This window comes from Staurois parvus, unplaced genomic scaffold (assembly GCF_062004578.1).
Source record: "Staurois parvus isolate SC_StPar_1 unplaced genomic scaffold, SC_StPar_1.0 ptg000694l, whole genome shotgun sequence".
NCBI lineage: Eukaryota > Metazoa > Chordata > Amphibia > Anura > Ranidae > Staurois > Staurois parvus.
Window position 1 is genome coordinate 5,483,448 of NW_028318490.1, and position 144,179 is coordinate 5,627,626.

The window sequence follows — 144,179 nt, forward strand, 5'->3', positions numbered from 1 at the left end:
GTAACAATTCTCTGGCACTCAGTAACAATTCTGTCTGTCCCTGAGTAACAATTCTCTGGCACTCAGTAACAATTCTGTCTGTCCCTGAGTAACAATTCTCTGGCGCTCAGTAACAATTCTGTCTGTCCCTGAGTATGAATTCTGTGGCCCTGAGTAACAATTCTGTGTCTGTGCGAGTAACAATTCTGTGTCTGTGCAAGTAACAATTTTGTGTCTGTGCGAGTAACAATTCTCTGGCACTCAGTAACAATTCTGTCTGTCCCTGAGTAACAATTCTCTGGCACTCAGTAACAATTCTGTCTGTCCCTGAGTAACAATTCTCTGGCACTCAGTAACAATTCTGTCTGTCCCTGAGTATGAATTCTGTGGCCCTGAGTAACAATTCTGTGTCTGCGCGAGTAACAATTCTGTGTCTGTGCAAGTAACAATTTTGTGTCTGTGCGAGTAACAATTCTCTGGCACTCAGTAACAATTCTGTCTGTCCCTGAGTAACAATTCTCTGGCACTCAGTAACAATTCTGTCTGTCCCTGAGTAACAATTCTCTGGCACTCAGTAACAATTCTGTCTGTCCCTGAGTAACAATTCTCTGGCACTCAGTAACAATTCTGTCTGTCCCTGAGTAACAATTCTCTGGCACTCAGTAACAATTCTGTCTGTCCCTGAGTAACAATTCTCTGGCACTCAGTAACAATTCTGTCTGTCCCTGAGTAACAATTCTCTGGCACTCAGTAACAATTCTGTCTGTCCCTGAGTAACAATTCTGTCTGTCCCTGAGAATGAATTCTGTGGCCCTGAGTAAGAATTCTCTGGCACTCAGTAACAATTCTGTCTGTCCCTGAGTAACAATTCTCTGGCACTCAGTAACAATTCTGTCTGTCCCTGAGTAAAAATTCTGTGGCCCTAATAACGTTTCTGTGGCCCTAAGTAACAATTCTCTGGCACTGAGTAACAATTCTGTCTGTCCCTGAGTATGAATTCTGTGGCCCTAACTAGCGTTTCTTTGTCCCTAAATAACGATTCTGTGGCCCTCATTAACAAGTCTGTGTCCCTGAGTAATGGTTCTCTGTCCCTAAGTAACTTCTCTCTGTCCCCAATTCTCGTTTCTGTGGCCCTAACTCTGTCCCTGTCCCTAGTACAGAGCGGTCTGCCTCTGTTCAATGACTGCAGGCAAATGAAGATTTCCAAAATGGCCGCTATATATACCTCGACCATTACACAGTGCTGGCTGGCTGGCTGCTGATTGGCTGATGCGATCACATGTCGTTGAGGAATGCATTATGGGGCAGCGCGCCTTGTCTGCGCGCCTTCCCCGACATCCCCGCTCCGTCGCCGCACATGTCAGCCGCCATTTTCTGAAAAATTTCGATTCGCGCGTCCGAATTAGGCTGTTTTTCGGATTCGGCACGAATCGAAATTTTTCCGATATTCGACTCGAATTCCACTTCGGATACTTCGATTCGCTCATCTCTACTAATGGCCATCAACCAAATTATAGCCAGAGCGTGGCTAACAATCACCTTATCCCTGGAAGCTGTAAAATCTAAGATACACTGGATGCTCACAACCGATAAATTGACCACCAAACTTACCAACACCATGCGTATGTTCTACAAAACATGGTACCCATGAATCTTGAAATTCATGCCCTCAGACTTTGATCACCGCCTTCTAGACCTGTGAGTGGCCATCAAATTTCCCGGAAGTTGATGATCTATCATTCTACTTGCTTTACTCGGTCTCCTTTCTCTTTTATCTGTCAATTGCACACCAGTCATCATTAAGCTTGGGCCCTGAAGCCAAATACTGGGCAAATTGCCTCTATTATTTTATCTAGATCTGCTACCTTTTGACCTGTATTATACCACTGGCCTGCGTGCCTTGCCAATGCACTATATATCTTGTTTAGGACTGTAGTGTGCTACCTTGTGAAAAAAATAGAATTCATTGAATGGAGAAGTGTCTTAAACTGATGGCATAGAAACAAGTCCAAAGCTCATTGACACAGACCCTATGTTAGATTGAGTCAGAATCCAGAAATGGAATTTAACAGATCACTAAGCCCTAGTTCACACTGGTATGACTTGTCATGAAACGTGACAGATCAAAGTCACATAACAAGTCGCACCCTATTTGCGGCACACTGACTTTGAAAAAGGTCCCTGCACTTTCTTTTGCAATTTAATGTGCTACTTGCATTATAATCCGTGCATTGGCGGCAAGCCACACATTAAGTTTCACTGATTGGGTACTTCAAAATAATGCTGAAGTAGCATGAGTTCAAAGCCACATTTGGTGTGAACCAGGACTAAGGCACAAGAGCAACACTATGGGGGAGATTTACTAAATCTGGTGCACTCAGAATCTGGTGTAGCTGTGTATGGCAACCAGCTTGTTCAGTTAAGCTTTGGCAATAAAACCAGAATGCTGATTGGTTTCTTTGCAGAGTTGCATCAGATTTTACACCCTCCAGTTTTACCAAAGATTTTATTAGGCATGTTAGGCATGTGGGCGGGGCTTAGTGGATGTGACGTCAGGACGCTCCTCGAGACTGTTGGCTGTGATCACGGTGAGCGAGGCTCGTCCCTGCTTTAGCTTTTTGAGACTGATATTGCTGGTGTCAGTTGGACACCTTTCTTGTGAGTGCATATTTAAGGCTACAATAAAAATGATCTTTGTTTTAATATACTGCACCATGATACTCTTCTTTGATTCCTCGAGCATTTCCAAAGTTATGAAGACATGATGACCACTTGCAGTTACGGCTATTCCATGTGTGCAGTCTATTGCTCCTGGATACTCCAACAGATCATCGCTCCCACAGCAATTGCTATTTTTGCTGATTTATAATTTGACCAGCAAATAGCTCTGGTGACTTTACCCATTTCATTCGGTGGTGGATTTTGCTACACAGTGTTTTTTCTTGTTTAAAGAGATTTTTTCAATCACTTATATTGGTGTTTGGACTTATATATGAATTACGGACATTTATAAATATAATTTTTATTTTATTTATGTATTTATCTGCATTTTCATGTGATTTGGTATTCAGCGCATTCCTTTATATATTGTTTTTCATTTTATGTTAAAGGAAACATACAAACCATAACAAATCGTGTGATACAAAACAACAATAAAAGATAGGGGAACAGCATACAGCAAGTACAGAAATACACATACAAGACCCACACATGGGTCCAGATAGCACTATCGAAGGTAAAGGGCCGCAAGGTCCGCAACCACTTTCAGAAATATAAAAGTTACATACAAAAAAGCAACAACAAAAAACACATAGAGAGCCACGCTCTCATGAGGCAATGTTGTCCCTGAAAATCATAAACCTGCAAGATAACAAAAATAAATGGTAGACAATCGGTCTAATATAAACAAATCATATGAAAGGGGAGAGAAAGGAATCAAACAGAGAAAACAGGAAGACAAGAGAGAAAAAGAGAGCAGAGAAAAAAAGAAAAGGAGGCCAGCAAAGAAAAGGAGTTCAGCTGGGGGGAGAGCAAGGAGACACGATCCCCACATAAGGGGAGAGGAGAGAAGAGGCAAAACCCCACACATCATAGACTAGTAAGTTTCATAGTAAAACGAGAAACTGGCTGATAATCCACCCACGGTTGCCAGAAAGAAACTTATCATGTTTATCCTCCAGTACCGCCGTCAATCTTTCGTTGATACAAAAACATTGGATTTTGGACCTGACCTCTTCGAATTGTAGGGTAGGGGATTTCCAAGAACCGGCAACAATCTGTTTAGTAGCCATAAAAAAATTGACTAATGAGCATGCTCCACGAGGTAAGCCACGAAGTGACTTAAAAAGTAAGGCCTCAATAGGATCCTTTTTTAGATTAATGGACGATTCAAAACCCGAAAAGGTATGGGGGGAATCCCGTCTACGAATCAAAGGTACAACAAAATTACATAATTGGAAATAACGAAATAACGCCGAGGGAGGAATAGAATGACTCTCTCGAAGTTGCGCAAACGTACGGATACCTGAACCCGCAATCAACGAGTGGAGTATTGTCAGACCATGAGTTATCCACCAACGAAAGGGCATTTTGTCAGAGTCCCCTGGGGGAAAAAGCAGACAATCGAATAAGAGAGGTAAATGCGGGGAAATCAAACCCTCCGAGTACTTATATGAGTCCCAAATTTTTAAGTTGTGAGTCAAGACAGGATTCAACAGTTTAGGCCGTGAGGATGGAGGAAGCCAAAGCAAGGTTGAAGGCAGAAGAGGATGCATGTCCAAAGTATCTACTAGTGCCCACAAGGGTAAGTGCCCACAAGGGTCCTGTAGAGAAAAAAGCTGAATGAGGGGAGTAACTTGGGCCGCAATATAATAATGATGAACGTTCGGAAGACCAAGACCACCCCGAATACGTGGGCGGTAAAGCAGCTGTTTAGACAAATGAGGACGTCCCGAAGCCCATACAAACTGTAAAATTTGGTGCTGTAAGATACAGAGTATATGGGGCGGAATCCGAACAGGGAGCACCCGAAAAGGGAAAAGTAGCTTGGGAAGATAAGTCATCTTGATTACTTGGGCCCTACCAAACCAGGATAAGGACATGGACTGCCAAGAAGAGAGCAGCTGGGTTAGCTAAGAAAGTAGAGGAGGGATGTTCGCCTGATACAACAAATCATAAGGAAGAGAGGAAGTCCATTGAAACGGAAATTGGGACTGAAGATGTGTCACAAGCTGTTGAGGGAGGGAAACATTCATAGTCACTGACTTAGTAGGATTAACATCTAATCCCGAGAGATGAGCGAAATCAGTCAGAAGTGATAAGAGATTGAGGAGAGAAATAAGTGGAGATGAAAGATACATCAGAATATCGTCCGCGAAAAGGGCAATCTTATGATGTAAGCCCGCCAACTCGAGACCTGAAATATCTGGGTGGAGTCGAAAACGAACAGCGAGGGGTTCAAGAGCCATAATAAAAATAAGAGGAGACAGGACAACCCTGACATGTACCACCTCTAAATGGGGGTCGAGAGGATTCAGCCCCATGATAACGGACCGTAGCGGACGGAGTACTGTAAAGTCTATGAATCCACTGAAGAAAATCATGGCCCACACCCCACCTCTGCAAGGCTTTCTGTAAATAAGTCCAAGAAAGAGTATCAAAGGCATTGGTCATTTCTAAAGACAGAAACATAAGGTCACAGGTCCGCATTCAAGCAAAATTACTAATTAAAATAGAGTGTCGAATATTATCGGCCGCTTGGAGTCAAGGTACAAAACCCACTTGATCTTTTGGTGCTCAGCCTCGTCAGTCAAATAGAGATTGAGATTCGTGCGAAGACGATCTACCTTCCATCAGATCTCAGCCATTGGAGACCTCTTAAGCAGCATTGTTACCTTTTCAAGCTCACGTTCCAAAGTTTGCGACACAAAATATAGACACTTTGGGCCCAGTTTGGACATTTTCACTTAGGGGTGTACTCATTTTTGTTGCCAGCGGTTTAGACATTAATGGCTGTGTGTTGAGTTATTTTGAGGGGACAGCAAACTTACACTGTTATACAAGTTGTACACTCACTACTTTACATTGTAGCAAAGTGTCATTTCTTCAGTGTTGTCACATGAAAAGATATAATAAACTAATTACAAAAATGTCAGGGGTGTACTCACTTCTGTGAGATACTGTAGCTCCGCTTTCAGGAGCAGAAAACTAGGTAGGAAAAAGCAAAACACCACCCTATTTTTTGCCTAGTGTCTAGGCATAAGGAACTAGCTCCCTGTGGCACTCTTAGTTTCTTTGTTTTTAGCAGGGTAAACCTTTTTTTTCAGAAATTTTCCTAATGATCTTCAATCAATAGCAAGCTGAGCGACACGCTGAATAATATAAATCCTGGTAGTCTCCCCAGCTCATCCAGCAAGTGCATGCAGACCTCTAGCTTAGGGCTGGGTTGGCTTAAGAGCCCCATTCAGTAGTTGGCAGGCACATATATTCAAACGTCTTTAGCATGTATTCTTCTTGGCTGGCAGCCCCCCAGTTCAGTGTGAAGCAGTCTGTCCTGAGAGAGGTACCTGCACTTAATTTACTAGGTTAGCAAGTATTTTACTCCCCTCTCCTCTCCTTCATGGGTATGCGGTGGTCTTTATGTACCCTCTTCCCTGTCTGCGGGGTTGGTCAGTCCAGCCTGGGACACCCTCCTCCCCTTAGTGCACATGCCTTTGCAGCTTCTATCCTGTTGGAGCCTGGTCCTTGATGTTGACTGTGCTCATGGCACACTGCTGGGTCCTGAGTGAGGGCATGCATGGGCTGGTAACTACCTCTGCTACTCCAGCAGCCATTTCTGGAGCTGGCAGCCATCTTGGAGAAGTTTGAGCCCGCGACCATCTTGGTGGAGTTTCAAGCTGGAGATCATCTTGGCAGAGCCTCTTCTGTTACTTCCAGTGCTAAGCACTGTGTGGTAGCAATGTTTTTCTCTGTGCATAGTGCACTCATTTCTCATGTGGCTTCAAGACACCAAGATAGTTGTAGCCACAGACTTTAAAGGGCATACAGATATTGGCACCCATTAGAAATGCTAATAAAGCATAAGGTTTATTATACAAATGTTAAAAACACATATAACACCATGTCTAAAACTTTAACACGGAGTTCACAAATTTTTCCATGTTACAATCCATGTCAGCTCAACACGTTTTGAATTGTCATACATCTTCAGGAATACATGTGGATAAGATAGTAGAACCCAGTCCTTTAAAACCAAAGATATGTTTGCCTGCTGGAACGGAGCTAATGTGAATTGTCATTTCCAAAAGGGGGCCACAGAAGAAATAAAGGGTCAAAGAGCACCCAAACCTTGCACAAGGGACACCATGAATTACTGGCCAGACCAAAATCTGTCTAATCTCTAAGGAGATAACTCACAAATTTGAAGAAGTCCCAGAAAAATCCAATGCACAATTTACAGGGCTCAGGATGGTCAGTTATATGTCACATAGTTTTCCGCCATATATGTACGTCCAACACCTACCAGCAGGGGGACTGCTTCTCATCTGTCTGATAACTGGCCTTTCTTTGGTGTGCGGCAGATTGGATCCCCATCCTGCTTACTTTGATAAGTTTATATATATATATACAGAGAGAGAAACTGCCTTTTATGGTGCTGACATGTTTCCCAGTGCGTTATCCTTTTGAGGAGGCCCTTCTTAAAAAAAAAGAATTCTCCACCAGTTGTGGATCCATCAGGCTACTATGATCTTGGTGGAGGAATCTCCTACTTTCAAGGATCCAGCTGACAGGAAGGTGAATCTGTCATTCGTTCCATGTATACTGTTGCCAGTTCAGCCCTTCAGCCTGTGTTGCTATATGGCCTTTGTTTCCCAAACTCTCATGAAATGGGCTAAGCTCCTGTGTCAGGGCCAAGGTAATGAACAAGTATCCCCAGTCTATGTGGAGCTAATGGACCAACCGGTCCAGGGCCTCAAGTAGGCATATGATGCATCACGGGAGGCCCCATTGGTGGTCCCAAACGTCCTTGGCAACACAAAACCAGTAAGCCCCCTAGACAAGTCCCCCACTGTGAAGGTTTGTCCCAATCTGTATACTTCAGTGAGAGGGTTGGCTTTGCTAGTTTGCAGATGTTTGGAATTCTCATCTCCCTGATAACTGGGTCCTTGAATGGATCTTGTCAGGTTATTTTTTTCCAATCTCAGTCTGTCCCTTGGCTCATTCACCTTTATCTGGCAGTTGAGGGATTACTCCTTCAGGGTGTAATTGCTCCAGTTCTTGCCCCTGAGAGGTTTAGGTTTCAATTCCAGTCTGTTTATGGTGCCTAAAAAAAGAAGGGGTTCAACCGATCCCAGATCTCAGGGCTTTCAACATTTTCATGAAGGTTCAAAAACTCAAAACAGAATCTACTCACTCTGTGGTGACTTCTCTCCCTCAGGGGACTTCTTGGCCTCCATAGTCATCAACAATGCATACCTACAATTCGACATCTGTATGAGGCATCAGCAGTTTCTGGGTTTCGTCACAGGAGATGAGTATTACCAATTTGTGACACTTCCCTTTGGTCTGACCTCCGCCCCACGGGTGTCTACCAAGGTACTGGCTCTGGTCCTAGCATTGCTGAGATATCACCATGGTAGGTTGCCTGGTCTAAAATGTTCCTGCAGATATTACCTGATCCTGTTGCCTGTATTCTGATTTGCCTGACTAAGAAAGAACTCCGCCTGCACTGACCTCGGCTATCCCTGACCATCCGCTTGTCTGCTCCCTTGTACCTTATCTGCCCGCTTGATACTGACCTGGCTTTTCTGACTCTGCTGCATCTACTTAACTGCACCTGTACCTGGCTCACATCCTGACGGCTGCCATACTTACCTGGCGCTGCACCCACGATCCTGCATCTGGCCTGCATCCCGGTCACCGCCATACCTGCCTGCTACTGCATCCATGCTCCGGTATCCAGTCCCAGTCTGCATCCTGATTGCCGCCATACCTGCCTGCTGCTGCACCTACGTTCCTGCATCTGCACCTGGCCTGCATCCAGATCTCCCGGGTCTCCAGCTACCTGCCGCCAGCTCCAGATCCACCCGGCACTCATGCCACTCCTAGCTCTGCGCCCTCTGTTCCCACTATCAGGGACTCCGAGCGGGAGTCGTAAGAGGACACCTTCTCTCCACGTCAGGCTCCCCAACCAGGTACGTGACACCCTCTCTGTCTACACTGGGGTTGCAGTAGCTGAGTGAGGGAGAGAAACTGAGGGAGAAATGGAACACTGGAATACTAGTCAGTATCAGTGTGCAAAGGTATGTGTGCTTTAACCACTTCCCGCCGGTCCATGTACAACATAAACGGCTGGGCGGGAGCAGTGCAGGAGCGGGTTGCCGTTCATAAACGGCACCCACATTTACAGGCTGTGCGTGCTGCCTGCGGAACACCTATAGCTGTACGGGACCTCTGTGTGAGGTCCCGGTCATGTGATCACTGATTGGCCAATCAGTGATCACATTAATAGTAGTAAGCAAGATGTCACTTCTGACATCATTGCTTAATACTTGTGAAATCTGTGAATGATCACAGAGGTCACATGGTACAAGGCTATTCACAACAGCCTTGTACCCTGTGACGAGCTCTCACAGTATTTCTCAATGGCTGCAAGAATCCAGCCAGAGAGAAGGAGAAATTATTGCTTTTACAGCCTTTATGGGTGTAAAAGCAATCAGTGTAATAAAAAAAAAAAAGAATGTTCCTCATCACCTCTTAGATTGTAAGCTCCAAAGAGCAGGGCCCTCCTAACCCTCTTGTATTGAACTGTATTGTTGCTGTATTGTCTCCCGTGAGCAAACTGTTGTCTCCTGTGAGCAAACGCTATATAAATCCTGTATAATAATAATCACACTGTACTGTTAGGGTGACAGTATGTTAAAAAAAAAACCAAATAATAATATAAAAAAATATATAAATGTAAAGAAAATTTTGAAAAATTATCATTTTTGGTTATAAACTAATTTGGGTTATTTTTTTCTACTAAAAAGATAACTGAATAAATGTTGGCCAAGATTTATGAAGAAAGATTATTTGCAAAATTTTATAAGAAAAACACTTTTTTTCAAAATTTTTGGACTTTTTCATTTATATAACAAAAACAATTAAAATTCCAGTGGTGAATAAATACCACCAAAATAAATTAATCTGTCTCAGATAAATTTATCTGTTCCCAAAAAATGCTAAAAAATTTATATGGGTACAGTATTGCATGACCGTGCAACTGTCATTCAAAGTGTGATAGCGCTGAAAGCTGAAAATTGGCCTGGACAGGAAGGGGGTAAAAGTGTCTGGACTTGAAGTGGTTAAAAGACTAAATCTTGCGTGCCCAATGTGTGTGGATGTTGCAGCATTATGGAAAACTATTAGTTTAATTTTTTACATTTTAAAATGGGGTTGCCTCGAAATTGTGCAGGATTTTAAAGAGTGCCTTGACTGAAAAAAATTTTAAAAACTATTGGTAAACAATAGTGCATATTTTGCCTTTTTTTCAATACATATTTGTTTTTTCCAAAAGACAAAAACAATGTAGTAATACCACATGTAATAGTAATTGCCAGTTAAATGCAACTTATTCAGGATAGTTAAAGTATTCAAGTAATACAAAAAGGCATGGTTAAAAAGAGCACCTAAACAACAGAACAACAATTCTGTTGACCTAAGACAGGTGAAGGTGGTGTGAAGAGCATACAGAGCTATTGTGTACCAGAGGTTTCTGTACACCACAGGGCACCACCTAGTTAGAATTAGAATGAAAGAACTTGTTGTCCAGAGGTCTACAAAAAAGTGCAGCAAAGAAGAAGGAAATCGGAGGGGGGAGGTAGAGGGGCAGTTTGGGAAAGAATGAAAGAAAAACTTTTGGCTGAAGCCAAAGTTTCAATCTTGAAGGACAACTCCCTGGAGCTCAAGTTTCAGAGTGGCAGAGAATCCTTCACAAAGGTAGAAGGAAGGTCAGACTCAACCCATAGTTCTCAGATCTTTCCAAAATTTTTTTTACAGTGTGGATCTGTATAGCCATAATCTTTTCAAGAAATATTATTATTATTATACAGTGTTTATATAGCGCCAAAAAGTTTGCTCAGCGCTGTACAATATAGTGGGGGACAGTACATGAGACAATACAATAACAAAACAATATACGAGAGGTTCGAGGGCCCTGTTCTTTCATATAACCTGAGAAATCCGGTGCTTGACTTCTGTGAAGGGACTTCCAAGCTTTGCCTTTTTATCCTATCTTTAGCACACAGACTATACCTTTTATGCAGACACATTCTTTACGCTGCGCTGTACAATTTATATTCTACACCATCCCATTCTGTCTGCAGTGCCGTACATTCCCTGTTCCACGCTGACTCATTTTGTTACATAGTCTGGCTGAAAAAAAACAAACGTCCATCCAGTTCAACCATAGAAAAAAAAAAAAAAGTTATAATCCTATACCCACAGTTGATCCAGAGGAAGGCAAAAAAACCAGCAAAGCATGATCCAATTTGCTCCTGCTGGGAAACAAAAATTCCTTCCTGATCCCCCGAGAGGCAATTGGATATTCCCTGGATCAATGTTACCTATAAATGTTAGTATCCAGTTATATTCTGTGTATCTAAGAAACAATCCAGGCCTTTTTTGAAGCAATCCACTGAGCTGGCCAGAACCAACTCTTGAGGGAGTCTATTCCACATTCTCACAGCTCTCACTGTGAAGAAACCTTTCAGTGTTTGGGAGATTAAATTTCTTTTCCTCCAGACGTAAAGAGTGCCCCCTTGTCCTCTGTGATGACCTCAGGGTGAATAGCTCTACACCGAGTTCACTATATGAACCACTGATGTATTTATACATGGTGATCATATCCCCCCTTATGTATTTATACATGGTGATCATATCCCCCCTTAATCTCCTCTTCTCAAGAGAGAATACATTCAGTTCCTCTAATCTTTCCTCATAGCTGAGCCTCGTATCAGTTTAGTTGCCCTTCTCTGTACTTTCTCAAGTTCCCCAATGTTCTTTTTGTGAATTGGGTATATTCCAGATGAGGTCTTACTAATGATTTGTACCGGGGTAATAGGAGATCTCTCTCTGGAGTCTATACCTCTTTTGATACAAGGCAGGATTTTGCTCGGTTTAGAAACCGCAGCTTGGCATTGCATGCCATTAAGCTTGTGATCTACCAGAACCCCCAGATCCTTCTCCACCATTGATTCCCCTAGTTGTACCCCCCTAGTATGTATGATGCATGCATATTCTTAGCCCCCAAGTGCATAACCTTACATTCATCAACATTAAATCTCATTTGCCACATAGTTGCCCTATTAAACAGTGCATTTTGTATTCTGTGCTTTGCATTTCCCGTTCCACGCCTTTTAACATGTTGTATTCATTTTATATTGTATATCATCAGCTAGGCAGATGACAACGCTTTCTCGGTTATAGACTGTAAAATGAATATAGAGGTGTCTTCTCCGACTCTTTCCTGCTGATTGCACAGTAAAAGCAGCAGCAGACTGATGAGGTCTTCACTCTGCTTAGTCTGTTCTCTCCTCTTATCATCTTCGTTATCAGAATATTTGCATTTAGCACAACTGATTTATTCCCAGTCCTGCTCATATTTCCCCCAACCTGAGTACTGCTGGATAAGAAACTGCAAGATAATGAACTCATTAATTTGTACTTTTTATATATGCATGGGGCTAAAGCCTAAAGCAGAACTACTGTACACTGTACCACAGACCAAAAATGTTGTTTTTCTTATTCAAAGTAAACTCACCAATTCATTCATCCATCCATGTCTCCATATTTTTTTTTAATTGAGAAATTACTTTGAAAAACACCCCTAGCATTTCTGGCTGTGGCCATCTTGAGTAAGGGCAGATGATTTGTGTAGCATTTCCTTCCTAGAATTTATCTGCCCTTAGCTCAAACATGCAGGCAGGCAGAAGGGTGTGCTTAGCTGAGAAGGCCCCTCCTCCTCTCCTCAAATGGCTAGCACATCTGCCTGGCAGTACTAGGGTCGCTGGCTCAAATCCCAACCATGGCACCACCTGCCTGGAGTTTGCATATTCTCCCTGTGCCTGTATGGGTTTCCTCTCGGTACTCCGGTTTCTTCCCAAACTTCAAAGACATGCTGGTAGGTGAATTGGCTCCTGTCTAAATTGGCCCTAGTGTGTGTATGTATGAATGTGAGTTAGGGACCTTAGATTGTACGCCCCTCGAGGGTTAGGGACTGATGTGAATGTATATATATATATATATATATATATATATATAAGTAAAGCGCTGCATAAATTGACGGCGCTATATAAGTACATGGAATAAATAAATAAAATTTGCTTAGGCCTGGAAACCAGGAAATAACTGAAGAAATGTAAACAACAAATTAAATAAAGTAAATATTAATTTTGTATTACTTACTAATGCTTGTAGCATAAGGATTAAAAATCGTTGATTGTTAGAGTGAAGTTCTTCTTTAAGCAAACATCAAGTTTCAAATATTATGACACACAAAGGAATTCAGTGCACATTTATGGTGAAAAGAAAACATTTATTTCATTAAAAAAATAAAAATAAAAAAGACACAACAATAAAAGTCAGGGTTTACAATTTTTTTTATATATTACATTCTGACCCCAGATCACAACAATGCTGTGTCCTAGCATTAATTAATGTCTTTGTTTAGCATGTTTAATGACCACAGTCATAAATGTTACCAACATACAGCACTTCAGCTGTTGTCCTGAATGCTCAGCTATCCATCAACAACTAGAAAAGCGCTGTTCATTTCTACATTGAAGAGGATGGCCATTAGTCCAACATCACTGTTACCATACTTGTATTATTTTCAGAGCCATGGCAGTGTTTTAGAAAATTGAAGATAAAGAACAGCTGAACACTTTTGTTGTGGGGCTAAACCTACACTGCAAATACAGTTAGAAAAAAACTAATTCTGTACACAGTATTTATGCTCCTCAATAATAGTTACAGTTCCCTGAATTACCCAAAAATGCTCCAATTGTGCTTGTAAAAAAAGGTTCAGTAGCCTTTACAGCAGACAGTTTTTTTTTTCTACCATGCGTTGTTCAAAGTGACCAGTTTTGTCTTATTCACTAAAATTTCTTGTAAAGTATACTACCTCATAAAGCAGAACCCTGGGAATTACACAAAAAACCCCTTCCAGTGGGCAAGTCTAGAGAGAGAGAGGGGAATGGGCTGTAATACTCACCCTATCCCTTGCTCCGGCAGGCTCTGGCATTCTCTTCTATCCGCAGCTCAGGGTTGTGGCCAGTCTTTGCCATCTTTGGGTACAATGAAGGGTCCTACATTGTATGCGATGATGTCAGAGAAGCACCATAGCGAAGAGGCTTTAGGTGGCTGGTTACACCAGCGTGGAGTAAGTCTGCCCCAGACTTAACAAGCATTTAACCCTTGCAGTATGGAGGGGCCCACTGCAAGGCTGTTTTTTTGTATAATTCCCAGAATTCAGCTTTACATTAATCAAACCCACTTTGTCAGACACAAACCATACCACTGTGTGTATTGACCAGCACAAGCAGAGAGAACAGGACACTGTCAAGGGACAATTCGGAGGGGTGCGCAGTCCATAGATTGATCATTTTTTTCTGTTCAACCTGAGGGTTGAACGAAAAAAAAAAAAAAATCTGCTTCCCCCATTCACACATTCAAGGTAGATGGGGGAATCCTTCCCGCTGTGGTATTGTAGTCTGATGGTGGGGAGCCGAATACAATGATGAATGTTGCCAGCTATAGCTTTGATTGTTCAGGAAAAACCTGACAGGCTGGTTGTACACAAGTCGATTGATAGATTGGCTTGTGTACAGCCAGCATGCCCATACATGGATCGAAATTTGCCTGGTTCCTACTGATCTGGAAGAGTTTCAATCCATGTATAGCTGGCTTAAATGTTCTCCCATTACCCTCCACTCAAAAACAAAGGATCACTTTACATGGATTTGTTTAACATGATACAATATAAGGCTGTAGAAGATGCTGTTCATAAAAAGCATTCAAACTGAACTCCAGGTATGATTTCAAATGCATACTTACATTGGTCCAACTTGGGCAAATGTAGGTATGCATATCTTATACCTGATGAACCACCGCTGAAGCTGGCAGTCACTGTAGTAATAGTTATAAATGTATGTGACCACAGTGCATCTCCCCCACTCAGACATAAAACTTCACTGTAATCTCATTTCATAACAAAAAATATTTTTGGGAACCCAAAAATAAGAAGTTTTATGTGGTTTGGCAAGAAGCGCAGTGGTTAAAGTGGGAGTAAACTGCCTTTTTTGCTTTGTACCTACAGTTACGTCTATAGTAAGGCTTACCTATAAATATCTCCTAAACATGCACCATTTAGAGGATATTTACCTCTACCTCTGTGTAGCCGCTGGTGACGTCACCGGCTCATGCTCTCTGACAGCATGGTATACCTGTGTCGTTCCTTCAGAGCCCTGTGCCATAAACAGTGGCTCCTGTGCGCATGCACGGCAGTGATGTGATCGTGGCTCGGACGATCAAACGGCCGCAGCCAGCGAACCAGGAAGAAGATCAGGTGAAGATAGATTCCCTGTCAGCGGTGACAGGGCGTCGCTGGAGGGATTAGTTGCAAAGGTAAGTCTGTCATAATGTGCTAGTATGTGGTGTATACTAGTACAATATGTGAACAGAAGAAATGCAGTGCTAATTGTAATATATATAAATGTCAGAAATAAAAATCCATATAAATCCTTAAGTAAATACAACAGGTTGCTGGAGAAGATTCTGATGTCATAAGCTGATACCATACACCCGAAAGAATGAGCCCCTTACCGGACGTAAAAAACCAGCATTGAATATGAATTGTTTCAAACCAAAAATATGGCCGCTGTCCCTCCAGAACGTGGTGAGGTCACACGCCGAAGCACCACCCAAATATATTTTTGGTTTGAAACAATTCATATTGGGACAGCACAGTGGCTTAGTGGTTAGCACATCTGCCTTGCAGTAAATGGGTTATGGGTTGAATTCCTGACCATGGCGCCTCCTGCATGGAGTTTGCATGTTCTCCCTGTGCTTGCGTGGGTTTCCTCCAGTTTCCTCCCACACGCCAAAGACATGCTGGTAGGTTAATTGGATCCTGTCTAAATTGGCACTAATATGTGTATGTATGAATGTGAGTTAGGGACCTTAGATTGTATGCCCCTTGAGGGTTAGGGACCGATGCGAATGTTCAATATATATATGTGTAAAAGCGCTGCGTAAATTGGCAGCGCTATATAAGTACCTGAAATATATATAAATATTCGATATTGTTTTTTTCCATTCTTGATGTACGTGGATCTTTTAATAAATTTGCCCAAACTTTAATGAAGTACTGCACTATGAGCTGCGTTTATTCGTTATTCCTTATTTGACTATCGGATGGGAGTTTCTTCAAAGTTTGGAGATCTTTAAAGGGGAGGAACCATCCTATACTTGGGAGAGGATTTCTATTGAAGATTACCTGCCATACTGATTCCTTATCACACTGCGCATATTGACCAGCGGTATATGGCCTGAACATCCGGTAAGGAGCTCATTCTTTCAGGTGTATAGTGACGGCTTATGACATCAGAATCTTCTCCAGCAACCTGTTGTATTTACTTGAGGACTTATATGGATTTTTATTTCCGACATTTACATATATATTACAATTAGCGCTGCAGTTCTTCTGTTCACTTTTGTAATATCGCCTTTTGTGTGCTAGCTGCTTTTATGCTTTATTGCCCCTCTTTCTGAATTTGGAGTGTGTTTATATCTAAGCGCAGGTTTTGTGTTTCATACTAGTACAATATGACTTTACCCTGCGGGGGAACCAGTTTTTTTTTTTTTTTTTAGCAGCAGCAGTTTACTTCCACTTCAAAGAATATCCCCTCCACAATTTATAACTTTTGTTTAGTTCCTGCAACAAGGACATGGTACTGTTAATATTATACACTCCCTTACAAGTTTTTCTCAATAACTATAGTAGTGGTCACTACTACAGTTAGAACCATGATTTTCTGGATCCTGTGCTCAGGAGCTGTTCTACTGCAAACTGACCTCAGGGGGTTAGTGGCATGTCACTGTTCACAGAACACCATGTATTTTTTTCAAACAACATGACATCACAATGAATGCGAAGTCACCTCCCCTCTTATCCACCTCGTCCAATCAAAAAATAGCTTGTATTCAGTGAATGCAAGGTGTTTTTTGATTGGACGAGGTGGGGAAGAGGGGCAGTGACATCACATTCATTGCAATGTTATGTTTGAAAAAAATACATGGTTTTCCTTGAATGGCTGCAGTGCCTAGCAAGCGACTGCACTGGGGCAGCTGTGCAGGGCCTGAAAGGTCATGGGGACTACTACAGTGGTTGTCAGCTTCCGCAACTATTCCTCAGGTATGCATGCTTACATTGATCTAAGCTCGCCCAATGTACAGTAAGTATGCAATTAACACCATACCTGCAGTCCAGCTTTAAACTACTGAAAACATTTGAAGTATGGTAACGTTTGCCCGAGTGGTTACCCTCTTTAATGCTTTATTGACCTAGTGCATACATCGCTTAGGAGAGACCTCCCATCCCAGTTCTCCTGACAAATGCTTCTGCCCATAAAAGTGCATACTAGTGACAAACTCATTATTATTCATTTTGCAAAGCAAACATTTAGAAAAATCAGCAAAACTTCACCAGTTAAAGGACATATAGTGCTGGATTTTTTCTATGGGATGATAAATTACAGTATACATGAATATGAATAGAACTCACAAAAAGCCTTCTGAAAAGTAAGCGTTGCCAAAATATGTTTTTTTTTTTAAGATATGCTGCCTCAAGTTAATGTAATCACAGTAGGCTATATAGTACTTAACACACTTCCTTGGAATACCCATCCTCAGTGTTGGAAGGTAAGGTAAGGTATTAAACAGCCAAAAAAGCAACAGTGCCACTTACAGGCTCAATACATTATATAACATTGCACTGAACTGTTTATTTCAGTCAATAATGCATTTTTCAGCTTTTATTACACTTTAAATAATTACACAACCCCCTTTAATTAAAATAGTCCATCTATTGATATTTCAGTTCATGGTAGAGTTTACAATAGTTCCTTTTTTTTTTCTCCACCCAAGTGGTGATTTCTTTGTGTGCATACCCCCAAGTCTGCTGCTTTTAGCCTGGGTTCACACTGATGCGGTGCGAAATTTGCACCGCTTTCTGTGCGATTTCAGCACCGCGTCATAATCGCACCCCATTCACACAAACCATTTTTAATTAATAACACCCCGAAATCTGTTCACAAAACGTGGTGCGATGTGCAGAGTCGTAAAGCATGGGTGTGAACACCCATGCGATCCGATTCTGGTGTGGACTAAAAAAGGGTCCTGCACTTTTTTGGTGCGGATGCAGTGCGATTTGAGTCAAACAAAATGTATGGCTCAATTGCACCGCACAGAAATCACACGTGATTTGCACAGGAATGCGGTGCGGTTCCTGTGTGAATCACATGCGATGTGCCGCAACGCATCAGTGAGAGCCAGGGCTTAAATGGGAAGCCTACTCTGCCTGTTTTATTTTGAATTTAGGAGAATACTACAGAACTGAGAACATCTAAAATCCTAATGTGGGCAGGAGCAGACTGCTCAGATCTCACTATTGGGAGTCCCTAGCACATGGATTCCACCTATAACTAATTTAAGTTAAACTTTTTTTTTTAAACTAACTAAGGTAAACTTTTAAGAGCGAGCTAAACATTTAATGCTCATTGGTATATTTTTTATGTAGAGAGTCAACATGGTCACAGTCAGAGAAACACACCCAACATCTAAATAATCTGCAGGACATGTATGGGTTAGAGTAGGACTATAGTTTGATTATATGAAGTCTTTAGTTCTATAATTCAATACGCCATTAAAGTGGAACTCCAGTCAATTTTATTTTTTTGATACAAGTGCTCTCGGGGAGATTTCCTTCTCACCTTCAGACTACACTTTAAAGTGGTTGTAAAGGGTAAAGGTTTTTTACCTTAATGCAGAAAATGCATTATGTACAACTCCCCACCCCTCCCTAAATACTTACCTGAGCCCAACCTCGATCCAGCACTGTGCCCGAAAGCAGTGACACTGCTCTCGGCCGCCCTGGCTCCTGCTGCTGTCAATCAAATCCAGAGACGAGGGAGTGGGGGTAGGGTAAAGCCCGCACAAGTGCTCCTGTTGAAGGTGGCTAGCATTCAGAAGGCAGGAGGAGCCAAGAGCACTGGCGAGAGACCCAGAAAGGAAGGGCTGGGGTTTCTCTGTCCAAAACCACTGCATGGAGCAGGCAAGTATAACACATTTGTTATTTTTAAAAAATAAAAAAGGAACCTTTACAATTACTTTAAGACTCTGATACGGTGCGGGAATGCAGCGAATCCTGCACCGCATTGCAATGGCATGGCGTTCATGTGATCAGGTGCGGGTGTCAATGTTAAATTAATGACACTCCAAAACAGATTGCAAAACGCGATACAATTGCCAAAAATTGCATCGCATGGGTGAGAACATCCATGCGATGCGATTCACATGCGGGCAAAAAAAGGGTCCTGCACCTTTGCAGTTACATTTTGTATGACTCAAATTGCATTGCATGGCTCAAATCGCATCGCACAGACATTGTATGTAATTCACAGGAATACTGTGCGATTCCTGTGCGAATTACATGTGGTGTCACACACTGCATTATTATGAACCCAGTCTAACTGGATCACAAAGTGATGGGAAATTTCTAACAGGATCAAAATAAACCACATTTTTAGTAGAGTAGAAGGTTAGACCCGTCATCAGGTTTTTATTTCTGCCTGTGTCCTGCCTGGGACACATTGCCTTCACAATGATCACTGAGACATGAGAACTTATCATAAAGGACACTGACAGCAATAAAAGCTGACAAACGGATCTATATTTTAACTGCTTTATTCAAAATAAATACAATTTTGACAGGAGATATACAATAAATAGTAAATCCCCACATTTCAAAATTTCCTCTCTTACAACTCCTCTTTTATGTTTAATGGGAAACCAGGACCCTAGTTATGCCTTTAAAACAACAGACTCCATTACCAGCAATCAGTGCAAAGTCCAAAATCGGTCCACTTGTGGTGGTCTGAATTTGCTGGAAATGGTCCTTTGATTCCAAATCTAATGGCCATAAAGCACATTCTGCTGATGATATTTACCCTTTCCTTGCAATGTACCTTCTTAGGATCCACTAGAGAACATGTATCAAACACAAGGCCCGTGGGTTGAAACTGGCTTGCCAGGCCATTTCATGTAGCCCTCGCACCTATTCACCCCCACCTTGTCCAAGCAGTCGGCAGCAGAGAGGAGGCCAAAACTCCTCCTATAGATCCATCCCCCCATGTGCAGCTGCAGCACCCCCTCGTCTCTGCTTCCCATGGTCTCAGCAATCAGCAGGCTCCTGGAGCTGACTCAAGCCCTCCTCAAGCCCCTGCTCTTTCAGCTTCCCAGCTCTGCCCCAGCTTCGTCCCGGCAGCACAAGGTAAGGGGAGTGCACTGTGATGTAAGGTACGGTGGGGGATTCTTGACTCCTGATGGTGATGGGTTACGCCTGCCATTTGATATAAGGGGGGGGGGGGGGTGCTCTTAACATCTAGTGTTAGAGATACAACCGGCCCTTTGAGGGCAACCAACTATAATGCTGAATGCTGATGCATTTCTTAGAGGGCCTTAGATGGTAATAATGAGGTTGCATTAATTATTACTGTCCTATGATATTTGAACATATTGTTACATTTCTCTCTGTACCCTGGATTTTCAGTTTAATGGTAATTAAAGCATGCATGTAAAACTGGCCCACAATTGCTAGAAACAATCTTTATCATGGCCTACACAAATGTTCCAGGGTACTCAAGGCCCATTCACACATCAGCACTTTTTGTATTTTAATATGGGTTTTCTAGGGAGAAGTGGATGCAGTGGATGCAGGTCCATAAAACACACATACAAGGCATGTGTAATATGATTTCCATTCATCCTGGTACAATCACTTTAAACTGCACTAAAATCTCCACAATTTTAAAAAATGCATAACACTAAAAATAATTACTGAGAAATGTATCATTGAAAATGATGGTACAATACCGTCCATGTGCTTTGAGTGTAGTTTAAGTATTGAGGTGTGAAAAGGAGTTCCCAGAACCTTAAAGTGTAAATAAAGCCAAAATGTTTCTTTCTGGATAGAGCAAGGAAAGGTTCTAACCCCTGTCAGGCTTTTATTGCTGCCGGTGTCTTTACTGGGAAGTTTACCCCCCTCTATATGTCCTGGTGACCATTGTCTCCAGTACATATTGTAATGGAAAATCTGACATTTTGAGGTCATCTACAAGCCATCTGCCGCGGTGGCAGACAGGACTTGTAGTTCATTCACAGATAGCTGGGAACGAATGATGCAGCTGTGTGGGTGGAACCTTGCACAGCCAAGCTGTTTATAAATGGTGACAGCAGGTGCGGAGAGAGGATCCCCCGCCAGCTGCCAAAGTAGGGGATTGGGGTGCAGGTACAAGACTGCCGCATTAGTAATATGCTAAGCTGGCCATAGACGGTTCGTATTTTGGCAGGGACCATCCGAGATTCAATCCATGTATTGGCAGGCTGATTGTATCCAAGTCAATCCATCAATCAAACTGGGTACAAGCAGCATGTCGGATTTCTGGCATGTGATTATTATTGCCAGCAGCTATAGCCGCTAGCAATAATCACTGTGTTCTCCTGGCAGGGACAGCTCTCTGCGCCCCTCTGCTGGGAGAACACAATAGCTCCACGGGAGGGATTCCCTTATCAACAATGACTGTGTTGATGGAGGAATAGAGCAATTTTCTTTCCTGCAACCTGTGGTTTCAGAATAGAAAATTGCATTATCTATGGCCTGCCTTACATGTTACACACTGAATACAGGTGTAACATGTGACATGTTACTCAAGGTGAAATTAGCCTTTAATATGTTTATTATATTTATAATCCCTGCTTCCCCCGCAGCACCCCAAATATGACATCAAGCTTTTGTAAAGGCTAATTATTTTTTTGTAAAATAACAAACATTGTACTTACCTGCTCTGTGCAATGATATTTGCAAACCTCTTCTGTGGTCTTTCACCGGTGCTCCTGGATGCTCTACTTCTTTGTGTGTCCCCACAGCAAGCCACTTGGGGGCACCCAAGCAGGTTCGCTCTGGAGCTGCTACTGTGTGTCCATTCACACACAGAGCTCAGCTCAGCCTCATCCCCATTCTCTCCTCATTGGCTCACTGACTGTGACTGACAGTAGCAGGAGCCAATAGCTCCTGCTGCCGTCTCAGCCAATGAGGAGGGAGAGTCCCGGGAAAGCTGCTGCTCTTGTGCACATGGCTGCTCTACTTCTTTGTGCGTCCCCACAGCAAGCCACTTGGGGGCACCCAAGCAGGCTCGCTCCCGAGCTGCTGCTCTGTGTGTCCATTCACACACAGAGCTCAGCTCGGCCTCATCCCCATTCTCTCCACATTGGCTCACTGACTGTGACTGACAGTAGCAGGAGCCAATAGCTCCTGCTGCTGTCTCAGCCAATGAAGAGGGAAAGTCCTGGGAAAGCTGCTACTTTTGTGCACATAGCTGGATTCAGAGGGGGCTCAGGTAAGCATTGGGGGAACTGCTGTACGCAGTTTTTTTTTTTACCTTCATACATAGAATGCATGAAGGTAAAAAACCTTGAGCCTTTACAACCACTTTAATAGCTTTTCGTACAGAAAAACAGTCAATCTAACCCACATATGGCCAGCATAAGAATCCAGGGACAAAAATATTTAACAATCTGTATTTCGACCCCTGAACAAGGCATTCCTTTCCATTACCTTGCTCCTAAGTGCTCATATACACCAGTGGATATAGCTGCTCTACCCAGTAAGTCTAAACTGAAGATTTCTGGATATGTATAGCCTAAGCTAAACTGTGTATGAGGCAAGAGAAATCTTTGTATAACTAATTCATACACAAGTTCCAGCTGCTCCTATATGTGGTTGGATATGGGAGTCATATCTGGGGTGATTATTGGCTCACCCCAATCTGCTACAATAATTAGTGCACACAGGGGCACAGGTACTGGTTTTCAACCAATGTTTACAAACTAGATTATTAGAAGGCATATAGCCCTTTCCTTAAAGATGGACAATCTGCAGCATAGAAAAATATTCTGTAGCAACTCTATAAAATACAGATTATATCTGAAAAATATAAAAAGTGCATTATTTTGTTTTGTTCTCAGGTCATGGCGCAAACACAGTGACACCTTGCAAGGATCTGATTATGGAGGCTCAGCTATAGAGAGAGCTCTGGTTGATGCACTCGAAGGCCCCAGCTGACTACAACTGACAAGATACTCTGCAGAGCAAGGTTTAGTACTACAGAGTACCCTCCACGTCCCTACATTCTAACAGTCAGTATGTTCAATAACTATAGATGGCTCTCCAAATATTGACCCTTAAATCACACATGTTTCAAAAGGTGTGTGGCACAAGGAAATGATAGGCTGATAACCAATACATAAACAACATACAAGTGTCAGCCTCTAACACTGCTCAAATAATCTGCTCAGCTAAAAGCATTTTTTTTAGTTTGCACCGACATATCATTCTGGATACAATACAGCTATACACAGCACAATTATTAACAATATATTTATACATGAACCTACGCACATTTCCAGGTGAATACTGCTCTGCATAGATATATTTACTCTCTATAGATACAAAGCAAACGTATACTACACTCTTCAAATACGCATACACAGATGCCAATGTACATACAGTATTTCTGAAAAGCTCTAAAATAAAATACATCAATTAAAAACTTTTAAAATGCTAAAAAATGTATTTGTTTTGCAAATTCTGTACAACTGTATTTTTTAATGACGTACAACTGCTGGATGTGCAGGTGGCAGGTATAGGTCATCCGTATATTTGATATAACTAAACACAATCCTCTATACATAAAAAAGCTGGTAAAGCCAGACTTTGTATATTTCTCATCAACATCCTTTTGAGAACTAGAGCTCCAAATTCAACAAACATCTTTTATGTTGTTTCTTGGGGTGTGTAGGACTGGACGTTACTGCAAAAATCATCCTATAATTATTACAATCATCTTCCCTACTCTCTAGCAGCTCCGCCACAGATTTATTATGTACAAGAGGAGCCTCTTTCTAAAGGCCCAAAATAGCCGGTCTGACGCATTTTTGCTGGTTTTACCCCATCAGTGCTTTGATTTATTTATAAACTTTAAAATGACAGTTTAGATCCCCCTTTTAATTCCTCACTGTTGTAAAAAAAAATCTGAAATATTGTTTTCATGTAATCTATTGATTTTTCAGCATTTAAAAGTGGTGGCAAAAAGAAACACACAATGTACAGGACAAGCACACCACTTAAAGTGGCATATGTGAGTTTGTAAATGCGCACCTATTTTGCCAGGGTTTTATTCTACTTTGCCAGTACTGATCTCTCTTGCTGGTTTTTTTTACAATTTTCAGTACTCTTTTTTTATATTGCTGGTTTGTTTAATGCAGCTTTATAAATATCTGCAGAATTTGCCAGCTAAGCCAGTTAAGAGAATCAATGAAGTACGCAGCCGAAGAGCTACCTGAATTGGCCACTTCCGCATAAACAAGCTCCAGAAAGATAGACACCAAACAGGAAGGAGAAAAGGAATTACGTCTTATCTGAGTTAATATGCCAGTCCATCTTAACATCCTATATATGTACAATGTAATACCAAAGAGTTTAAATTGAACAAATGTGCTGCTGCAGCAAATTGAAACATTGGAATATATACAGTATGCTGGTGCAGACAACCCAATTACAGCTAAGAATCAAGGCAAAACTTATTCTGCCCTTCCCTAAAGGTGCACATTGAAACCGGAAGGGAAGACTGACAATTCACTGATACTGAATAATGGCTAGTGTCTAATATGTCATTTCCATGTATACCTCAATACATAAATTATACTGGACAGATCTGGATTGCATGAGCCACTTCCTAGCTGTAACCATGCCTTTGTATGATCACTGTATTACTCACACGCATACAAATCCATAAATGTTTTAAATACATTCTGTCCAGCAATTATGTTAGAAGTGAATATCCGGATGGAGAAAGGCCCCCTTCCCGTGGTCCTCCACGTCCAGAAAATAGCATGGCCTGTAGTGTAAGTAAATCAAGTGAAAACCTTACGAAATTGCTGGTCTATGATTCTGGGGAGGTGCTCGAGATTTAGGAGAGCGGGCTGTGATTGTGGCTGTTGTTGATGATGATGATGAAGAAGAAGAGGACGATCCGCTGCGTGTATCACCTCCAGTGCTGCACTGCTTTAGTTTGCGTCTCTTAGCCAGTGGGGCATTTTCCACGCTCTTTAAAAATACCCCTTCACGCTTTCCACGGTTAAATGCCTGTAAGTATTTAATAGAAACCATAAGACCCTAAACAGCTGACATCTACATAAGGAAAAGTTTTAGAGACTACAGAGTTGTGGTCACTTCTAGTAACTAGATTTCACACTTACTATAAAGGTTGATTACTTTAAGGCAAGACATAGATGATGTGATTTTCTTTCCTGCAACCTGAAAATTGCTCGATTCACCCATCAACACTGACGCTGCTGTATTCAGCCTTCCCTGCAGGCAGAACACAATGAATATTGCTGGCGGCTACAGCTGCCAGCAGTAATCGCATGCAAAAAATCCAACAGTCTAGTTATGCTAAAGTCAATCGCTGGATCAACTTCAGAACAACCAGCATGCACATAGATGGATCAAATTTTGGCCAGTCCCTGCTCCATCTATGACTTAAGGTCACTGAAACTAAAATCTCCAGGCCAAATTAGCAGTGTCAGTATGTATTGGTCGGCCTGACAATAGCAATAATTTGCCTACCTAAGTAATTTTACACTTTGTTTAGACATATAAGGGTTCATGTACACTGCAGCTGATACTCACGTTCAGGAGCTTTTCTGCGTTTTTTTCTTAGCAGCCCCTGAACTCTCCCTAATGTTTTCCTATGTGTCCATGTACACTATGTGGGTTACAGTCGTTTACAGGCAGTTGAGTTTACAGTCGTTTTTTTCAACGCACCAAACTTGCATTCAGGGGTAATTTTATCAGCGTTTCAAACATCAAACGCTTGTAAGCGCTGCTAACCGCGTTTATAAGCATTTGCGTTTAGAAGCGTTTTTTAACTGTTCCATATCCAAATGCTGTCCAGAGCCTTTTTTCATCATCAGAAATGCATGCAAAGTGTTTTCCATGTATTCAAATGGACCCGGTACACCAGCGCAGTCAGTTCTAGGTTTTACGTGAAGGATAAAATGGTAGAACGTGCTGTGTTATACTCATGATGGGATCCATAGTGAATACAACCAGAAAAGACAGGTCATCCCAACACATACTGCTCTCTCTGCTTCTGCTCTCTATAATTCTTTCAAAATGTCTGAAATAGTAAATTTTTTTACTGTCTTTCAGTGCACTCTGGGCATTTTGGAAGGTCTCCTGAGGTTATCTTTAAAAAACGCTTCTAAACGCAAACGCAGTATGCAAACACGGCTAAACAAACGGTTTTTAACCTATGTTTTCTAGCAATCAGTTTCCATCGTTCAGAAGTGTTTTCCAAATGTCCCGTGTACATGGAGCCTAAGACTTTACTTGGTACACTATTTTAATACATTCCCTTCCTATAACTGTTATTATAAGATGTCAAGTCAAAATGTTTGTAAATGTGCATTTTACAGCTTACAATACTTTCTAAAACAGTTTTAGCTAATGAATTTGTTTTTTAATGTAAGTATACTTTACATTTGCATACTTTGATCCACCACTGGGATTGTTTACATCCTCTGTCTCCTGACCGCACCTACAAATCACATCCCCATAAAAGTCTATACAGCTTGTCCACCTAAGGCCTAGTTCACACTGGCACTGAAAGCAGGAGTTTGACAGGCGTTTTCAATGCTCCTCAAATGCCTATACAAATTACACTATGGACAGCACACAGTTCTGTTCACATTATCAAAATTGAAGCCTCATGTCAAGTTTGGAGGAGTTTGAAGCCTTTCAGTGCTTCCCATTCAGGTCGATGGTGATGCTCCGCCTGTCTAACACCCATACAAACGCTATAGGAATGTTTGTTAAAAATTAGAAATTTAGTCAAGTGTGAACAAGCCATAAGTCTCCAGCTGTGTAGGATGTAATGAATTCCTGCAGATGGATAGAGGCAAGTATGCATCTCTGGAAGGGGGAGGTGAGATTTTATTAGGTCAGTTTAAAGGGGCAAACAAAATAAGTGCCCTTTCTCTGAAAGTGTACTTATCCTTTAACCTCCCTAGTGGTATGATTATGTCCATATTTCTGTGCTGAAGCGGTACACTTTTTTTTCATGGACACATGTCGTTTTTTTATTGTAGGCCTGTAATTGTTAGGAATAACTCACTGAAATCTGTCCGAACAAGAGTCTATTAAACATCCTGGGTATGATAAAACGTGAAACACTAAATCATAAATTATAATTTAATAAATAATCATAAAAAATAATAATATAATAATAATACATTTAATTCAATAATATAATCAAACCAAAAACACTGAAAGTTGAACTATAGCGCCAAGTTCGCACATTGCTGAGCTCAGTCGCAAAATAATTTTCAGCGTCTGATGACGAATTTCCCCACGAATCATTATCACTCAATTCTGCAAGTGGTTCTGATTTACTATCGCTGTTCTCTAGCTGGTCTAAAACCGCTTTTGACATAAAGGGACGCTTTTTGGACGCCATGGACTTTTCTAAGTTTCCAGGCAGAAAGAACAGTAAAAATGTAGGCAGGGCACAGGACAAAGCACTAGCGACAAAATGTATGTGAAATGCTTTGAAACAGTAATGTTTTACTATGTAATATTTGTTTATTAGAAAATGACAGTTTTTAAAATTTTTAAATTTGCCGCCGGAACACGGAAGCCGGATGCCGGCATCGGCCGGAGGAGATGGCCGGGGACGCATCGCGGGAGCGAAGGACAAGGTAAGCGCTGCAGGGAATCCCTGAGCAACGCCACATGGTAAGCCCGAGTGTAGCTCGGGGTTACCGCTTTTGGTACTGAAACTTTACCCAGAGCTACACTCGGGAATACTGCCATGGAGGTTAATAGCTACAGGCTATCAGCTCCTGCTGGTAATGTGCCTCTCGAAATACATCCAACACCTCCTGCGCTCAGGGACCCAGTTCAGAAGAATGCCAATCGAATAAAATGGTGTATGTTCATCCAACACTAATCAAAGATTGTGTGGCTCTAACATGAAGCTGGGGAAGCTCGATACAGACTGTAGTAGAGAACAAAAAACAAAGCGCACCAACCTTGCGCATTACCTCAGTAAGCAATTCATAAATTTATTGATAAATTATACTCACAAGAGTAGCAGTAAAAAAGGTATATAACATCCAAAACCAAACACAGGGTTAGGAGACACGTGCAATTTCCATCTGTAAGGGAGATAAATTCTTGGTCAAGCTAACGCATTTCGAATGGGGGTCCCTACTTCCTCAGAGCTCTGAGGAAGAAGGGACCCCCCCTTCAAAACGCGCCAGATTGACCAAGAGTTTATCTCCCTTCCGGATGGAACTCGCACGTGTCTCCTAACCCTGTGTTTGGTTTTGGATGTTATATGCCTTTTTTACTGCTACTCTTGTGAGTATAATTTATAAATACATTTATGAATTGCTTACTGAGGTAATGCGCAAGGTTGGTGCGCTTTGTTTTTTGTTCTCTACTACAGGTAATGTGCCTCTTTCTGTGCAATGCAGGAGCCTGTACTGCTGCAAGCTCCTAGTTACTAAATGGAATGAAAATTCATGTTCCATGGGAAAGCATACTGAGGAATGTTCAGTTTAAAATAGGTTTATTTCATATACATGGATGACCCCATGAAACAGACTAGAATAAATGGTGTAAATTTAATTTTTGCCTACTATTCATGGATATGTTCTTTCCTTTTTACTCCTTGATCAGTAAATGTTACTGTCAACCATGTCCTTTTTTGTCTATTAAGCCAGTAACACTGAGAACTGGGGCAGCCAATCATACAAAAACCACCCAGTCAGCTTGGCCCTGGAGAGATCTTTGGCTAATGTCTAAAGGAAGTGTATCTGTGCTTAAAATGTAAACATATTTAGATGTACTAACCATAAAGGTGGCATTAACGCATGTCTTAGTGGCCATACCACTGGATTCCAAGACATCAGGTGTCATGAGAGGTGTTGAGGACAGTGGACGACCTCCGCACAGCCACTCACTTTCCTTGAGTTCACTGAGATTCAACCGACAAGAGGGATCTACAGTAAGCAAACCTGAAAAGAGAAGTCAAAAGTCAAACAGGTTTTTTTGTAATATGGCATCCCCTGTTGGTGAAAGTTTGAATATGTTGTCAAAGTTATAACTCACAAAAGGTTTACAGGTAAGGAAAACTATTCTAACTTTTACGTTTCTCAACATATGTAAAACCACTGAATAATACCCCAGTGGAAATGTCTATCTCATTCTGCATAGTTCTCTATTTGTAATGCAGAATCGCAAATGGCTGTTAACTCCAGTACTCAATAGCTGAGATTTAACAGGTCAAATTTCATCTTAGTTATCCCCATCTCCATGCATTATTGAAAAGGGAAGACTAAAGCGAGGGGAGACTTGGAGACAAACACAACTAATTAGCAATTTTATGGTGGGGATGATTATCTGTCTGCTAAACAAAGTGCACCACACAAAGTGTGCCATGGCGCTGTAGCGGATGCTGGGCCTGGTTGAATGATGGGTGTTTTTAATGATGTGTTTTTTGCTGTATACTTTTATGTAGAAATTCATACAGGGATATTATTTAATGGTTTCACAGCATATGTTGTGAATCTTAAAAATATTACATAGTGTATAAAAATAATGAAAGGATTTTCAAGATGAAAAAAATGTTGGCTTTGCTTTCTATATGTGGTAGATATGTCTATTAGTACAGTCTAAAGGAACCAAAGTGAAAAACAGATAACTACCAAAGGGACAATCTTTAAAGCGGTAGTAAACCGCGTTCATTACAAAAAAAAAAAAAAAGTCCCCTGCAAGGTAAAGACATGATGTGCTAGTATGCAATGCATACAAGCACATTATGTAAAACTTATCTTAAAACGAAGCCCTCCAGCAGCATGCTGTCACCGCTATAGAGGCTTCCATCTGCACCCGTCTTCCTTCCAGGTTTGCGAGCTCCGGCATTCAAACAGGCCGGGCCGCAATGACGCATGTGCAAGGGAGTCCACGGCACACAGCTCTGAAGTAACGGGATGGGTATGTCGTTCCTTCGGAGCGCATGCGATGGAATAAAGAAGAGAGAATATCTCCTATACGGTGCAAGTTCAGGAGATATTCATTTTACTTACAGGTAAGTTTTATTATAAGCTTACCTGTATGTAAAATTTAAAAACAGAGTTTACAACCACTTTAAATTTGTAGTGTTGTATTGTATGTGCAATGCAGTCACTGAAATACAGAACAGCAAGCATATAAAAAGTAACATTTTACAATTCTTTAATCCCCACCACCCCAAAAGCACTTTTTTCTCACTTGAACACCACTCTATTCAACTGCCAGGAATGAAGAACATACCCAGTAAATCCAGGTTTGGAGCAATGTGTGACAGCATGACGGCAGCTCCAACTGGAGTGACTTGGACATTACAAGGGGCGACTAAAAAATTCTCGGCCTACCCATGAAGCATTTGTCTTAGCCCAATTTTATTTTTGCTACTCATAGTACATATCTTTGCAAAGTTCCATACCAAATTTCTCACAAATAGCTTTTTCTTTCTTTCAGTTATTGAAGACTGAAGTGCAGAAGGTCATCATTGTCTGAAGGATGGAGAAAGTGAGCAAACGTGCTGTTATCCAGTACCTACTGTCTGATGTGTTTCTTTTCAACAGTCAACATTCTCGGGACCCACCGACTTGACACCTTGTGCATGTCCAACACTACTGTTAAAATGTGTCCAACACATTCCTGGGATATGCCCACTTTCTCTGCAATGAAACGTTCTGTCACACGCCTGTCTGCCATTACGAGATCCTGGATTGCTGTGATGTTTTCCTCCGTACAGGCAGTTGCTGGCCTTCCACTGCGAGAGGCAACTTGGACAGAGGGGTTCCCCCTCTTAAATTCCGCCACCCACTTTTTAACGGTGGAATAGGAAGGGGCATCCTCCCCTAATGTTTCCACCATGTCCTTGTGGATGTCCTGTCCACTCATTCCCTTTTTCAGCAGGTACTGGATAACAGTACGTTTGCTCACTTTCTCCATCTTTCAGACAATGATGACCTTCTGCGCTTCAGTCTTCAATAACTGAAACAAAGAAAAAGCTATTTGTGAGAAATTTGGTATGGAACCTTGCAAAGATATGTACTATGAGTAGCAAAAATAAAATTGGGCTAAGACAAATGCTTCATGGGTAGGCTGAGAACTTTTCAGTTACCCCTCGTACATTTTCCTCTCCTAGTGGCTAAATGAAAAAGAGGGGGAGTGAAGGAAAAGTAGGTATCTGGTGTTGAGGAGGTAATGGGGAGGGGAGGTTTGTTTATTGGGTTAAACCTATTGCTTTGACACAGGTTTAAGGTTTTAAAGTATATGTGTTTGAAAAGTAAAATGTAAAAACACATGGTCTTTTAAACAATGACTCAAAAGAATAATTTTCTAAAGAATTATATTATCATTCACCTTAATGAAATGTCTGCCTCACTGATTAAAGCTTAGGACAGCACCCCATACCTTTAACAAGCTCCTTGGCTTCATCGCTCACATGTTCCCAGCTTTCGCCTTGCATAACAAAATCTCCCTCCTTAATCTTGTTAATGATATCAGCAGCACGGCTTTGAGGAGAGCCACTCCTTGCACCTTGAAAGGGAACCTGGCCACACAGCATTGTATACTGCAGAGTGGAGAAAGTGAGAGTGAGAATTACAAGGCATGATGTGGTTATTGCATTGTACATTGAATTCAGGCTGATGTTGGTCACCTAAGTAAAAACTGGTAGAGAGAGAAATATGACAGCTGCCTTGCTTATTTTCCATTTGCTAGTTAATTGGGTCGTTCAGTTTCTGGTTCACTTACAAGGAGCATGCAGGAAGATCAGAAATATTGACTTTGCTTGCTGCATGCTTGTTCCACATTAGTGACTAAGAGGTATTGTAGAGATTGGATCAGCATGACAGCCAAGCGGTTAATATTTCCAGAAGCAGATCAGCAACTGAAGCCTCCGCATTTCTCCCAGTCCAAGTTTCTTTACTGGCTCCAATGTAAATCTGGCAATCTGCTTTGTCTGCTACATCATAAAGAGAAACACATAAATACAAAAGATTTTTGTAGATCCAAGAAAAAAGTGAATGCCTTATTTATAGTGTGTACCTTTTGTCTCACACTATGTTTAAAATCATTGCATTAATAAGAAAAAAACCCACACATATTGTAATAGGAATTGAAGAATAAGCCAGTTATACAAGAATAATTTTGTTCTCAATATTACTAAAAAAGATAAACATTGTTCACAAATTAAAAATTATAATTACAATAACATTCTTTATTTGAAGAACACTCAATACAGGTAATGGTTACGTGGGTTGGTGTTAAGTATACCAAAGTGACTCCAGATCCTTCGGAGAAATGTATCAACATATCAAGTAACATTAAAGGTGATGTAAGGGGGAAAGCAAAAGCGCACTAGGTGGCAAGGAAAGATTGTAAGAGAAGCAAAGAAGAGGTATTAGAGTCATATAAGGGGGTAGGGTGTTTGTGATGTATCGTAGACTCAGCTAGGATGCACAGAAGGATGACACAAAAGTCAATTATATGAATGGTAGGGTTCAGGCAAATTGTTGGGCATATAAGAATTGATTTACTATAATATAGAGAGTGGTGCAGCTCTGCATAGAAACCAATCTGCTTCCAGATTGTTTTTTTGAAAGCTTAATTGAACAAGCTGAAACTTAGAAGCTGATTGGCTACCATGCACAGTTGCACCAGATTTTGCACGCTCCAGTTTTAGCAAATTAACCCCATAGTGTTCAACACAAGGTGACCAAATTCCTGTGAATACCGACCAACAGAGAACTGCCAAAAGTTCATATTAAACACCAGATCATTTTTTGTTGGACTTGGGTTATTCTGGGTATGGTTGATTTCTAAGTAATTCTATTTTCAGCATTTCAGTACCCTTCCCAAATTCCACAAGTGTAACTTACATCATTTCTTATGTTTGTGACAAAGTGTGCCTATTATGTCCAACCCTTGTGACTACATTTGTGGACTGTCCTGTTAAATCAGGGATGTTCCGTAAGTATGTCCTTATGTCAAACAGAACAAAATTGTTTTACTTATGCCCAGACTGTTCTAATCAGTTCTTTATTTAAATGCACACCTTTCCAATGGATAGTCAGATGGTAACTAAAAGCAAACATGTCCCATTACCTGCCCATACCTGTAATTAGCTTGTGAACACCTCAGTATCCCTAAAATCTGGGGTGTTCTGATATGGTAAGATTGACTTTTCAGACAAAGGTGGTGGCTGACTCCTCTCATGCACCTGCCTATTATCTATTAAGCATGACAGGCAGACCAAGAAGGGAGGCAGACCAGCCAATGGAGAGGAATATAAAAGTGGATTTTTGACTTTGACAGTGCCCTGCATTTGGACAGTCCTATGACACCAAAATAGGAAATTTCAGGTACATGCAGGCATCTTAAAGTGCCTGCTTCTCAAAATTAGTGCTGCTTTAAAACTGGTCTCCAGTAGAGAGGTTTATTTTCTGAACACTCAAAGGATCTGCACGTGGTATGCAGGTATGGTAAACCAACAAAAAGAAAATTGTGAATGAAGAATTCACACAAAAATAGCGGTTACAAAAATGACAATGCGATACAAATTTGTCATGTCTTCATTGAGGTGATGGCTGATTGCAGCTCTTACTTGAGAATTTTTCATGTGCAATATTGCTAATAAAGCATATTTTTCAAGACTAATTCAGTATCGCATTGTCCTTTTTGTAACCGCTTTTTTCTTGTGAATTCTTCATTCCCAATTTTCTTTTCGTTGGCTTTTTTGGTTATTGGGCAAAACTACTGTGTAATTTATGCGATACTAACTACTGTTGGAGCCTCTGACCTTTATTGTTATTTAGGTGTGGTAAACCACCACAAAACAGACCTGTGAGTGATCCCTAAAAAAAGGATATATTATAAATCTAGTTATCATACAATACAGACTCTATCTTTTTCTTAATGTGGTTCTAACGGCAGAAGGTTTTTTACCTGAATGCATTCTATGCATTCAGGTATAAAACCTTCTACACTAGGCTGCCCCCAAGCACCCCCTTACACTCACCTGAGCCCAATCTTCAATCCAGCAATGTGCAAAAGCTCTCCAGGCTGTCTCTTTCTTCACTGAGCAGGGAGGTAACAGCAGGAGCAATTGGCACCTGCTGCTGTCAATCACAGTCAGTAAGGAGAAAATGGGGAGCCGTGATCTGTGTGTTAATGCGTACACAGAGCCGGCTCGGGAGTGAGAACGTACGATTGCCTCCACAGCAATCAGCTTGCTATGGGGCACTCAGCGAAGGGGAGGAGCCAGGAGCGTTGGTGGGGGACAACAGTAGAGGAGGATCAGATTTTCTCTGTGCAAAATCATTGCACAAAGCAGGTAAGTATATCACATTTGTTATTTATAAAAAAAAAAGAAGCATTTTGCCTTCAAATTCACTTCTTTGACAAGAGCAGAATGAAATCCTGTTACAATAAACTGTATGCTGTAGGACAAACTGTTGCAGTGACAATTCCTACATGTGATGTACCCTCTAGTATTATTATATTATTATACAGGATTTATATAGCGCCAACAGTTTGCTCAGCGCTTTACAATATAAAGGGAGACAATACAGCAACAATACAGTTCAATACAAGAGGGTTAGGAGGGCCCTGCTTCCTGGAGCTTACAATCTAAGAGGGAGGGGCTGGTGCTATAAAAGGTAATAACTGTGGGGGATGAACTGATAGGAGAAACAGAAGATTCCATTATTAGCTGAAGGCAGGATAGGCTTCCCGGAAGAGATGGGTTTTCAGAGATCACCTGAAAGTGAGCAAAATAGGCAATAGTCGGATAGATTGGGGTAGAGAGTTCCAGAGGATAGGGGAGGCTCTGGAGAAGTCCTGGAGATGAGCATGAGAGGAGAAGACAAGGGAGTTAGGGAGCAGGAGGTCATGAGAGGAGCGGAGAGGACAGTTTGGGTGATATTTGGAGACAAGATTGCTGATGTATTTTGGGAAAGAGTTATAAATGGCTTTATATGTTATTGTTAATGTTTTGAATTTTATTTGTTGGGTAATGGGAAGCCAGTGGAGGGATTGGCAGAGAGGGATGGCAGATATAGAACAGTTGGTAAGGTGGATGAGTCTGGCAGCAGCAGTCATGATAGACTGAAGAGGGGATAGCCTGCGATTAGGTAGGCCAATGAGGAGGGAGTTACAATAGTCAAGGCGAGAGATAAAAAGGGAGTGAATAAGTTGCTTAGTGGTTTCAGAGGTTAAAAACAGGCGTATCTTGGACAAGTTGCGGAGGTGAAGTGTACAAGATTTGGACAGTGATTGGATTTGGGGCTGAAAGGACAGATGGGAGTCCAGGATTAAACTTAGTACCCTGGCATGAGGAGAGGGACTGATGGTTGTTTTATTGATCTTGATTGAGAAGTCAGGGGAGGGGGCACGGGCTGGAGGGAATAGTATGATCTCCATTTTAGAAAGATTTTGTTTGAGGAAGTGGAGTGACATCCATGCTGATATGTCACTTAGTGGGTTAATAATGCGAGAGGAGACTGAAGGGGTGAGGTGAGGAGTAGAAAGATAAATTTGTGTTTCATCAGCATAGAGATGGTACTTAAAGCCATGGGAGTTTATCAAGTGACCAAGGGAGGAGGTGTGGCTGGAGAAGAGAAGGGGTCCAAGGACAGAACCCTGAGGGACCCCTAAAGAAAGAGTTAGTGGAGAGGAGGAGACAGAGTTATAGGTAACACTGAAGAAGCACTGCGACAGGTAGGAGGAGAACCAGGAGAGAACAGAGTCTCGGAGGCCAAGAGAGTGGAGTTTTTTGAGGAGGAGGGGATGGTCAACAGTATCAAAAGCCGCAGAGAGGTCAAGTAGTAAGAGTATGGAGTAGTGGTCATTGGTTTTAGCAGTTAGTAAATCATTAGTGAGTTTTAATACGGCAGTTTCAGTGGAGTGGAGTGAGCGAAAGCCAGTCTGTAAAGGGTCAAGAAGGTTGTTGTCAGTGAGGTAGGAGCTCAGGCGATTGTAGACTAAGCGTTGTAAGAGTTTAGAGGTAAACGGAAGCAGGGAGATGGGTCTTAAGTTGTTCAGGTTGGTGGGGTTCAGTGAGGGCATTTTAAGTATGGGAGTGATCTGTGCATGCTTTAGAGGGGAAGGCGCCAGTAGAGAGGGAGAGATTGAAGATGTGAGTGAGGGAGCAAATGATAGAAGAAGAAGGTGACCATAATAGTTGTCAGGGAACAGGATCCAGGGAGCAGGTGGTGAGATGGGCTTCTGAGAAAACTGTAGTGACTTCTTCAGTAGTAGCTAGATCAAAAGAGGAAAGTGTTGAGGGAGGTTTAGTATAAGGTATGCTAAGTGGGATAGATATCCGTGTAGTGGAGATGCCCCTACGAATTGCATCAGTCTTGTTTTTGAAATGATTGGCAATCTCGCAAACAGTGAGTGAGTTACTGGGTGGAGGTGGAGAAAGTAGTAAAAAGTAGAGAAGAGACGACGAGGACTGGATGAAAAGGTATTAATAAGAGTGACAAAGTAAGCTTGTTTGGCAGCATGGAGGGAGGAGTTGTATTTTAAGAAAGCAGATTTATATAGGGTGAATGCTTGCTGGGATTTGGTTTTACACCAAAATTGCTCCAGTGCACGACTGTGTCCCTTAAGATTTCTGGTGACGTCAGTCTGCCAAGGTTGTAATGGTCGGGGCCTGATACTTCATGTGGTTAGACGAGCAAGTGAGTCTAGTGTGGATGAAAGTGAACTGTTGTAGACAGATGTGGGCAGGACAGGGGAGAGATTCTGTCATAGAGGTGGTCAGCTGAATAGTGGAAAAGAGAAGGGTTAAAGTTGTGAAGGTTTCTGTGGGTAATTGTTTGCTGCTTGGAAGGATAGGTGTCTGAAATGAGGACACTGTGAAGGTGATGAGATTGTGATCATAGAGAGAAAAGGGGGTGTTTGTGAGGTTGTAGGCAGTGCAAAGATGGGAGAAAACAAGGTCTAATTTATTCCCATCAGAGTGAGTGGAGGACTGTGTCCATTGTTTTATGGCAAAAATGAGGTTAGGTTGAAGAGTTGGGATGTAGTTGGGTTGTTCACATTAATGGGGATGTTAAAATCTCCAAGAATGATAGTGGGTATTTCAGAGGAGAGAAAGTAGGGTAGCCAGGCAGAGAAGTCATCAAGAAAGCGAGACACCGGTCCAGGACGACAATAGATCACTGCAATCCTCAGAGAAATGGGAGAAAGCAGTTGAATGCAGTAAGTCTATAAAGAAGAGAAGGATAGAGAGGGAGGGGTAGGGAGGACTTGAAAGGTGCTGAGTGGGGATAGAAGCAAACCAACTCCACCTCCTTTCCGACCACTGGGTCTGGGTGTGTGGGTCCAGAGAAGACCTCCATAGGAAAGTGCTGTGGGAGAAGCAGAATCTGATGCTTGAAGCCAGGTTTCTGCAATTGCTAGTAGGTTAAGGGAGTGGAAGACAAAAAGGTCATGGACAGAGGTGAGCTTATTACAGACAGAGCGGGCATTCCTTTATCTTACTGTTGGGAACATTTGGGAAGTTTCTAGATGAGTGTTGTGGTGAAAGCAGCCCACAGACATGAGGTAACAGCTGTTTTTAATATGCAGTAATGTTTAAATATTGAGAAATTCTATTATTTTTTAGAAACTCTGGTTTGACAACTGGCCTGTATATGGGCTGGACATAAATTTCATCAGTAGGAAATATTTACTTTTATGGAGAGCATGGAGAAAGCCATTGATCCCCTCTACTGTCCCCAGATCAATATGGGATTTTGGTAGGTGTGGCTTTGCAAGTTCTCTACTTGAATAGTGATGGTGTCATTTTAATATTATTCTAAAAAGGAATGTTAGACAGTGCTTTTGGGGTAGGGATAGCCTAATGAGCAACAAAGAGCCCTCTGACTCCTCTTAACCCATTTACAACGAAAGTAAAATAAATCTTAACTCCTGAACCCAATTTTCACAAATTTGGCATGTATTAGTAACACTGTATATATCTTTACAACTACTAAGTGTATTCAGGTGAATTATACCCTTTTTTTCAGGACAAATTGGGCATTCATTTGGTTGCCAATCACAGGCTATCACAGCGATCATGTGACCCACAGCTTGTCCTCCTAGCTCCTGATCATTAGTATGGGACCTGAAGCTGGAGCGGTCGGTGACAACGTTGTCTCCAAACGGGGAGAAGGTTGTGCAGCATTCTCTCAGCAAAAACACAGGTACATCCCCTTCACCACTTTTTCCAACAATTTACTTGCTGAATTTAGCCATAAATGTTCAGAGGTGGCCAAAAGCAAGAAACAAGGTGAGTAAAAAGTTATCACAATTTGTAAATGATGAGGCTTAGTGTTACCCCTGCTCATATTGCCACCCTAAGCACTGGTCTATGAGTGCCCTGGCTTCAAGTAGTATTTGAACACATCCTAGTGAGTACAGTTCTGTTAGGCATTCAAGGACAACAAGACACACAATCAGTTCCATTCACACAATTCATTGATTCGCTGGCCTATCTAGGTTGACTATAAATGGGCTAAAATTGGGTTGAATTCAAATGACAGATTACATTTTCAACAAAGGATGGGTCATTTTCACCTACCCAAGGAGATAGTAATGAGCTTGTCTTATTAGCAAACAGAAAAACAATGAAAGCCAAGTTCAAGTGTGAACCCTTAACGTATTACAAAGGCAAAACTTTATTAGTTTTGGACAGATGATGTCAGTTTTAATTGCTGTCTGAGCCATCATTAAGAACACTCATGCCCTCTCTATTTGTCCTGTTTACAATTATCATTGAAAGTGAAAGTAAAGAAAATCCCAAACTTTGGGTTGTCCCCAAAAAAGCAATTGATGGAAAATCTTCCAATGGGGACACTAGTTCTGGTGACCTGGGGGTCCCCAGGGAATTCCCTTAATTTGCAGGGATTACCTCTCACTTCCTGTTTGAATATGGGACAGGAAGTGAAGAGAGAGCTTTGAAGTGGGACACAAATGATGAAAAAAAAAATCTGACAGGGATTATAACCTTCCCTTGCTCTATCAAAAATGAAAAAAGAAAAGTGCAGATTTTTCAGTATCTATAACGGTCTCTTTTTCTGGAAAGAGATTCACACATCACAGACAAGAGTCAGGAAGACAATGGGGTTGATTTACTGAAAATAATACAGCTTTGCAAATTAGCCAATCAGCTTCTAACTTCAGCTTGTTCAATTTCTCTTTGGCAATAAAACCTGGAAGCTGATTGGTTTCTATGCAAAACTGTGGCAGATTTTGCACTCTCCAGTTTTAGTAAATTACCCCAAAGACTGCTGCAGAAGGACAGTATTTACTTGCTACTTGGTTTGGCCAATGAGGTTCAAAATTGGCTTGGCACCACTATCTATTATCATGAGGCAAAACAATTCAACCATCTGAAAATATGGAACACTTAATATTACAACATAGAAGTGCTGCCTAATCGTGCATAATAATCCTCACATGTGTAAATCACCATGCAGAAACAATTGAAATATAATAACAAAACCATAATTGCTCACATTGTGCTGTCCATCCATAAATCCTATAGTGTAACCAGTGTCACAATAAAAGTCCAAGTGCACATATAAACATAAATAAAATAGTCTCTCAGTGTGCAAACGTGCTTTCTTCCTTACAAAGATCCATGGAAAATCCTTTGGGGAACACAATGTAAAGTGTTTTAGACATACAGATGAGCCTGCCCAATATATCCCACTATTTGCTTTGGAGTCATCCATCTTTAATAGGTTGCATGAGGAGTGTACCACTGTGAATATATAGCCGATACCCGAGGAACAGGTAAAGAATAGAACACTTAGGACGACTACAAGACCCAGCTGAACTGCTACATATCCATAAGCATGCTAGACTGTTATATAACAGTAAGAGTCCATACAGATCGGTAAGTGGGACCAGCAGTGGGGAGCACCAAGAAAATCGCACTATATAGGGAAGAAAGCACGTCTGAACACTGAGAGACTAATTTATTTATGTTTATATGTGCACTTGGACTTTTATTGTGACACTGGTTACACTAAAGGATTTATGGATGGAGAGCACAATATGTGCATGTACGTTTTTTTAATTATATTTCAATTGTTTCTGCATGGTGATTTACACATATGACGATTAATATGCACAATTAGGCAGTGCTTCTGTTTTATAACATCATTTGTAATGGATAATATCCTATGTAGAGGCAGCAGCCATATTTTTTTATTCATTCATTTTTAAGATATTGGTTTAATCACTATTTTGTAATTTATAGGTTTCACACCCTAGGGGTCATCCCAGCGCAGGCCATCAGCTGTTTCCAATATGGAACACTTATTATAGATCAACAAATGAAAGAAGTGTGGTCGAACAAGAGTACAGGATTGCAAACAAAAAATGGCAGAGATTCGTGGTATACAATAATATTATACTATATATAGTGTAATTCCTTCACAGAAACAGATCTCCAAGCAGTATACACAAGAATACAGAAACGGTAGTCTCTGTCTCTAACTGTGCATGTTGATGAACACAAATGTTCTCAACAACAGCTTGTGTACCCATTACTTTCTGCTACAGTTCTGGCAATAGCAGCAGATGGTTGTGGGTAGTGTTCATATGATTAGAAATTAGGTCATTGTGCAGATTTTTTGTATTCTTCATCGGCTCTTAAACAAAAACTGTAAAATATGTTTCCTGAAGTTCATTAAGTGACACAGGATTCAGTTATTCAGAGACAGTTGGGTAATACTGCTGCCTATAAGGGGAACTGTACCCTGGCAAACGAAAAAGCTGTTGGTTAGCCAGATATAACCACAACCATCATGCTTTGGTTTTGCAGAAAAGCAGTATTAGGAATAGAATGCATACACAAAAAAGTGGGACCTGTGACCCTTAATGAACTGCAAGAAACCGATTTTATAGAAAGTACAAACATCTTGTTTTCGTTCTCTTTCATTAAGGGACACTGGAATAGGCCCGCATCACAAAACCAATAGAACCTGGAGAAGACTGCAGCTCAAACAGCTGCCTGAAGGACCATATGCCCTTTCTACAATCTGTCTAACCCACCTTAGAAGAGCAAAAAGTTAGTTTACCTTCACAGGGACCATCCAGAATGATAAAAAGAGAATCAATTTTTCTAATAGAAGCAGTGGTTGAGAGGTAAACCTGTTCAGCACAAACTACATTCAGGTAGTGAAGGGAAATTTCCATCTGATGTCTTGGAGCTGGCCAGAATGAGATGGCAAAACAATTTCCTGGTTGCAGTGAAAGGTGGAAATCACCTTAAAACGAAAGAATGCTTAACATCACCTTATCCATGTGTAAGACCAGCTAGGGTTCTTTATAGGATAAGGCTGCCAGCTCCAATACATGCCACGCAGAGGTGACAGCAACAAAGAAATTAACCTTGTGGATGAAGGTAGAAAGGGGAATATCCATTATGTTCAAAATGCATTTTTGAAGAGCTGAGAGAAGGGAATTCACATCCCACAGTCACTGGTGGCTGAACAGGAGGAGCTACATGGGAAGAACCCTGTACAAAGATCTTAACCAAAGGGAGGAAGGACTTCCTCAACTACAGAGCTGGATCTGTTAGCCACCAAACCAGAGATGACCTTATTTATGGTATTAGGTGAATCAGTTTGTCTAGAGACTGAACGGATATACCTCACAATGACAGAATGTTGTATTGTAGGGGTCTGGAGTGGAACTAAGCAAATGGAAATGCCTTGAAGGAAGCTACCATTAAGTACAGAACTTCTATGCATTATTGCAGTTGAATAGTTCCTGGACTGGACTGTAAAATCCATCTCTGGGAGCAGAGGGTCATAAGAAGAATTGGGGATGACTTTGGCCTAAACTATGTCTAAGATGAGATACTCTAAATGTTTTGTCTGTTCCAGTTCCAATTTCTGAAGGTTTATGATCCAAATGAACCTGTTTAGGGGGAGGGTGTTCTCTCATTGTCAACCAGAGCTGACTGTTCCTCAACAAGAAATTGTCCTAGTAGCCAACAGTGGGAATGCTCTGGGAGCATAATAAGGCTAGTACCGGTGGTAAGACCTTGATGAACACTCAGAGTGCAGCAAACAGACCAAAAGGAACAGCTATGAACTAGTAGTATTAGGTGCCCACAACAAAACTGAGTAACACTGATGGGGTAGAAAGATGGAGACATCCATAGAGGTTAGAAAATCTATGACAAAATGGATTCCATGGAAAATGTCTGGACTTTAATTAAAAGACTTAAAACCTTCAGATCCAAAATGGGGTTGATGAACCCAATTTGGTTTTGGAAAAGTGAAAAAGTTTGAGTAAAAAACCCTAAAAGCTTTCTGTTGTGTGAACAATGGCAATGACATCCTGGCTCAAAAGATCTCCTAGAACAGCATGGAGATATAACAGCAAAAAAGAGCAAAACTCTAGCTTGGAGCCTATGGACATCACATCTTTTACCCAGGTATCCGAAATTGCTTTCTGACCAAGTACAGGTGAGAAAACACCTATTTGGATAACTGAAAAAAAGAGATGAGCACAGCAGCATGCACAAGAAATCTTAAGATAAAGAAACTTTTCTAAATAGAGAAAAGACATCCATTCTCCTAGGACACTAGCAAGAAAGCTGAAGCATGATAGGAGTGGGAGGGGTTAACTTGGCTCACCAAGAGCTTTTTTTGTTTTCAAGTGTCCAATTACTCCTGTAGGTGACAATAAAACCCAACTGTCTCTGAATAATTGACTTCTGTGTCCCTTAACCTCCCTAGCGGTCTGATTATGTCAGTATTTCTGTACTCAAAGCGATTCATTTTTTTGCATGGAAATATGTTCTTTTTTTATTGTAGGCCTGTAAATCTTAGGAATAACTCACTGAAATCTTTCCGTACAAGAGTCTAGTAAACATCCCGGGTATGATAACATTTGAAACATGAAATCATAAATTATAATATAATTAATAATCATAAAAAATAATAATATAATAATAATAAATGTAATTCAATAATGTAATCAAACCAAAAACACTGAAATTTGAAATAGAGCGCCAAGTTCGCACATCACTGAGCTTAGTCGCAAAATCGTTTTCAGTGTCTGATGACGAATTTCCCCACAAATCATTATCACTCAATTCTGCAAGTGGTCTAATTTAATATTGCTGTTCTCTAGCTGGTCTAAAATCACTCTTGACCTAAAAGGGACGCTTTTTGGACGCCATGGACTTTTCTCAGTTTTCAGGCAGAAAGAACAGTAAAAATGCAAGCAGGGCACAGGACGCTGCAGGGGGGACATCGCGGGAGCAAAGGACAAGGTAAGTGCAAGAGGGAATCCCTGCACAACATTGCAGGGTAATCCTGAGTGTAGCTCGGGGTTACTGCTTTTGGTACTCAAAGTTAACCCCGAGCTACACTCGGGAATACCGCCAGGGGGGTTAATGAGCAAGAAAGAAAAAGGTTAAAAAACATTCCATAACAGTGCACAGAATTCAAGGTAATAAAACTGCAGCAATATAGCTTATGATTAGACTCTTGCAAGGTATTTAAGGTCAAGTAACACCTACCATGATTACACCCAAGCTCCATAAATCACATGACTCATCGTAGCCCTGATGTGACAGCAGTTCTGGGGCAGCGTAATGCAGTGTAAAACAAGGAGTATGAAGCGGCCGTGACCCTGGAGGTCGGAGCCTGGCAAACCCAAAATCTATCACCTTCAAAACAGCATCTTCACCAGGTGATGACAGCAGAAGATTCTGTATAAAGGAAAAGCATACTATGAGCAATAGGTTTAGCCATTTCTATCATTGATTTTCCTATGATTAGTTTTAATTCATCCTCACCTCAGGTTTAAGGTCTCTGTGGACGACTCCAGCTTCGTGCATGTGGCATACAGCACTCACAAGGCTGCGCATTAGACTACTTGCTTCAATTTCACTGAAACGTGATTGTTTCTTTATTCGGTCCAGCAACTCCCCACCATCCAGAAGCTCCATCACAACATATGAATGATACTACCATATAGAAAATAACAAATAAAAAAAACAAAAATTGAGGTAAAATGGCAAGTTAATAAATATATTCTAAAGGTGGATTTTTATGTGGTAAAGAACTACACCACTTATTCATGTTAGGCAGGGTTTACACTATTTCGCTGCGGCAATGCATGTTTGTGTGCTGCAGAGCCATTCATTCTGAAGGGCATTCCAATGCACCTGCGTTGCAGCACATCAAATGCATGATAACATGCTACCATGCATCAGGGTGCACTGTGTTACAAAAAAGGTGTATGCACCTTTCTGGTGTTTTAAGTGTCCCATTAATTGGGTTGCCTTAATGCCATGCACATTAACGCTCATGCATTAATACTTTGCAAGAGTGTGAGTCCAATCTTAACCGCTTGGCTGCACAAAGATATATTATATGCGTTTATAACACAAATCATTAGCTCCTTCCATAGTTTCAGCCCTTCTTCCATAATTTATAAATCACAGTCATCTCTCTGATTCATTTTAGAATCAGTTGTCTGCAACTCAGTTGATTATTGTGGTTTGTGGAGATATATTTTAACACATTTATGCAGAAGGAATATATTGGAAACACTATATAAAATATTTCCATAGATGTATTCTATCTTTGCATTTGCACCTAAATATAAAAAATTTTTAAAATGTGAAAAGTCTGATTTACCTGGAAGTGGTACTTCTAGGTAAATGCTTCCTGCCACTTTTAACAACTATAGTTATTCTGGTCCTTGGGGTGCAAAGTTAAATTACTGCAGTACTCTTGACAAAAGAAACCAATTAACAGTTTACTAAGAAGAACGAATTCAAGCCTAAAATAGGATTTTTGTACTCACTGAAAATCTGTTTCTTGGAATCTTGTGAGGGACACAAAGGGGTTCATTTAATAAAGGCAAACAGACTACACTTTGCAAGTGCAGTTGCTCCACAGTTTTTGAATGAGGGGAAGCTCTGTTGGCTTCCATCATCCAATCCCATGCAAAAATACAGTTTTTTTCATATTCCTTGCATGTGATTGGGTATTCTTTGCCAAGTGAAGCTTTACCTTATTTACTAAGCTCTGGAACAACAGCACTTGCAAAGAGCATAGTATATGTGCCTTTATTAAATCAACTCCAAGCATTCAGGTTGTGCTGCTGCTTACAGATAAATTGGACACTGGCAAATAAAAATACTGTAAGACATCCCAGGATAACCCCTCCTACAGCCAGCTTGCTTTAGTTTTGTAGTAAGCAGTACTGAGAGCATAACCATAACACAGAGGGGTGGGACCTGTGCCTCTTAATGTATAGTGAAGATAACAATTCTATGTACTTTCTCATCCACTGAGGGACACCGAATGTCTTTCACCTTTAAAATGTCCAAAAGCAAGCCCACAGCAAAAAAGTCACTAATAAGCCCAACAGGAAAAACAAATAGCCCCAATAGGAAAAACTAGGGACTTCCTGCAGCTCAACAGCGGCCTGAAGGACTATACACCTGGAGATGGCATTAGATCAGCCTGCAACCTCCAACTGATAGAAAAAATGTGAGAACAGAAGGTCAGGTGGAAACCATGCACTGGGTAATCAATGCTTGATGCAGAAGGATCAAGAACACTCACGTAGCAAGCTGATGCATGTCTTGACAGGGAAAAGAAAGAAACAATCCTTAAGACCAAAAGCTTGGACACTGGTCTACATGAACCAGCCAGAATGGTGGAGAGAGAAACCAGATCACCCTACAGGGTTTATCTGAGAAGGGAATCAGTAGTTCAAAGATAGAGACTCACAGCTTGCACTTTATTTAAACAAGCAAGAGAAGCTTCTCTCAGAAAAATGGAGTTGAACAGAAGGACCAAAGAACGGTGTCCTGGCTGAGGAAAAGATTAGAAACTGCCCAAGGTCAAAAGCAAGATTTCAACTTGCCTGATACCATTACAGGACCAAACAGAATTAGGGTTTCATGCATAGAAAGGCTGTCATGTAAGATGCTCACCTCCCAGAGGCGAAGATTACCAGGAAAGGAACCCTTGATTGATCCTAAGGAGTTACAAGACACAAATGATGTGATGCACATAGGAACCATTTAAAAACTTAGGCAAGGGATATAAAGTTAACATTTTTAATTTCTGTTAAAAAAAGTTAACATTCTAAACCAAAAATAGCCATTAAGAACCAAATTTGAAAGTGTTGAGAGCTGAGCTCTATTCCAACCTATCTGGAACGCATGCTAGAACTTGCTGGAAATCCTTCCTAGCATTGAAAGTGTCACAGATTTAGAAATGCTCCAGATTATACAAATCCAATCATCTGTTAGCACTCAGTAAAAGTCAGAAGCCTTATCAAGTTAGTGAAGAACATCTGCCTGGGTCATACCAGAGCGAGGAAGATCACCAGAATACTGTTCATCTTAAGTCTGTGAAGCAGATGAGGCAGAAAGGTAAAAGGGGAAATAGCCTAGATTTGTGTACATAAACCCTAGGGAGTCACCAGAACATCCACTGCTACTGCTAGAGGATTATTGCACCTTGAAACAAACCCAATCAGCCTGCAGTTGAGGCTAGAAAGGAGTCCATGTCATGAGCTCTCCATCTGTGCAGATTCTGGAAAGCACTCAGGTATACGGATTGCTCCCAAATGTTCAGATGTAACCAACTGGGAAATCTATCCACCAACTGTTCACAACTTAGAAGAGCACTTTAAAAAGAACTAGAATGCAAAGTTCTGCTCAAATCAGGATCCAAACTACCTCTTGCAGTAAGACCTCCTGTTCCTCCTCAATGAAGTACATTCCTTCCATGACATGGCAGCTTAATAAAGATCAGGTGACCTGTCAACGGAATGATCCAGTGATATAGAAACAACCACATCTCCTAAAAAGTCCAGGATGTAGACCAGGAGACGAGAATTCTCAGAAGATCAGGGACCTAGCAATAGCAGGGTAACCATGTCCCCCCCCAGTCAGACAAGCTGAGGTCTGATGAATGGCTCTTCAAGAAGATGGGAAAGGAAGGACTTTCCTGATTCCAGAGCAGGAAGATCAAGGACTACCTGATCTACAGGGGCAAACCCACACACCCACATCTCTCATGCAACAGCTGAGATGCAGGCAACTCTCAGACTGAACAGCAAGGATATGAGATTAGGCAGACTGAAACATTTTCTTTGGAAAAAGCAATCTGCTCAGCTGCCTGCACATGAAACCAGCACTTATTTCCAAAAATTTAGAATCCATGTAAATCATTGAGACATCTGAACAGCCTGAACTGACTGTTTCCTCCACAGAAGGCCAGCTAAGTATCCCTCAGTGGAAATGCCATAAAAATGCATTAGGGCTAACACTGGGGAATGCTCCAGGTGCAGAGGCAGCACTGTAAAGTCAGAGTACTAGAAGGGCTGGGACCTGCAGGTAAGTAACCTGGTTGTCCACAAAAGCCAGAAAGTTCCTCAGCAGAAGGAATGGTTAATCTGGTGGACACCATGCAACATTGATGAACTTAAAGGCTGGAAAAAAGGCAGAGGTTCTCTTTTGAAACAGTGACCAGGATGGAATACAACTCCAACTGAAAACAACTGAAAATGTTCTGACATAGAAACTGGGACAAAGACACCTTGATCCAGGAGACTCTAATGGGCAGAGGTAGGTCTGATAATCTATGTGGTTACACATGAAATTTAAAGATGAGCCAAAGATGGGGCAGGAGATTAAAGTTTAGTTTGCATTCCTGGAATATCACTATCTGCCCCAAGGTGTCTGAAAGGCAATCTATCCAGGAATCCAAAACAATTAAAAAAATATTATGACAAATTATTTTTTGGTTTTAGAATTTTGTTTACCCCAGACTTTGCAGGTGTTAAAAGAACTAAATTTGGGAGAAGGGAGGGGGGGGGCTAGCACACATACTCCAAGAGTAAAGAAATAAAGGGGGGAGGATTGTATAGACATTTCCCTAGTCTTCTTACACTTAAGCTCAGAAAGACCAAGACTGGGGGCAGCAGACCTTCCAGTTTCAGAGAGATGTGCACCATGTAAATAAGAGCAAAAGCAGTCTTTTCTAATGCTGGAGTAACAGCAGAAGACTATGAATCCTCAAAGATAATCTCAATAAGCAGAGACTGCAGTTACTCAGAATTAGAATCAGATATAATCAGTGCCCAGAAGCCACTAGGTCCATGGGCAGATTAGCCATAGAATTTACATAGGAAGGCATGGGAGCACGCCTAAAACCTCTGCCATCAGAGCCAGCCAGGAACTTGGTCCTGCATGACTGTGTTAGAGACTGTAGTTGATAAGGCAGGGGACTCATCCCCATCTGGCAGAGCTGGGAGTGAACTCTGATGCTGATTTAGACTATATGAGCAAAGGTTACAATGATTCCAGGTTGCAGGCAAAGACATAGAATAAACATCTTTCTGGAATCATTAGTGGAGTGTGAGCTGGGGTTACCAGTTGCAGTGGAATTGTCCCTCTGTGTCTAGAAATAGACATGTTGCACACGCATAGTGGTAAGGCACCTTAACTTAACCTCCCTGGCGGTATTCCCGAGTGTAGCTCGGGGTAACATTTCAGTACCAAAAGCGGTAACCCCGAGCTACACTCGGGAATACCATGCGGCACTGCTCCGGCATGTGTTCTTCACTTACCTTACCCTGCGCTCCCGCGATGTGTCCCCTGCAGCGTCCCCGGCCATCTCCTCCGGCCGATGCCGGCATCCGGCTTCTGTGTCCTGTCCCTGTGACGTCGGGACGTACGGGCGCCGCCGCCGCCGACGGGAAATTTAAAAATTTTAAAAAATGTCATTTTTTTTTTTTTACATTTTACATAGTAAAACATTGCTGTCTCAACCAATTTCACATACATATTGTCCCTAGTGCTTTGTCCTGCGCCTTGCCTGCATTTTGTCTGTTCTTTCTGCCTGGAAACTGAGAAATGTCCATGGCGTCCAAAAAGTGTCCCTTTAGGTCAAAAGCGGTTTAGATCAGCTAGAGAACAGCGATAGTAAATCAGAACCACTTGCAGAATTGAGTGATAATGATTCGTGGGGAAATTCGTCATCAGACACTGAAAACGATTTTGCGACTGAGCTCAGCAATGTGCGAACTTGGCGCTATATTTCACATTTCAGTGTTTTTGGTTTGATTATATTATTGAATTAAATTTTTTATTATTTTTATATTATTTTTATGATTATTTATTAAATTATAATTTATGATTTTGTGTTTCAAATTTTATCATACCCGGGATGTTTACTAGACTCTTGTTCGGACAGATTTCAGTGAGTTTTTCCTAAAAATTACAGCCTACAATAAAAAAAATACATATTTCCATGCAAAAAAATGGTACCGCTTTCAGCACCAAAAATCTGAAATAATCATACCGCCAGGGAGGTTAAGGGAGCTTGGCAAGGTACTCATGAGTCCCAGATATCTGGTAGCAGGTAAAGTTTAGATGGCCTGAGGCAACCAAAATCACTGTAGGCACGCAGCAGGAATGAGCTGAGGACTGGCGTTCCACATTGCTCATCTGCAAGCCCCGGTAAGCTAAGGCAATGCCAGCAGCTCCAGACCTATAAAGCACTCTGCAACTAACTTGAAACAATGAAATCTGAAAATCACCTTATGCGAACCCCGTCACTTCCAGGATAATGCCTAATGCCCATGCAATGCCTAATCCAGCAGATGACCGGAAATGGTACTCAAAAAGCTAAGCTGAGAACAGCCACACTATACAGTTACAATTGTAGAGAAAAGTCTTGACTGAAGAAAAAATGTGAACAAATTAGGAAAGTGTACTAGCAAAAAATAGGTTAGCCTTTTAACAGCGGAGTTTAAAATAACATGATGTCCATCCTCCTTGGACACTAGCAAAAAAAGAGACATGCTGCTAATAAGAAGGGCTATCTTGAGCTGGCCTACAGTTTTTAGTTTGCCAGTGTCCAATCCTCCTGTAGGCAGCAGTAGAATACAAAGGTGAAAGATTTCCTGTGTCCCTCAATGGAAGAGTAAGAAAATGGATTTACCTAAAAGTTCCCAACATGATCTTTATCAAACAAAACTATTATCACCAATGCTGTGACATCTTCTTGGAGCATTATGGCTCACAAAATTAGTGGAAAAATTATTCTTACCCTGTGATTTCCTCTAGGGAGCATATTTTATTGGTGGCAGTATTCTGGCAGCAAAAAAAACAATACTTCTGTTCCTTCCACAGAATGTTACTTAAGATAATCATGATACCAATAATGTCCTGTCCTCCTTGGCTACAGAACTCTTATATTATAGAGATGGGGGGGGGGGGGGTGTTCTGTAGTTTAGGAGTAGAGAACTGATAAGGGCTAAAATCACTGCTTTGGATTTCAGTGCATTTACTTATTTTACTGGATTTCTGGCAGATCAGATTTCTTTATTTGCAATATTTTTAATGACATAAAACATAGGGAATTGTAAATATTTATTTTGATTCTTCTTTCCACACATACTGTTCAGTGTAACAATTTTTTTTTTTAAATATACAAAGTACAGTAACCTATAGCAGCTAATCAGAACTCATTTTTCATTCTTCAACTCTGAAGTGACTAATGGTAGAATCTGATGCATTCAGGAAACGAAAGAATCTTGGAAATCTTGAAAAAAAACAAACATATACATGGCAATGGCTAAACAGCTTTGTTAGAGTTAGAGTTAGCAGGGAATAATAAGTCAGTGTAGGAATTAATGACCAAGTGATATGAGCATAGAAAGAAAAAGGAATTATCTTTTTACTACCCCTGCACCAGTGCTCACTATAGTAGACAGATGTCTTATCTTCTGCTAGTCTCCATGAGAAACTTTTCTGTCTAGGCAGTCTTAAGGATTGTATTTTTTTCTACGCAATTGTTTTTGAAATTTGTATATCGCTAGGGTGTCAGCTGACTACATAAATACACATACTTAGAAACCCAGGATATTGTAGCATGTGTGCCCAAATCTAACAACCATATTGCGTCCATGTTTAACTTGATTGTTTTGTGGAAGCAACAGTGTCTGCTACAGGTGGAGACTAACTGGATAGTCAATTTGCTAGTTACATAATAAATGGAAAAAAGACATAAAAGTTCTTGAGACCTGGTCATGTAGTACATCGTGAAGATTCACAATGTTAGGGTGTCCCTGACACAACTTCAGAGCTGCCACTTCTCGCTGAGTGTTCGCCTCCATCCTAGACAAAAAAGCAAACAGGTGACCAAATGCAAAAACACCAACTCATTTAGTTACAGTATTCCTGCTAGAACTCTACATTTATGTTGTTGTAGGTACTGGCTGACTAGTAGCATTTAAAAATCCCTCTACAAAATGTCTTCTTCCAAGGAAAGTAAGGTTTTGCAAGTCCTCCCAATAGACTGAGTTTTGCAGTAAGCAATTGGGAGATCATTAGAACGGGGGGGTTCTCTGTGCAGCACTGTACTCTAATGGACACAGCAAACAACAATGGGTCAAAGAGAGGGTAAAAAAGTTCCTCGACTCGCACCAAGTAAAGTAGACCTTCCAAGTGCAATTGTAGACTTTAGGACAAGTTGACTTTCTAGCCTTCAGGAGGGTAGGGATGACTGAATCTAAAAGGCACCTGTTCTTCAGGACTGTGGCTTCAGTCATGTCATGGTGTTAAAGCTAGTGACTGTGTAGCAGGATGGGACACTTTCTCTTTGGACATAAGGTCCAGATGATCCGGAAGGGGCCTCCGGAGAGGAACAAGTCTGTTTCCCCTAGAGCAGTGCAACTTCTGGTGCCTCCTTTATAACTTATGTAGGCCACAGCTGTGGCACTGTCCGACTGGATTCTTGCTGAGTTTACCCTCAACAGAGGAGCCCAGTATTGAAGGGATAATAAAATAGCTGATTTCATTGAGATATTGTTGGCGAAATGTTTAACAGGCAGACCACAGCTTTGGACCTACACTACATGCTGCACCACATACCAAGAGGAGTGCCCACAGCAGGATCTATTGCAAAGCAACATTACAGGCCAACTCTAAATCTACCAACAGGCGGGGTCTGAATACATTCCCCCCAAGGCTCTGCTGAGGAGTCCCCAAATTTGAAAACTGCATAAAAAAGTTGCAGTGGCTATGGTGCGGCCAAATAATGAAAGAATCATCTCAAAAGAAAACATCTGCTGGTATAAATGAAGTCCTCTACCTGCCTATATTTTGTTGAGTTCAGCTTCTCTCTAACCACCACTATGCCTTGCAGGCTCTCTGGCTACAATATGCAGCAATTCTCAGCTCAACACTATGCGGCCAGGCAATAATCAACCAAGCCACTGCAGGAACAGCAATCACTGACATTCTGCTAGTATGCTGGAAACCTAAACCAGGTTGGACAGCTCATATGAGGTTCCTGGGGGATCAGAGGCAGGTAAGCAGTATATTCTGTGTGCAGGTGCTCTCAGTGATCTTTTTTTTATCTATTTAAAGCCCAGGGACTGATTGCTTCAGCTCTTGGGCTTAGTGTTGGACTACAGCAGTCACTCACAGCCAGTGGTTCCAATGCTACTGCAAGCCTTAGCCCCTGGCACTTATTGTGGAGTCTGCCGTGCTTCAGACCTAAACTGAGCTCTGAAATGGACCACATGTAGACAATATGTTGAGCTGTGGCAGTCCACATGTGGCCCACATTTTGGGCACACATCCATTAGAGCCTGTTTGGCTTACAGGTACTTTTTTCAGGTGTGCATACAGAATAGGAATTTTGACACCTGTAAAATATTGTTACATGCAACTACCTTCAGGTGATTGGACACTGGCAAAAACCTGCCAGAAGGGAGAGGTCTGTGTCCTGTACTGTGTTCCAAGAAAAGGAACAGATTAGTCAAAATTCCTACTAACCTAATTGTACAGTACAGGGCAAAGGATTCATATTCTATGGGATATGTATTCACAGACCATGGAATGTACCCAAACAATAAACTGAATGATGTTAACAACATAGTTGGACTGTCAACAGGCCCATAAGAAACACAAAGGATTAAAGAATCTGAAAACACTCAGATAACAGCTTGAAGCACTTTGTGGCTGAAGTTTGTATAAGCTGAGACCTGATCATTCACCTGGTAGAACTTAAGAGATCATGTGAAAAATCTTGGGATTGTGAGGCAAGAGGTTTCTGGAAGAAATGGATAAAGCAGAGGTTACTCAGGGCTAGGTTCTGGTCAAGAACGTACAGGTCCCTGGTCTCTATTCATTTGTTTTGTCCAGTTAGTCTGGCAAATAGACATGGCAGCAATTGAAGGCTGCAGGGCTGGACCTGCAAGAGCAAATAAGGCCTTTATGAAGGCTTCAAAACACCTATCAACAGAATCCTTAAAAGAGGGAACATCCTCAATAGAAACTGTAAGGGGTTTATTGAGAATTGAAATGGCAGGATCCCCCTAAATCCTTTGCCCGTAAAACACCATAGTGTGCTATGACTTTTGGATTGTGATAGTAAAAGCCAGGAAAAGGTGCCAACATACGGGGAAACCATGCCTTACCTTATCCATGATGGTGGGCCTACTAGAGATCCAGGCTTTGCCACGCAGTGGGCATACACATAAAGTAGTCTGTAGGGTCTGGAGACCATAGAAATGGGCCACAACCTTGGACCTGTATAGCACTCTGCCACTACGCTACACTGATGCAAGATCCAGTGCCCAAAGCAGATATTTCACAGTGGGGTCTGGGTATCCACCAAGGAATCCACAGGTATTTACCAAGGGTAACTGACCTGGAAACTGCTAGACAGCCAAGGGCAATAAGCAGTAATTTCCATATAGCAGTATCAAAGAAAAAAATGGTTTATAAAAAAAAAAAAAACTTCTTAAAAACGCATGCAGAATCTTGGCAAACTTTCCCTAATGCCCTGCTCTGGCTTAACCCTGCTTAGGTGAAGCTTTTCCCCCTTCCAGTTCCAGAGTTGGTCTACTAAGCAAGTTAAATACCTGCATCAATTATATGAGGGACAAGAGTTTAAATGTTTTTCACAACTCAAAGATGAATATAACTTTTTGAGGCACTCACCTGTTTTATTACTAAGAATTCCGTCATGCTGTCAGGAAGCAATTCGGCTCTTTAGCCAATCCCACTTCTGTATCCCCCCTCGAGAAACTGTTACGTACTTCCAGCCCGATAGGTTGATACCTGACTATTATTTCTCACTCTGTGCTGAGTCCCGACCTAGGTATTCTCAAGCCCAATTGAGATAGACTTTGCCAGATCTCCCTTTCGGTGAGTCAGATTGGTCGGAATTTGAGCCCACTTACAGTAAAACTATTATCTCCTCTAGGGATATAATTGTTCATTTAAAACTATTTCATAAAAGTCACTACGCCCCGATCAGAGTGCACAGACTGGGCCTTCAATAATCGGCAGTCTGCTTCAAAAGGTTATGGAGCAGATGCCAATTTTCTTAATCGTGGGTGGAATTGCACACTGGTTTCCACTTTTTGGTCGGAAGTGAACACTTTCTACTGCCTTAGCCTACCCAATATTGTACATCCTAAGAACTGTTTGCTGAGAATTTTGGGTGTCTTACACTTTTCTAAACAATACAAGAACCTATTACACATATTGTATACTTATGCCAAAAAGTTTATCCTTATATCCTATATACCCCACATTTATCAATAGAGATGTAGAAGGATATGGTTAATGGTAATTATATAAACTGACCCTCGAACTTAGGAAAAAACCCTAACCTTCATGAAAGTGTGGCACCACTGGCTAGATAGTCCTCTTACTAATGCCTCTATAGAACCAGGAATGTAAATGCATAATTACCAGGAATGTAATTGCCTAATTACTTTGTTAGATGACTCCTGTGTATTGACAGTTGTTACTAGCTGCACCAACTATACATTACTGCTAATATTAGCTTGTATAACCTAGACCGGGTGTCGGCAACCCGCGGCTCCGGAGCCGCATGCGGCTCTTTTTCACCTTTCCTGCGGCTCCGGAGCACACTGCCCACCAGGTGACAGGCAATAGGGTCGGCAAGCCGCGGCTCTTTTAATGCAGCTCTTCTATGTGCCGGGCGCCCGCTCCCCTCCCTCCTCCAAACATTGGCTGTCAGGATGTAGGCGGGGCAGCGTGATGAACTCCTCTCCTCTCACAGTCCGCCCTGAAGACCAGAACGGCGCGGGAACACAGCTAGAGGAACGCGCGGAGCAAAGGTAAGTGAATTGACACAGGGGGGATGAATTACTATAGGGGGGATGAATTACTATGGGGGATGAATTACTATATGGGGGATGAATTACTATATGGGGGATGAATTACTATATGGGGGATGAATTACTATATGGGGGATGAAATACTATAGGGGGGATGAATTACTATATGGGGGATGAATTACTATGGGGGATGTATTACTATATGGGGGATGAATTACTATATGGGGGATGAATTACTATGGGGGATGAATTAATTACTATATGGGGGATGAATTACTATGGGGGATGAATTACTATATGGGGGATGAATTACTATGGGGGATGAATTACTATATGGGGGATGAATTACTATATGGGGGATGAATTACTATGGGGGATGAATTACTATGGGGGATGAATTACTATATGGGGGATGAATTACTATGGGGGATGAATTACTATAGGGGGGATGAATTACTATAGGGGGGATGAATTACTATAGGGGGGATGAATTACTATATGGGGGATGAATTACTATATGGGGGATGAATTACTATATGGGGGATGAATTACTATGGGGGATGAATTACTATATGGGGATGAATTACTATGGGGGATGAATTACTATATGGGGGATGAATTACTATAGGGGGGATGAATTACTATAGGGGATTAATTACTATATGGGGGATGAATTACTATGGGGGATGAATTACTATATGGGGGATGTATTTTCAGTTTGAAAAATGTTTCTCTCAAAATAAATTTCAATTGTGGTTTTGGCGAGATTTGGCTCAATTGAAAAAAAAGGTTACCCACCACTGACCTAAGGCTATGATTGTGATTATGACGATACACTGTGGCCCTGGTTAACCCTTTGCTTACTGGGCCCTTAAACCCCCTTCATGACCAGAGCGCTTTTCGCAATATATGCAGTGTGGGATTTGTTTTAAATGTTGCAATGGTTTTGCGGCTCCCAGTCTTTTTTTCCCTCTCGGAAACGGGTCCAAGTGGCTCTTTATGTCTTAAAGGTTGCAGACCCCTGACCTAGACTGACCGTAACGGGCATTAGGCCGAGATTTATTTACTGATTTTTTGTTCCCTGAGCCTTGTTTGGTTTTTTTTTTGTGCTTTTTTTCTAATAAACATATCTTTAAAAAAAATACTCCTCCAGAACAGAACATATACATGACATAAAGTTACTAGTAAAAAACTGGAGTGGGGTGGATGGGGTTATAAATTAAAATATAAATGTATTCATTTATTTTCTTAGCAGGATAAAATACTGGCTTTACAAATTCCCCTGGAGTTGTGCTTTAAATCAGCGTTTTTCAACCACTGTGCCGCGGCACACTAGTGTGCCGTGAGATATTGTCTGGTGTGCCGTGGGAAAAATTGCAATTTCATCCGTAACATGTGGCCTCGGCTCACAAATAGATCAATCATTAGAACAGCAATGGGCAAACTACGGCCCGGCGGACCTTTTAATCCGGCCCGCGGAGCGTGATACTGTCAGGATGATCTGTCCCCCTCGACGTACCTGCGCATGTGCCGGAGATCGCCGATCGGCTGCTAATGCCTGAAACTGGCACATGCGCAGATACGTCGAGGGGGACAGATCCTCATAGGAGACAGATTTTCATCCTACACCGGAACGGCGAGAGGAACGCGCGGAGAAAAGGAAAGTGAATTGACACGGGGGGGCTTGGGGACTTAATATGGGGGGTGAATTAATATGGGGGATGAATTAATATGGGGGATGAATTACTATGGGGGATGAATTACTATGGGGGATGAATTACTATAGGGGGATGAATTACTATAGGGGGGATGAATTACTATGGGGGATGAATTACTATATGGGGGATGAATTACTATATGGGGGATGAATTACTATGGGGGATGAATTACTATATGGGGGATGAATTACTATATGGGGGATGAATTACTATGGGGGATGAATTACTATGGGGGATGAATTACTATATGGGGGATGAATTACTATGGGGGATGAATTACTATAGGGGGGATGAATTACTATAGGGGGGATGAATTACTATAGGGGGGATGAATTACTATATGGGGGATGAATTACTATATGGGGGATGAATTACTATGGGGGATGAATTACTATATGGGGATGAATTACTATGGGGGATGAATTACTATATGGGGGATGAATTACTATAGGGGGGATGAATTACTATAGGGGATTAATTACTATATGGGGGATGAATTACTATGGGGGATGAATTACTATATGGGGGATGAATTACTATATGGGGGATGAATTACTATATGGGGGATGAATTACTATGGGGGATGAATTACTATGGGGGATGAATTACTATATGGGGGATTAATTACTATGGGGGATGAATTACTATGGGGGATGAATTACTATATGGGGGATGAATTACTATGGGGGATGAATTACTATGGGGGATGAATTACTATATGGGGGATGAATTACTATATGGGGGATTAATTACTATGCTTACTATGGGGGAATATTACTATACTTACTATGGATGACACATACACATCATTCATCTACTCTTGGTCCAGCCCCCGGGTCCAATATATGAACCCATTGCGGCCCTCAAGTCAAAAAGTTTTTCAATAAATTTTTTTAACATTTTCTAATGGTGGTGTGCCTCGTGATTTTTTTCATGAAAAAAGTGTGCCTTTGCACAAAAAAGGTTGAAAAACACTGCTTTAAATAATGTAACATTCTGCTACTTGCCACACGTGTCAAAATGTGTCTGTAAATCAGGCTTAGTTATTATTATAAACGAGTAAATAAAACATATATTCATATTTGAGTTGATTGATTCATCTTCAGTTAAACTTTGCCCAAATCCTACAAATTGTTGTCATGGAAAAAGTAGACTGCAAATACATTCTTCTAAAAGCTGCCTGAGCTAGCATTTACAATATCCCCACTCCATTAATCTAACCCAGCAAAAAGATCCCCCTTATGGTAATCATAGTTTTTTTAAATGGACACTGGGGTAACAGCACATGGTAAAAAATTTAATGAGCTGTTTTCCAGGTGTCCATGCCGGCAGAGGCAGCTGGGGGCCACAAGGTGAACTCTGATCCTTTTCTCAAGGCAACTCTAGAAGGCATCACAGGTGAACAATTACACGCCTTGAAAGGGACAAGGATTGTGCAATTTGTACTTTTACATAAGGCAAGTAGCACAGCTCACCTCTTGCTAAGGATTTTCACAGCATATTCCTTCTTGCTCTGGTGATGGCGACATTTCCTGCAAACAGAGAAACTCCCAGACCCCAGAGCTGGCTCCTGCAGATCCATTTCATACTGCTGGAAGAATGGAGAATCCTGGGGGTGAAAAGAGATGTTATTAAGTCCAACAAAAACAATAAAAGGCAGCTTCGGAGAAAGGGGGTCGTTGAAAGCATGTTTATTTCAACTAATAACAAAATAAAATTACTTTGTCATTGAGTGTAAGTATTTACCTTCATAGCACTCAGAGTTAGTGTGGGGCTTGCAGGCTTGTCAGCAGATGGGGCAGGCATGTCTGTCATTGCTGCATTGACACCAAACAGAACAGACGGAGCTACAAAGGAATAACCCTAAAACATACAAAGCAAACTTAGGAGATGGAGCTTACATATGTGCTGACAGAAAACATATAGTCTTTTGTAAGACATTATTTCTTTGCTGAAAAACAGATGGCATAAGCTATATATTCTAAAAGTTTTAACTTACTGAAAATATTTCCATAACAGCATACATAGCATACATAGTTTGCAAACACAACACCACACAGTTTTCTATACCATTGAGCCCCCTAGCAATGACTTACTAGTCACATGTGACTCTCAGAAAATATTTTTGTGGTTTGTGGCATTTTATCAGAAGCTGCTTACTTTCCGTGTAAACACCTGCTGTATTATACAATGCACCCTCCAATGAAGCCTAGCAGGCAAGCTTAATCGTATTACAAAATATGGATTTGCACTAATCAAAGAAAGTACATGGGGTGGGTAACCAAGCCAAAATGACTGTACTACTTCTGATTATCAAAGACGATACCATAGAGGTAACAAATACTACAAAAAATCTCATGAAAGATTTAGGTACAACCAAAGGCAAAACCTGTCAGGTTTTCATACTGTCTGTGTGCCTGTTAGGGAGATTAATTCTATTTCATTATTCTATTTGTCTTGGTGACCATTATCACTAGTTCTGATGACCCTGGTAATAACAAAAAAAAATCCCTCATTTTGGAGGTAATTCCTCTCACTTCCTGTTGTGGCTTAGGGGCAAGAAGTGAAAGTAAAAACTCCCTAATGAGACACAAATGGCAAAAAATTCACTGTGGTTAATACCCTCCCCTACTCTATCCAAAAACGCTTTGGCTTCAGTTCTGCATTAAACTTGATTAAAGATATAATCAGGACTAACTAGTTCACATGCAATACATAAATATTAAATAATCAATGTTATATAATAATACAAGACACAAAACAAGCTACTGTATGTGCTTGAAAGTCATGGCACTGCAAGGGTCAATTTTTTCCTGGAGTTGGGCTTTAACCCTTAAAATCACAAATGGTGGAAATTGTTCTTTTTCATAATTCGCAACCAAATAACTGGAAATATGAAAATAGGGTTATAGCCATATAGGTGGGTAACAGGCACAAGGATGTGCCCCACAAATCATTTCTCACAATTCACAAAACTCATTCTTCCTAAAGCAGCAGCATGGGAGTTGTTCTTACACATAGGGTTAAACACAGGAGGAATCTATGTTGGAAGAGTAAAAAGGACAAAACCGGCATAAATTTCATAACTCTGAACATGTAGAACTAGATCTGGGCAAACCTGGAATATACGCGCCCCAGAGGGTGGAGTTGCTGCTGGAGAGTACACAGGGTCCAAACTTGTAAATTCATCTGAAAAATTACTGACATCTGTTTCACTGCGTATAGACGGGCGGAATGGAGGAGTGACTTTACGCAAAGCCAGGGCTTCCCAGTCCAGGCCCTGTATTATAGATAAATAAAAGGTTACAAACCATGCTACACACAATGAGTCCTTTAATCTAAAGGAAGTAAACAATTGGAGAGTGTCTCCTCACCCTATAGAATGGGTGTCCCTTAATTTGGAAAGCACCCTCTGCTCCAAGTCGTTTTTTTGGATCCTTACGGAGCAACTTTTGAAGAAGATCTCGAGCTTCCAAACTTAAAGATGAGGAATACGAGGGCTCCATCTTTAGGATCCGTCTGTGATAAACATGGTTCTCATGTCATGCAGTAATGTTACCGATCTTTCAGTCTTTTACTCTCAAGAGAAAATACATGTATCCATATTTTCTGAAATCTACCAAACACTTCCTTAATAAACTCTTCCTCATCACACCTTTATTATTTTCTTACTGATTTAATTCACTCACTTGGACACTTCACTCTGTGAGTTCTTTTCCCCCTCCAATGTGAATGGAGATGCCCCTGTTAACAATTCATAAATAAGGATTCCCAGACTCCACCAGTCCACTGACTGCATCAGAACAGACAAAATATAATTATGACACAGGCATTCCAAGGAATATAGGTTTTTTAATGGGCTAACATTTATACTGACTCACCTTTCCATGACCTCCCTGCCCTCTGATTATTTCTGGTGCCATATATTCAGTTGTGCCACAGAAAGAATACGTGCGTTCACACTGCACAAAAAAGACACAGGAGTACAGTCTATAAAACGTAATCAACATTACATATACTAAAAAAAAACATTTACACAATGTATAAGGAATTAATTCATGATGGTAACATTTGAGAGCATTTTCTTAGAAGAGTGAACTTGTGGTACATTAGTCAGAATTTGTACTGATATTTTGCAGTACTGAATAAACTGCCAACGTTTAGAGTGCATTTCAGTGTTTTAAACTGAATGTGAGTCACAGCTCTGCCTTTGTTACCTCTATATATTTGAACAAAAAGAGAAAGGGCTCATGACTCTCATATTCTGCTGAATTAATACACAGTCTGAAGGGCAGCATCTGCTGCCTGTTGTTCATGGGACACAGGAAGACACAGGTTTGCTTGTGAGCAGTGCCGTGGACTATGATCATCTAATAGTAGGTCAGCATCTGTCAAGGTGTTTGGACCTTTACAGCCAGCTGATCCTTGACCCCTCAGTTTTGTGGAATACCTCATTTTCATGCTTTATTTTATTTCTGCAGTTTACATACGGAAATTATATACTCTCCTACAGCTTGCCTCAATAATTTTCTACTACATAAGACCAAACTATAAATTATTCTAAGACTTCATTCATGTGAATATGGTTTACATATATTTGTAATATATACCTCTAGATTGGTGAATGTAAGTGGAAGATCTAAAAACCAACAAATTCTCACCTCTTCAGACATGAATTCCTTGCTTAAGCCAAAGTCTGTCAGCACCACATGACCATCACTGTCCAGTAAGATGTTCTCCAGCTTAATGTCACGGTACACAATACCCAACTAGAAAGAAGTGTAGAGTAAAAACACACCCTGTCATTATACCAGTCATATATATATATATATATATAGAGAAGACATCATATGAACTGCAGTAAAGGTTTCCCTGCATAACGCAAGGTAGACACGGTCTCACCTTGTGTAGGTGTTCAATAGCCAGAATAACCTCTCCAGAATAAAAACGTACAGCATCTTCAGAGAAGTTATCCCGCTGATAGAGATGAGTAAAAAGTTCTCCTCCACTAACATAGTCTATAAAGATAAAGGGAAGGACAGAATATGTCACAACGTTTGTCCATCACAGATTTTCTTTTTCTTTTTAAGTATGATTGGACAAGTTGGGCTGTTGGCGTGATGCAAAGAAAACTTGTTTCTGGAATACAAACTTACAGCTGCTATGCACTGGGCTATCCTTTCTTTAGGAAAAACATTAATAGCTGAGAATAGTATACATATTAATGGCTTTACACAAGCTTCTGGAAAATAAACAAGTTACTTATTACTTAGACTTGTTAAAAGTACTAACTGTTGCTGGGGGTTGTGGTATAGATGGCATCTTTGCAGCAGTAGCACGGCATTACCCTTTTGCTGTGCAGTATGCCCTTGATTTCTCTTATGGGTACATATACAAATTCCCACAATCAGGGAAGCCTTTGATGACCCCTGTCTCACTCGGCCTGAGCCAGCACTCGAATAAGAGATACTTTCCTCTCTACACTTACCAAAGTAAGAAAGCATATTCTATATCTGGCCAATACCTATGGAAGCAGAGAATCACTGTGGTAGCTGCTAATACTACAGCGATCCTCACTGTTCTCCAAGTCCTGTGCCAAGTGGGCGACCCCCTGTGGTTATTATGCAGAAGGGTAACTAGCTACTCAATACATAGTGAAAAGAAAAAGAGAGGAAGGCGCCTCTAAGTGCAATATTAACAATTAATTAGTAGACAATGGAAAATTTGCACTTACAAGATAAACGGTTAAAAAGACTCATCCTGTGGTAATTGGATCCAGGTGGGACATCCAGCCGTCCAGCAGCAAGATATGCCTATAGGATCAGATAGTAGAGTCCAGGATGTGCCTGTGCATCAAAAATGAAGCTTGGAGAGCAGAGTCAGATGTAGCAGGTGAAAGGGGCGGTAATGCATTTTGGAGCATGCTCAATAGGCTCCTTCTTCAGACCAACACCGGAGCATGCTCCAAAATGCATTACCGCCCCCTTCACCTGCTACATCTGACTCTGCTCTCCAAGCTTCATTTTTGATGCACAGGCACATCCTGGACTCTACTATCTGATCCTATAGGCATAGCTTGCTGCTGGATGGCTGGATGTCCCACCTGGATCCAATTACCACACGATGAGTCTTTTTAACCGTTTATCTTGTAAGTGCAAATTTTCCATTGTCTGCTAATAAATTGTTAATATTGCACTTAGAGGCGCCTTCCTCTCTTTTTCTTGTTACTGCATTAGAGCCTTGCTTCCACTCTAAGAAGAGCTGCCTCAGTGTTACTGCTTCCATCCATCCCTGATATCCATCTGGCACCTTTATCTTACAGCTACAGAGCTTGGGCTCCAACAAGAGCGCCCTATATAATATACATTTTCAATACATAGTGAACATGGGGTTGCTCGCTCAGTATGGGCAGCATTCAGAGAACGCTTTGTCATATTGTCAATGCATACAACATAACATAACCACCCTACCTCAACATGTCATCCAATCAGTTAATGCTTTACATTCATTATGGAAAATGCAACACATTCTCTAAGTGGTGCCCAAGCCAAGTGGGCGACCCCCTGTGGCTATTATGCAGAAGGGTAACTAGCTGCTCAATACATAGTGAACATGGGGTTGCTCGCTCAGTATGGTTGGCATTCAGAGAACACTTTGTCATATTATCAATGCATACAACATAACATACCAACCTACCTCATCATGTCATCCAATCAGAGAATGCTTTACATTCATTATAGAAAATGTGAAGCATTCTCTAAATGGTGCCCATGCCAAGTGGGAGACCCCCTGTGATCAATATGCAGCATGGCAGCTGCCTGACATGGAACCCAGAAGACAAGTATCAGTAAGGCATGACATATACATACGTACAACGGTCCAAGATGGACAAATGTGACTATGAAAAAAAAAAAACACCTGAAATTCAGATTCATTGACACTATGCAATGGTAGTTCTCCAAAACGATTTATAACTCATATTCATCATCCACATTTTTTCACTATCTGACAATAATGGATTATCATCATTATTATCCTTTCTATATAAAGCACAAAATTGCTACCATGGTGCAGCAATATGCTTTTACCCATGTAAATGGCTGTGGCCCGGTAAATGCTACTTTGCTGCATTTAATAGAAAATCTGCTGCTGTGCCAAGTACAATAAACCATCAGAAATAATCTCAGTACACTGATATGTTTCAAATTTCAAATCTAGTTTCAGTTAAAGAAGGAAGTCAGCACTATAATTCACTGCTCATGCAAAACTTGGTCAAGGATCTGAAAGTTCACAAACCTTCATATGTGACTAACTCATTATGATTTAAACAGAACTTTAAACAATGTCCCTGTCTTTCCCAGGCTGTCCCTAGCATTCCTTCCTTGTTAATTTTTTTGCAGCCCTTTTGAGTGTAAGCTTATATATATTTTATATAAAAAGCAAAACCTATTCTTCCTTGGGAGATGATGGTGCTATATAAATAAATACCAATATTAATTAACCTAGGGTAAAGAGCCTGTTATCTAAACTTTGGCAAGCAAAATTTTTATACAACCATAATTAATGACATTTTGGAGGTTGATTTACTAAAACTGGAGAATGCAAAATCTGGTGCAGCTCTGCATAGAAACCAATCAGCTTCCATTTTTTTTGTCAAAGTTTAATTGAACAAGCTGAAGATAGAAGCTGAGTGGCTACCATGCACAGCTGTACCAGATTTTGCACTCTCCAGTTTTAGTAAATCAACCCCTTTGGGTCTTTTTCTGTTTCAGTCTTTTTTGCATAAAAATGCTCAGATAATTAAAGTAATGCTATCCACAGCTTCATAGTCTTGATCTGGCCATTCAAGTAAAATTGAACAAATTCCCTAAATCTATGTATATCTGACTTTTCTGCACAGGAGACTGCAAAGTATTGCTTCTGTAATCAGTGGATCAGAGGGCAATGTCAGGCTCCTGCAAACACTTCCTACAGCTCTCTGTCCATACCGCTGTATGGGCTTTCTGTTACTGAGCTGTAGAAAGTGTCAATGGACTGGCCAACTCACTCGTAATCCACTGAGGACAACAAGTCTTTCTGTTGCACTGGTAGACGTGACTGATTATTTATTCACAGATCTCTGTGAATTAATGGCAGGGCTGGGGGCTGTGCACTAATTTTAAATGTGAAAATGGTGGCTGGGGGGGGGGGGGGGGGGGGGTGAGGGTTGGGATGTTGGCAACATGTTGTGACAGTCTAAGGCTAGGTTCAAATCTGTGCAGGTGGTGCCGCTGCGGATCCGCACGAAAATCCATGCATCCGCCCCACCCGCACAGAGGAATGCAGACCCATTATTACTTCTAATGGCATGCCGCCCACACTGGAAAACGCAACTGTACTGGGAACCGAGGTTCCTGTGTGGGCTGCATTTTCAGAAGAAGTGCAGGGACTTCTTCTCTGCATGTCACGGGGCACGGGAGTGCATTCAAATGAATGGGCTGTCGTGCCCGCGCAAAACGCGGGCCGCACGGCTGCATATATGTCAAACCAGGGCTTAATACAGGTATTACATGTTGCTCAAGATGGAGATAACCTTTAATATCTAACTCTTTAAACAAACGGTCATTATTTTAGCAGATGCAAAGGCTCTCTGTTGCATCATTTTTGTGCACTACATTGACTTAACATATATAAAGCCTCTAACAATAGATGACAATGAAATACATTTTCTTTTTATAGGTTAATTTCTACTGTAATCCAGAATGGCATTAATGCTTGAGATTGTTCCACATGGAATTCCGCCCATTCCCCTGTATAAAAAACCTGATATTAAGCCTCATACCAATATCATAAAGATGTTACATAAGTATATGTGTGTCTGTCTATCTCTTTCTGAAGGAGAAGGTTGAGCTCCACGAAGCCTGAATTTAGGGATCTAATTTACATCAAGGTGGGAAGATCCTTACATTTTTAACTATGAGACAGCATTAATGATTCCTAGCACACTGCTCCCTTTACCTACCCAGTATAAGGTGGAGTTTAGCATCTGTCTGGAAGGCATAGTGAAGGGTCACAAGAAATGGACTCTGTCTCACATGTTCGAGCACAGTGCGTTCGGTCCGTGTGTGCTCTGCAGTTTTCTCTTTTTGAACCAGAGCTGCCTTGCGCAGCACCTTCATGGCATAGAGGCGATTTGCATCTGGGCCAGTCACTTTACGAACAAGGAAAACTTTACCATATGCTGCAAGAATTAAAAAACATTACAAACGCCGGATGAAGCAAGAAACAAATGGTAACAGCAAACAAAGGAAGCATTCATTCTTTCAGAATTATTTGTCAGGCTCACTGAAATTAAACCATAACACCGGCATGGGAGCCTTCTAATGGCTGATTTGGCTAAGTAGATAAGATCTATTTTAATAACCTGAAGCACCATGTTCAACACACTTAGGGGTCTATTTATAGTGAAATTTTAGGGTGAATGTCTCAAACATTTTATTTATTTACTTCATGTACTTTTATAGCGCCAACAATTTATGCAGCTCTTTACATATATTGTACATTCACATCAGTCCCTAACCCTCAAGGGACGTACAATCTAAGGTCCCTAACTCACATTCATACTAGAGCCAATTTAGACAGGAGCCAATTTACCTACCTGCATGTCTTTGGAGTGTGGAAGGAAACCGGAGAACCTGGAGGAAACCCATGCAGGCACGGGGAGAACATGCAAACTCCACGCAGGTGGTGACATGGTTGGCATTCGAACCAATGGCCCTAGTACTGCCAGGCGGAAGTGCTAACCATTTAGCCACTCTGCTGCCCATTTGCACAGCTGTCATGTATAATCAGCATAATTTGTGTAATATGTTAATGTCCTATGATCATCAGCTCCATCTAGTGGCCATAATGCAGTATTTTCCTGAAATACCCTAACCACTTCCATACAGGGCATTTTTACCCCCTTCCTGCCCAGGCCATTTTTCAGGTTTCAGCGCTCTCACACTTTGAATGACAATTGCGCGGTCATACAACATTGTACCCAAACTAAAATTTATCATTTTCTTCACACAACTAGAGCTTTCTTTTGGTGGTATTTAAGCAACACCAGGGTTTTTATTTTTTGCTAAATTAACAAAAAAAGAAAATTATGAAAAAAAAACCCACATTTTTCTTTGTTTCTGTTATAAAAGTTTGCAAATAAATAATTGTTCTTCATAAATTTAGGCCAAGATGTATTCTGCTACATGTCTTTGGTGAAAATAACCCAAATTAGGATGTATTTTTTAGCTTATAGGAAAGTTATAGAGTTCACAAACTATGGTATAGATCTGAATATTGATCAATCCTGAAGTACTGACAGCCAATCTAATTTCTTGAGGTCCAAGAATGTCAGAACAGTACAGATATCCCCCAAATGACCCCTTTTTGCAAAGTAGACAGTCCAATGTACTTCATAAGAGGCATGGCGAGTTTTTTGAACTTGTAATTTTTTTGTCATAATTTTTTGGAAAATTAAAAAAATAATTTTCACTATTTTTTTTTTACATACTGTCACCAGTGCAGTACAGTGTCATCATATAACTGGCATGGTGGTGATCAGGAACATTGACTGGTGACAGTACGGAAAAAAAAAATATAATTGTTTTTATTTTTTTTTAATTTTTTTATTAGTTTTAATTTTTTATTAAATTTGTTTTTCTTTTTTAAGATTTTTTTTTTCATATTTCACTATGACCAAAGTAGTATAATATTACCATAGTAACATTGTACTACTTTGGGGAAGTGATCAGTATTTTTTTTTTTTTTTTACACAATTTGCTTATAGCAAAGAATTACTTTGCTATAAGCAAGCATTTACCTGAATGACATCGATTCATTCAGGGTTTTTTTTTTTGTGCTTAGCTGTGATTTGGCCACGGCTAATCACATGACACAGCTGGGCTGTGATTAGCCCAGTTTGTGCATGTGATCACTGTGACCATTCACAGGTAGACACACTAGTATACAATGGATGGCATGAAAGGAAGCCATCCACTGTATACAACGTTCATGTGACCTGCTGTGATTGGTCACAGCAGGTCACATGGTACTGGAAATGGGGCTGTTATACAGATCTGTCATTGGCCGTGTTCGAGGTACATGGCCGGTGACAGATTGTGCCGCAGAGCAGCCCTGTGGGCAGGCGCACTGCGCGTGCCTGAAAGGACGCCATATGGCATCCACCTGGAGGGATGAGCTGCTCGCCTGGCCGCCTTTGTGCTATTAGCCGGGCGGGAACTGGTTAAAGGGTTACTAAACCAAGGACCCTGCATTCACTATACAGTATCTGGTGTCCCACAGTACACAGAACATGGAAATGCAATTATTTCAGTAAATATAAACTGCTAAATACCTTTTCTCATCAGCAGTATATAGCAGTCTTGTGTCTTCTATCAGTGTCCAGCAGAGCACATTTTAAAGCTTGTAGGAGGAGTTTTCATTCTGCTCTAGGAGGATGCAGAACCCCTGACAGTGCTGATTGGCCATGTGCTGATCACATGCACTCTCCCAAAAAACAAAAAAACCTCTCTAGCAATACACACCAAACTGAGTATGTGTCTCCACACGATATGTCATATCAGGAGATAAGAGGGGGACACTGGAATAAGGGGAGGATCAGAGAAGTCCGACTCAAACAGTGTTTTTACATTATGCAGAGGACTGACCCCTTAGGTTCCACAGTGATTATAAAAAGCATGCTTTACTGCATATACAGACTGAATTTACTGTAGTGGGTTTAGTAACACTTTAACTACCTACCGACCGCAGATAGCCGAATGACGGCTGCACTGCGGCCGGCCAGTTCTGGGTGGACGTAATATGACGTCCTCCCAGAACGCGCTCTCCTGCGCTCCCCAGGGGGCGCGCACCCGGCGATCTCCATGATCGCTGTGTCCTACGGACACAGCTGATCACGTGATGTGGTAAAAGGCCAATCACAGCGGCCTTTTACCACGTGATCAGCGGTGTCCAATGACACGCTGATCAGAGGAAAATGCAAGTGCCGGTTCTCGGCTGCACTTTCCTCACGCTGTCAGATCGTGAGGAAAGTACTGCCGAGAACCGGCAGTTGTCAGAGCGGGGATCGGCACCGATCATCAGGGCACTGATGATCAGTGCCCTGATGATTGGTGCCCAGCAGTGCCACCCGCAAGCTCCGCCCACCTGTGCCCAGCAGTGCGCCCACTAGCTCCGCCCACCTGTGCCCAGCAGATCACCCACCTGTGCCCAGCAGTGCTCCCACCTGTGCCACTCTGCAGTGTCACACACCTGTGCCCAGAAGTGCCACCCACCTGTGCCCAGCAGTGCCACCCACCTGTGCCCACCCACCTGTGCTGCCAGTCAGTGCCACCAGTCAGTGCCCAGAGGTTGTGCCAGTCAGTGCCGCCAGTCAGTGCCCAGAAGTGATGCCAGTCAGTGCCGTCTATCAGTACCCATCATCAGTGTCACCTATCAGTGCCGCCTATCAGTGCCGCCTATCCGTGACCCCTAATTAGTGCTGTCTATCAGTGCCGCCTATCCGTGCCACCTCATTAGTACTGCCTATCAGTGCCCTTTAGTGCTGCCTATCAGTGCCCATCAGTGCCGCCTATCAGTGCCCATCAGTGCCGCCTCATCAACGCAAATCAGTGAAGGAGAAAAAATACCTGTTTGAAAAATTTTATAAAAGAAACAAATAAACTTTTTTTTTTTTCAAATTTTTTGCACATTTTTTAATTTATAGCGCAAAAAGTAAAGTGCCCAGTGGCGATTAAATACCACCAAAAGAAAGCTCTATTTGTGAGAAAAAAATGATCAAAATTTCATATGGGTACAATGTTGCATGACCGCGCAATTGTCAATCAAAGTGCGGCAGCGCTGAAAGCTGAAAATTGGCCTGGTAAGGAAGGGGGTATAAGTGCCTGGTAGGCAAGTGGTTAAACAAAAACACAAGGTTAGCAACTTCCAGTTCGGCCCATGTATATAAACGGCTGGACGGGAGAAGTGCAGGAGTGGGTGTCCATTTATAAACGTCCTCCCCGCTCCCCTCCTGTGCATGCTCCCCTGGATCGCTGATCGCTGTATGGGACCTCTGTGTGATTGGCCAATCACTGATCACATGAATAGTAGTAAGCAAGATGTCACTTCTGACATCATTGCTTACTACGTGTGAAATCTGTGAATGATCAGAGGTCACATGGTACAAGGCTATTCACAACAGCCTTGTACCATGTGACAAGCTGTGACCAATCACAGCTCACACAGTATTTCTCAATGGCTGCAAGAATGCAGCCAGAGAGAAGGAGAAATGATTGCTTTTACAGCCCTTATGGGTGTAAAAGCAATCAGTGTAAAAAAAAATAAATAAATATATATATATATATATATATATATATATTCATCACCCCCCCACAGGTAGTACAGTGTCACTATGGTGACACTGTACTGCTAGGGTGCCAGTATGTTTAAAAAAAAAACATAAATAATAATATTAAAAAAATGTAAAACAAATTAGAAAAATTATAATTTTTGGTTATAAACTAATTTTTTTTTTTACTAAAAAGATAGCTGAATACATTTTGGCCAAGATTTATGAAGGAAGATTATTTATTTGCAAAATTGTATAAGAAAAACACTTTTTTTCAAAATTTTTGGACTTTTTAATTTAGATAGCCAAAACAAATTAAAATCCCAGTAGTGAATAAATACCACCAAAATAAAGTTTTATCTGTCTCAAAAAAATGCTAAAAAATTCATATGGGTACAGTATTGCATGACCGCACAATTGTCACTCAAAGTGTGACAAGGCTGAAAGCTGAAAATTGGCCTGGGCAGGAAGGGGGTGAAAGTGTCCGGACTAAGAGTGGTTAAATTAACAGGGCCGACCACCAAATGATGTCTAAATGTGTAACACTATTACCAGGACTTATGAAGTTTTGGAAAACGTGAAGCAGGATTTATCCCCTATCAGGTTTATATTATTGTCCAAACCTCTGGCAGGAAAATCTTCCCTACCCAACAACACTGTGACAACCAAGACTCTGCTGAGAGCCAAACTTTCTGTTCCCCCTTGCTAGAGTTTTCATATATTCCTGTGGAGAAAGCACTGTAAGCAGGTCGTGTCACTTCTTACCTCCAGTTCCCAAAATTTTCAGCAGTTCAAAGTCTACCATTCCAACTTTGTCTTCATGTCCCGACAGATCTACTGCTGCATGAGAAAAAAGATATCAATCATTTATCTGGGAAAACAGACATATTATAGGTTATTGAAAGTCTGTCAAATCTTAGTAAAGTAAAACCCCTAATTCTATAGGTTGTTTTGTGTTCTACCTAGAATCCTGGTGCCCAACCTGTGGCCCTTTGGTATATGATGTGTGGCCCTTGGTCCTCAGCAGTCCGTAATGGGAACATTGATTGAGATAATAGTATTGATCTCTAATAGCGCCAGGTAGCATGTTCCCAGTTTCGTATTGTCTTCTGCAGTGTATCTCCAGCCAAGAATGTAGCATGTCCACACTCTCTGACCACCATTTCCTCTATTAGGTCAACAGTTTCTGACAGTCCTCTCAAGGATTACATTTATGGAACATTATGTGTGTGCCTTTGGTGACATCAGGGACTGCATTTGAGGCCCCCTTTAACTCACAAATTGAGTTGTAAAAACATCAATGCCAGCAACAGCTGCAACAAGCAAACGTAGCAGAACTATCAGTTGCTAGAACACAATTTGAGTATCTACTGACATTTTCTTGAGGCTTGGTTCACACCAATTCAGTTTGCGTTTGATCCATTTCCACTTTTTGCGTTTTTACACGTGTTTTTGATGCACTTTGCGGTTTTTACGTTTTTTTCTCTTTCGCCAAACTTGTTGCTGGGCAGATTAAAAAACACAAAACACGTAAAAAACGCACTACATACATTTTCTGCAGTATCTCCTTGAAGTCTATTGAACCAAAAACGCACCGTTTTGCATTTTGAAAAGTCCCTGACTCTTTTCAAAAACGCAGCAGCTGAAAAATGCATAGATGTGAACGTGTCCAAAAGGAATCCATGTTTACTCTAGGTTCACATCTGTACGGGTGGTGCCGTTGCGGATCTGCACCAAAATCCGTGCAGCCGCACCACCCGCACAGAGAAATGCGGACCCGTGGGCGGGTGCCATTAGTTCTAATGGCACGCCACCCGCACTGGAAAAAGCAACCGTACTGGGAACCGAGGTTCCAGTGCGGGCTGCGTTTTCCAAAGAAGTGCAGGGACTTCTTCCCTGCATGTCCCAGGGCACGGGAGTCCATTCAAATGAATGGGCTCTCGTGCCCATGCAAATGCAGCCCGCGCGACTGCATATATGTGAACCGGTGGTAAATGGGATTGTAGTGCTTTTCTGCAAAAAGCACTACAAAATGCATTGGTGTGAACCAAACCTTATCAGTGGTGAAAGACTACAAACAAGTATTTCTAAACCGCACAAATTGTTCGCATTGGTTGGGTTTCCCATTATTCTAAAGCCTGGGGCCTGAAAGAACATTTGTTTGTACTAATAGAAAAAAAAAAAAAGTACAAAACTACCACAATATCACAAATAACTTTTTTATGAATAATTTTAATTTTAAATGCAGAATTTCTGCTAAAGTGTATTACACAAACTGAAGGCAAAACTCATTTTTTTAAAGAATTGTAATTTTTCTAAAAATACTGGTTTTTTTTTCAAAATGTTCGGTTTTTTTTCATTTATACCACAAAAAAATAAAAAGCCCAGCGATGATCAAATACCACTAAAAGAAAACTTTATCTGTGTGAAAAAATTATTTACATTTTGTTTGGGTACAGCACTGCATGACTGTGAAATTACCAAAAAGTAGTACAGTACAGTACATAAAAAAATGGCCTGGTCTTGAAGGGGGTAAAATCTTCCAGAGCTTAAGTAGATAAAGTAGAGAGGGAGTAAAACACCTGTCAGGTTTTTATTTTTGCCTATGGCTCCCAGTAGGATCTACCTTCCCTATTTGTCCTGGTGACCGTAATCACTAAAAGTGAAAGAAAATCTAAATTTTTGGGTTGTCACCAGAATAGGAATAGAAGGAAAATCTTTCCAAAAGGGACAGCATGGGGGAGATTTACTAAAAGTGGAGAGTGCAAAATCTGAGCATGGCAGCCAATCAGCTTCTAACTTCAGCTTGTTCAATTAAGCTTTGGCAATAAAAACCTAGAAGCTAATTGGCTACTAGGCACAGCTGCGCCATATTCTGTGCGTACCAGTTTTATTAAATCTCCCCCTATTTCTGGTGGCCCTGGTGATCCATCACTTTGGAGGGATTACCTCCTACTTCCTGTTGTGGCTATATAGAACAGGAAGTGAAGGGAAATCCCACCAATGGCACAAAAATTAAAAACAAAAAACTTACAGGGGTTAAAACCCTCCCAAGAAAAAAAAGTTTGCTTTCAGTTCTACTTTAAAATATGTGATAAATTAACCAGTTACACTATGTAGATAATGGCATAGGTCTTTACATTTTTATACCTCCCAACATTTTACATTCATTATTTCTCGAGACCAGACGTGTATTCTTTATTAAAGACATACCTGATTTACTGAGATTTACCATTTTCTATTACTAAAGTTTTGTTAAGAAAGAAATGTAAAGTCACAGCATGTCCCCAAGGGGCAGTGGCTTGCTAGTGTGAATGGGCCCTAAAATAATAATTGTGTGCGGGCCACGCATATAACATTCTGAATGCGCAATCTACTAGGGTTAGGATAAACAGTATAAAAATCAAAAAACATTTTAAAAGTCTTAAGCTGGCCATATGTATTACACATTTACTGTACAATCGCTGTGTAATCTTATTATCAAATACTTTGTAGAGTACCTGCCTAAGGAATCCAGTCATTTTATTTACATGAAGCGTAAATGAAGTGACGGGATAAAACAGTAAAGGTAAATATGAGCAGCTAATGGGACCAGGCATAAAAATACAGGAAAGTACCACAAATGCAACAACTCCTCCTGTGCTCAGGGACCCAGATCCATTGGGGACCAATGGACCAGTACTCTTGAAGAGTATGGAGATTCTTCCAGGTCCGATCAAAGGCTGTGCAGCTCAAACAAAAAGCTGGGGAAGCTTGATACAAACTGTAATGAAGAACAAAAAGACAGAGCGCATCAGCCTTGCGCATTACCTCGGTAAACAATTAATGGATTTATTAATTTAGGAGATATACGCAAACATAGTAGTAAAACAAGCATGTAAAGTCCAAGGTTGAACCACACGATAAGGAGACACGTGCGTATCCCATCAGTAGCTCTGATGAAGAAGGGATCCACCTTCGAAACGCGTCAGCATCACTCTGAGAATCTCCCCTTCTGATGGGACACGCACGTGTCTCCTTAGCGTGTGGTTCAACTTTGGACTTTACGTGCTTGTTTTACTACGTTTGTGAGTATATCTCCTAAATCAATAAATCCATTAACTGTTTACTGAGGTAATGCACAAGGCTGGTGCGCACTGTTTTTTTGTTCTTCACTACAATAAAAATACAGGAGCTGCCACTGCTGAATTTTTTTACTCTACAGGTTCTGGGGCTGTTATTCTGACCCTTAAAGTTAAAGTGGTTGTAAAGGCTGAAGGTTTTTCTACCTTCATGCATTCTATGTATGAAGATAAACAACCTTCTATGTGAAGCAGCCCCCCCCCCAGCCCCCCTAATACTTACCTGAGCCCTATCGCGATTCACAGTTACATAGTTAGTCTGGTTGAAAAAAGACATCTAGTCCAGCCAATGAAAGGGAAAAAAAATACATATAATCCTATATGCACAAATCTATACCCACAGTGGATCCAGAGGAAGGCAAAAAACTCCAACAAAGTATGATCCAATTTGTCCCAGAAGGGCAAATACCCTTCCTGATACCCCAAGAGGCAATTGGATATTCCCTGGATCAACCTTACCTATAAATATTAGTATCCAGTTATATTGTTTACATTTAGGAAAGAATCCAGGCCTTTTTAAACCACTTTTCCGACGCCCTATAGCAGATATACTGCTACAGGGTGGCAGGGGTGTGCAAAATCATGTATATATACATGATTTTGCATTTTTGAGTAGGCGGCACGCGCGAGCCGCCATTCGCGGCTGTGTCTGTCAATCACCGGGTCCCGGCCGGTGATAACCCGCCGGTGCCCGGTGATTACCGAGCATCTCCGATGGGGAGGACTGTTTTGTTTACTAACAGTCCTCCTCCCTGTCAGCTCGGGCACACTGCTCTGGATGGCTATGCACAGCATAGCCATCCAGAGCAGTGTGATTACAGTGTAGCAGACAGACACCACCACCCCCAAAACATCCCTGCACACAGTTAACCCTTTGAACGCCCCTCATGTTAACCCCTTCCTGCACAGTGTCATTAGTAGAGTGTTGGTGTTTTTTTTTTAGCACTGATCACTGTATTGGTGTCACTGGGGATGTCAGTGACACCAAGTCAGTTCCTCCCAGTGTCAGAATGTCCGCCGTAGTCCCGCTACAAGTCGCTGATCACCGCAATTACTAGTAAAAAGCAAAAAAAAAAATTCCAGTATCTATACCGCCATTTGTAAACTCTATAACTTTCACGTAAACCAATTAATTTACACATATTGGGATTTTACATTTTGGCCTAAATTTATGAAGAAATCAGATTTTTTAATTATTTTTACTGGACGTTTAATAGCAAAAAGTCAAAAATATTGTTTTTTTTCTCAAAATTGCCGGTCTTTTTTTTTTTAGAGCATCAAAAATTAAAAACGCACAGGCAATCAAGTACCACCGAAAGAAAGCTCAATTTCTGGGAAAAAAAGGACGTAAATTTCATTTGGGAGCAGTGTTGCATGACCGCGCAATTGTCAGTTAACATATCGCAGCGCCGTAACGCAAAAAATGGCCTGGTCAGGAAGGGGGGAAAATCCTCAGGAGGGCAAGTGGTTAAAACAATCTACTGAGCTAGTCAGATCCAGAACTTGAGGAGATCTATTCATATTTTCTGGACCTATTACTATGAAGAAGCCTTTCAGTATTTGGAGATTAAATCTCTTTTCTTCCAGATGTAAAGAGTGCCCCCCTTGTCTTCTGTGATAACCTTAAGGTGAATAATTCTACACCAAGTTTACTATATGGACAACCTATGTATTTATAATGTTGATCATATCCCCCCTTAATCTCCTCTTTACAAGAGAGAATAAATTCAGTTCCTCTAATCTTTCCTCATAGCTGAGCTCTTCCATGCCTCTTATCAGTTTAGTTGCCCTTCTCTGCACTTTCTCCAGTTCCCCAATGTTCTTTTTGTGAATTGGTGCCCAAAACTGAACTACATATTCCAGATGAGGTTCTAAAAATGATTTCTACAGAGATAAAATGATATATCTCTCTCTGGATTCTGTATCTCTCTTAATACAAGAAAGGCTTTCCAGGGACTCTCCCTCCTCATTGGCTGAGACAGCAGCGGGAGCCACTGGATCCCACTGCTGTCAATCACAGTCAGTGACCCAATGAGGAGAGAGAGGGGTTCAGGCAAAGCCACAGCTCGGTGTGTGAATGAACATTCAGAGCAGTGGCTTAGGAGTGAGCTTACTTGGGTGTCCCCATAGCAAGCTGCTTTCTCTGGGGGCACTTGGCAGGGGGAAGGGCCAGGAGCTCTGGCGGGGGACCCAAGGAGAGGAGGAGCAGGGCTGCTCATGTATGACATTTTTGTTTGCTTTTTTAAATTGCCTTTAATATCACTTTAACTATAGAAAGAGGCAATCAATTAGAACAAACATGCAGCCAAGGGCACCATGTTAAGTTACAAATTCTTTTTGGTTGTAGAAGGTGGACTAAAGCCGGCCATACATGGATCAAAATTTGGTCAGGTCAGCAGGGTCCAGATGAACTTCGATCTATGTGTGGCCACTGTGGTTGAACAGAAGTTGATTTACTGATTGATTTCTGTTCAAACGCACTGTTGGTATTTTGCCACTTGATCTGCACCACAGGCAACAAGCTGCAGAGCTGATCTGTGTATGCTGATGGCGGGGAATACAATGATGGATAAGCAAATTACGTCAGTTTTTTCTTTGTCCCTTAACCTGGTTTTCTGGATCAAAGCACACACACATCAAATGAATCCAGCGTTCTTCTGCTGTAATCTGCTGCCAGGTCCCGCGTTGCCATTTTCTTTACTTATGCCATTAGCAGCCAACAATTCTTGCAGTTGGCTCCCTGATGACATGCTGCAGCGCATGCGTAGTGTGCTCTAGTATGCTTGAAGTCCCACTGGGATGCAAGTCGTGTGTTTCCCAGGGAGCAGCTGTGAACGCCATAATCGTCTAAGAAGAACAGACTATGTTCCAAAAAGAAAGGCATTATCTTAAAAAATTATATCTGTGATATCATTAAAAAACGTAGGGGGGAGGAGTGACATTCTTAATAGAAGATAACAGAAATGAAGGATTACTTTAATAACTAGAAAAGCTACAATTTCTGGGGAAATTGTGTGAAGTTTTCTTGCCTCCACCAGTAGCCTACAACTGGAGTGGGCGGAGTAACTGGGTGGAGTGGCTTGAGTAACTGTTGTGTGGTTGGAGTTTAGAAATCATGTCCTGATTTTTCAGCTCACACTCTAGCTTTTGTCAGCTCCCACTCTATTTTTGAACATTCTGCCATTCATTCCTATGGGACCAATTTCATCACAAAAATGCCGATATTTCGTGAACCATTCGGCGAAACGTTCCACGAAGTAATAGCACACCAATCAGGAACAATCCGCACGTTTCGGTACATTACTGTCTATGTAGTGTAAAAACTGTGGGAGGAGTTAGGGGGGTAAATTTGGCTATAATAATAAGAATATATATGTGAGATAACAGTAAGTGGTCTTGCCATGCAGGAACACTTAATTAAATGCTGAAGTTAGAATAAATTGTATGTAAACCTTACTATTAAACTTCTCTTATTTGTTTCCTTTTGGTCTATTAAATATAACAATAAAAGCACTGTGGTATTTCTTTTTTGATATCTGCAAACAATACCTGTTGATCTTGTCACAAATTCAGGGCTGTTCTATGTCCTGTGCACACTTCCTATGTTGTCTCAAGAAGTCTATTTAGACATCCTAGTTCTTATCTTGGACTACAGAAAGATTAGTGTTGTAGAGATGGGGACAGTGAATAGGTTTGAACAGGTTAGCAAATGAAAGCTGGGCAGGAATGACAAAATTACGTTAACAACAGGACACAGTGCAATTCAGGCAAATCAACAGGTATTTTTATGTACTTCCAGGGCCTTAAAATGGATTAAATATGATGAAATGTGCATATATTTCAGAACTGTACTGCACATGTATTTTTTACCCTGACAGGATCTGACAGCATCACACAAGATTCACCCAACATGCACCCAGGATTTACACATTTCTTGATTGATTCCAAGTGACAAATGTGTAAATCTTAGGTGAACGTTGTATGAATATTGGGTGAAATTAGTTCAAAAAGACTCCTTAGTGTTAAACAATTATGTTTTTAGAGTAAGGCTCCATGTACACTACAGCTGATAAACTGACGTTCAGGAGCTTTTCTGCGTTTTTTTCAGCAGCCCCTGAACTCTCCCTAATGTTTTCCTATGTGTCCATGTACACATCATTGTTTACAGTCGTTTACAGGCAGTTGAGTTTACAGTCGTTTTTTTGAACGCACCAAACTTGCATTCAGGAGTAGATTTTATCAGCGTTTCAAATGATTGTAAATGCAGCTAACCGCTTTTATAAGTGTTTGCGTTTGAAAATTTTTTTTAGAGCCTTTTTTAACCTCCTCAGCGGTATGATTATTTCAGATTTTTGGTGCTGAAAGCGGTACCATTTTTTTGCATGGAAATATGTAGTTTTTTTATGGTAGGCCTATAATTTAGGAATAACTCACTGAAATCTGTCCGGACAAGAGTCTAGTAAACATTCCGGATATGATAAGACTTGAAACACAAAATCATAAATTATAATTTAATAAATAATCATAAAAAATAATAATATAATAACTATAAATTTAATTAAATAATATAATCAAACCAAAAATACTTAAATTTGAAATATAGTGCCAAGTTCGGACATCACTGAGCAAAGTCGCAGAATCGTTTTCAGTGTCTGATGACGAATTTCCCCACGAATCATTATCACTCAATTCTGCAAGTGGTTCTGATTTACTATCGCTGTTCTCTAGCTGGTCTAAAACCGCTTTTGACATAAAGGGACGCTTTTTGGACGCCATGGACTTTTCTAAGTTTCCAGGCAGAAAGAACAGTCAAAATGCAGGCAGGGCACAGGACAAAGCAGTAGGGACAAAATGTATGTGAAATGGTTTGAAACAATAATGTTTTACTATGTAATAATAATTTTTTAAAAAATGACATTTTTTAAAAAATATCAAATTTGCCGCCGGTTCCGGCGCCCGTACGTCCCGACGTTACGGGGACCGGAACACAGAAGCCGGATGCCGGCATCGGCCGGAGAAGATGGCCGGGGACACTGCAGGGGACACATCGTGGGAGCGAAGGACAAGGTAAGCTCTGCAGGGACTCCCTATGCAACGCCGCATGGTAAGCCTGAGTGTAGCTCGGGGTTACCGCTTTTGGTACTGAAACTTTACCCCGAGCTACACTCGGGATTACCGCCAGGGAGGTTAATCATGAAATATGCATGCAAAGCGTTTTCCCGGTACTAAAAAGGACCTGGCACACCATACTTTGAGGTTTCGCATGAAAGAAAATATGTTAGACACTGCTGCAATAATTTCTGCACAGAAATGAGCTGGAACACATCCAAACACCGCAAAAAAAAAAGACAGCTAATCTCAACAAATACTGCTCTCTCTGCTTCTGCTCTCTCTATTTCTCTCAAAATGACTGAAATAGTTAATTTTTACTGTTTTTCAGCACATTCTGGGCATTTTGGAAGGTATCCTGAGGTCATCTTTAAAAAATGCTTTTAAACGCAAACGCTCATAAACACAGTATGCAAACGCGGCTAAACAGATGTTTTTAAACCTACGTTTTCCAGCAGTCAGTTTCCATCGTTCAGAAGTGTTTTCCAAACATCCCGTGTACATGGAGCCTTAGGTTTTCAAGGGAGAGCTTACATGATTTTGTCGTTAACTCAACAAAATAAAAACTGAAAGCAGCTTGCAAAATAGATGAATATTCACCTTCAGGCAGGCAACGTGTTGAAACTTTGCTGTCTTAATGAGCTGTTTGGTGTATTGGAAAGCTGATAGCGTGTTTCTTGTTGAGTGCAAATTCCTCCTGCCAACCCCTAAGTCATTGCAGGACACAGCAGTGGCATAATGGCTGGTGGGAGGAACCCACAGTGGCCAGCAGGGGACTAGTTTGTGTCACTATTGCAAACACAGGCTGTAATGCGCAGACATTTTGGGCAACAAATGAGAACTATATGTACATGCTAATCTGTGTCTACAGCATGAGGCATTAAACCACATCTCACAAGACATATCAATTCACCAGATTACAAGTGTCCTAAAACTAGCCACACACATTAGATTCCACAGACATCTGAAGGATGATGTAAAAATTCTGGATGAACAAGTGCACTTGGATCACAACACGTGTCCATGATTCTGTTTAGGAAGGAGGGCTAGAGCTGGTATAAACATTAAAGCTTAAAGCAGAGCTCCATCCAAAAGGGGGGGAAGGTACTCGATTTTGACAGGTATCTGATTTTGACAGGTACCCGCTCCCACTTCTACTGCGATCGCCTAGGCGATTGGAAGTTGAAGTTCTCCTCCCTCTACTCCCCCCACCTGCAATCTTCTGGGACACGTGACAGATCCCAGAGGATTATGGGACCATTCACAATGCACAGTACCGCTCGCGCATGCGTAGTGGGTACCCGATTGTGAAGCTGCAAGGTGTCACAGCCGGGTGCCCACACTTAAAGATGCCAGTGCCGGGGACAGTGCCGGGGACACATCGTGTTGTGGGTTTAGTAACACTTTAAAGTGTTACTAAACCCACAACAGTAAAATCAGTCTGCATATGCAGTAAAGCATGCTTGCTATCTTGCTATACTCATTGTGGAACCTAAGGGGTTAATCCTCTGCATTGTGTAAAAAGGCTGTTTGATCCTGACTTCTCTGCCCCTCCTCTTGCTCAAATGTCCACACTGATAACACAGACTGAACCCATAGCCATTCTGCACATGCTCAGTTTAGTGTGTATTGTTAGAGAGGTTTTTTTTTTATCTTGGGAGAGTGCATGTGATCAGCACAGGGCCAATTAGCACTGTCCAGACAGAGGTCAGGGATTATACATCCTCCTAGAGCAGAAAGAAAACTCCTCCTACAAGCTTTAATCAGTGCTCAGCTGAAGTCACAAGACTGCTCTAACTGCTGATGAGAAAAGGTATTTAGAAGTTTATATTTACTGAAATAATTGCATTTCCATGTTCTGCGTACTGTGGGAGACCAGATATAGTGAATGCAGGCTCCTGGGTTTAGTAACACTTTAAAGTGGAGTTCCACTCACGCTGTCAAAAAATAAAAGTCAGCAGCTACAAAAACTGTAGCTGCTGACTTTTAAAAAACACACACTCACCTGTCCCTCGGTCCTGCGGTATGTCCCCTGCAGCCCGTTTTACTGGCCGTCTTCTCTCCCTGGGCGCAGACATCTTCAGTGTGGGCAACCGGCTGTGACAGCTTGCAGCTTCACAGCCGGGTACCCACTGCGCATGCACGAGTAGCGCTGCGCTTTGTGAATGGTCCTGTAGTCTTCTGGGACCTGTCACGTGTCCCAAAAGATTATGGGGAGGGAGGAAGGGAGGGCACCTTCCACTTCCAGAGCGGAAATGGGAGCGGGTACCTGTCAAATTCGGGTACCCGCTCCCCCCCCCCGCCCCCCATAGGTGCCAATCCTTAATGGGAAGCGGGAGTCTAGTCTTTAAAGCGGAACTTCCCCTTTTGGGTGGAGCTCCGCTTTAAGTTTAGTTTAAAAAAATCATCACAAGGGACATTACCTACTATTAATCTGATGTGTCTCTTGTGCTGCTGACTGTATTCCTTGATGTCTTGTTCCTCTGATGTCCCCCCATCTTCGCCGCTGTATTCTTCCAGTAGGAGTTAACAGAGCTGAGGGAGCTGTGACAAGCACTCAAGAGTTCCGACTATGCCCGCCCTTTCTGCTCTACCTTTCCATTCATAAAAAGAGTACTATAGCTTGAGTGAAACAGGATCTATGAATGGAAAATGTGACTTTTCAAACATCTACTTGTCCTGTATTCATAGATTGTTTACCATTCAAACAAGTGAAAGTATGGTTTTCAATACTGGAGAAGGGGGGCAGAAAAGGAAGGCATAGTAGGCACTCTTTATGAGTGCCTGTCACTGCTCCCTTAGCTCTACTAACCCCCACCACATTAGAAAGTTACTGCAGTGGGGGTAGGGGACATCGCAGGAGGAATATTTCAAGAAATGCTAGAGACAATCAGTACAAGAGACACACTGGATTATCAGTAATTAACATCCTATGTGCTGATTTTTTTATTATTTAGGTTTAAATGATTGGCCAATATGATCCAACAAGACTAACTGCTGTTCCTCCTGTGATCTGTCATATGAATACCTGGAGCACTCTGTTGGCCCAAAAACCTAAAATAAGCTGGATCAGGTGACAATCATCTCATGCTTATGGGAACCTGAAGTTACAACCAACCATTTAGTCTGGATGACACACTTGAAAAGTATGTAGTTTGTATCATAACCTTAGACCAACACAGAGGCTGTCCCTTGCAGCCAAAAATTAAAGACTACAATATGACTGCTTACCACCTGGACAGCATAACTTCAGAAAATGAATAGTCCTGCCCCAAGCTGGGCAAGAGAAAGAAATCATACAGATTCCTCCATCCACACAAAAAAAGGTGGACAAAGGATTTCCCCAATGCCAGGGCAATGGCTGCAGGTACAGATCCAGAAACATTTTCAAACACATTGACAGAAGTCAATCAAAACGAGTGACTCCTGCTGAGCAGGGACCACCACACACTGATTGGAATTCAGCCCGTCCCTGCCTGAACAGGGCGAATTTCAATCAATGTATGGCCGGCATTAGTATATTCCATAACACCAGCCAGAGCTAGCTTTCACTTCTCTATGGAAGACGCATGTAGGCTATCACATGACCTCCTGACTGATCTTCTATTACTGTTCATCAAGAAGGAATCAGGACAGATCATGTACAATGTTTCTATAACAAAGCTTTCCAAGTAGCAAAGTACAAATCACTGGATTAAGAGGGTATTCAAATTCAAATAGATAGCCCCTTTGTTATGTGAATAATGTCAAACAGCAGGGGTCTCCACCCTTGGACAAGAAATGTGAACTCAGTAGCCAGGGCTGTGTCCCACTGAAGAAAGGTGAAGGGTACCAAGCCCCAGCAATATCACAGTGGCTTGAAGAACAAGAATAACAACACCAAACGTTCGGTTTAAACGACCGGTCCACACAAAACTAATAATTCAATTTTCAGTAGGAAAAGCGCAACCACCTGACAGTTTCTTACTTCGCTCAGGGCCACCATTGGCGAGATCTCTGTTCTTGAGTTCCGCCATTCTGAATGGTCCCTGTGACTGGCAACAACAATTGTGTACATGTTTTTGTTTCTCCAGTTTCCATAAATCAGCCCCCAAATCTCAACACAGCACAGACTCACTGTCAGCTTGGATACCAAAATAAAAGGGTGGCTTCACAGGGACAGGAAAAAATAGCAGTGCGCATTATGAGCTGCTACCTGGTTGGTAGAACATACTGCAACATGCAGGACAGGAGTGCAGGAGAATGTGACGGGGAGGTTGTCCTGCAGAAACAGTCATGACAACTATGTTTCTGACTGATCTTAAATTCCAGCTGGTCTGCAGAGATTCATAAAAATGTAAAATAACTAAAGATGTTTACACATTGTGAATAGATAGATCCATAGATAGACAAACAGACAGTTAGATAGATAGACAGACAGACAGACAGACAGACAGACAGACAGAAGGCTGTCCTAATGTGTACTTGCACTTTAGATGCAATATTTGAATACCATCTGTGGCTGGCTATCACAGTGATCAATAACTGTACTGCCTGCCCCTATACTAATTTTCCTCTTGAACAGATACATTATATCATGTTTTCCTTGCTAGTAAGTAATATTTTTTAACCCTTTGAGGACCATAAGATTACGGAACGCCAAAAGAATCAATTTTGTGTTTTTAAAGTTCGTACACTTCAGTTGCTGTATCTAAGCTATTTCATGAAATAATTGGCAAAAAGCTAGATCCATTTGTTGATAAGAACTAATATTTTGACTCAAACTAAAAAAAAAAAAAAAGTATTTTAAGTTCTTAATCAGATGATACAGGCAATTAAAAACATGGGACAAATACGTCCCTTGGTCCTCAAAGGGTTAAAAGATAAGTTCACCTTTTGTAACATACTACAATCAGGAGGTAACATGTAACTAGTTACGAAGGGACCCCGTTGTGGATCTTCTCCCCCTGCTACCTGTCACAATTTAAAATGAGGTGTAGCCACAGGGGTCTTTGCTTGCCCGCCCGCATCACTCATTCACAGTGATATGTGAATAGGAAAACTATAAGTTCCGACAGCCTTTGTGACTGACAGCTTGTAGTTCTCAATGAACTGTCAGAGAGTATCTGCTTTCCCGTACAATGTACAAGCACACAGATACACTGACAGGTCTGCAAGAGTCCTGCAAGGTGCGGGCAATCTGCTGATCGCTGGTGCAATGCTTTACAGGCTCCCAAAACAAAAAATAGTAAATGCACATTTTTTACTTGTAAAAAAATGTGCATTTATCCTTTTTTGTTAAAAGGTGAGCATTAAAGCGGAGTTCCACTCACCCTGTCAAAAAATAAAAATCAACAGCTACAAAAACTGTAGTTGCTGACTTAAAAAACAGGCACTTACCTGTCCCTCGGTCCCGTGGTGTGTCCCCCGCAGCCCGTTTCACTGGCCGCCCTGTATTCCAAGAGGCCGGCATCTTCAGTGTGGGCACCCAGCTGTGATAGCCTGCGGCTTCACAGACGGGTACCCACTGCACATGCGCAAGTAGCGCTGCGCTTCATGAATGGTCCTGTAGTCTTCTGGGAGCTATCACGTGTCCCAAAAGACCACAGGGGGGGAGGACACCTTCCCTTTCCGATCACCTAGGCGTTGGGACTGGAAGTGGGAGCGGGTACCTGTCAAATTCGGATACCCGCCCCCCAAAGGTTCCAATTCTTAATGGAGAGCGGGGGGAGCAGTCCTTAAAGCGGAACTTCCCCTTTTGGGTGGAGCTCCGCTTTAACGTAAGGCTCCATTCACACTTGTGCGACTTGTCATGTGACTTTGAACACAGAAATGCAAGTGCAAAAGTGGAGAGTGCAAAATCTGGTGCAGCTCTGCATTGAAAACAATCAGTTTCCAGTTTTCATTTCCAAAGTTTAAATGAACAAGCTGCAGTTAAAAGCCGACTGACTGCCATGCACAGCTGCACCAGATTCTGAGTGCTCCAATTTTAGTAAATCTGCCTCTTACTGTCAGTGTAAAACAAAACGTACACTATCGTTTCTGGGCCCTACTACGGGTATAAAAACACAAATAATGTAAACATATGTGGTATCGCTACTCTCAGGAATTGGAGAATTTATTGTGGGTTGTTCTTTGGTGGTTGGTTATAGAAAGGAAAGCAATATACAGTTAAAATTCAAATTATAATATTTTTGAATTCTACTTTAGGTCCGGTTTTCTTTGATGGTAAAAAAAATCAGATATTCATTATCATTTACCACCAAATCACCAGGCTCTACTGGTCCAGAAAATACAAGGTATCATTCACCAGGGTGCACAAAGTAGTAGCGATGATATGTACAGTTCTACTAACACATGTCAAATTGCAAAACTGGGCTAAAGCATTAAAATGTGCTTGGACCTTCATCTTATAGGGGTAAGAAGTTGACTGGGGAGTACTTACCTGTTCTGTGCAATGGCTTTGATCCTCCTATTCTCGGGTCCCCCGCTGTTGTTCCTGGCTCCTCCCCCCACACTGAGCACAGCACACGGGAGCAAGCATGCATGAGTGCCCCCAGAGCAAATGACTTGCTCTGGGGGCACTCGTGCATGCTTGCTCCCATGCATGACCATAAGACTCACAGAGCGCAACTTGGCCCTGCCCCCTGCTCCCCCTTGACTGGCTGGGAATGACAGCAGCTGGAGCCAATCGCTGCTGTGTTTCAGCCAATGAGGAAGGAGAGACCCTGGACAGCCGCTGCTCTTGTGCATATCGCCCAATCGAGAACGAGCACAGATGAGTATGGGGGGTGGGGAGCTACACTTCCAGCACTGAAACCTATGTAGTACAGTTTCACAGCGGGATGCTTGCTCTCCGCCTCATCCATTCATATAATGTCTTGCATTCTTATCAAAGAATACAAGCCGTTCTGTGAATGGATGAGATGAGATAGGAGGTGAAAGAACGACACAGTCTCCACTACATCCAATCACAGAATGCCATGTACTCTGTAAAAGAAGTTTCATGTATCAACAAAAACTGGAGAGTGCAAAATCTGGTGCAGCTGTGCATAGTAGCCAATCAGCTTCTACCTTCAGCTTGTTCAATTAAAGAGGAGTTCCACTCACTCTGTAAAAAAATAAAAGTCAGCAGCTACAAAAACTGTAGCTGCTGACCTTTAAAAAACACCCACTCACCTGTCCCACGATCCTGCGTTGCCCCCGCCACAGCCGGTATCACCGGCTGCCCTGTATTCTAGGCGCCGGCATCTTCAGTGTGGGCACCCAGCTCTGACAGCTTGTAGCTTCACAGCCGGGTACCCACTGCGCATGCACGAGTAGAGCTACACTTCCTGAATGGCCCTGTTGTCTTCTGGGACCTGTCATGTGTCCCATAAGACCTTGGGGAGGGAGGGTAGGAGGACAACTTTCGTTTCCGCTCGCCTAGGCGATCGGAGTGGAAGTGGGAGCGGGTACCTGTCAAATTCGGGTACCTGTTCCCCCCCTCGCCCCCCAAAGGTGCCGATCCTTAATGGGGAGCAATCTTTAAAGTGGAACTTCCCCTTTTGGGTGGAACTCCGCTTTAAACTCTGACAATAGAACCTGGAAGTTGATTGGTTTCTGTTGCAGAGCCGCACCACATTTTATACTCTCCAGTTTTAGAAAATCAGCTCCTAAGAGTTTTGTCAAAAACAGCAGAAGCCAGATACAGGACAACAATTATTCGAATTATTTTATTTTTAGAAAGCAACTGTCAAGATATTGTTTGTTATCCAGATTCAGCTTTAAAGATCTCAAGGGTTGGGTGATACATTGAATTTCAATAAACATTTAAAATAATCTGTCCCTCGGTCTGTCACTATTTGCCCATTGCAAGCTATTGTAAACAATACAGGCCACTTACATATAGTATCCTATGTACAAAGAAACAACAGAAAGGTAAAGATTGTTTTTAAGTGATACTTAGCTATGCTGTGTGGATGGGAACACATAAACATATCGGAGGGGTTTCTCAAATGTAACTGCAAAAGTGGCAATACACATTAAAGTGGAAGTTCATTTTTTTTTTAATTTCTGACATGCACGGTATTTATGACAGAAGAGACCCCATTGGTCTCTTCTGCCATAAATGCATCTTTCTGTCTGTCAGCCACCATGTACACTGAGCCGTGCATGCGCAGCTCAGCAAACATTTATGGCCCTGATCCGTGCTGCAGTGATGTGACTCCCGTGTGCAAGAGTGATGTCATCTCAGTCCGGCCTATTGAAAGGTCAAAGGCACAGGACACGGAAGGAAGACCAGGCGAAGATGGAAGCCACCGGATCAATCCCACCGCAGCGCTGGAGAGCATCGTTTGACAGGTAAGTCTGCCATAATGTACTAATATGCTATGCACACTAGCACATTATGGCATAACCCACCTGGGGGCCCTAAAAAGAAAATTTTCAGTGGAGTTTACTACCGCTTTAAATTCGAGCTAGACTGCAGAGAATCATAAATATGTAACAACTTCCCACTGCTGTAATGCATATAAACTGCAGCATAGCAGGTACACCTTATGGTCCAGAAGCTGCACATATGCATCCATGGGGATCCGAAGGTCTGAGCTGAGAATGTGCTCCCAGTACACTGACCGAGCTGTCATTGACAGCTCTCGGTCTCTGTAATCTGGAGCCAGCATGATGGGATTCTGAACATGGGACTGCTTTCAGAGCCAATCGTAGTGATGACATAATTGGAGCACTGCCTCCAAGTATTAACACCCACTTGAAACTGAACTCCATGAATTATCTGTACAGCATACTTACATTGGTCCAGCTTGGCACCACATTAGTATGCACATCTCAAACCTGATGGGCAGACAATCATTGTAGTAATCAGCATTACTACAGTGATTGTCATGATCTACTGGGTCCTGCTTGGGATCTGTGTGAGCAGCTTCCCCTCTGCACACAGGGGATCACTTCTTCAGCAATGGGCCCATTCACTGAACACCTTTGGTATTTTTTTCAATGCATGCAAGGCATTCCCTGATTGGATGAGGTGGAAAGAAGGGGCAATGACATCACAATCTCATCCAATCACAGAATATCTTGTATTCATTGAACACAAAAAAAAGCATTTTATGAATGATGGCGGAGCTGAGTGAACCCCTGTGGTCAGTATGCAGAGGTGGTGGTGGTGGTGGCGGGGGCACACTACTCACAAACTTGTGGCTATCACTGCAGATGCGCCGACTACTAAAGTGATCGTCAGCTTCCCCAGTGGTCCCTCAGGTATGAGATATGAATACATTGTGCCAAACTGGACTATTTATTGTAAGTATACAACGCAGATCATTCCTGGAGCTCAGAATTAAAGGGCCACAGGGAGATGGCGGGAAAGAATAAATGGAACTAAAGATAATTACAAATAGATATACAAAGATAGCTACACAGACAGATAGATATAGACAGACATGCAGTTCCATAAAAGTTGGGACGCTTTGTATGTCTACATAGAAACAGAATTTAATGATCGGCAAATCTAAAAAAAAATCCATATTTTAGATGTTTGATATGTTTTCTATTGTGAATAAAATATGGGTCTGTGAGATTTACACATCACTGTATTCTTTTTTATGTAGATTTTACACAACGACCAAACTTGTTTGGAATTGGGATGGTAGATCAATAGATAAAATGATCTAGATAGATAAATAGATGGATAAAGAAAAAAGTATAGATAGATAAAAAGATAGACAGATAGATAGATAGATAGATAGATAGATAGATAGATAGATAGGAGAAAAAGTATAGATAGATAAAAAGATAAATAGATAGATAAAAAATGATAGATAAATACAAAGATAGATAGATGGATAAATCGATAAACAGATAGATAAAAATGATAGATAGATAAGAGAAAAAAGTATAGATAGATAGATAAAAAGATAAACAGATAGATAAAAATGATAGATAGATAGATAGATAGATAGATAGAAGAAAAAGTATAGATAGATAAAAAGATAAATAGATAGATAAAAAATGATAAATACAAAGATAGATAGATAGATAGATGGATAAATCGATAAACAGATAGATAAAAATGATAGATAGATGGATAAAAAATGATAGATAAAAAGATAACCATATAGACAGATAGCGATAAATAGATATAAAAAGAAAAACGAGGAACAATTATAAATACATAGATAGAAATAGAGAAAAAAATGTGGCTATAGAAAAAATAGACAAATAAAAAGAGAAAATGACAGATCTACACAGACAGCCGGCCGGAGAGGTAGGTAGACGGTAGGTCCACTGTGCCCCCCCGGCAGTGTATACAGGCTGAGGCCCGGTAGTCTCCCGGGTGTAGTGAGCACACCGCCGGCCCGGTTCTCCAATGGTGGCCGTGCGGTGGTAATCTCCGGGTAGAAGGTAATGTACAGTGCCGGGCTGGCAGGATACAATCATACAAGTGTGTGCCGTGTGTTCCGGGCTGTCGGTGTCATAGGAGGAGTCCGGTTACCGTGCACTGGTGCGGGAGCCTTGGGGTCGGAGCTGTCCGGCTCTCCCATGTCCGGTGTCGCTGGGGATCCGGTGTCCGCCGCTCTCTCCTCTCCGCCCCGGGCTCTGTTATGAGGAAAATGGCACAAGAGTGAAATGTGGAACTTCCTGTACGGCTGTGCGCACTGTAGGGTGTTCCCATGTGTGTGTCAGACTGTAATGTGAGACAGTAGTGTGTGCTGCATTGGGTGTGTCGCAATGTGTAGCACGGAGGGTGTGTCGTAGCTACACTGTGTTTTCTTCACCCTTCTCTGCGGGTGTGCGGGGTGGAGGCAGCCTGGTGACAACACACACCGGGAACATGGCTTACAGTTGTCATCTGTGGCTGGAGGAGGGCATTTCTGGCTTCGGGATTCCTACATGTTTAACACATACAGAGCCTACAACACACGCATGTCCTGTGTATTACGGTACAATATTACCTGTGTTCAGGTATGAGGTGAGCACACACCTCCTGTGTATTACAGTATTACCTGTGTTCAGGTATGAGGTCAGCACACACCTCCTGTGTATTACAGTACAGTATTACCTGTATACAGTGTTCAGGTATGAGGTCAGCACACACCTCCTGTGTATTACAGTATTACCTGTGTTCATGTATGAGGTCAGCACACACCTCCCGTGTATTACAGTACAGTATTACCTGTGTTCAGTGTTCAGGTATGAGGTCAGCAAACACCTCCTGTGTATTACAGTACAGTATTACCTGTGTTCAGTGTTCAGGTATGAGGTCAGCACACACCTCCCGTGTATTACAGTACAGTATTACCTGTATTCAGTGTTCAGGTATGAGGTCAGCAAACACATCCCGTGTATTACAGTACAGTATTGCCTATGTTCAGATACGGTGGGGAAAATAATGATTTGATCCCCTGCAAATTTTGTAAGTTTGCCCACTTACAAAGAAATGAAGGGTCTATCATTTTTATCATAGGTGTATTTTAAATGATAGAAACAGAATATCAACCAAAAATCCAGAAAATACACATGCTACAACTGTGATCAATTGAGTTGAGTTCAGTGAGTAAAATAAGTATTTGATCCCCTACTGACCAACAATAATTCTGGCTCCCACAGGCTGGCTATGTGCTCATGTGTTACACAGATCAGTCCTGTCAATTTAAGAAGGTGCTCCGAATGACAACTCATTATGTGTATAAAAGACACCTATCCACAGAATCTCTTTTTTCCATTCAAACCTCTCCACCATGGGCAAGACTAAAGAGCTGTCAAAGGACATCAAGGACAAGATTGTAGACCTGCACAAGGCTGGAATGAGCTACAAGACCATCAGCAAGAATCGGTCGGAAGAAGACCACTGTGGGAGAGATTATTCGCAAATGGAAGAAACACAAAATAACCATCAATCGCCCTCGGTCTGGAGCTCTATGCGAGATTTTGCCTCATGGGGTAAGGATTGTCATTAGAAAAGTGAGGGATCTGCCCAGAACTACACGAGAGGAGCTTGTGAATGATCTCAAGGCAGTTGGGACCACAGTCACCAAACAAACCATTGACAGCACAATACGCCACCATGGACTGAAATCCTGCAGTGCCCGCACGGTCCCCCTCCTCATGAAGGCACATGTGCAGGCCCGTCTGAAATTTGCCAATGAGCATCTAAATGATTCAAAGAAGGACTGGGAGAAAGTGCTGTGGTCAGATGAGACCAAAATTGAGCTCTTTGGCATTAACTCAACTCGCCATGTTTGGAGGAAGAAAAATGCTGACTATGACCCTAAGAACACTATCCCTACAGTCAAGCACGGAGGTGGAAACATTATGCTTTGGGGCTGGTTATCTGCTAAAGGTACAGGCCGACTTTGCCGCATTGAGGGGCCAATGGATGGGGCCATGTTTTGTAAAATCCTGATTGAGAACCTTCTTCCCTGAATACTGAAGATGGGTTGTGGATGGGTCTTCCAGCATGACAATGACCCCAAAAATACCGCCAAGGCAACAAAGGAGTGGCTCTGGAAGAACCAGATTAAATTGACAGGACTAATCTGTGTACCGCATGAGAAAATATCTAGCCTGTGGGAGCCAGAATTATTGTTGGTTGGTAGGGGATCAAATACTTATTTTGCTCACTGAACTGCAATTCAATTTCTAACATTTATATCATATTTTCTTCTGGATTTTTGGTTGATATTCTGTCTCTATTATTTGAAATATAAAAATAAAAATTATAGAGCCTTCATTTCTTTGGAGGGGGGCAAACTTACAAAATCTGCAGGTGATCAAATAATTTTTTCCCCATTGTATGAGGTCAGCACACATCTTATGTATCACAGTACAATATTACCTGTATGCAGTGTTCAGGTATGAGATCAGTATACACATCCAGTGTATCACATTACAGAATTACCTGTATTCAGTGTTTAGGTATGAGATCAGTATATACATCTTATGTATCACAGTACAATATTACCTGTATGCAGTGTTCAGGTATGAGATCAGTATACACATCCAGTGTATCACATTACAGTATTACCTGTACGCAGTGTTCAGGTATGAGATCAGTATACACATCCAGTGTATTACATTACAGTATTACCTGTATGCAGTGTTCAGGTATGAGATCAGTATACACATCTTATGTATTACATTACAGTATTACCTGTATTCAGTGTTCAGGTATGAGATCAGTATACACATCTTATGTATTACATTACAGTATTACCTGTATGCAGTGTTCAGGTATGAGATCAGTATACACATCTTATGTATTACATTACAGTATTACCTGTATGCAGTGTTCAGGTATGAGATCAGTATATACATCTTATGTATCACAGTACAGTGTTACCTGTATGCAGAGTTTAAGTATGAGACCAGTTTACACAAGTATCTTAGAAAATAAAAATAAACAGCGCAAAATTAGACTTCTAAATCCACTCATAAAAAAATCTTATTATATAAAGTGTATAAATGAATAGTGCATATCCTTAATTATATTGTTATCAAACACCAAAAGTCCATGTGTGATCAGAAAATTGCAAATAAGCTTCCACCCGTGCAGAAACCAACATCAAATGCACTCACCAGAACTTGGTGAGTGAAAAGCCTTTAAGGAGTTTTACAGGGATCCTAAACCCTCTTTCGCATTAACTCTATAGGAATCTTCAACATCCACGTAGGCTCTGCTCTGTTCTATGGCTGATGTGAGATCCCTGGAATAAGAAGGCTGTGGAAATGTTCATGTTTTACCTGGAGTCTATTATATATAAATAAATGTGCCTTTTACAAGTCACTGATATGTGAGTGGCCTTAATCTATGCTTTGAAATTTCTAATATTATGTGGCAATATCACACTATGTGAGATTTTTTTCTCCTGGTTAAACGGTGGAGCCTACATGGATGTTGAAGATTCCTATAGAGTTAATGCGAAAGAGGGTTTAGGATCCCTGTAAAACTCCTTAAAGGCTTTTCACTCACCAAGTTCTGGTGAGTGCATTTGATGTTGGTTTCTGCATGGGTGGAAGGTGGAAGCTTATTTGCAATTTTCTGATCACACATGGACTTTTGGTGTTTGATAACAATATAATTGAGGATATGCACTATTCATTTATACACTTTATATAATAAGAATTTTTTTATGAGTGGATTTAGAAGTCTAATTTTGCGCTGTTTATTTGTATTTTCTATGGTTTGTGTTTTCACAATTTGCACAGCAGCAGTTTAGATTTAGATTGTGTAGTTTTTGGCGCAGGACTAAGTCTTATTATTCTTAATACACAAGTATCTTTTTTATTGCAGTATGTTTTTTACCTCCAGAACTTCTCCAGAGCCTTTTTCATCCTCTCAAAATCCCTGCCCCAACCTGTCCAGCTATCTCCTATCGTGTCTGCATTCAGGTGATTCCCCAGAACTCATATCTGCAGAGAGACCCATCCTGCCTGCACCTAGTAACTACAAGTAGTAAATGGAACTTTTACTTTTTCCATGAGCTCTCACTATTATTACTTTTTGTACAGCTCACCCCCTCCCTATTAGATTGTAAGCTTTCATTGGCAGGGCCCTCCTAACCCTATGCTGTTGAATTGTATTATAACTCTGCTGTCTCCCTTTTTTTCAATAAAGCAATACACAAGCTGTCGGCACTATAAAACTCTAGTATAATAATAATAACTATTAACCTCCCTAGCGGTATGATTATGTCCATATTTCTGTGCTCAAAGCGGTACATTTTTTTGCATGGAAATATGTTTTTTTTTATTGTAGGCCTGTCATTTTTAGGAATAACTCACTGAAATCTGTCCAAACAAGAGTCTAGTAAACGTCTCGGGTATGATAAAACTTGAAACACGAAATCATAAATTATAATTTAATAAATATTAATAAAAAATAATAATATAATAATAATACATTTAATTCAATAATATAATTAAACCAAAAACACTGAAATTTGAAATATAGCGCCAAGTTCGCACATCACTGAGCAAAGTCGCAAAATCGTTTTCAGTGTCTGATGACGAATTTCCCCACGAATCATTATCACTCAATTCTGCAAGTGGTTCTGATTTACTATCGCTGTTCTCTAGCTGGTCTAAAACCGCTTTTGACCTAAAGGGACACTTTTTGGACACCACGGACGTTTCTCAGTTTCCAGGCAGAAAGAACAGTAAAAATGAAGGCAGGGCACAGGACAAAGCACAAAGCACTCGGGACAAAATGTATGTGAAATGGTTTGATACAGTAATGTTTTACTATGTGGTTTTAGTGAATGTCACTTTTTGTCATTTTCAAATTTCCCGCCGTTCCATCCCCCGTACGTCCCGTCTCGCAGGGGACGGAACCCAGATGACAGATGCCGGCATCCGCTGGATTACATTGCCGGGGACACTACAGGAGGGACATTGCGGGAGCGCAGGACAAGGTAAGTGATCGAGGGATCCCGGAGCAGCGCCACATGGTAAGCCCAAGTGTAGCTTGGGGTTACCGCATGTGGTACTGAAACTTTACCCCGAGCTACATTCGGGAATACCGCCAGGGAGGTTAAGTGTATGTCAAGGCAAAATAAAACATATATGCATTAGATCTCTGCAATGCATACGTTTCCCATGTTTTATCTGTTTGAAGCTGTGATGGACCGCCTGGCACCCCGCCTGGGTGCTTCCATCAGAGAACTGCTTCCTCACAGCAGGAACACAGGAGAAGGGTATTACACCTGGGCTTTGCACCCAAGAACTGGACAGCACTAGTTTAGGTGCAACTGGAACCCTTCATTGAACAGAAATACAGGTTTTTATACACTTAAAAAATAGGGACAGTCCCCACATGAACAATAAAACAAATATTACATATTGGGATAAACATCCCGCACTGATTAGATAACTAGGAGGGGGGGTTGAAGCAGTCATCGCTGGTTTGATCACAGAGACCCCAAATCTCTATCCTGGTCATCCAGTTTTGAGTCTGTGAGTCGGACTTGAATCCAAAGAAAAACTACTCCAAAGGTCCCCTCAGGCACACACCTTCAAAAGAATAGAAGCCCTTAGGTGCCATGACCTATGGTCAGTAGGCAAGTAGCTAACCTGCTCTCCCCACAAAAAGCCCCTGTCCCGGTTGGATCTGTTACATTTCTCCCCCCTCAAATGTAGACTAACCAGGTCACATGCTTTAGTAGGGCAGAGTGAACCCACATAGTCGATCCACATGATCCCCATTCTTGGCTGCACAGAAGAATTGTCATCGGTAGATTTGGGGCAGAGGTTGTGGACCCTCTGCCCAGCTGCCATTGCTTCAGCTGGGAGGTTTTTACCATTCTGGGGCTCTGCTGCTGGGGAGAGGGGCCAACTGTCCCAATTCCCTGGAGCTGTGAAGAAACATGAGGTGCTAGGCAGAGGCCATTGGCATTCTGCCCTGTTGCCAGTGCTTCAGCTAGGAGGTCTTTACCATTACAGGGTGTGACGGACGTGGTGTCAGACCCCCAGCCCTTCTCACCAACTCGTGACCGAAGGCCTAGCCAATATAAAACCGCGCTGTCACGTGCGTAACAATACCACGCTCAGCTGCACCCTGCACAAAGATTTTCCAGCTAATGGACCACAATTTATTTACCGCAGCCTGAGAGCGATTGTTACTGGGTCAGGTTAATTACGCAATTAACCCTTCACACTGCCACCACCGCCTTTTTGTATGGAGAAGGAGGAAATTCGCCAATCTTAGCAGTAACACTATGATGTTTGAATGAGCATCTGTATACACACTGTCACCGCAGGCAGATATATTCAGAAATTTAAAACACACAGTAGCGCTCTTCAGAGACAGGGATTCTTAGTTTGCATTAAAGAGCTTTAGAAACAGTTCAACACTTTTCCGAAAATAGGATTTATTACTAAAAAGGGTAAAAATGGTGCAATAAAAATATTTACAGAAAAAGATGCAGCCAATGTTTATATATAAATACAGAGAGCAATACCACAACAGAGAGATAACAGAAAGAAGTTTAGAGAGGTAGAATACTTGCCGTCAGCCTTGGTTTAAGCAGCGTTCAAGTGTCAGAGCAAGAGGGTGCCTTTTCTCCCAAAGTTGGTTCCTGATGTTAAAAAGGGAGAATTCTTCAACTTCCCTCTCTCAGGCCTGACAACCTATTTTCTAGTCCACCAGCAGGGTGTCTCCTTAAAGAAGAGAACCAATCACCTCATTTGGGGAGGGTGTTTAGGCGGGGAACTCTGCTATGACCAAATCCCTCACATGTTTATACCATGGTCAATAATCTTATATAGGTACATGGAGCATCCTATCCACTGGTAGGATAATATGCAGAATCATCTGCTGAATGTCTAGATATCAGATATGACATATCTACCTGTGCCGGTTAAAGAGATATCGCTTTCTGCTCTCGGATAGACTTAATCTAGGGGTGTAAGATATCAGGCAACTCGCATTAAACTGAGCTATCCGAATATATGCTTATTCGATTGTATGTATTCCCTCTTTTAAGTTATGAAAAGTGTTTTTTAAATGGGATGTATGTTTTACGGCTATTCTGGAATGTGTTTGAAGTCCAGTATAGCCGTATAGACTGACAGGTTTATGGCTTTACGATTAGCTTCAGAGCAAGAGTTTGCCAGACACCCTGGCATCAGCTAATTGGGTTTACAACCATGAAGGATATCCAACTGTGTCCTGTGCACTCCTGAACCCAGCACACAGGGACCACGTGTCACTCAACAGAGAGGGAGGGTGGAGCTGATTTGGAGTGAGAAATGATACAAGATAGAGGGTCTTTGGCAAAATGGAGGTTCGCATCCATATTTGTACGTACAATTGCTACACAGGGCTCTTTCTGCTGCTGGGGAGAGGGGCTGACTGCCCCAACTCCCTAGCGCCATAAAGAGATGGTAGGTGCTGGAAAGTGGCCAGCGGCACTCTGCCCTGTTGCCAGCGCTCCACATATCCCGCTCTGGCTGACTGTAGGGGAGGGAGGATAGCTTCCTCCACTCGGGCTGTGGCTCTGCCACTGGGGAGGGAGGATGACCACCTCCTCCCCTGGACTGTGGATCTGCCAATGGGGAGATGAGCCGGTTGCTCCATCTCCCAAACCTCCGTTGTGGTGCGAGGATGACTTCCTGCACTTCTGAGTCCCTACACTGCCACTGGGGAGGGAGGATGACCCCCTCCTCTTCTGGACTATGGATCTGCCTCTGGGAAGGGAGGATGACAACCCCCTCTACCAGACTGTGGATCTGCCGCTGGGGAGATGAGCTGGCTGCTCCATCTCCCGTACCCTCATCTGGCTGCTGGGATCACATTTCTCTGGTACTGTGTCCCAAGTGCATGGATCCATGCTGGGGAGGGAAGACAGTTTCCTCCACTCTGGCTGACTGTTGAGTAGGGAGGACAATCACCTCCTCTCCCAGACTGTGGAACTGTCCCTAGGGAGAAGAAACACTGACTACTTTTCCCTGAGATTCCCGTGTCACTGTAGGTGTTGAGCAGAGGTAGTAGACCCTCTTTCCTGCTGCCAGCTCATCTACTGGGATTGTGTATGGGCAGCGACTGGTGGTACTCTGCCCTGTTGCCAGCTCTTTAGCTGGGGTTGGGAGTTCCACTGTATCGGCCTGCTGCTAGGGAGAAGGGCTGTCCACCCTGGCTCCCTGGAGCTCCAGAAGTTCTGTTGGTGCTGGGAAGAGGTCAGTGGTGCTCTGCCCTGATGTCAGCTCTTCCATTGGGAAGCAAAATGAAAATTCGGTGGCCTCGCACAAAGTCTCCAGGGCCACCGATTGTTGTAGGCAGAGGTTAGCAGCGCTCTGCCTTGATGCAAGCTCTTCTTCTGGAGGCTCATTGGGTTATACCTCCTCAGCAGAAAAGTCTATAAAATTAACAGTCTTTGGAATTGCTGAAAATCCAGGGCATGGTCTGGTGGTACTTGGGCCCAATGCCAGTGTTTTGGCAGGTGTCTCATAATCCGTAACATCCATTGGTGCTGGGGCATACTGTTGAGCTTTGCCAAACAGTCTTTTATATGCTTGCTCCAGCTCCTATTTTTGTGTAACTATAAAGTCTAAGTCACAGCTTACTGGGAAGTTCCAACTTCCTAAAATCTTGAATGTCCTCCCATCTCCACTCCGCTGCACTACCGAAATGTAGATCCTCCTGAAGCATCTCAAATATCAATCCAGGGATGCCAGATTCATAGCCTTCTATGGGATCACTTTTCTTCAGACACACTTGAGTAGCATACCATTGCAGCGCCCGATACCCATCATCCAGCACCATTTCCTTCTAGACCAGCCTATCCAGCTTCATAAGCCATTCCTCCTGAGGATGCTCTCCTAGGAATGGTATCCACAACGCAAGCTGAGCACAAAATCACTGTTCTGTGGTTGGAAGTAATCTCCCAAGAGAACCTGAACCTCCTCGAGGGCCTCATTCCACACATCCTTCCAGCCCAGTTCGCCTTCTGCCGACACAAGGCTATCAAACTGGGCCAGAGTTTCCTGCAGTCTCCACTGAAATTCAGCTGCTATTTCCTGTCCTTCTTCTTCCATAATCCCAGTGGTAGTTTGGATTGCTCTGAAAGAGGGAAGCAAATCCCACTGCTTGCCATCAAATGTGACAGATCGCCTGGCACCACACCTGGGTGCTTCCATCAGAGAACTGCTTCCTCATTGCTGAAACACAGGAACGAGGTACTATATCTGGGCATTGTACCTAAGCTAGTGTCGCCTGGTTCTTGGGTGCAATGCCCAGCTACAGCACCTTGCTCCTGTGTTCCAGCAGTGAGGGAACAGTTCTCTGACAGAAGCACCCAGGTAGGGTGCCAGGCGCTCTGTCACAGAGGCCTCTTGCGCATGAGCACAAGAGGGCCCTACAGCGTACGTTTGTGTGTATTCATGTACTACCCTGAATGCAGAGCGTTTTCATTTTGGGGAGTGTGTAAGTTCCGGAATGCATGTAAATAATGGGATTTGCGTATATCAATATTATTATTATACAGGATTTATATATCAACAGTTTGCGCAGCGCTTTACAATATAAAGGGGGACAGTACAATTGCAATACAGTTCAATACAAAAGGAATAGGAGGTATATTCCCATACTGCCATGGTGCATTGATTTGTACAGGCTAGCCATGCACAGTTGTAAAATCCTCCGGTCACTCTTGGCCAGAGAAACAGACTTTACCTTTGGATAACACATTCTTTACTTTAACCGCTTCCCTACTGCCCTATAGCAGAACTACTGCTACAGGGCACGGGTGTGCAAAATTACGTATATATACAAGCTCGAAAGAGCAGGGCCCTCGATCCCCTCATGTTTTGCATTGCATTGGTATTGTTCTGTCACATTTTCTGTCCCCCTCTGTAATGTACAGCGCTGAGCGAACTATTGGCGCTTTATAAATACTGTATAATAATAATAATAATAATATACGTGATTCACGCTCCCGCGGTTTTCACAGGCAGAGGGGGCACTTGCGGGTCCCCGCTGGCTCGTGGGTGCCGTGATTTGATCCCTGAGGGATCAATTATCCGATTTATCAGGGTCCTATCCTATCAGGGATCCTCCTGTACCTGTGTTTACAGTTATACAGGTACAGGAAATGATGACATCTTCTCTCTCTGGGCACATTCAATCCCAGAGAGAGAAGAATCAACACACAGTGAGCAAAAGCAGCACACTTTTACAGTTTAGAACACTTTAGGACACATTTAACCCCTTGATCCCCCCCCCCCCCCCGGTTAACACCTTGACTGTCCTGTTACCAGTGTCATTAGTACAGTGTACATACTTTTTGCTTATAGCTGTATATGTGTCGCCTGCGTTAGCGCCAGTTAGCGCCCCTCCCAGATAGTGTCAGATTGCCCGTCAGTACAGCAGTAATCACATTTAACCCCTTGATTGCCAGGAATGCGCTCACATACACAATAAACCTCCATTGCTAGTATAGTGTCTGAATGGATCAATATCTTTGATCAGATCAGCACTATACCAAGGTTCACATTAGCATAGTAAGGGAGAATATCATCAGCACACTGAGGGTCACCAATATGGGTCCAAAAGTTTTAATGAATGATCACATAGTTACAGCAAGGCAACGTTTCGGAGTCTCGCAGGACCCCTTCATCAGGCATTAAAACCTTTGGACCCATATTGGTGATCTTCGGTGTGCTGGTGACATTCTCCCTTACTGATTTTGTTCAGTTCCAGCCAACAGTCGCTGCAGCACCCACTTATACACACAGCCATTTTGAACGCAGGAATGTGTGCGCTTGGATTGTACACTCACATTAGTATAGTGTCCCCAAAAATGCAGCATTAGCGGGATCAGCCCCGGCACCTGCGTTTAGTCCCTACACTGACCCCCCCCCCGTTCTCCCCCAGCAAGTGCAGTGTCAGTAGGTCACTGTCTGTCACGTACCTGATAGGAGACTGAAATGACGAGGTCGGCCTCACTTGTGTCACTAGCCCTGACCCCGCTGGAAGTGGAACAGAGGGTGTCTAGGGACCAGGGGGACAAGAGTTCCAGCAGATGTTGCCGGAAGAACTTGCAGCTGGAGTCCTTAAAGAACTGGTGAACCACCAATTCAGGAACAGTAGCGATATGCAGAGCTGGTTTGGTAGACCGCCAGGTATGCACCAGAGCAAGGCAGGAAGCTGGGATGGGAGACAGGAGCAACATCATAGGAATAGCCAGGGTCATCAACGGGCGGGCAGCGAGGTACCAAATCATAAGCAAGCCAAAGTCAGGAACAAGTATCAAGCAGGAGAGGAATAAAGAGTCAAGTCAGGAACAAGCCGGGTCAGCAACAAGGGAATCACACAGGAACACAGCAGGACACGGGGACAGCTGAAGACCAGTCAGCACTAAGCACAGGCAGAGGCACCCTTTAAATAGTCCGTCTGGCACCAAGATTCACTGTGCTTGTGCGCATGCGTGTACGCGATCACGCATTTCTGTGCTCATGCACACGTCTGGACACTATTCTCTGCCCCTGCCAAGGAGTGGCTCCGTAAGAAGCATATCAAGGTTCTGGAGTGGCCTAGCCAGTCTCCAGACCTAAATCCAATAGAACATCTTTGGAGGGAGCTGAAACTCCGTGTTGCTCAGCGACAGCCCCGAAACCTGACAGATCTAGAGGAGATCTGTGTGGAGGAGTGGGCCAAAATCCCTGTTGCAGTGTGTGCAAACCTGGTCAAGAACTACAGGAAACGTTTGACCTCTGTAATTGCAAACAAAGGCTTCTGTACCAAATATTAACACTGATTTTCTCAGGTGTTCAAATACTTATGTCCAGCAGTGCAAGACATATAAATTCTTTAAAAATCATACAATGTGATTTCCTGAATTTTTTTTTTTAATTCTGTCTCTCAGAGTGGGAATGCACTTACAATGTGAATTTCAGACCCCTCCATGATTTCTAAGTGGGAGAACTTGCAAAATCGCAGGGTGTTCAAATACTTCTGTTCCTCCCTGTATATTTGAAATACTACAATTTTGGCCGTATTCAATATATTTCAATATATATATATATATATATATATATATACACACACACATACTGTATGTTGAAATTCGTTTTTATTACAAAATATATGAAAAATACTTTTAAAAATACATTTTTAAAAATACTGTATGTCTTTAAAAATACATTTAATCTACATTTTTGGAATGCATTTACAAATATATGTTAAAAAAAAATCTGAAGAATATATTTAAAAAAATATATATTTTAAAAAATATTTTCATATATTTTTATATTTTGTAATATATAAAAAAAAACATTTCAACATGCAGTATATATATATACTGTAGATATATATATATATATATATAGAATAAGGCCAAAATTGTAGTATTTCAAATATATGTCAATATATTTGGGAAGAATATTTTAAAAATATATTTCAAATATATTTTTCTTCCATGTGGGTGAAAAATCAGTTTATCCTGGTATACTGCACTTTTATGCACCAGAGAACTTTACACAAGTTACTTCAGCACCCAACAGTGAGCAATCAGCTCAATGCACAGTATTTATTAGGTACACCTTGCTATTACCAGGTTGGACCCCCTTTTGCCTTCAGAACTGCCTTAATTCTTTGTTGCATAGATTCAACAAAGGCGTTGGAAACATTCCAGAGATTTTGGTCCATATTGACATGATAGCATCATGCAGTTGCTGCAGATTTGTCGGCCGCACATCCATGAACCGTTGATACAAGGCAGGATGGATCCATGTTTTCATGTTGCTTACATCAAATTCTTACCCTACCATCTGAATGACAACAATTTTCCAATCTTCTCTTGTCCAACTTTGGTGAGCCTGTGCGAATTGTAGCCTCTGTTTCTTGTTCTTAGCTGAAAGGAGTGGCACCCGGTGTGGTCTTCTGTTGCTGTAGCCCATCTACTTCAAGGTTCAATGTTTTGTGCATTTAGAGATGGTATTCTGCATACCTTGGTTGTAACGAGTGGATATTTGAGTTACTGTTGCCTTTTAATCATCTCAAACCAGTTTGCCCATTCTCCTCTGACCTCTGACAACAAATCACTTTCATCCACACAACTGCCACTCACTAAATATTTTCTCTTTTTTGGACCATTCTCTGTAAACCCTAGAGATGGTTGTGCATTAAAATATCAGTAGATCAGCAGTTCTTGAACAGACCAAACCGTCTGGCACCAAAAATCATGCCACATTCAAAGTCACTTAAATCCCCTTTCTTCTCCATTCTGATGCTCGGTTTGAACTTCAGCAAGTCGACTTCACCACGCCTAGATGCCTAAATGCATTGAGTTGCTACCATGTAATTTGCTGATTCCCAGCCACATGTCCACATGTACTGCTCTCAGTCTCTCAACATGATCTGTAGATTCTGGTCCTAGTCATTTTAAAAGCAGATCAAAGTTCCTCCTTGGCAGTAAGGTTGAGATTAACAATTGCAGCTTAAAGATTGACCTCCAGGCCCTCTAGTTTTCTGGATAGTCGCCAAACCTTGAGAAACTGAAATTAATGAGCTCACAATATATTGTATTTACTGTACTGTATGTACACTCACCGGCCACTTTATTAGGTACACCTGTTCAATTGCTTGGTAAATCATTAATTCAGGGGCTTGAATAAAATCACTGTTAAAAACCGTTACCCCCTCCCTTTAATCGCTGAAATGTTGGAAAGACTCCGCTCTGCCAAAGTCTTCACAAAACTTGACTTACGGGGGGCATATAACCTTGTACGCATGCATCAAGGAGGCGAATGGAAAACTGCCTTTAGAACCAGATATGGATACTTCGAGTCCCTAGTTATGCATTTTGGCCTATGCAATGCTCCCGCGACTTTTCAGTACTTCATCAATGATGTTTTTCAAGATCTCTTGGACCAGTTTGTTATTGCATATCTGGACGATATTCTTGTCTTTTCGGACAACCTGGAGGAGCATTGCAAGCATGTCTGCACTGTATTCAAGAGGTTAAGGATGAACCGACTTTACATCAAACTGGAGAAATGTGAGTTTGAAAAAACCCAGATCCAGTTCTTGGGATATATAATTTCTTCAGAAGGAGTGAGCATGGATCCTGAAATGATCAAGGCAGTGGTGGATTGGCAGGCCCCTGGAAACATTAAGGAAATACAACGATTTGTTGGATTTGCCAACTTTTACAGGAAATTCATAAGAAACTTCTCTAAAGTAATAGCACCAATTACACAGCTGACAAAGAAAGGAGTTCCCTTTGCATGGTCAACTGAGGCGCAAACTGCTTTTAGTAAGCTAAAGACTCTTTTCACTTCTGCACCAATATTGGTACATCCAGATCCTGAGCTACCTTTTATTGTGGAAGTGGATGCCTCAGACTCTGCCGTGGGAGCTATCATTTCTCAGCAACGAGGAGAAAAATACAGTTTCATCCCCGTGCATATTTTTCTCGCTTGATGTCATCAGCTGAAAAGACATTGGGAATAAGGAGTTGCGGACAATTAAGGAAGCTTTTTCCAAATGGAGGCATCTGTTGGAAGGGGCTAAGCATCCTGTGACTGTCTTCACTGATCATAAAAATCTAGAATTCATCCGTTCTGCCAAGAGATTGTCTTCTAGACAAGCACATTGGTCACTGTTCTTTTCCAGGTTTAATTTTATTATCTCATATCGACCTGGGTCAAGAAGTGGTAAGGCTGATGCCTTATCACGGATGTCGTCTGGGCCTCTCCAGCAAAACAACTCTGAATGCACAATCCTGCCTCAAAAGAACTTTCTAGGGGCCACAAGTCCTAAGGCATTCTTGAATCTTCTTAAAGAGGGGTATGAGAATGACCCACTTCTCAATCATCCACCTAAGGACATTAACCTGGTTTATAAGAATGGCTTTTGGATTCAAGGACATCATCTTTACGTACCTGAATCTGTTCGGGTGGAAGCTCTCAAGTTGGTTCATGATTCCAAACTTGCTGGGAATTCTGGAGTTTCTAAGACTAACTTTTATCACGTTAATTTTGGTGGCCGGGTTACAAGAAAGATGTCAAATGTTATGTGGCCTCATGCCTGACATGTGCACGCAATAAAACTCCCCGAGCCTCTCCATTGGGGTTGCTTCAGCCACTCCCTGTTCCATCAAGACCATAGGGGTCTATTTCTATGGATTTTGTGGTTGATTTTCCTCCCTCAAAAGGAATGACCACTATCTTGGTAGTTGTCGACCGTCTCACAAAAATGGCCCATTTTGTTCCAGTGAAGGGGTGCCCACTGCTGAACAAACTGCAGAACTGATGGTTCAAGAAGTCTTTAAACTGCATGGAATCCCTGATGATGTGGTGCCTGACAGAGGTGTGCAGTTTACTTCAAAATTCTGGAAAAGCTTTTGCTCAGCCTTAGGTGTTACAATCACTCTGTCCTCTGCTTTTCATCCCCAGTCTAATGGTCAGACTGAGAGAACCAATCAAACAATGGAAAGGTATCTTCGATGCTTTGTCACTTATCTTCAGGATGACTGGGTGGGCTGTCTTCCCACTGCAGAGTTTGCATACAACAATTCTAAACATACGTAGTTCCACTTCTCAAAGTCCCTTTTACTTAAACACCAGTTATCATCCAGTTTTTATTCCTGATCTCCCTATCAGAACTCCAATTCCTGCTGTTACCAACAGACTAACTACATTGCAGGAGATTCAGGAGAAATTGATTGAGACTTCGAGGGAAGCTCAGGAATGTTACAAAAAGGCTGCTGACAGACACCGGAGATCACTTTCTATATTTCATGTGGGTGACAAATTTTGGTTTCCATCTGCTAAGTTGGGTCAAAAGTTTGTGGGTCTTTTTGAGATTTCTGCCCAAATCAACCTGGTCACCTTTCGTTTAAAACTTTCAGACAGTATGAGGATTCACCGTTTTTCACATATCACTGCTCAAACCGTTTCATGAAAATCCTTTCTCTGGAAGAATTTTTCCACCTCCTCCACCCGTTGAGGTACAGGGTGAAGAAAAATTTGTGGTGGAGAAAATTCTTGATTCCAGGATCTTTAGGAACAAATTACAATATCTGGTGCAATGGGAATGATATGGGCCAGAAGAAAATTCTTGGGAGCCTGAGGAGAATGTTCCTGCCTCTAGATTAACAAGAGAATTCCACCAGAGGTTTCCTCACAAACCTGGCCCTAAGACGTCCAGAGGACGTCCTGGGAGGAGGGGAGTACTGTCAGGGCCTGGACTTGAACCTGGGACCTCTACTGTGTCAGGCAGTAACTCTTCTCAACACTTTGCCTGATCTATTGGACAATCCTGCCTTGTGCCTTGTTTTCTGATGAACCTTGAACTCCTTGCTCCTCCATTGAACTTCCTGTTTTAAGCCATGTCTCTGCACTTCCTGGTTGCCAGATTATTGTGCCTTCTCCAACCAGTATCTCGCTTTGTCTCTCCTGCTGCCGTCCATACCTTTGCTACCGACCTTTGGCTTGTTCCTTGACTATGATTCTGCCTCAACCCAACCTGCTACCGCTTCTTACCAACCCTTGGCTTGTTTACTAGCTACTGGTCTCTGAACCTGACCTCACACCGTGACAGTCACACACTTTCAGATCAGGGTCACACACTTTCAGATCTCCAAAGACCCATTCCTATCTGCTCCTTTGTTCTCCTTCTGTTTTACAACTGGGCCTCACCAACTCAATGTGTACACTGCAATGATCGACCCTCTCCATTTCTTCAGCCCTTGAAGACGATGCCTCACCAACCTAATGCACTTGCTGTTATATTTTCTGTTTCAATATTTTTATTAAGAAAGTTTTGTTTTAAGAATACAACAAGCTCAAAATACGCCTACGCATGGGCAGAGCAGAACAATATCACATAAACAGAGACATCCTGCTGACTTGTATTAGTCAAATAACGAAATGTCCAATAACATCAAGAAGGGACGGCAAAAAGCCGAACCAAATAGCAGCAGTAATCCAACATAATATCGGAAAAAGAAGAGGAAAGAAAAAAGGTTAGAAGAAAGGAAAAAGAAAATAAAACAAAAGGGAATCAGAAAGAAAACATGAAAGAAGGGAAACTAGAAAGATCACAGATCCAGGGCTAGCATAGTCAGCGACTATAGGAGGCCTAAACTAGTAGGAGGCAGGGATGGCAAGGAATAACGTATCCAAGGTTCCCAAACCTTAAGGAATCTCGGATGAGAATCATGCAGAATGCTAGACATCTGTTCATTGAACAACATAGCATTCATCTGGGTCTTCACCCCCTGGAAGACAACTGAAAGGGTTCTCCAAGCTTGAGCTATAGCACCTTTGGCCGAAATAAATAGGTAAAATGCCAATTTCTGCTGAGACCTAGACAGACCCAAAATTGGGCAATGCAGGAGGGCCACCTTTGCATCCCTACCAACCGTAATATGAAATAATGTTTGTAGCAAACCAAAAACCCTAGACCAGAAGCCTATCAATCGTGGGCACGACCACCAAATGTGCAAGACGTCCCCGCGTAGACCACAGTTCCAGAAACACCTATCTCCGCCAGTTGGATTAAAGTGAGCAGTCTGTGCCGGGACCCAGTACCACCGCAGTAGAACATTGTAAGCTGCCTCAAGAGTAACTGTATTGAATGAACATTTTGCCACCATCCCCCTACACCAATCCTCCACCGCAATCGAGACACCCAGATCTCTCTCCCATTGAGAGACATAAGACAGGGGTGGTGAGGAGGATCTACTGTTCAGGGAGGCATAAATTACAGAAATGAGACCAGGGGACCCTGGGGAATGCTGACAAGCAGGTTCAAAGGGCATTTTGCGGTAAGGGTATGTTGAGGTATGTCGGAGGGATACGACCCAGTGGCACAATTGCAAATACTGATAATATTCCCGTGGCGGGACCCCCCTTGATTCTCGAAGAGACTCCAATGATGGAAATGTAGGAGCACTCAGAAAATCATGTACAATAACAAAGCCATGGGAGGTCCACCAAGAGAAAGAAGGGGGATGTGCTAGGCCAGGCGGAAAAAAAGGATTATGTGTAATCGGCAAAAGAGGTAGAAATGACGAAATCAAATTATCCGAATATTTTACAGAATCCCAGGTTCATAAACTGTGAAGCATGATAGGGCTCAAATCCAGAGGGCGCAACATAGGCGGGAGCCAAAGCAATGTAGTTAAGGAAAGCGGAGCACAGTTGGGTAATTCTAGGAGTACCCATAGCGGGATATCTGTCGTGGCATGAAGCATAGACAACTGGGAAATCTGAGCCACCAAGTAGTATCTAGAAACGTGTGGAACTCCCAAACCTCCCTGTAATCTATGAGTATACAGAGTGGTTCTAGGCATTCTGGGACATTTATGAACCCAAATAAAACTTAGAATCAAGCTCTGTAGTACACGAAGAAAAGACGCAGGGACATGAATAGGGAGAGTACGGAAAAAGTATGGGATCTTCGGCAAGATAGTCATCTTGACAGCATGTATCTGGCCAATTTATGATAAAGAAGGAAACTGCCAAGAATGAAGCAGGGAAGTAACAGAGCGCAATAAGGGGTAATAATTAGCCAAAAATAAGGCAGAGTAAGAGGAAGTAAGTGTAACGCCAAGATAAGCCAGAGAATGGGATGCCCAACGATAGGGAAATTGTGTCTGCAATCGTTCAACCAGGTCGGCAGGAAGCGTATTATTCAATGCCGTGGTTTTAGACAAATTGATGCGAAGGCCAGATATAGTCGAAAAAAGGTCCAATATGACCTGGAGATTGGGGAGAGTGATGAGAGGATTGGTTAAAACCAAAAGGGCATCACCCGCATGAAAGTTTGCCTTGTATTGAGTGCCGGCATAGGGGACACCAGAAATATCCGGGTGATTTTGAATGGCTGCAGCTAAAGGTTCAAGAGCGAGAACAAAAAGAGCAAGTGATAATGGGCATCCCTGTCTTGTGCCCCTGAAAATAGGGAAGGATGAGGAAAAAAACCCTGCATATTTAACAGAGGCCGAAGGAAATTAATATAAAGCCGAGATCCAAGCCAGAAATGTGTCACCAAACCCCCATCTAAACAACGTATATGTCAAATATTCCCAAGAAAGTGAATCGAACGCTTTATAAATGTCTAGGGATAAAAGGAACCCTGGTATCCTGCGGCGATGTAAAATAAGAATGAGATGGATGACTTTATGGATGTTAGCAGCTTGTCACCTCGGAACGAAGCCAACCTGATCATGATGAATAAGTGAGAGTAGATATTTATTAATTTGGGTGCTCAGAATCTTTCCCAGAATCTTCAAGTCCACATTTAGCAGCGAGATTAGTCTGAAAGCTTGCAGTTCAAAGGCATCTTCAGTTTTCTTAGGGATCATAGTAATATGCGCCTGAAGAGACTCCAAAGAAATCCGGGAACCCTGCTTCAAAGAATTGAAAAAGGCTATAAAATGAGGAACCAGAATGGTGGCAAACTTTTTATAGTAGAGCCCAGAAAACCCATCTGGGCCTGGAGCCTTGGAGGCCTTCAAAGATTTGATGGCTTGGTAGAGTTCAGATTCAGAGATATCTGCATTCAGGGCATCTCGGGCTGAAATGGATAAAGAGTGTAGGTGTAGCTCAGCAAAAAAAGCTATCAGCATGTTCAGCGACAAAGGTGTTCAGTTTTTGGTAAAGAGTGGACAAAAATCCGCAAATCTATGAGTAATCTTCACAGGGTCCGAGGTAAGGCCACTGCCCCTCATTCGGAGTTGAACAGGTTTATGCGTGCGACCAAGCGAATTAAGTTTCTTTGCCAACATTGGCCCTGGTTTATTGGCGCATGTATAAAACTGTTCTGCCCAACGTAAGGCCTTCTCATCTCGTGTAGTGGAGAGAAGATCAAGTTCAGCAGCCACCACATCTCGAGCTTTCCCATTGGCCATAGTCGGGCAGGCTTTCCAAGTAGCGTCTACCACGGCCAATCTCGAGGTCAAGTCCAACATCCACTTCTCTCTGGCCCGTTTCCTGCACGAGGCGATTTGAATCAAATGACCCCTAATGGTGGCTTTGTGAGCCTCCCACAGAGAAACGGCTGAGGATACAGAACCCACATTGTCCGTAAAATATGACTGAATGTGCGAAAGAACCTGGGAGCAAGAAGCCTGAATGGTGAGCAGGGATTCATTGAGTCCCCACAGAAAAGAGGGCCGAGCTATACCAGAAAGACACAGTGAAAAGACCAATGGGTCATGATCAGACCAGTGTGAGGTCGAGATGACAATCTTTTGAATTAAAGATAAATGTTGGAAGGAAATGAAAACGTGATCTATTCTACAAAAGCTCAAGTGTGGGGCTGAATAAAAAGTGTTTTCCCACGACGTAGGATGCATTTCCCGCCAGACATCAACCAAACCATAAACTTGCAGCGTATCACGCAATTTAGATTCCTGAGAAAGGTCGTGGCTAGGGGTTCCTCCCGTTGGGTAATGGCGATCAACAGAGGAATTAAGAGCAACATTCAAATCACCCAGCAATAAGAGGATACCACGTTGGTGGTGTGAAATCACCTTCAGCAAGTGAGAAAAAAATTTGTGTTGAAATCTATTTGGTGCGTAATAACCCACCAGGGTCACCTCCTGGTCCCAAAGGGTACCCCGGAGGAGCAAATACATACCGGTGGGGTCAGCTATTTCCAGGTTCCAAGTAAACAGCAGATTGAGTCTAAAAGCAATCACCATGCCCCTATGCTTCTCAAGGGCCAAAGCAGAGAAAAAGGTCAGATAATGGTGAGAGAGGTAGCGCTGTGTGGAGGATTGAGAAAACCTTGTCTCCTGCAGGCAGACTACATCCACGTTTTGGGATTTAAGATGATGGAACACTTTAGAACGCTTGGTCGGAGAATTAAAACCATTGATATTTTGAGAAAAAAATCTTCAAAGGTTTTAAAGCCATACTGAGTCAAGGGAATTCAACTGCCACTCTAAGATAGTGTAACGAAACCACAATCAGTGTAAATTGCGTCCCAACCATAAGGACACATATAGGGGGTGGCTCTACTACCGGGCACATGGGTGCATCATAAACAACATAATACTAATAGAACCTTCATGGGGAGGGGAAGAAAGGGGGAAAGGGAAGGAAAAGGAAAGAGAAAAGGGGAAGGGAAGGGAGGAGGGAAAAAAAAGGGGGGGGGGACATAACAGGCAAAAAGACAATGTCAAGTACATTACTTTAAGAATGCATAATATGACACCATAATATATAAAGAAAATGTAAACAGGTACACAGACATATCAGCAAAATAGAAATGAGGCATTCCCGGGTCACGGTCCTGTTAGATCGGAAGCCGGCACCAATCATATAAGGCATAGGGCCATGAGACAGAGAGGCCCCCAGTATATATAAAGAGGTACAATAACACCCCCCCCGAAAAAAAAAATCCCAAGGAGCTGGTGGGAGCCGGGGATCCACATAACCAAAATCAAAGTATAATAAAAAAATTAGTGGAAATAAAAAAAAAAAACCCAAAGAGCCGGCAGGAGCCTGGGATCCACACCAAAATTCACGTATAACAAAAAAAAAGTAAAAAAAAAAAAAAAAAAAAGCCGGCGGGGAACGAGGATCACCACCAGTACAGACCAGTATTTCATAGAAGAATATTTCAAACTGTAAAACTAAAAATAAGCAACATACAAAAACATATGAAAAGTCTCCGTCCCATCAGAAACGTGGAGAGTCACGTCAGAGGATCAAGCCATCTGAAAAGTGAAAAATCTTACCCATCCAACCGTACTCAACCTGGATTGGAGCGGGAGGATCCAGACAACGGAGGGGTACTAGGGAGGGAGTGTTTACGGCTACCAACCTTCTCCCATATATGCCCAAGCTGAGATGAAGGAAGATGGGAACCGGAGGGCCGCACCGGGCTGTTGGAGGTATTCCACGAGGACAGAAGGTGTAACGCCTCCAGCGTCGACTTGGCCTCTTCCGGATTGTGGACAACAGGGCTCCAACCATGGTACGTGAACGTAAGCTTAAATGGAAAGCCCCATTGGTACTTGATGTGACGGCTCAAGAGGACTGACGTGAAGGATTTCATCTGTCGACGTTTCTGTATGGTGGATGGTGCCAGATCTGCGAACAGCTGATACGGATGACCTTGAAAGCAGAGATCCTGCTTGTCTCGAGCAGAGCGAAGGAGCGATTCTTTCGTCCAGTAATAGGTGAATTTAATTATGATGTCCCTGGGAGGACCCTCAGACCTCCTCGGACCCAGGGCCTGATGAATGTGATCGAACTCCAGATGGTCTATCGGTATCGCCGGATCCAACTCTTGAAAAAGCGTGGTAGCAGTGGACGTGAGGTCAACGATGGCTTCGGGCAAGCCACGCAGGCGAAGATTACCCCGACGGGACCTATTCTCAAAATCTTCCAGGCGCAAGAGAGCCGCTTCAAGCTCTCTTCTCAGATCTGAAATGTCCTGTTCATGATTTTCCATCACTGTAGCCGCGGCGTCCATCTTATCTTCAAGAACATCAGTGCGGCTGCCCAACTTGCGAATTTCCTTGGTGAGATGAGTCGCTAGTTTGGAGGTGGCAGCAGTGGACGTGAGGTCAACGATGGCTTCGGGCAAGCCACGCAGGCGAAGATTACCCCGACGGGACCTATTCTCAAAATCTTCCAGGCGCAAGAGAGCCGCTTCAAGCTCTCTTCTCAGATCTGAAATGTCCTGTTCATGATTTTCCATCACTGTAGCCGCGGCGTCCATCTTATCTTCAAGAACATCAGTGCGGCTGCCCAACTTGCGAATTTCCTTGGTGAGATGAGTCGCTAGTTTGGAGGTGGCGGTGTGAAGCTCCTGCTGCAGCAGGGTCTTGAACCTGGCCAGGAGGTCCGCATCCCGCAAGGGGTGCTGTGGGAGGTCTGCGGCCCACAAGGAGGGCTGTGGGTGGTCTGCGGCCCACAAGGAGGGCTGTGGGTGGTCTGCGGCCCGCAAGGAGGGCTGTGGGTGGTCTGTGGCGCACAAGGAAGACTGTGGGTGGCCTGCAAGGAGGCTTGTGGGTGGCCTGCGGCCTGCAAGGAGGGCTGTGGAGGTCGGCGTCCCGCAGAGAGGGCTGTGGGAGGTCTGCAGAGATGTCAGGCAGGCTCTCCATGTCCGAGAAGGCATCTGGGCAGCCCGAGGGTAACGGCTGGGATGCGGCCAAAATCGAGGCCGGGGCTTCCGCCGACGAGTAGGCTGCATTGGTGGGCCGGCTCTGTAATTGAGTGCTGGAGGCACGAGAGGCCACGTTTTTTTCCCCATAGGTAGCGGGGGGGATCAGCGGAGGGTGAGGGCAAGGGTGGGGGACGGAACCGGCTCCCCAGGAGGCTAATTAATTGAGTAATGTGCCCGGCAGTGGAGGAGCGTGGAGATCAGGTGGCCATTCCCTGCGCTGCTCACGAGCGCCCCCCTTGCTGTTATATTTTAGGGCACTTGGAACTGTGGTTCTAGCTCTTAGTTGTGATAAGTTTATGTTGTTATTAGTTCTTATATGCTTTTTAAACTATCTTGGCAAAGCATAGACCCCCTTGGGCTCATCTTGATCCCTCAGGAAGGTGACAATCCCTGCGGGACTTTCCATCCACTTCTTCCTGCTTCTTCTTCTGGAAGTCACATTATAACGCATATTTGCCATATACAGTACTCTCCCATTAACCAGCATTACTTTACTGTGTTATGTCTATGTTATGCATTCCTGTGAAACCCAAAATAACAAAAACAAAAACGATCTTGGGTCTGGTTTGGATTTTGACGGAAACCTCATTTAAGAATAAAAAAATGACGTGGGGGGCTCCCCACTGTCAGAACTGGAGTGTGGCAGCCGAGCAGAACCTAATAGTACATAGCTTCTCCAAAATATCCAGCTACTGTGAGGAGCACCTCTTTGATTGCTACAAGGGTACTATAGCTCAACTGGGATGGTGCTTCCTCCTTGGGCCTTGGAACCCTCTGGCTGTTCATCTGTGTTAGCAGTGCTACCATGGATTATACTGAGAGGAATGCTGTCTATGAGGATAAGCGCAAGTAATTGTGTGCAGGTGCAACAAGTCTCTGTGATTCCTCTCACATCTGTGCAGCATGGCTTTGTTTCCCTATCAAAATCATACAGTATAAATTTATGGCATATAGTTCAATCTCAAATCAATATATTGCAGAGTTAACTTTTCATACATATTCATCGAGACTTCGTATATATTAACTAAAACATCATCCCACATTTCTTCCTTTATTTGGCCTACATCCTTCTCCCACCTCGATCTTGCTTTACATGATTAAGAGCATAGGTATTCCCGCATTAACATTATGTAACATTTTGAAATAAAACCTCTAGTCTGAGTTGTCTGGGTAACCAGATTAAATGTTGGTGTCAGGCTTTCCCCTATCTGATCTTTATCTCGCATCTAAAAGGCATGCTATACCTGCTTATTAAGTAACCGTATAATTTGGGGGATATCAAACTGTTGTACAGAAAATGTTTTCAGCTCTCCATTGGCCAATAGTTGATGCCGCTTCTAACAAAGAATTTAGACCACCTACTTCACATTGTAGTTTGTTGCGTTCCTCAATATATGAATATCCTGGTATCGGATAATAAGTGGGAAAGGGTTTCCTGGGCACAGTTAGTTTATTAGCCTCTACACCAGGGGTGTCAAACTGGCGGCCCTCCAGCTGTTGCGAAACTACAAGTCCCATCACACCTCTGCCTTTGGGAGTCATGCTTTTAATGGTCAATCTTGCAGTGCCTCATAGGAATTGTAGTTTGGCAACAGCTGGAGGGCTGCCAGTTTGACACCCATGTTCTAGAGTCTAGAGCTTCACACAGATCAGTTGATTTTACACATCAAAAAAATTATCTGTACTGTAGACATTTTCATTACATTTGTACCTCCTCTCCCCACCTGCCAACAAGCTGGGTGAATAGGTAACACACCCATAACATAAATTCAAGAGAATGTCCAGCTCTTCAGGAACAATTATAAAAAGTGAGTGTTAAGGCAGCCATAGACTGTTTGAATCTCAGCTAGTTCAGCAGGGACCGACTGAGATTCAAACTATGTATGGGCAGGTTGAGTGTACCCAAGTTGATCAATCGATCAACTTGGGCACAACCATCCTGTCGAATTTTACATGTGATTGTTAGCCACTAGCAGTAATCACTGTGTTCTCCCGGAGGGGACAGCTCTCCCTGCCAACCCCCACACTCACACACTCCCCCCCCTCTCGTTGGGAGAACACAGTGTCTCTGCACAAGGGATCAACCCATGGTTGCAGGAAAGATGTGAAACCCAAATGAAACTCATATAGTGTATTATTTTATAAAAAATGAAAACAAATATACACTTTATTGCCAGAAGTATTTTGACGCCTGCCTTTACACACACATGAACTTTAATGGCATTCCTGTCTTAGTCTGTAAGGTTCAATATTGAGTTGGCCCGCCCTTTGCAGCTATAAGAGCTTCAACTTTTCTGGGAAAGCTGTGCACAAGGTTTAGGAGTGTGTCTATAGGAATGTTTGACCATTCTTTCAGAAGCGCAATTGTGAGGTCAGGCACTGATATCAGACGAGACCTGGCTTACAGTCTCTGCTCTAATTCATCCCAAAGGTGTTCTATGGGGTTGAGGTCAGGACTTGTGCAGGCCAATCAAGTTCCTCCACCCCAAACTCGCTCATCTGAGTCTTTATGGACCTTGCTTTGTGCACTGGTGTGCAGTTATGTTGGAATAGGAAGGAGCCATCCCCAAACTGTTCCCACAAAGTTGGGAGCTTGAAATTATCCAAAATGTCTTGGCATGCTGATGCCTTAAGAGTTCCCTTTACTGGAACTAAGGGGCCAAGCCCAAGGCCTGAAAAACAACCCTACCCCATAATCCCCCATCCACCAAACTTCTCACTTGAGACAATGCAGTCAGGCAAGTACTGTTCTCCTGGCAACCGCCAAATCCAAACACGTCCATCGGACTGCCAGACAGAGAAGCGTGATTCATCACTCCAGAGAACACATCTCCACTGCTCTAGAGTCCAGTGCCGGCATGCTTTACACCACTACATCTGATGCTTTGCAATGAACTTGGTGATGTAAGGCTTGGATGCAGCTGCCCAGCCATGGAAACCCATTCCATGAAGCTCTCTACGCACTGTTGTTGTGCTAATCTGAAGGACACACAAAGTTTGGAGGTCTTTAGCTATTGACTCTGCAGACAGTTGGCGACTTCTGCGTTCTGTGCGCTTCAGCATGCGCTGACCCCACTCTGTCATTTTACGTAGCCTACCACTTCATAGCTGAGTTGCTGTTGTTCCCAGTTGCTTCCACTTTGTTAAAATACGACTAATAGTTGACCGTGGAACAGGGGCGGACTGACAACTCATGGGGCCCCCGGGCAATAGGGGATCATGGGGCCCCTGTGTCCTTGCCCAAACTCAAAAACCCTATGAAAAAGGTACCAGGGGCATCTCATGGGGCCCCCTACTGACCCCGTGCCGTCGGGCAGTGCCCGAGTTCCCAAATGGTCAGTCCGCCCCTGCCGTGGAATATTCAGTAGTAAGGAAATTTCACGGATGGACTTATTACACAGGTGGCAACCTATCACGGTACCACGCTTGAATTCATTGAGCTCCTTAGAGTGACCCATTCTTTCACACGTTTGTAGAAGCAGTCTGCATGCATAGGTGCTTGATTTTATACACCTGTGCCCATGGAGGTGATTGGAACACCTGAATCCAGTGATTTGGAGGGGTGTCCTATTACTTTTGGCAATATAGTATATCAGAATTTTGCTCGCATTTGAATATACCAACATCTGTGAATCACAGTGATAAAGTGCTCCACCCACCACTTGTAAAGCCTCTTACCAAATAATCAAATTAAAACTGCATATCATTCCATTCCAGATCCAGTAGCTCACAGAAGTGAGTACACCCCTCACATTTGTGTAAATATTTTATTATATCTTTTCATGTGACAACATTGAAGAAATTACACTTTGCTACAATGTAAAGTAGTGAGTGGACAGCTTGTATAACAGTGTAAATTTGCTGTCCCCTCAATATAACTCAACTCACAGCCATTAATGTCTAAACCGCTGGCAACAAAAGTGAGTACACTCCTAAGTGAAAATGTCCAAATTGGGCCCAATTAGGCATTTTCCCTCCCCGATGTCATGTTACTCGTTAGTGTTACAAGGTCTCAGGTGTGAATGGGGAACAGGTTTGTTAATTGTGGTGTTATCGCTCTCACTCTCTCATACTGGTCACTGGAAGTTCAACATGGCACCTCATGGCAAGGAACTCTCTGAGGATCTGAAAAAAATAATTGTTGCTCTATATAAAAATGGCCTAGGCTATAAGAAGATTGCCAAGACCCTGAAACTGTGCTGTAGCACGGTGGCCAAGGCCATACAGCAGTTTAACAGGACAGCTTCGACTCAGAACAGGCCTCGCCATGGTCTTCCAAAGGAGTTCAGTGCAAATGCTTAGCATCATATCCAGAGGTTGTCTTTGGGAAATAGACATAAGAGTGCTGCCAGCATTGCTGCAGAGGTTGAAGGGGTTGGTGGTCAGCCTGTCAGTTCTCAGACCATACACCGCACACTGTATCAAATTGGTCTGCATGGTTGTTGTCCCAAAAGGAAGCCTCTTCTAAAGATGATGCACAAGAAAGCCTGCAAACAGTTTGCTGAAGACAAGCAGACTAAGGACATGGATTACTGGAACCATGTACTGTGGTCTGGTGAGACCAAGATAAACTTATTTGGTTCAGAAGGTGTCAAGCGTGTGTGGTGGCAATCAGGTGAAGAGTAAAAAGACAAGTGTGTATTGCCTACAGTCAAGCATGGTGGTGAGAGTGTCATGGTCTGGAACTGCATGAGTGCTGCTGGCACTGGGGAGCTACAGTTCATTGAGGGAACCGTGAATGCCAACATGTACTGTGACATACTGAAGCAGAGCATGATCCCCTCCCTTCGGAGACTGGGCCGCAGGGCAGTATTCCAACATGATAACGACCCCAAACACACCTCCAAGACATTGGGAGCATCTGAAACTTATACAGAATTTTTGGGAGTATCACCATCTTGACTAAATTAATTCTTCCAATCCACAAGGCCCCCCTCCTTTTACTAGTCTTTTCAGCTCGTCTTTTATTTAATTTATCAGGGGAATATAGTTTATTTGGTATATGCTTTTTACCGAAGTCGTTAATTTTATTCCAAGATATCCTATATCGTTTTTCCTCCAGGTAAAAAAGGGAAGACATTTTGTAACCTTTGCTTTTCTGTGACTGCAAGATTGATATTTAGGATTTCCAATTTAACCGGGTTTATCTTCAAGTTTGATACACCTCCATATTGTTTTAGTTCTTTCATTAAGTTGGACAAAGTTGTCCTAGGGTTAGCCACGTAGAACAGCATGTCGTCTGCATAAGCAGTGACTTTGTGTTCCCTATCTCCTATTTTTAACCCTTTTATGCCATCATTTTTCCTGATCCTCTCCAACAGTGGTTCTAATGACAACACAAACAACATGGGGGAGAGGGGGCAACCCTGCCTAGTACCATTATTCATCCTGAAAAACTGGGATAAGGTTACATTAACCTTTACCGCCGCTGATGGGTTCTTCTATAATCCTTTTATCCAATTCATCATTTTAGGTCCCAGCCCCAATTTTCAAGCGTCTCAAACATAAACCCCCAGTTGACCCTGTCAAATGCCTTTTCCGCATTGATCGACAATAAAATTGCAGATGTTTTTTCCTTTTTAGCTTTTTGTACTAACATCAAAGATCTCAGAAAATTGTCCCTCCCCTCTCTCTCTGGTATAAAACCCACCTGATCTAAATGCAGCCATTCTGACATCAGATCCTTCAACCTTGCAGCCAGTACTTTTGCGTACAATTTGGTATCAACGTTTAGCAATGAAATCAGCCTATAGCTTGCACACTGAGAACTATCCTTCCCCTCCTTCAAAATGAGGGTGATATAAGCCTTAAGGGATTCTTCCCTCATTTCTACTCCCTCTCCTATCACATTCATATATTTACATATTTTGGGAACCAATATCTCTTTAAATTTTTTCAAGTATCTTACTGTTTACCCATCTGGCCCGGGACTCTTACCCACTTTTGTATTTTTTAAAGCAACATTAATTTCTTTGGGGGTGATCGGACTTTTGAGATTTTCTAGTTTTTCCTTTGCTATATTTGGGAGCTCCACCTCACTTAAATAGTCCTGTATTCTTTTCTCCTCCTCCTCTTCACTTCCCCCATAATTATCCTTTCTTACATTATAAAGTTCACTATAGTAATTATGAAACCTTCTAGCAATGTCAGATGTTTTAAACAAATTCTCTCCCTTCCTGTCACTAATTTTTTCAATAAAATTCCTTGCCTGTTTATTCCTGAGTCTTCTCATTAAATATTTTCCTGGTTTATTCCCCCATTGATATCTTTCTTTAGCCATTATATTAAATATCCTCCTAGAATCCTGTTCCATCAGTTCTTTCAACTCATCCATTTTTTGTATTATCTTCTGATATTTATCCATCCCCTTTTCCTTTTTGTGAGTTTGTTCCAGTTTTTGCAGTTCTTCTATGGCCTGTTTTATTTTTTTCCCCCTTTCCTTCTTCATCTCTGTGCCTATGGAAATCAATATTCCTCTAATGTAAGCTTTATGTGACTCCTGCACTATTGCCTCTGACATTCCCTCGGCCTCATTTATCTAAAAAAAATTGTTCAATTTCCCTGTTTATCCTCTTTTCCACTTCAGGATCCTATAAAAGTGAATCATTAAATTTCCAAGATAATGTTTTATCTTCTCCACTCCCCATTTGAAACCTCATCATGACTGGGGAATAATCTGATAATGACATAACTTCAATCTTAGATCCTTTTACTATCTCCAACTGTCTATGCTCCACCATTATATAATCCAATCTTGAATATGTACCATGGGCATGTGAGAAGGTGTAATCTTTTTCCCTCGGATGGTTTATCCTCCACACATCAACCAACTGATATCTATACAATACCCCCTTCAAAGATTTAAGACTCCTCTCTCCTCCCCCCAGATGACACATCCCATCTGGGATCCAAACACAGATTAAAATCCCCTGCCACGACAGGTTCCCCTTTTTAAACTCCATGAGTTTCCTTAATGTCCCTTCCAAAAATCCCGCTGGGTTTTTATTTGGGCAATATATGTTAGCGAGTGTATATTCCTTTCCTAATAATTTCCCCCTGATAAACAAGAATCGACCTTCCAAATCTTCCATTCTATCCTCCAATTGGAAATCAACTTTTACTGAAAAACCAATTGCTACTCCTTTTACCCCCTTTACAGGTAAATCCGCATATATTATTATTATTATACAGTATTTATAAAGCGCCAATGGTTCGCTCAGCGCTGTACATTACAAAGGGGGACAGAACATGTGACAGAACAATACCAATACAATGCAAAACATGAGGGGATCGAGGGCCCTGCTCTTTTGAGCTTACAATCTAGGAGGGAGGGGATAGTGGTACAGGAGGAGATAGCTGTGGGCGATGGAGTGGTAGGAAGAGTGGAGGAGGTTGGCAGGTTAGCGGTGGGTGGGGTAGGCTTCCCTGAAGAGATGGGTTTTCAGGGTGCACCTATAGGAGAGGAGAGTAGGTGATAATCTGATGGGTTGGGGCAGGGAGTTCCAGAGGATGGGTGACACCCTGGAGAAGTCCTGGAGGCGGGCATGGGAGGAGAAGACCAGGGAACTAGAGAGAAGGAGGTTTTGTGAGGAGCGGAGTGTGCGTGCTGGGCAGTACTTGGATATTATGTCAGTGATGTAGTACGGGACAGTATGGTGGACAGCTTTGTACGTCAGTGTTAGAGGATTTTGAATTTGATCTGTTGCGCAATCGGAAGCCAGTGGAGGGATTGGCAGAGGGGGGTGGCGGAGATGGAGCGGTTGGAAAGCTGAATGAGTCTGGCAGCCGTATTCAGGATCTACTGAAGCGGGGATAGCCAGCGGCGAGGCAGGTCAGTGAGGAGGGAGTTGCAGTAGTCAAGTCGTGATATGATGAGGGAGTGGATGAGCTGTTTAGTGGTTTCTGGGGTTAGGAACGTGCGTATTTTGGCGATGTTGCGGAGGTGGAGTCTGCACGAGTTTGTTAAAGATTGGACTTGGGGCTGAAAGGATAGGTTGGAGTCCAGAATGACACCAAGTACTCTGGCCTGCGGGGTGGGTTTGATGGTGGCGTTGTTGGATGTGATGGAGAAGTCAACGGGGGGTGGTGTCCGGGCTGGGGGGAAGACAAGAAACTCGGTTTTGGAGAGGTTCAGTTTAAGGAAGTGGAGCGACATCCAGTCTGATATGTCGCTCGGTAGGTGTGTGATTCGGGCGGAGACCGAGGGGGTGAGGTGGGGGTTGAGAGATAGATTTGTGTGTCATCGGCATAGAGGTGGTAGTTGAAGCCGTGAGAGTGTATGAGTTGGCCAAGGGAGGAGGTGTAGATGGAGAAGAGAAGGGGCCTGAGGACAGAGCCTTGAGGGACCCCAACAGAGAGGGGGAGTGAGGGGGAGGTGGTAGCATTATAGGTAACGCTGAAAGAGCGTTGTGAAAGGTAGGATGAGAGCCAGGAGAGAGCAGAATCTCTGAGGCCGAGGGAGTGTAGTTTTTTGAGGAGGAGGGGGTGGTCGACTGTGTCGAAGGCCGCAGAGAGGTCAAGGAGTAGGAGCACTGAATAGTGGCCATTAGCTTTGGCAGTTAGCAGGTCGTTGGAGAGTTTGAGTAAGGCAGTTTTGGTGGAGTGTAGGGGAAGGAAGCCGGACTGTAGGGGATTGAGGAGGTTGTTGTCGTTGAGGTGAGAGCTTAGGCGGGTGTAGATTAGGCGCTCGAGGAGTTTAGATGTAAGAAGATGGGTCTGAGGTTGTTCGGGTCATTGGGGTCCAGGGAGGGCTTTTTAAGTATGGGGGTGATGTGTGCATGTTTCAGAGGGGAGGGGAAAGTGCCGGAGGAGAGGGAGAGATTAAAGATGTGGGTGAGGGAGCGTAGGATGGAGGGAGAGCGAGGTTGTAGGAGTTGTGAGGGGATAGGGTCGAGGGGGCAGGTGGTGAGGCGGGCATCAGAGAGGATCTTGGAGACTTCCTCGATGGTAGTAAGGTCAAAGGTGCGGAGTGTTGGGGGGGCTTCAGTATGAGGAATGTAGGGTGGGGTGGAAGTGGAGGTCAGAGCAGTGGTGGGGCCGTGGGAGAGGGGTGATGAGGGGGTAGTTGAGTGAGGGGGAACGGGGTTGGAGGGAGTTTGAGCAGCGACGAAGTCCCTGCGGGTTATGTCGAGGGAGAGGGGGGATGAGGGGGTAGCTGTGTGAGAGGGGACGGGTTGAGAGGGCATGCGAGTTGCGGCGATGTCCTTGCGAATTGTGTCAATCTTGTTTTTGAAGTGATTGGCAATCTCAAGGGCAGTGAGTGAGGTGCTGGGTGGAGGTGGGGGTGGCGAGAGTAGAGAGTTGAAGGTGGAGAAGAGTCGGCGAGGATTGGAGGAGAGGGCCTTGATGAGGGTCAGGAAGTAGGCTTGTTTGGCTGCATGGAGGGAGGAGGTGTAGGTGTGGAAGGCAGATTTGTAGCGGGTGAAGGCTTGTTGGGATTTTGTTTTGCGCCATAGTCGCTCCAGGGCACGACTGTGTCGTTTGAGGGTTTTGGTGTGATCAGTCTGCCAGGGCTGGAGCGGTCGGGGTCTGATGTTGCGTGTGGTTAAAGGCGCTAGTGAGTCAAGGGCTGTTGACAGCGCGTTGTTGTAGGCAGTCATAGCCAAGTCGGGGCAAGACAGGGGGAGGATGCTGTCGTGGAGTTGATCAGCTGCAGAGTGGAGGGGGGCAGGGTTAAGTTTGCGGAGGGTACGGCTGGTAGTAGTGTGACATTTGGAGGGGTAGGCGTTGGAGGACGAGGAGATAGAGAAGGTAACCAGGTTGTGGTCAGAGAGCGGGAAGGGGGTGTTAGTGAGGTTGTGGGGAGCGCAGCGGTTGGAGAAGATGAGATCAAGGATATTACCATTGGAGTGGGTGGTGGATTGTATGCACTGTGCAAGTGCAAAGGAGGAGGTTAAGTGGAGGAGATGGGATGTGTCTGGGTTGTCATATATCCATGTTTGATAATGCTTCGAATATAATTTCACATTTATATTTCTTGAGTGAGTCTCTTGGAAGAATATTATATCTATTGAGTATTGTTGGACCTCCCTCCATATCTTATGTCTTTTGCTGCGTGAGTTAAACCCTTTCACATTATAGGTCATAAACGTAATCTCATTCATACCCTCTGTTCTTTTTTTGATCTGTTCCCTTTGATTCCTTTTCACTTGAATACAGATAATTACTACTAAACCTCTTCTCTACCCCATCTCCTCCCACCCTCTCCCATTCCCCCCTCCCCAACCCTCCCCTCCTCCTTCTACTCCACCCCACCCCCCCACCCCCTTCCCTCTCCCCCCCACCCCCCTGGCTAATCATAAGCCTAAGAATTTGACTAGAAGGATTCCCCCTAGCAATTCCTTGATTGGGGTGAGACACGCACCATGACCACCTCCCTTTCATTTTTACACATGCCATCTCTAATTGTCAAATAGTCATGCGCTGAGCCTACCGGACTGCCAGCCTGCTCTAACCTTTCCCTATCCCCTTGATCATCAGCACAAGGGGATATAAACCAATGAGGATCTACAAAATTCTAATGTGACCCAGTGGGCCACTGGATGGAGAGGAGGGAACAAACCCCCCCAACAACCAGGGGTGGGGGGCCTCTATGTATCCCCACCCCTCCCCCGTCTCTTTCCCATAGCCCCTTCCCCGCACTCATCTTCTAAGATCTACCTCCTATTTACTAATTACCCTCTACCAATTGCCCTCTAACTGGGCCCGGGTGTCTCTTTCTCTAATCCCCTCAAACCACCCCTCTATGTTAACTTTCTGTAAGTCCAATTTTTCACAAAAGTCATTGTAGTCTTCTGGGAATCTTAATCTTGCCGATTTTCCATCTCTCCATCCGACCAAACAAGAAGGAAATCTCCAACTATATCTGTCATTTTTCTCTCTCATATGGATTAGAAGTGGTTTAAAGGCTCTCCTTCTCACCTATGTCTCTGGGGAAATATCAGCATTAATTTGTATGACTGAATCTTCAAATTTTAGTTCCGGAAAATCCCGCAACCCTTTCCAAATCTGTTCCCGATCTCCAATATCCTGAAATCTGGCTATCACGTCTCTGGGTCTTTCTGCTGATATACCCTTTGGCCTTCTGACCCTATATACTCTGTCCATTTTTATACAATCTGTCTCCGGTCTTCCCATAATTGGGTTGCAAATTCTTTTCATTTTCCCCAGCAAGTCTTCCTCTTGTCCTTTTTCTTCCAGAATACCTCTAAACCTCAAATTAGTCCTTCTACTGCGGTTCTCCTGATCTTCCATTTTAAATAATACTTCTCTCATTTCTAACTGCCTCTCTTCTATTTACATTTCTAATCTCTCAATTTTTAGTGTGTGTTCCTCTACTCTTTTCTCCGACTCCTCCAAACGGGACAGTACATGACCCAGATCGCCTCGGAGGTTCCCGATCTCCTTCTTGACAACCATCTCCAATTTCGTGAACATTTCTAGCAAATCCTTTTTTGAAAGGGTATGTACTGAGGACCCTCCCTGGTCCACTTTTCTTTGTTCCCCTCTCCTCTCTCAAATTAGGCTTCCTTTATCTTGGACCTCCTTCATATTACCAAGTGACAGTCTTGATTGATCACCTCTCATATTTATAGAGCACTTGCCCTGGTTCTCTTGATTTTGCGATTGTCGACTTTTGCAGGCATATATTTTTTTATCGTAAGGGAGTTGCACTTGCCTGGGGTGTTTTAGGGCCACCCCCTTTAGTTGGTTTACTTCTCATTTTCTTTAGAAGATTCCCATTTAATGACTTACAGTTGCAAGAAAATGTATGTGAACCCCTTGGGATTACGTGGAGTTTTGCATGAATTGGGCATAAAATGTGCTCTGAACGTCATCTAAGTCACAACAATAGAAGAACACAGTCTGCTGAACATAATACTACACAAACATTAGATGTTGCCATGGTTTAATTGCACATAACATGTAAACATTCACAGTGCAGAGAGGAAAAAGTATGTGAACCTTTGGACTTAATAACTGGTTGACCCTCCTTTGGCAGCAATAACCTCAACCAAACGTTTCCTGTAGTTGTAGATCAGACCTGCACAACCATCTGGAGTAATTTTGGACCACTCCTCTTCACAAAACTGTTTCAGTGTAGCAATATTCTTGGGATGTCTGGTGCGAATCGCTCTCTTAAGGTCATGCCACAGCATTTCAATCGGGTTGAGGTCAGGACTCTGACTGGGCCACTCCAGAAGGCGTATTCTGTGCTGTTGCAGCCATTGTTTTGTTGAATTACTTGTATGCTTTGGGTCATTGTCCAGTTGCATCACCCATCCTCTGCGGAGCTTCAGTTGGCGGACAGATGGTCGTACGTTTTCCTGCAAAATGTCTTGATAAACTCTTGAATTCATTTTCCCATCAATGACAACAATCCGTCCAGGCCCTGAGGCAGCAAAGCAGCCCCAAACCATGATGCTCCCTCCGCCATATTTTACACTGGGGATGAGGTTTTGATGTTGGTGTGCTGTGCCTTTTTTTCTCCACACATAGTGTTGTGTGTTCTTCCCAAACAACTCAATCTTGGTTTCATCTGTCCACAGTATATTTTGCCAGTAGTGCTGTGGAACATCCAGGTGCTCTTTTGCAAACTTCAAACGTGCTGCAATATTCTTTTTGGACAGCAATGGCTTCCTCCGTGGTGCCCTCCCATGTACTCCATTCTTGTTTAATGTTTTCCTTATTGTAGATGTGTCAACAAAAATGTTAGCATGTGCCAGAGATTTCTGTAGGTCTTTAGCTGACACTCTGGGATTCTTCTTTACCTCATGCAGCATTCTGCGCTGTGCTCTTGCAGTCATTTTTACAGGACGACCACGCCAAGGGAGAGTAGCAAAAGTGCTAAACTTTCTCCATTTGTAGACAGTCTGTCTTACCGTGGACACATGAACATCAAGGCTTTTGGAGATACTTGTAACCCTTTCCAGCTTCATGCAAGTCAACAATTCTTGATCCTAGGTCTTCTGAGAGCTCTTTTCTGAGAGGCATGGTTCACATCAGACAGTACTTCTTGAAACCAGTAAACCCAAAACAGGTGTGTGTTTTTTAAGGGCAGGACAGCTGTCAGCAACACATCCAATATCATCACACTGATTGGAGTCAAGGTTGGCTCACTCCTGGCTCCAATTAGCTCTGGGAGAAGTCATTAAGCTAGGGCCTCACATACTTTTTCCTCCCTGCACTGTGAATGTTTACATGTTATGTGCAATTAAACCATGGCAACATCTAATGTTTGTGTAGTATTATGTTCAGCAGACTGTGTTCTTCTATTGTTGTGACTTAGATGACGTTCAGAGCACATTTTATGCCCAATTCATGCAAAACTCCACGTAAACCCAAGGGGTTCACATACTTTTTCTTGCAACAGTATTTGTTATTTTGGACTGGGGTAGGCCTTCTTTTTATATTAATAATATAGGTCTACTATATAAGACTAACTTGGATCTTCTGTATTGAATTTGCATAAATCTGCAATATACAGCTAATACGTGTCTGCTGTATAGTACTTGAATTAAGTCAGCAATATATAACTTGATGCAGATCAGCTGTATACAATTTGATGTGCGTCTACTATTTGAAGTTTTGTGCAGATCTACAATGTAACACTAGACAGAATTCCACTGTATAGACCTTGGTGCAGGTCACTTGTTTGGACTTCCTTATGAATCTGTTGTTTGGAGCTTAGTGTGGGTCTGCTGCATTGTATTTAACAAGAGCCTGCTATATATAGTTTAGTACAGGTCTGCTGTATAAAATTTGGTGTGAGTCTGCTGTTTGGAGCTATGTGCGGGTCCACTGTATAACGTTTGGCGGCAATCAGCTGTATAGAGCTTGTTACAGGTACGCTGTATATGCTTTGGTATAGATCTACATTTAAAAGCTTGATGTGGGTCTGCTGTATGGTGCTTGACAAGAATCAGCTGTAATTAAATATCAGTCATTAGACTTCCACCTGTACCAACAGACATTGGTAATACAGCTCTCACACAAATATATCCAGTGTGCTGGAAAATGTCTGCAGCAACCCTTAATCACTCTACACCAGGAAATCTGCACCAACCTTTTTGTATGTTTTATTTTATATGCACGGTGGAATACGAGATGAATTTGGGAACTGACCATATGTCCCCAGGCTCCGGTCCTCCTGCTGCTGCTCCCTTCCCCTTCTAACCTGTGACCGCCAGTCCTCCGGTCCTCAGGCAGTATCCGGGGCAGCTGCGGGTCCTCCCGTACCTCTCCAGGTCCTTGCTTCTTCTCTCTCCTTCCTCGGCCACTTCCTCTAGCACACCAGCTCCAGACTCACATGGTAGCGGACTCTCACTCCGCTCCCCCAGCACACCGACACCGCTCCCTTACCGCACCACCGTCCTCCACCGCTCCGGATCAGATGACACCCATGCTCCGCATCCTCTCACTCCAGGGAAGGGTAAGCTGTTTCCGCACTTAGGGCACAGCACCTCATACTCCTTCTAGCAGGCCGGCGCCTGTAGCCTCCCAGCCATGCTGCTACGGCTTCCTGCTGCTCCCCATTTCCCCAAGCATTCTTGTTATACTCACTGTGAAACATAAGGGGTTAATCATCTGCATTGTGTAAAAAGGCTGTTTGATCCTGTCTTCCCTGATACTACCCTTCTTCTATTGTCCCCAATCCATCTGCTGATAATACAGAGCTCTAGGAGTCACTCTGCACATGCTCAGTTTAGTGTGAATTGCTAGAGAGATTTTTGTTTTCTTTGGGAGAGTGCATGTGATCAGCACAGGGCCAATCAGTGCTGTCTAGACAGAGTGTCAGGAGTCATGCAGCCTCACAGTGAGAGGAGAATGAAAACTCCTCCTACAAGCTTTAACCAGTGCTCGGCTGGGCACTGGTAGAAGTCACAAGACTGCTCTACCTGCTGATGAGAAAAGATATTTAGCAGTTTATATTTACTAAAATATTTGCATTTTCATGTTGTGTGTACTGTGGGAGACCAGAAAATGTGTATGCAGGGTCCTGGGTTTAGTAACACTTTAAACTTCACTAAAATCTGGAGCTCAGCTTTAGTCACTCCCTTTCTTGCTTCACAAAATCCAGTCCTCTCACACTCCAGGATCATTTCATGGTACACGCTGTAGCTCAACCAGACACAATTCATCCATTAACACTTTGTCAAAGGCACCTTGATTAATATTTTGGTCAATGTTTATGTTTTATTTCATTCTACTATAGGGATTATTTTTTTAGCCCAGCAGTTTCTCATTTTTATGTGTTTTATTTCACACTGATTTACTGTAGCAGCTTGTTTAAAATTATTTATTAAGCAGCACAGAAACATATATGAGTTTTCAGTGCCATGGTACTGTCTACCTAAAAGTTATAGAATAATTTACAAGCGAGTAGGCATTAATAAATCAAAATTATACAGAATATATAACTGATCTGTACACACACATGTTCATGCACTCCAACAGAACTTGGCTTTTTAAAATGACAATTTTACTGCTTTACAATCAGTTTATTTTCACTTTCTACTGAAATACTGTTGTTATGCTGCACCATTTTCCTCTGGCAGGGGGAGAGCTAAAGCTAAGCAAACACCGTAGACTTCAATGCAGGGTGCTTGAAATCCTTGGAGGTGTAGTCAAAAATGGAAGCCATGTTATACAGGAACTAACTTTCTGAACTACAGATTCCAGTGTGTCCTGTGCAGTAAGAAGAGGGGAGAAAGGATTTTTATTAAACTGCCCAGGGAAAGCTTTTTCTCTTGGAAACGAGGAGCTAGAGAGAAAGCACCTCTGTAATGAAGGTTCATGGCAGGGATGCGAACCTGAAGCAGGGGTGGACTGACCATTCGAGCACTCGGGCACTGCCCGAGGGCCCGAGGTCAGTAGGGGGCCCCATGAGATGCCCCTGGTACCTTTCATTGACTTTTTCATAGGCTTCTTTGGGTGTGGGTGAGAACAGGGGCCCCATGATCCCCTATTGCCCGGGGGCCCCATGAGTTGTCAGTCCGCCCCTGACCTGAAGTTGGAAGTGAGGACACTTGGGGGCAGGACAGCACAGCACCTGAAAGGAGACTGAAACGTCCACTTTAAAATAAATAAAAGTTATAATCCTATGCCCCCAGGTGATCCAGAGGAAGGCAAAAAAAACAGCAAAGCACGATCTAATTTGCCCCTGCAGGGGAAAAAATTCCTTTCTGATCCCCCAAGAGGCAATCGGATATTCCCTGGATCAACTTTACCTATAAATGTTAGTATCCAGTTATATTCTGTGTATCTAAGAAAGAATCCAGGCCTTTTTTAAAGCAATCCACTGAGCTGGCCAGAACCAACTCTTGCGGGAGTCTATTCCACATTTTCACAGCTCTTACTGTGAAGAAACCTTTTTGTATTTGTAGATTAAACTTCTTTTCCTCCACTTGCCCTCCACTTCCCACCGCTGAGCTCTGGCTTTTGAGGAGAGACTAAGGGGCCCCCCTTCTACAGCGAGCAACCACAGCAGCATCCCGGGAACTGGTGAGAGTGCTATTTGCCCATTATTGTCACTGCTAGCAGAGATCGAGCCACTGAGAGCCGGACACCAAGTGCAGCCAACCCATACCTCATCTATACCAGCTCTATACTGCATTTCTACCAACTCCATACTACAGTTATATCGACTGTCACTGCATTTGACCACCTGTACCACATCTATACCGCATCCTGACTACATCTTTACTGCACCTTTACTGCATCTTTTTTTAAATGTAATCTTTATTTCAAGAGAAATTTTTTATACAAAAAAATAAAATGAACTATACCAGGTGCAATGATAGTAGCAAACACATCTGTGCAGTCTCTGGTATCTGTAAAAGTGACACACCTCTCACCATATACAAGCTTTTACAATACAGGTGTTGCAAAATCCAGGACATGTAACAGTGAGCTATAGCACCATTGGGCACAGCAAATTGTACTACAGTAACAAGAAAGGACCCATCTGCTGGAGAACTATAACACCCTCCAGCAAGAAGGTCCTGCAACATTGTAGAAGCCTAAGGCAAAAAGACTGCAAGCCCCAAGGTCAAATAAAGTGCTGAAAAAAAGAAAACAAAAAAAGAGAAGGTGAGGGGAAAGGGGAGTGGAACATCAAATAAGGAGAGAAAGGACTGACATACCTCCAGGACAGGCATATGCCAACATGTAAAATACCTGAGCTGCAATCGCCGCCACTGGCCGGCACCGCTGAAGAATAGGTAGTAAGGAGCCGTGCCAACTCCAAGGCTGCGACACAAATAATGGAGAAAGAAAAGCACCAAAACCAGGCAATGGCTACTGTTTAATGAGGTACTCTAAGTGAGGGCTCTGCTAACTCCAACAAGGCAATACCCAAGCTAGACATGACCTGGTCTGGGTCAGAGGTATGGTCTTGCCAGGTTGCCCAAACACCTGTGAAATGCTCTTGTGTGCCACTGCATGTTTGCCACCTAGCCCTCAGCCGCCATTATCTCATTCACTTTCCTACTCCAGTACTTCCTACTGGGAACATGAGCCTGTTTCTTCCTCTCTAGCTCCCTCATCACTTCCTCCCACGCTCACCTCCAGAGCCTCTCCCAACCTCTGAAACTCCCTACCGCAGTATGTCCGGCCAGCCCCCACCCTGTCTGCCTTTAGGTGATCTTTGAAAACTTACTTATTCAGGCAAGCCTAAACCACCACCACCTAAGAACTGTACTTGAATCATCATCACCAGATCATCCCCTGCAGCTATCACCTTTTGTATCACCTCCCCCTTCCTTTAGATTTTAAGCTCCATGAGCAAGGCCCTCCTATTCCTTCTGTACTGAAATGTATTGTAATTGTACTGTCTTCCTTATATTGTAAAGCGCTGTGCAAACTGTTGGTGCTATATAAATCCTGTATAATAATAAAAAGTTTAAAAAAGGCGCGGTAAGGAGCATAGTTTATAGTGGCTTAGCGGAAGGGTAGGGACATGGAGCAAGAAATGGATCTTTTTCCTCTTTGGGAAGCACTGTGATGTGGGCCAACAGAACCTGCATAGAGGGCAAGTAGAAGTGGAAGGAACTTAACACAGTACACCTTAGTATAACCATCTTGGCCAGGGCTCTTCCCACCAGGAAGCGATTTTATCGTAGCTTCAACTTCCAAAGGGGAAATCTGGGATTCAAGATCTGCCTGCTGCTCTGGCGTCAAGGAGGGTAGGCCAGCAGATTCCAGGTAAGCGCTAATTCCAGGTAAGCCTTAGTGGTCCTAGAACTTGGGGAAAGGTTACCTTCTAAGTCATAAAGCTCTTTTGATTTTGATTGCGCTGCTTCCTGAGAACTCTTTGACTACATTTATTACCATGTTGGTAATCTTTGTGGGATAGGTAATGTAGCTGTCTGCCTGTTGTTCCCTTTTAAGTTTAGACCCCAAGGAAATCAAGTCCCCACAGACCACCGCCTTTTGGCCTTTTCCATACTGTGCCCTCTGAAAGATATCAGTTTTTTTCCTTACAATAGTGTGCAATAGTATCAGTAACCTTAGCTACTATAGAAACATCATCAAGCAGGTTTTCATTCTACCGCCAAGTACTGCATCTTTTTGATATTGCATGCTTTGTACACTCAACCTATTGTGTGAAAGTTCTTATGGGGGTCAAGGCAAAGAACAGAGGACCAAGCTTAACCAGCAGCTCCTGTGGGGGTAATGCTACATGCAGGGGCTTGTCTGGGATTCCTCTGTTCTCAGTACCAGTATTCCAGATAACAAGCCTGAAGAAGTAGCCATGGACCCTGCTGCAGCTGTTGAATGGTTCCAAGAGCAAAATGGTCGAGCAGAGCTGTGTGTAGTGCTTGTTGTGCCAGGAGATGAGTGGACTGAGCAGCAGATTCACCAAGAGGTAAAGACACAAACTCCTGAGCAGTGAGTATTTATGCTAGACATGAAGGTGGATCCAACTGCTGCTTGTACCTATGTATTAGAATGGAAAAGGGACATTCCCAGCATTTCCTGGAAGAAAGTATCCACCACCTAAACCCACTAATCTAGTTGCAAGTGTCAGACGTTAATCCTGAGATCCCAAGCCAGACCATGCCAGGGACTGAAGCAAAAACCATCACTCTTGCATCTACTTCAAGACTACCTCCAGCTTCCTTCTTCACTGATGTAGGGAAGCTAGTGGAGAACTTTGTTAAGAATGATTCTGTTCCTATCAATCATGGATATTGGAAGCTACAGTTCTTCTCAGGGAAAACTGCAGTGTCATCTGGGGAAAGGGAATTTGAAACATGCATGGACCAGGCTTCCCAAGCACAAAAGAATTGGATATCCCAGAACCTTTAAAGAAACAGACAATCAGTGAGAGTCTCAGGGACTCTGCTGCTGAAGTGATCCATAACTTAATGCTTAGAGAACAGGACTGTGTAGCTTTGCACTATTTTGAAGCACTGTGTGTTGTGTTTGGACAAGTAGAGAAATTCTCAAGTTTATTATACAAGTTTAAACACACTCATCAGTGTAGCGGAGAGAAGCTTTCTGATTTCATAACTCAAGTAGATAAAATCCTACATCAAATCCTTAAAAAAAGAGGATAGATTCAAGAGAGGCTGACCAGACCTGACTAGATCAAGTCTTACAGGGAGCCCACCCAAATTATCCTGTAGTCAGTGCTGTATTTACAAGGCAAACAAGGCGTCAAGGGGGTGGGTTGGGGTTTGAGGTGGGGGTGGCGGTTAGATTGAGGACTGAGAACCATGGCTGCAGTTGGCTGAATACTACTCGGGCGGAGTTTGATTTGGGCGGTGCGTTGGCGAAGCGGGTCCGGGTGGATGCCTGCTTGGCTCTCTCTCTCTCGCCTCTTGAATCTGCTGGCTCAGTGTTCCTTTGCCTCTCCTGTCTCCTGAGTCCCATTCAGCTGTCACGTGATCACCATATATCTCTAACAGCTGATCACTCCGCCCCCTAACAACTGGAGCTGTGACTGGTGAGGTGTGGGTGGGGGGTGCTCTGCCCTGCACTGGGAGCCAGGGACCTGTCAGTGTCAAACAGCAGTAAGTAGATTAGATGTGTGGGGACACTGAGAGTGTCTGTTATGGCGATCAGGAAGGAAGGACCATTATGTTCAGCAAGCAATATACAGGGATAGGAGATCAGGCAGTACACAGGGTGGTGCACCCTCTGACATCTTCATTCTCCTGCATCCTGTCCGCAGTCTCTCACCATCTCCTGTAGTATGTCCGCCATCTCTGACCATCTCCTGCAGTATGTCCACAGTCTCTGACCATCTCCTGCAGTATGTCCGCAGTCTCTGACCATCTCCTGTACTATGTCCGCAGTCTCTGACCATCTCCAATTCTATGTCCACAGTCTCTGACCATCTCCTCTAGTATGTCCTCAGTCTCTGATAGTCTCCTCTAGTATATCCGCAGTCTCTGACCGTCTCCTGTAGTATGACTGCAGTCTCAGACCATCTCCTGTAGTATGTCCGCAGTCTCTGACCATCTCCTGTAGTATGTCCTCGGTCTCTGACCGTCTCCTCTAGTATGTTCGCCATCTCTGACCATCTCCTGTAGTGTGTCTGCAGTCTCTGACCATCTCCTCTAGTGTATCCTCAGTCTCTGACTGTCTCCTGTAGTATATCCGCCATCTCTGAACATCTCCTGTAGTATGTCTGCAGTCTCTGACCATCTCATGTACTATGTCCGCAATCTCTGACTGTCTCCTCTAGTATGTCTGCAGTCTCTGACCGTCTCCTCTAGTATATCTGCAGTCTCTGACCGTCTCCTCTAGTATATCCACAGTCTCTGACCGCCTCCTGTAGTATGACTGCAGTCTCTGACCATCTCCTGTAGTATATCTGCAGTCTCTGACCATCTCCTCTAGTATGTCCGCCATGTCTGACCATCTCCTGTAGTATGCCTGCAGTCTCTGACCATCTCCTGTACTATGTCCACAATCTCTGATCGTCTCCTCTAGTATTTCCGCAGTCTCTGACCGTCTCCTCTAGTATGTACGCCATGTCTGACCATCTCCTGTACTATGTCCGCAGTCTCTGACCATCTCCTGTACTATGTCCGCAGTCTCTGACCATCTCCTGTACTATGTCCGCAGTCTCTGACCATCTCCTGTACTATGTCCGCAGTCTTTGACCATCTCCTGTACTATGTCCGCAGTCTCTGACCGTCTCCTCTAGTATAACTGTATAGTTCTCCTGCGCCCAGAATAGTAAAACTCTAAATAAAGCTGCTAACACTTTACCACATACCACAATGGACAATAATAAGATATAATAATGTGGTGCTGCGCTTACAAATAAAACATCACAGAAAGAACATATGAATACAAAATTACATCAAAATAAAATCCACATGAATTTATATATACCGAAACCCCCCAAAATGTAATATCTAAGGTGTACTTACATCCTGTTCCAAATTATTATGCAAATTATATTTTTCTCATTTACATAAATAATTGATGTAAATAACGGTCAGCATAATTCTCATGTTATCAACTATTAAGAGTACAATTCACATTTTATTGAACAAACCTCCTAATAACAGTATTTTTTTTAACCATAAACAACTTCCAATGCACTGTTCCAAATTATTATGCACAGTAAGTTTCAAAACACTTTATAGGTTGTAAAGAACTGAAAATTGTCATTTGTTGTGATTGCAGCATATTTACTGAAATCAAAAGCTATTTCAATCAAACTTTTAACAACATTTTAACTTTTTAAACATTGGAACAGGTCACGTTACATTGTAACATAGGACCCCTTATTTGATAGCAGCTTCACAAGTCTTGCATCCATTGAACTTCTGAGTTTTTGGACAGTTTCTGCTTGAATTTGTTTCCAAGATGTCAGAATAGCCACCCAGAGCTGCTGTTTGGATGTAAACTGCCCCCACCTTCATAGATCTTTTGCTTGAGGATGCTCCAAAGGTTCTCAATAGGATTGAGGTCAGGGGAGGATGGAGGCCACACCATGACTTTCTCTCCTTTTATCCCCATAGCAGCCATTGATGCAGAGGTATTCTTTGCAGCATGAGATGGTGCATTGTCATGCATGAAGATGATTTTATTACGGAAAGCATAGTTCTTCCTTCTGTACCAGGGAAGAAAGTGGTCAGTCATAAACTCCACATATTTTGCAGAGGTCATCTTTACACCTTCGGGGACCCTAAAGGGACCGACCAGCTCTGTTCCCATGATTCCGGCCCAAAACATGACTCCACCACCGCCTTGCTGACGTCACAGCCTTGTTGGAACAGGGTGGCCGTCCACCAACCATCCACTACTCCATCCATCTGGACCATCCAGGGTTGCACGGCACTCATCAGTGAACAGGACTGTTTGAAAATTAGTCTTCATGTGTTTTTCTGCCCAACGCAGCCGTTTCTGCTTGTGAGCATTGGTTAGTGGTGGCCGAATAGAAGGTTTATGCACAGTTACAAGACTCTGGAGGACTCTACACCTTGATGTCCGTGGGACTCCAGAGGCACCAGCAGCTTCAAATATCTGTTTGCTGCTATGTAATGGTATTTTAGCAGCTGCTCTCTTGATCCGATGCATGGATCTGGCAGAAATCTTCCTCAATGTGCCTTTATCTGCACAAACCCGTCTGTGCTCTGAATCAGCCACAAATCTCTTAATAGTGCGATGATCACGCTTAGGTTTTCGTGAAATATCTAATGTTTTCATACCTCGTCCAAGGCATTGAACTATTAGACTCTTTTTTGGCAGCAGAGAGATCCTTTATCTTCCCCATATTACTTGAAATAGTGCTCTGCTTAATAACGTGGAACACCCTCCTTTAGTAGTTTTTCCTTAAATTGGGCTCACCTGCCAATCTAATTATCACAGGTGTCCGAGATTGTTTTCAGTGATCAAAAGAGCCCTGACACACAATGCCATCCATGAGTTAAACTGAAAAACAAAATATTTAATCTTTGTGACACTTCAATAGAATTTGCATAATAATTTGGAACAGGTCGTAGACTACACAAACATGGCCGCCGGAGATTCAGTTATGTAAAATAGATTGCCAGAATTCCGCCCAGTCAAGGTGATTGACACCTAGCTCCCTATTTATGGGAGGTTTGTCACCCACAGCGTTAGCCCTGAGGAATTCAAGTGACTAAGATGTTTCTAGCACATATCATAGGCATACTTAAAACTAAACCCCAAAACACAGTCCGCTACTCCTGAGTATGGGGATACCACATGTGTTAAGACTTTATCACAGCCTAGCCCAGCGATGGTGAACCTATGCCACACAGAACCCTCTCTGGGCACATGAGCGGATTGCTACCACCTGGCAGCTGAACCTCAGAAAGGAACGCACACTGACTGGCCATTGCCAATGTGCATGCTTGATGTGTCACCAGCGGCACACCGGTATCCATAAGGATTTCTCATACCCAGGCACAGCGCTCCTTGTTGTTCCGCAGGACGTTGGACTAAGGCTATGCCTATATCTGTACAAAAATGTAAGTTGCTCTCTTACGGACTTATATATAGCCATAAAAAAGTGAAAAAAACTGCGCTACACCCCAGACAATACATTATGTGAATAAATGTGTGAAAAAATATATATTCTGAAACAATAGTGAAATAATTAGTGAACTGCTGCTACTCTTTCCCTGAACACCAGAAAACACAAAACATATAAAAAATGAGTGCGCTGTACACTAAATAATCATGAACAATAATAAATCAAATAAATACTGCTACATGAAAAATATGCATAAATTACTTGAAATGATATAAGTCCACATTCATATATTAAATAATTAAAAGTCCCAAAATCCAATAACACAGTGCTGTATGCTAAAGAAATCCTCCAATGGAAAGTGCATAGGTGTCCACAAATGCTTGACACAAAAGAAAAAAAAATCAGCCTCTTACCAGATACTTTGATCTCCAATCAAGAGATCAAATGAGCGGATGGTGTTCAGATCCCACACTGACACCCTAGTTAGCTGTATCAAGATGAATAGGAGATCAGCACACAGGAGAGGAGGAGCCTAATCGTGGCGGTGTGAGAGAGGGCGATGTGAGCGCGGAGAGCAGGATAACCGCCCTCCCTCCCTTGATGTTCCCCATGGAAGCTGCTAAAGTCCCCGACTAAGATCTTACGGATGAGGGGGGGTCCCGAGAGTGAAGCGGAGGAGACGGAGCTGCGGGAGTCCTGGACGGTGAGACGGCAGGGAACCTCTCGCTTGTGATTGCTGGGAGAGCGGGTGACGGGAGGCAGTCACGTGACCCGCCGAAGGGCAGTACTGGGAGACAGAGAAGCCGGCTGGCTTCCTGAATCAGAGGGAGACGCCGGTTTTCTGACTCAGCAGGAGAGGAAGGAGAGAAAAACGGCTGGCTTTCTTTGAAACCGAAGCCGCTGTGGTAGAGAGATCCACATGATTGTCGGTACCCACGAGTGAAACGGAGAGAGAGAGAAGAAAAGAGACTCGGAGAAGCCCCCCCCCACCTCCCCCCCCTCCTCTTCTACCCCCTCTCCCCCCCCTTCCCCCCCCTTAGTCGAAGGGAAAAGGAGCAGAGCCACACCAGAATGCTGACAGCCTCACTGGAATGAAGCAGCTGGAAGGAGGGTGAGTGAGAGTATCTGGACTATGTATTAAACTTGTTCATGGATAGCTTCTTGGCGTGGCAGAAGAAATATATATAGAGAAAAAGGGGGAACCACCAAATAGGTTGAAGAAAGTAGAACTCACCTAAAGGACTTATTCTCAGCATATATCTTAAAGTTTAAAAGGAGAACCCGGATACATTTAAAAATATGAAGAACAAAAATAGTAAAGGGAATGCCCCCAAACACGCCCAATCAGGAACAATTAGAAAATTTACATCTCAAGGTAATGTGACCCCAGAAAGAACTCAGGGGGCAGGTGAAAAAAGTATAATGGAGAACAGTATGGATAAAAGCGCCAGATCTCCAGTGGAAATGGATAATAACCAACAAATATCAGGGGAAATAGAGTTAAAAGAAAATGAAGGAGAACTACAAATCCCAAATAAAAAGGAAATGGCAGAAATGTTTAGAAATCTGGAAAAATCAATTAAACAGGAAATGGGAATTATTCGGAAAGATCTGGGACATCTCTTGACTAGAGTAGAAGATACAGAAGAAAAAATCAATAAACATGCTCAAACTCTTTCTGAACTGAACAATCAGATATTAGAGATTAGGCAAGAACAGAAAAAACTGGGATATAAATTGGAGATACAAGGTAACATGCACAGGAAAAATAATCTCAGGATAAAAGGAATTCCGGAGCTTACACAAGATAAAGATTTAAGAGAGACGATACAAAAAATCTTAAACTCCATTATGGGTAGATCTAGAACAGAGACATTCATATTAGACAATATATATAGATCAGGAAAGGCCCAACGAGATCGGGCGGAAGAGAGACCGAGAGATGTAGTGGTTCAATTTAATAAAATTGGAGAGAGAGAAGAAATATGGAAGAGGATAAAAGGAAGATATAATATTGAATATGAAGGAAAAAATATACAAATCTTTGCAGACTTGACACCCGAGACATTATGGAGAAAGAGATCACTGAGACCTTTAATAGAACAGATGAAAAAACAAAATATACAGTATAGATGGAGCGGCTCAATGTGTCTAATCGGATGGAAGAATGGAGTTACTGCATACCTGAGATTTCCTGAGGATTTGAGAGACTTTTTTGACAAACTTAACATTCAAAGAGTAGGGGTTCCAGGTTGGGAGGTAGAGGGAGGGGAAAACGTCGAGGGAAAAGAGCAATGGCAGCAAGTTAGAAGAAAGAATAAAGAAGAGATGGAAAGGGGAACATTGAGGGAATTGGAGGGACGGTGAACCGTACAAGGTTAGAGTTCTACCTCAGGGCTAAGATCCAAATGTGACAGTAAGCTCACAAAGGATTAGATGGCAAAAAATAGGCCTGTTGGGAGGGGGGGGGGGCTGGGGGGGGAGAGGGGAGGGATAAGAGGGTTGTCAAAGGGGGAGGGGGGAGGGGGATGCTGGGGAGGGGGGAGGTGAAGAGGGAGGGTTGTGGGGGGGGAGGGGGTGAAAGATGGTATAGGGGGAAGGTTTTAAAAATACTCTGCATAGGGATGAGATGTATTCAAGAATTATGGAAGATATAAAATTTATAACATATAATGTAAAAGGGTTGAATAGTCCTGGGAAGAGATTTAAGCTATTTAAAGAGTTACAACATAGAGAATCCTCGGTAGTTTTTTTACAGGAGACGCATTTTGAGATTAAGTCAAATATCAAATTAAATACTAGAAATTATCCAACATGGTTCTATGCAGATTCCCCAATTAAGAGAGCCAAAGGGGTGGCAATTGGGTTCGCTAAAAATGTAAGGTGGGAGGTGGAGGAGAGAGAGACAGATCCTGAGGGGAGATTCTTGTTTTTGAAAGGTAGATTACAGGAAATAGAGTGCACAATAGCGAATATTTATTGCCCAAATAAGAGACCAGAGGTATACCTGAAAGGGATATTAAGAAAATTGAGGGACTTTAAAAAAGGAAGACTGATAATGGCGGGAGATTTGAATTTATGTCTGGATCCACAGATGGATACAACATCTCGTGTGCAACGAGAGGCAGGTAGGTCTATGAGGATCTTGAAGAAGGAGATATATGAGGGTCAACTAGTGGATATATGGAGGATAATGCACGGAAAGGAAAAAGACTATACCTTCTTCTCTAATGCACACGAGATTTATTCAAGACTGGACTATATAATGGTAGAACATCAACTTATTGAGAGGGTGGCTAAAGTAGAAATAGAGACAATGACTCTCTCAGACCATGCCCCAGTTATAATGAAAGTAAGATGGGGGAGACAACTGACAAGAGGGGTAGGATGGAGGTTAAACGAGGCTGTCAGGGATCCCCTCGTTCCGTGCCTCGATGGTCCCGGCGCAGGCGCACTGCTCCTCCCAGTACACGGGCACTAGTTCCGGGCCGGCCGCGGCGTTCGAGTTCGCGCATGTGCAGTAGAAGCCGCGGCCGCCCGCTGGGCACCAATGGCAGCGCAGGGCGGGATATTTAAATGTCCCTGAGCTGTCATTTCGTTGCCTTCTGGTCTTACCTGCTTCCTGCGTTCCTGTACCTGTGCCTAGTAAGTTATTGACCCGGATTGCTATTGACCTTGCTGATTTCTCCTGCCCAGACCCTTGCTTGCCTGACCTCTCTCCCTGGATGCCCCTCATTAGATCTGACCTCCTGTTGCTGACCTGGCGTGTGACCCGACGATTCTCTGCCTGCTCCCTTGTACCTTACCGTCCTCTACATTACCGACTCGGCCTGTCTGACTACGCACTTGCTCAGCCATCCATCCATCCATCCCATCGGGGTCACCCGACCTCCTCACATTTGGCTCTCCCTGGTTGGAACCCCTGGCGGACACCCCTACCACTGACAGGTGTGCTCAGTAGAGGCGACCTGGTCTCGGGGTACTACAAGTCCATCCCCACCATCAGGGGCCCTGGTGAACAAGTACCCTGGGGCTTAGATTCCGCGCTCTGGGCACGCCTGACCAGTGGAGTGCTAGTGGTGCCGCTCGGCGGTCCCTCACAGTACCAGAAGGCCATGACTGAGCCTCGAGGAGGACTCTCCCCGTTGGACAAGGTTTGCAGGCACCTAGCTACCCTGACGCAAGCTGTAAACACATTACAGGACAGATGTCTGCAGATCGAGAATCGGTTTCAGGCCTGCACCATATCTGTTCCTGTTTCACAGGCCCCGGCTCCTGCACCACCAATCGCAGCAGCCCACGAGCCGGCTCCTGGGCCTCCCACATCACTCCCTATGGCGGAACCCCGAGTACCCTTACCCGAGCGCTTCCATGGGGATCGCACACGCTTTCGGTCATTTCGTGACTCTTGTCTGCTCTTTTTTGAACTACAGCCACGGACCTTTTTGACAGAGTCAGTGAAAGTGGGGTTTGTTGTCTCCCTGTTGCAGGGTGAACCCCAAGACTGGGCCCACCGACTAAGGGGAAACAATGACCCTCACCTGGTTTCGGTCGACAGCTTCTTTAACGCCATGGCCATCTTATATGATGACCCACAACGGGCGGCCTCGGCCGAGGCCACATTATACGCACTCCGACAAGGTCGGCGGGCGGCTGAGGAATACGCCTCTGACTTTAGGCGCTGGATGGGTGACACTCGTTGGAACGAGTTCGCCCTTTTACACCAGTTTCGTATGGGCCTATCTGAGGCTCTGAAAGACGAGCTCGCCCGGGTAGAGGTGCCCGAGATATTAGAGGACTTGATTGCACTCACTATTAAAATTGACCGTAGACTACGGGAGCGCAGATTGGAGAGGTCTGGTCAGGGTCGCGGAAATCCCTGGGGGTCATTTCAGGGATCCGGTCAACATACTAGGCCAAGCATCCAGAACCTGCCACCTGAAGATGCTCCCGAACCCATGCAGCTAGGCCTGGCTCGGCCTAAACTATCGCCTGAGGAACGCCAGCGCAGACGCTCCCAGAATCTGTGCCTGTACTGCGGCGAAGCTGGTCACATGGTGCGTTCCTGCCCGCAGAAACTGAGTAAGTTCACTTCATCTTCTTTATCTGTTGGCGATATGGCTCCGTCCCAGTACTTAGTTGTTCCCCTCTCCTTTCAGCTTTCCGAAAGGACCGTGGAGGTGACGGCCATAGTTGATTCGGGGGCATGCAGCTGTTTTGTGGATATCAATTTTGCTCACCAGCGGGGTATTCCCCTCCGCCCAAAGGAGAAGGGGTTTCATATCTTTTTGGCTGATGGTTCCCGGATAAAGTCAGGAGTAGTCAACCAGGAGACCCCTTCCATTATGACTTCCATTGCCGGTCAGCACCGGGAACTCCTCCGCCTGGATGCTATTGCATCACCCCTTTTCCCAGTCATTCTGGGGCTCCCTTGGTTGCGGGCCCATAACCCCCAAATTGACTGGGAAACTGGGGTTGTCTCGTTCCCTTCCCCATATTGTCGGGAACTGTGTCGAACTTCGGGCCCGGGGGTCCCCCAGGTTCTTCTGTGCTCTGAAGGGGATGACAGCCTGAAACAAGTGATTCCTGCAGCCTATCACAAGTTTCTTGATGTGTTCAGTGAACGGGGAGCAGATGCTCTACCCCCCCACCGCCCATATGACTGCCCGATTGATCTGTTGCCCGGTTCTGAAATCCCGTTCGGGCGAATTTTTCCCCTTTCTGAGCTAGAATTAGGGGCCCTGAAGGACTATATTGAGGATAGCCTCCGAAAGGGATTCATCCGTCCCTCCACTTCCCCAGCAGGTGCAGGGATCTTCTTTGTAGAAAAGAAGGACAAGACTTTGAGGCCATGCATTGACTATCGGGAGCTGAATAGGGTCACCATTAAAAATCGTTACCCATTACCGCTGGTACCTGAATTATTCCAGAGCTTAAAAGCTGCAGTAGTATTTACCAAGTTGGACTTAAGGGGAGCCTACAATTTGGTTCGCATAAGGGAGGGGGATGAGTGGAAGACGGCCTTCCGCACCCGTTTCGGCCATTTTGAATACCTGGTCATGCCTTTCGGGTTATGCAATGCGCCAGCCACTTTCCAGCACTTTGTAAACGACATCTTTAGGGACTTCCTGGACATCTTTGTCATCGTCTACTTAGACGACATTTTGATTTTCTCATCCTCCCTGGGGGAGCACAGGGTACATGTAACGAAGGTGTTGGGGCGGTTGCGGCAGCACGGGTTGTACGCTAAAGCAGAGAAATGCTGCTTTGAACAGGCTAGTGTTACATTTCTGGGTCTGATTATCTCCGCCACGGGGGTCGCAATGGACCCTCAGAAGGTCTCAGCGATCCTAGATTGGCCTGAACCCACGGACAGGAAAAGTGTCCAACGTTTTATTGGGTTCGCAAATTTCTACCGGAAGTTTATCAAGAACTTCTCGGGTCTGGTCTCCCCCATCACTCAATTAACTAAACTTGGGACGCGATTCAGATGGACGCCCGAGGCACAGGAAGCTTTTGAAGCACTAAAAAGGTTATTTACCTCAGCACCCATTCTGGGTCATCCCGACGCCTCCCTGCCCTACATCTTAGAAGCAGATGCATCTGAAAACGCGGTTGGCTCCATCCTTTCCCAGCGGAAGGGCACCAAGGAATTACTTCACCCAGTAGCATTCTTTTCATGGAAACTTACCCCGGCGGAGAGGAACTACGACATTGGGGATCGCGAGCTACTGGCTATCAAAGCCGCTTTAGAGGAATGGAGGTACCTGCTGGAAGGTGCCTCCCATCCCATCCTGATTTTCACGGACCACAAGAACCTGGAATATCTGAGGACGGCCAAACGCCTACGCCCACGACAAGCAAGATGGGCATTGTTTTTCTCGAGGTTCCAGTTCCACATCACATACAGGCCCGGCTCGAAAAACACAAAGCCTGACGCATTGTCGCGCATGTATGAGGACACCAAGGAGATCCCAGTGCCCGACACTATTCTTCCTGCAGGAAATTTCTTGGCCCTTCAGACAAACCTTCGCTCCGAGATCCTGAGGGCGTCCACAGCGATGTCTACCTCCGATGGGGCCCCCCTCCAGAACAAGGAGGGACTCCTATGGAGGGAGGACCGGATTGTGGTGCCAGAGGATGCCCGAACCTTAGTCTTGGGACATTGCCATGACCACCCACTGGCAGGACATTTTGGACCGGTCAAGACCCTGGAACTCCTCCGACGTTCCTTCTGGTGGCCGGACATGGCCAAGGATTGTAAGAACTACGTGAGCTCCTGTGCCATCTGCCAGCGGAACAAGCCTTCAAGGAATAAGGCATGGGGCCTGCTACGTCCATTGCCCATCCCTGAACGGCCCTGGCAGAAAATCTCCATGGACTTCATAGTCGAGCTCCCACCTTCACTGGACCACACAGCAATTCTCGTGGTCGTGGACCGCTTATCCAAGATGGCCCATTTCATCCCTTTACGGAAGACTCCATCTGCAGCCGAGACGGCGCAAGTCTTTATTCGAGAGATCGTTAGACTGCATGGGGTTCCCGAAGACATCGTCTCGAACCGAGGGGTGCAGTTTACCTCGCGGTTTTGGAGGGCGTTGTGCAAAGCCCTGGATATCAAGCTGTCTCTTTCCTCGGCATTTCACCCTCAGA

The 144,179-nt window shown here is 43.0% G+C and overlaps 1 protein-coding gene and 1 long non-coding RNA gene across 2 annotated transcripts; one reads left to right on the forward strand and one right to left on the reverse strand.

The window, feature by feature from the left end:
• Window positions 1-18,442: 18,442 nt before the first annotated feature.
• Window positions 18,443-90,205, reverse strand: LOC149446233 (ribosomal protein S6 kinase alpha-4-like). The gene is made up of 17 exons (XM_089652869.1): window positions 89,927-90,205; window positions 70,991-71,065; window positions 65,858-66,076; window positions 61,759-61,874; window positions 61,518-61,625; window positions 60,738-60,818; window positions 60,546-60,649; window positions 60,231-60,375; window positions 59,975-60,136; window positions 58,603-58,719; window positions 58,332-58,465; window positions 51,059-51,152; window positions 43,794-43,964; window positions 43,515-43,706; window positions 31,388-31,547; window positions 28,775-28,938; window positions 18,443-25,000 (listed from the first exon to the last, which is right to left on the reverse strand). Exons 1-17 carry the CDS (start codon window positions 89,973-89,975, stop codon window positions 24,782-24,784), a joined length of 2,310 nt encoding a protein of 769 aa, XP_089508995.1. The 5' UTR covers window positions 89,976-90,205; the 3' UTR covers window positions 18,443-24,781.
• LOC149446234 (uncharacterized) lies at window positions 22,761-52,341 on the forward strand. Its single transcript, XR_016306246.1, has 3 exons — window positions 22,761-22,949; window positions 37,993-38,169; window positions 52,183-52,341. It is a non-coding gene; the product is annotated as an uncharacterized LOC149446234 (long non-coding RNA).
• Window positions 90,206-144,179: the final 53,974 nt, after the last annotated feature.

Excerpts from the sequence above, each read along its gene's own strand:
- LOC149446233 (XM_089652869.1), bottom strand. The coding sequence starts at position 89,975 with ATGGGAGAGCCGGACAGCTCCGACCCCAAGGCTCCCGCACCAGTGCAC. Across the intron at positions 71,066-89,926 it reads GGCTCCCGCACCAGTGCACG|CAGTAGATCTGTCGGGACAT; the intron begins GTAACCGGACTC and ends TTTCTCATGCAG. Across the intron at positions 60,650-60,737 it reads GGCAGGGAGGTCATGGAAAG|TCAGTGGACTGGTGGAGTCT; the intron begins GTGAGTCAGTAT and ends GTTCTGATGCAG.